General features: G+C 31.4%; 7 protein-coding genes across 9 annotated transcripts; 4 read left to right on the plus strand and 3 right to left on the minus strand.

Moving 5' to 3' along the window:
* Positions 1–7,426: 7,426 nt before the first annotated feature.
* JMJD5 (Jumonji domain containing 5) lies at positions 7,427–8,901 on the plus strand. Its single transcript, XM_065504951.1, has 3 exons — positions 7,427–7,708; positions 7,765–7,921; positions 7,988–8,901. Exons 1-3 carry the CDS (start codon positions 7,427–7,429, stop codon positions 8,764–8,766), a joined length of 1,218 nt encoding a protein of 405 aa, XP_065361023.1. The 3' UTR covers positions 8,767–8,901.
* Positions 8,902–9,766: 865 nt separating this feature from the next.
* Positions 9,767–21,904, plus strand: Cds (CDP-diacylglycerol synthase). The gene is made up of 9 exons (XM_065504311.1): positions 9,767–10,270; positions 15,397–15,524; positions 15,758–15,854; positions 15,931–16,107; positions 16,182–16,374; positions 17,023–17,318; positions 17,393–17,524; positions 17,593–17,727; positions 17,791–21,904. The coding sequence occupies exons 1-9, from the start codon at positions 10,142–10,144 to the stop codon at positions 17,866–17,868; spliced, it is 1,365 nt and encodes a 454-aa protein (XP_065360383.1). The 5' UTR covers positions 9,767–10,141; the 3' UTR covers positions 17,869–21,904.
* A 2,395-nt stretch (positions 21,905–24,299) lies between these two features.
* Positions 24,300–25,370, plus strand: LOC135954207 (uncharacterized). Its single transcript, XM_065504285.1, has 3 exons — positions 24,300–24,508; positions 24,572–24,719; positions 24,800–25,370. Exons 1-3 carry the CDS (start codon positions 24,379–24,381, stop codon positions 25,233–25,235), a joined length of 714 nt encoding a protein of 237 aa, XP_065360357.1. The 5' UTR covers positions 24,300–24,378; the 3' UTR covers positions 25,236–25,370.
* A 232-nt stretch (positions 25,371–25,602) lies between these two features.
* Positions 25,603–27,055, minus strand: LOC135954657 (uncharacterized). The gene is made up of 3 exons (XM_065504872.1): positions 26,721–27,055; positions 26,146–26,663; positions 25,603–26,088 (listed from the first exon to the last, which is right to left on the minus strand). The coding sequence occupies exons 1-3, from the start codon at positions 27,029–27,031 to the stop codon at positions 25,697–25,699; spliced, it is 1,221 nt and encodes a 406-aa protein (XP_065360944.1). The 5' UTR covers positions 27,032–27,055; the 3' UTR covers positions 25,603–25,696.
* Positions 27,056–28,579: 1,524 nt separating this feature from the next.
* Positions 28,580–39,810, minus strand: Setx (Senataxin). Its single transcript, XM_065505382.1, has 10 exons — positions 39,522–39,810; positions 33,732–37,306; positions 32,656–32,795; positions 32,461–32,580; positions 31,746–32,404; positions 31,446–31,666; positions 30,926–31,070; positions 30,421–30,860; positions 30,168–30,357; positions 28,580–30,074 (listed from the first exon to the last, which is right to left on the minus strand). The coding sequence occupies exons 1-10, from the start codon at positions 39,717–39,719 to the stop codon at positions 29,946–29,948; spliced, it is 5,817 nt and encodes a 1,938-aa protein (XP_065361454.1). The 5' UTR covers positions 39,720–39,810; the 3' UTR covers positions 28,580–29,945.
* A 913-nt stretch (positions 39,811–40,723) lies between these two features.
* Positions 40,724–53,488, plus strand: mus301 (mutagen-sensitive 301). The gene is made up of 9 exons (XM_065503719.1): positions 40,724–41,670; positions 44,495–44,673; positions 44,965–45,238; positions 45,311–45,516; positions 46,256–46,401; positions 47,128–47,584; positions 47,754–48,629; positions 53,177–53,311; positions 53,387–53,488. The coding sequence occupies exons 1-9, from the start codon at positions 40,779–40,781 to the stop codon at positions 53,486–53,488; spliced, it is 3,267 nt and encodes a 1,088-aa protein (XP_065359791.1). The 5' UTR covers positions 40,724–40,778.
* On the minus strand, positions 53,489–121,639 carry LOC135953180 (nucleolar protein dao-5). 3 transcript variants are annotated; one of them, XM_065502908.1, is made up of 11 exons: positions 121,413–121,639; positions 120,967–121,086; positions 70,511–70,589; positions 65,901–66,061; positions 62,435–62,565; positions 62,247–62,361; positions 61,491–61,624; positions 61,126–61,422; positions 59,814–61,050; positions 58,881–59,071; positions 53,489–54,250 (listed from the first exon to the last, which is right to left on the minus strand). In XM_065502908.1, exons 3-10 carry the CDS (start codon positions 70,545–70,547, stop codon positions 58,988–58,990), a joined length of 2,196 nt encoding a protein of 731 aa, XP_065358980.1. In that variant the 5' UTR covers positions 70,548–70,589; positions 120,967–121,086; positions 121,413–121,639; the 3' UTR covers positions 53,489–54,250; positions 58,881–58,987. The 3 variants fall into 3 exon arrangements, with proteins under 3 accessions (XP_065358980.1, XP_065358978.1, XP_065358979.1); XM_065502906.1 differs by having other exon boundaries at positions 59,399–61,050; positions 121,413–121,633; XM_065502907.1 differs by having other exon boundaries at positions 59,411–61,050; positions 121,413–121,629.
* Between the last annotated feature and the right edge of the window lie 13,147 nt (positions 121,640–134,786).

The following is a 134,786-nucleotide window of genomic DNA, read 5'->3' on the forward strand; positions in this document are numbered from 1 at the left end:
TTATGTGATGTCTGATTTTTCTAACATTTATTGTTCCTTAACGGAAGGAATTGTAAAGGGGAACTGAGGTAAATTTAACTATAAAGTATTTTTTAACAATAGAATTAGCATAATCGAAATGTTAAAATACCAGATGGAAGAATTTAAATTTAGAATTAGGAAAAATGTAAAGAAAACATGATATATTAACAATATATTAATATTAAATAATCCATGATTGTGCCGACCACTAGTCTAGTCAAATCCAAATCTTGTAAATCTTGCTCACAGATCTTATTAAATATTATCTTTAAACCATCATCACCTATTAGAAAACATAACTAATATAAAAGACTATCTTATGGAATGGTATACTTATGCTGATCTGACACAAGCACGTGTCCAAATCTTTTTTCTGTATTTGGCCAGACATACATATATCATTACCATATTAACAACTTTGTCATAACACATTGAAGGCAAATACCATTTTGATTTTATTTATATCAATCGCAAAAATTGGAATTACTCCATAACTCGATTCGAAAGTAGATAAATTGGATCTGAAATGAATTATTTATTTCAAAAACCAGTCAAGCAACAAATTATTGATTTTGAGTAAATCAAAGAAAATTTCCTAACAACCTAAAAATTACGTTAACAAAATGGATATTTTTTACTATGATATGTTTGATAAACATAAAACAATTTTTATCTACATCTATCGCTATCTATCTATCTATCTTCTATATATATAAAATACAAAAAATGTTTCTACCTATGTCCGTTATAGACTCTGAGACCATCCAACCGATTAGCTCCAAACTGGTATCATTGGAAAGGAAATTTTCTGAATATGGATTTAGACACCTAAATTACTACATTAGGTCCATTCGGTGCTTTCGTAAAGAAGATTTTCGAATTTTCTCATACAAACATTTTTCATCTATACACTCAGGTCTCGTTTTATGCGGATTAAAATTTATGCGATTTTTAAATCAACGATCATAGTACATATTTACAGAATTTCCTTAAAAATGTTTTAGCTTATTTTTTGGATAATTTTCTGTTTTTCTGTAATTAATGAATTAATATAATATTTTTTCGTTTATTTTTTTAAACGTATTTTGTTTTTACTGTTTAAGAAAATTAAATAAATATATTTTTGTTGATTTTTTTTATGCGATTTTGTTTTGGTTTTTTAATTAAAATTTGAATTTATGCGGTTTTTCAGAATTTTGGAACGAATCATTAGATTTTATATGAAGCTGGAGTATCGTTTTATGCGAATTCAATTTATGCGATTTTTTTTGGAACGCATCTATCGCATAAAACGAGACCTGAGTGTATATATAAAAATGGATGTATGTTCCGAATGAACTCAAAAACGGTTAGACCGATTTTAATGAAATTTTCAGAATAGCCTAGCGGGTAACACTCTAAAGTCAGACTTTTGATTTTCGGTCTGTGGGCGGAGGGGTGTGGCAAAATCAAATTTTTACATTATACCGCTAATGCCCTATATATATTAAAAAAACCGGGAATCTTCAGAATAGCCCAGGGGGAACACTGTATTTTTGATATTCGGTCTGTGGGCGGAGGGGCGTGTAAAAATCCAATTTTTACATTATACAGCTAATGCCATATATTTCATAAAAATGGATGTGTGTATGTATGTTCCATATGGACTCAAAAATGGCTGGACCGATTTTGATGAAATTTTCACGGACTCTTTAGAAAAGCCTTTGTAAAGTCAGATTTTTGATTTTCGGTCTGTGATAAATAATTTTGTTTACTCTACTTTTAATAAAAACTAACGGTTTTATTCTAATAAAAATTGTTTCCGTCTGCGTCTAGAGCCGCAGAAGAGAACGAGAATCACTGCTTCACAAATGCGTCGCAATGCATCTTCCTTGATAGCAACAGAGACACCTCAACAGCATATCGAAAGGCTAACTAGAAGCCAAGCTCGATGACCAAATACAATTGAAAATGCCTGGCGAAACAATAAAATACAAATCGATTGACACAGTAATGAACGAAGAACAAGTCGTCAATTGTCCTACTTAATTTTTGAATTCATTGGAACCAGCCGAAATGCCACCACATGTATTAACATTGAAGGTTGGATTACCGACTTTTTCCGAAACTGTATATTAAAATCGAGATGCAATATAAAACAGATGTTTTCTAAAGGCCAGCATCGCGGACCGGGTTCAGCTAGTTAATATATATTTAAAAAATAATTGAAAAAAAAAAAGTAGAATGACAAATGATCCTTTTAAAGGGTTTAACATCATATGCATATATTTGTTCTGAAATAACTATTCGCCATCATACACTGTAAATCTTTTAGTTTTTTTACATTTATTGAGACCTACAACATTTATGGAAAAAAAAAGATTATGGCCTAGTTTTACATACATAGTAGGTACTGTCACTTGGCTTCTTTCTGCACTAAACACGGATTTCTCAGCTTTGTTTCAACGGTAATCGCCTAATTACTAAATTTTGGATTTTTTGTTGCTTGACTGGTTTTTGAAATAAACGATTCAATTATCTTTCTATTGGCATTCAATTTGATATTAAAATATTTTTCACTTTTGATTAATTTAAGATGTATATCATGAATTCCACAAAAAAAAACAGAGAGACAACACAAGTTTTTTACCTTGGGTCTTCAGATTTGGACAATATTCTGTGAACACATACCCATTGGAATCCTTTAAATATTTCCATTTTTATTCTTTTACATTTCAAAAAATTCGCGATTTGAAAGCTCTTAAAGAAATAGCCATTTTTGATATCGTAATTAATTTCGAAATTTAAACAGATTGTTATGTTTTTAATAAATAATAAGAATAATAATTTTGAAAACATAAATTAAAGTATAATTGTTATGCAATTGAATAAAATCCTATTTGAAAAGTTGTCTATTTTAACCAAATTTGCTCCAGTCTACGTTTATTTGTGGAGATTAATTCTAATAAATATATTTATTATAAATAAAGATTTAAAAAAAAAATATTTTATAATAAACTATAATTTTTAAAAAATCATTATTTTCAATCATTGCCTTAAGTAGGGTGCAGGTCAATATCGAATTAAAAATGACTTGTTAGTCATTTCTGAAACCCTTTCTTATCAAATATGTAAATATATTAAATTTTAAAAAAAAATACTTTGAGAAATATTAAAAACAATTGTAAAAAATTTGCCATTTTTCAAAATCTTGCTTTGTTTTGATAAAGTTTTTTGAAGTAATTTTTACGAAAGTTATCTTTCATTGTGACTTATGCAGATCGAACAGTAGAAAATAACAACAATATTTCACGATATTTTAGAGCAAAAATCATTCATTGTGGGAAATTACAAACTGTTTTCCAATAACGTGGATAATTTAAAAAATTGTATAAAGGCCAAATAGTTTTGAATTAATTCATTAGATAATTTATTATAAAATATTATTAAATTTATGGAAAAAAAGCAAAAATTTCCGTCATGAACAATTTTATAATGTTCTTTTTCAGAATGAAAAAAGTTTAAGAAAAAAGTCATGTTCGATTAATAATATTTATTATAAAATTCATTCCAAATATGAATTTCTTTTTTCTGTGTAGTAAATTTTTCAGTTCATACAATTTAAAATTTTATTCCTCATACGTTATGTTGTTTTGAATTCTATTTCCTATGAGCAAACGGAATATACATACAGATTAGTGACATCTACCGCTATTAATTGACAAATATTCATAGTTAAACTACTCTTTACTAGATGGCGCCATAAGTAACAACAATATGGCATGTTTGACATATAATCAAAATAAACGTCAGCTGTTATTGTTTATGTTTATTTTTACCCAATAAACATTGCACGCATAAAAACATTATTATGTACAATAAATAAATAGGCAATTTGCATAATTTTCTTCTCCTTAACCAGTGCTTACTTGCGCAACTAAATTGCCTAATGCGTAAATTTATTTTTAGTGAAAAAAAAATGTATTTTTAGTGAAAAAAATTTTGTCATAAAATTAATTTTTTTAGTGAACAATATTATGATATTTTTTTTTTTAAAAACAAAAATTCGGGTAGTTCCGACTTATGGTGTTATTTATATACGTCGTTGCAAGTGCTTGATGAAGAGTTTTCCCCTTCGACTTACAGTATATCTTATCTTATATATAAATAGGCCACGCGTATTTTGTGGTACATTTTTAAGTATGTTATTGTCCACCAATATTGATGAAACATATATGGTTTAAAAGGTTTTTTTCTCTAGAAGTGCACAATATAAACAAATATTTAAAAAAAAATTCCATAAAATTGGCAAAAAGCGGTTTAAAAGTGGTCGAATTTCGGCCACCAGGCGATCCTAGTTATTATAATTTTAGGAATTTTTTCTTTGCAGCACACAAATTTTTTAAAATGTTTGTATTTTATGACAATTGACTTGATAGCACATCGTGTGAATACCCAAATTATATTCTCTAAAACATGCACTTAAATTTAATATTATTTATAAGATTCCAAAAAAAAATTTTTAGCTAAAGTTATTCAGGTAATTAATTTTTTTTACTAATATTTGATTATTTTAGAAATTAACACGTTTGGTTTGAATTCAACATTTTTAAAGAATAATAAAAAAGCATTGATTTTTTTTATTTTTGGCGAATATGAAATTTATATTGAGCAATATAGTATTGGTCAAATTCTCTAAATTATTTAAAAAAATTATTTTAACATGAGATGAAAAACAACATTGTTATTAAGGAGGATTCGTTTTGGATACTAACTCATCTTGGAAACATTTACAATAATGAGTCGAGATACGTTTTTGTTAACAAAATCAATTTCAAACTATCTATACATATATTGGAAACCATGTGAGGAATTTCGATTGAATTCAACACAAATTGTTTAACCAAATAATTTAGATAAAACAAGTAAGAGAGCTATATTCGGCTGTGCCGAATCTTATATACCCTTCACCAAATTATACTTTAATATAAATTTTTTTAAATATTTTTAGGTAAACAAAATTAATTTTTTTTTAATTGTTTTTCAAAAATTTTTTTTTTTGAAATTGTTTTTTAATTTTTTTTAAAAATTTTTTTTTCAAATTTTTTTAAAAAAAATTTTTTTAAATTTTTTTTTTTGGAAAAAAAAGTGTAAGAAAAAAAATTTTTTGATGAAAAAAAAATTCGGGTTAAAAAATATTTTTCTCGATTTGACACATTGTAGGTCCAACTTGAAATATTTATCATTAGATATCCATATTGTCTATATTAATGACTTAGTAATCCAGATATAGATCAAAAATCGAGGTTGTCCCGGTTTTTTGCTCATATCTCCGTTATTTATGGACCGATTTTGCTGATTTTAAATAGCAAACTTCTCGAAAGCATGTCTAACAGAATTATTGAAGATTTGGATCCCGAAGATATCTGGGGTCTTCAGAAAATTGATTTCAACAGACAGACAGACAGACGGACATGGCTTAATCGACTCCGCTATCTATAAGGATCCAGAATATATATACTTTATAGGGTCGGAAATGAAAAATGTAGAAATTACAAACGGAATGACAAACTTATATATACCCTTCTAACGAAGGTGAAGGGTATAAAAATGAGCTGCAAATTTATTGAAAAGTTACAACATTTAAATAAACAATGTTCAAACCGACAATACATCGGATGCTTTTTCATTTTCAAATCATTCCTTATTCGAAATTGATTACCATCCATTACCCTAAGTCTATACTTGATAAATTTGTTTCATGATGAACGTCAAAATGGTTGTCAAGATAATAATTATCGGGTATAGCTTCCATTTATTAGTTTTATTGCTTCGTTATGACCATGGCAGAACTGATTGTACCATGGTTATGATTTTGCTCAGACAACTTTGTCTTGATAACAAACGTCATTTATTGTTATAAATATTTGTCAAGTATCTGAATACTACCAAAATTCGAGTTATTTATTTTTTAAGATTCCACGAAAGTTAATGAGCGTAAACTTTTATTCCTGTAAAATAAATTTTCCAATTTCGACTGTCATGACTAACAAGTTTCTCCAATATAATATTATAACGCCAAACATTCCTCCATCTTTATCAACTTGTGAACATCGATATACCAATGTTTATTGCTGGTCATAAACAAAATATAAATCCAGCAAAATAATTAGCTACATAAATATTCTCGTCCGCCATCGAAATTATATCAGGGCTTTACTTCAAAGTATTTAAAAGCCACACTCTCAAATCCTTTTAAACTTTCATATCCAATATAAAACAAATCCCGAAAACACAAGCACTTTTTGGTCATACATAGTTGGTTTATAGATATGAATAAAGCTTAATATTATATCCCAAAGCTTATTTTAGTCATTTAAACTAAAAAACATGTCTCCGGCACAAAAATTACATAATTTTGTCCTCCGGCTGTCAACTTGTCAAGTCTGCCATAAAAAAGTGAAGACACCCTTGCAATCTATTAATGGAACAACTACTTTGTTGACTTTTTCCCTATTAATAATGCCTTAACTGTATAATATTATATCCCAATGCTTGTATTTAGTTTCCTAAACATACATACATACATCCGGCTCTTCGGCCGGCAAACTGTCTGCCAACAAAGTGCTGCCGGCAGCTTCGCAGCCTTTCAATTTCTGCATTGTAAAAGGGGACTATGTATTTTTTTATATTTCTCATACTATCTTTTGTCAAAAACGATAAAAATATGTTATAATGAAGATATTTTAGTTATTACTTACCTTATAAGCACCATTTAATTGTTTTATTAAAGCCTGTAAAAAAAATGAACACTTTGGAAGCCCCAATTTATTGGTGACTGAATCACTTTAACTGATATCACTTTTTTCCCGCACATTTTATAAATATGTATATAATTCTATATGTATATAATAAATCATACAAAAAGTCCAACAAATTTTATAAATTTCACAAGATTTTTATTAAGAAAGTAAAAAGGAAACAAAATAATTAACCGGATATTTAATGTTACGAAATAATTTAGATTGTAATCTAGATTATACTTTCCTCCAGGTAGTATGGCAACACTGTAAATGCTTCATTTCTAGGGTTCTATATTTGAAACAAAAAGTCTACTTTCGAATCTTCAACCTTTTTTATTAAAATCGAGTTTTTTCGACAATATTCGGGCTTGAATTGCCAATTGCAATAGATAATTTGTTTATGAAATATTTTTTTAAGATTTTTTTCTTTAAATTTTTGCCATTAACCACCATTAATCTTAGAATCTGTAAAAATTTAAAAATAACGGCCGTTTAGGATCCTATTAAGCCAAATAAATAATCAAACGGCAACGCTGAACGTGTGTCAAAATTAAAACTAAGACCAGCTGACTTTTGTTTACGTTTCGGCAACAAAACAAAATAGAAAATCAAAACAAAAAAACATGCAGGAAAATATAAAAAAATTAATAAATCTTTTGCCGCATTTAGAAGATATCGAAGCAATTTTATTAAATGAAAATGAAGCAAAATATATTTTAAATAAAGCTATATATGTTTTACATTCAAACTCCTTGGAAATTGAAACAGTAAACGATGAGTTCGAAGAGGCTACATTTTTAGTACAAGCTTTAGTGGACAAATGTTGGGAACGTATACATACAGGACATTTTAGCGAAGTGCCTCTGGAGATAAGAAAAATCTATGCCTTGGCTAATTATATTAAAGTAAGTTTTTGTTTTGATTTTCATGAGATTTATGGAAATAATCTTTATTTTGATAGATATTGTTGCTTCTGATAGAGAATGCAGAGTACCGGCAAATTGAAAAATGCAGTGAACTATTAGATGACGCCATATTAATTGGCTGTACACAAGACATTTACCCAAAATGTCAGCAATTTAAGGAAAATTTAATGGAAATCTTTGACAAAGAATTGGGTAAGTAATTTTAATTAGTAAAGCATTTAATAAATACCTATTTCTACTACAAAAATGTTGTTACAGATCCCTGCAAAGAATTAAAATTGCCTATAATTGAAAATCCCGCTAGACAAGTAATAAACTGTGATATTTTGCTTCTCCAACATCCTTCTTTGCTGGAATTTGAACAGAAATGTTTCTCTAAACTACAGCCTGCTTTAATGCTTAACACTTTCAATCATTGGCCAGCCTTAGAAAAGTGGCGCGATTTAAATTATATACTCAAAATAGCTGGCAATCGTACAGTGCCTATAGAAATTGGTTCTAACTATACCACCGATGAATGGTCACAACAGTTGATGAAAATTAAAGATTTCCTTAAGAAACAATTTACTAATAATTCCGGAAAGGATGCCAATGACATTGAATATTTGGCTCAACATGAACTGTTTGAACAAATACCCCAACTGAAAAAGGATTTCTTCATACCGGACTATTGTACGTTAGGCTCGAACAAAGATGCTGTTGATATCAAGGCTTGGCTGGGACCTAAGGGCACTATTTCTCCCCTCCATTATGATCCTAAACACAATTTACTTTGTCAAGTTTTTGGTTCAAAATCTATTATACTGGCTTCTCCGGAGGACACACACTATTTATATCCTCATGAAAGTGAATTTTTACAAAATACTTCACAAATAGACGCAAATAATTTAGATGTGGAGAAGTTTCCTCTGGTGGAAAAGGTAAAATTTTATAGTTTGACTTTACAGCCAGGTGATTGTTTGTATATGCCACCGAAATGGTGGCACTATGTACAATCGAATAGTCCTAGTTTTTCGGTTAGTTTTTGGTGGCAGTAAATTTTGAAAAATGTATTTTACACTTAAATTATTAAAAAGCTTTTTTGTTATTTTCAAATTGTCGTAGAAATTAATTGTATATTAATCCATTCAGGTATTGAATTAACCACAATAAAAGGGGATATACCTATATGACATGCATATGGTTTAATTCAAATAGGATTGTCAACATTTATCTTATATTTTATGCTACAAAATGATCTTCATCGTTCTTAACATAAAGTTTATACAGTATTTATTCCTTCTCAAATATATATTTATGATAATGCAATGTCAAATTTCAAAATGTTCAATGTTCAACTCATACACGACCTATATCGAATTCAGCATATATTTTCCTTATTTTACTTTACTTTTTTTTGTTAAAATATTCAACTTAAGAGATACAATCATATAAAATGTAAATGAAAAATAATAAACTGAATTAAGTAATAAAAAGAAAGACGAGTTTTAGAAAATAATCGAGTAGGAGTTATTTTTCAAAGGGAATTTTTTAACATATGTTTTCGTTCCTTGTCTCTTTCAAGATGCATTTTGTGCACCTACTAATTGTGAACTATGCTCATAATAATTATCTTCTTCTGGTACGTATGTATGTTTGACACCGGCACTCTTCAATTGTTTATATTATTGCACACGCAGGTACTTGCTTTCACGGGACTGAAAACTACTGTGCGCGGTTGAATGTTTGCTTTTGTAGAAAACTAGTATTTATAGCTATTAATTTATAAAAAAAAAAAATTAAATGAAAACCAGTTATACTAGTTAATATTCAGCAAATAATGATTCAAATCTTCTTTTGCTTAGAACTTTTATGCGAACCCTGGTAGAAACACATGAGCTGATATCGTTCTAGTAAATAATAAATCCATCATCTGGCAACACGCACTCACAGTAAAGAAGAACGAAAAGAGAATTAGAAAAATAAAGAAAATTTTCTTTGCAATTAAGTGGTAAATTTCATAGCAAACGGTTGGTTGAGTTGGAACAAATTATTGGAAATAAAAAAAACCAAGAAAAACTAAATAAAATAATTTAAATAGTACATTAATTAAAGCTATAAAATATACACTAAAGTATTTGTGTTGTGAATAACTATATGAAGAAAACAATAAAATTTAATTAAAAAAAATTAACGAAGAAAAAACAACCACCGTTTTTCCAATCTGAGGCGGCGCAGAAGATGAATATCTACTTCATAAACGAGAAAAAAGTTGTACACAAATTCATACAATAAATAGAAAGAAAAGTTTCGGTTTTGTGGAAATTTTAGTATCGATAAACAAGTCAAATAGCTAAGAGTGGAAAAATAACAAAATATTTGCATTTATATTAAACCAAAAAAAAAGAAATACACTAAAATAAATCTCATAATATGGCTGAAGTACGCCGCAGAAAACCTGAAGAGGCTGGAGATGATGGTGACAATTTGTCAGCAGGTGCCAATACTGGACCCTCCGATGCCGAAAAACGCAACTCCTCTGCTGCTGAATCCTCAGATCATGTAAGTGTTGCTGCCTGCAGTTTATGTTTTATTAGGGTTTCTTTTTATCCATGAAATACAAAAATATATTTATTTGCATAACTTTCGTTTGCAAATATTTTAATTATAAATGTGTATGTATAGATAAAATTGTAGTGGTCAAAGGTAAATTTAATTTATGTGTTTGTTTGCTGCTGCTATTGCATATAATTTCCATATTGTTGTATACAATTTAAATCCAATTGTGATGAGCGACGACGACGTCACGCGTAAAAAATAGACAACGGCAGCAAGTAAACAAATACACACAGCCAGAAAAAAAAAGAAAATACAATAACAAAAATGTAAAGAATGAAAAAGAAAATCCAAAAAAAAAAACAATCACGGCACAGTGTGTCGAAGAAGTGAGAAAATAAAATTTTAGAGTTACCAAATTGCAGTGTTGCCACTTCATGTGTAATTATAGTATAATAAACTTGCTCACGAACGATACAAAAATTTAACTCGTTTTCGAATGGCAAAATTTAATATAATTTATTAAGCTAAATTATTTCTGTTCGAAATTGTTACTTCGGAGTCAATACACTTTAATGGAACGGTTCTCAATTAGTTAGTTGTTTTATTGTACACTTCACCTTCGTGAGAAGAGTGTAAATAAATTTGTCATTCCGTTTGTAATTTCTACATTTTTCATTTCCGACCCTATAAAGTATACTGGATCCTTATAGATAGCGGATAAGCCATGTCCGTCCGCAGTGTTGCCACTTCATGTGTAATTTTGACTTGGATCTGTAATTGAAGTGTTGAAATACTTCTGGATCAAAATTTTCAACCGACTGAAAATAAATATGTACTTCGTGGTATAATTTCCAGCTTGTATTTTGATATCTACAATTATCCATAGGTTTTCTATTGGATTGGAATCTGTCGAGTGGGCAGGCCACATCAAATCACGTACCTCATTGAATTGTATTCACTCGTTTACTAGATATGTGTTTGGGGTGATTTTCGTGCTGGTAACACCGCTGAAGCACATCGAATGCTCACCAAAGCTTATGGTGACTGTGTTCCATCGGTTTCAACGTGCTTGTTCAGTTCAGAAGTAGTGATTTTGACACTGAAGACAAAGATAGCCCAGGCAAGCAAAACAAGTTTGAAAACCAAGAATTGGAGGCATGAAGATTGTTGTCAAACTCAACAAGAGCTTGCAAAATCATTAGGAGCTACTCAAGCGGCAATTTCAATACGTTTGTGACCAGCAGGATTCATCCAAAAGCTGGGAATTTTGGTACCATGCGAATTGGAGACCTTGAAAGACGATTTTGCATGTCCGAAATAATTTTTGAATCATTATTTGCGGTGAAAAATGGATCTATTACGATAACCCGAAGCGTATGAGATCGTATGTGAAGCCCGGCCAATCAGCCCAATCGACACCAGCGCCAAATATCCATGGCGCTAAAGCAATACTCTGTATTTGATGGGAGCAAAAGGGTCATATCTATTATAAGCTGCTCAAATCTGACCTGTACCGAACGCAACTGATTCGTTTAAAGCGAGCATTGGCCGAAAAACGCCCAGAATATGCGGCCAGACATGAAACCGTAATATTCCAACGCTCGGCCACATGTTGCAATACTTGTTAAAAAGTATTTAGAATGAAGTGGTTGAGAAGTGTTACCTAAACCGCCTTATAGTCTAGACTTCGCCCCGTCCGACCACTATTTGTTTTCTGGGATGCGCTTCACTTTGGAACAGAGTATCCGATGTTGGCTTGATTTGTTCTTGGCCTCAAAAGATGAGCAGTTCTTTTGGCTTGGAATCCATATGTTGCAAGAAATATGGGACAAGTTTATAGCTAACAATAGCCAAGACTTGGAATAAATTTATATTATACAAATGTTTCAAAATAAAAGCTAAATATTTGAAAAAATTCCGCATTTTTAAGTCAATATGTTTTTAAAAACTGCAATTACTTTTATTTATTTTATTTTTAATTATTATTTTCAACAACCTAGCTTATTACGAAATATAATTTTCCAAAAAAAAGTTTCCATTATATTATCACTCACTGTAGATATGTATAGACAAAGACGACAACAAATATAGGCGAAAAGAAATGTAAACATAAATCTAATTAGTGCACAGTAATTGTAGGTAGAAGGCAAAGAAAAGCCCCTAAAGTACTTTTATGGATACAACCACTTCATATTTAACAGCAATAGTTTAGAATAAACATCATGCATGGATTCGTATGTACATAGCTAATTCAATATCCATGACATTAACATTAAACTTGGATACATATGTATATATATAGTAAATAGACTATAGGTCTGCTTGCACCTTCATATCTTTCATTTTTTTTTTCTTTTAAAATTAGTTCCAATTTACCCTTGAATGTATTTTCCCAAATGATTTAATACTATTAGCACTAACACGCTTTCTATTTTCCCTCTACATCATTGTTGGTGTTTTTTGTTTAAGAACAAAATATTAAATCATATTTTGTTCACACATCCCAAAAGTATTCATAGGCTTTAGTGTACAGACAATTGCTATATATTATATATCTACTACATACAACATCAAGACATTGCCAATATTCTTATGGCTTAAGAATTACGAATACAAATCAATATTATTTCCCATAAATATTTATTTTATGATTTGTTGTTTGATAAGACGCTTGTTGCTAAAATACCGGCACCACTGGGGTTTTTTGTTATTGTTGTCATTGTATTGATATAATTAAATATTCTTTTATTATTTATTTATATGTTATTAAAACTAATACTAAATTATAAAGTTTAGGGGGTTGCATTACATGCATACATACTATATATTTCTTAAAACATTTCTTTAAAAATTAGTTTGTCCTCTTCAAATAAAATAATCTCTTTTATTTATTTGGATTTATACTAATCTAAACTGCCATAAAAGTTAAAATAGTCTTTTGTTGTTATTTTTGTCTCTAATAGTTCATTCTTATCGTTTTTTGGCTTTATATTTTAGTTTTTTTTTTTATTGCAATTTCTTCATAGACATAGTTTTTTGATGATAATATTACTTTATTCTTTCATTCATTCCAATTCATACTAAAGATATTTAAATTTGATTATTTTTTTCACGGCAGCACCACGTTTTTTGTTTGTTTTGTTTGTTGTGTCCCCTTATGACCAGCCAATTAAATAAATACACATATTAAAATAATGTAGCATTTTTGACACTACTTGCCAAATGTGGGAAATGAAGTACAAATATTCAATGCGGATTTATACTACACCATTTCCGAATGAAAGTTTTACACTCCGTCTTGAACAATTTTTGTCTTGATTTACTTCAAAATAGTTGTTATGACAAAAAATTATCAGAGCTTCAGCATGATTTTTTTTACCCTTATTCAATTAATAAATCAGCAGTTTCAAAAATGAATTGAATGATTTAAAAATGCTAGACTGGGCATTTGTTAGGTATGACCTTTTTCCATCTTTCTGGCAACATATGGATTCCGAGCTAAAAGAACTGCTTATCATTTGAGACCAGGAACGAATCAAGCCAATATCAGATACTATCTGTACAAAAATGAAGCGTATCCCAGATAGAGCGTTCTGCATCGATCGGATGGGGCACGGTCCGGAATAAAATGCTGGTGAGGCAAAACTTCGCAACAACTTCATTCTAAATATTTTTAACAGGTATTACAACATGTAACCGGTTTCATATCTGGCCGTATATTCTACGTTTTTTTCGACCAATGCTCGCTTTAAACGAATCAGATGCGTTCGGTACAGGGTCCATGTGAAGGCCAGATTTCAGCAGCTCATAATAGATAGGAGAACCATTTTACTCTCATTAAATAAAGAGAATTACCTTAGCGGCATGGGTATTTGGCTTTGATGTCGATTCGGCTAGTTGGCAGGTCATCACATACGATCTCTTACGCTTCGGGTTATCGTAATGGATCCATTTTTCATCGCAAGAAATGATTCGTTGCAATAATTATTTTCTTTTATAGTGTTCAAACATTATTTCGGACATGCAAAATCATCTTTCAAAGTCTCTAAAGGTAGGGTCACACATGGCAAATATATAAATTTTTGGAATAAATAAAAGAATTCAAATATATTTTATTTAGTGGTTACGTCTTTTTCGTCAAATATTTGTCATGTGTGACCCTACCTTTAGCTTCAATTCGTATGGTTCTCAATTTCCCTGCTTTTGGATGAATCCTGCTGCTCGCAAACGTTTTGAAATTGGTGCGCTTGAGTAACTCCCAATTATTTTGCAAGATCTTGCTGAATTTGACAACAATCTTCATGCCTCCAATTCTTGGTTTTCAAACTTTTTTGGCTGGCCTGGGCTATCTTTGTCTTCCCATCTAATTTCTGAACCACACAAAACCATCTCTCGCACGTTGAAACTGACGGAACACAATCACCATAAGATTTGGTGAGCAATCGGTGTGCATCAACGGCGAAGTAAAGTAAACGCGAAATAAAGCAAAACTTGCCGCATATGACGCTTTGTTGTTACAAAATTCGACATTTAGTCCCCATCCCTGTGAAACATTTGCTGCAAAAATTTTGAGTTTGATGATGAAAGGGAAAAGAGGAATGGAAAAGGGTACTTTGTTTCATGTACATGAAGTTTTTGTTGAGTTGTCATTCACATTCATTCGTTCGTATACGTTCTGTACAGAAATGTCAAAAACGGAAAAGCAAAAACTTAACTGTGTGGACACGAATGCAGTTTCAAAAGAGAATTTAAAAATGTTTTGCAGCAAATGTTCCACAGTGTGGACCGGGACTTTCGAAGCAAAAAAAACAGCTTATTGTTTGCTCTATAATGCTAAATAACTAAGTGAGAAAAAATTACAGATATTTAAAATTTTTCCCCAGGAAAGATTTCTCAACAACAGTGGAACTGTTACAACAACAATATTTTTTAGTTTTCTTCTACATCTTGATTAGCAGAATTCAAAATTTCTAATAGTTCATATTTGTACAAATTAGACTTGAGGTTTCGTCCACAGTAGAAAGCCTTACTCTGTTACGATTTCAAAACAAAATTTTAAGTAATATTTTGATGGGATTTCAATATTTAAGCAACATTAAACATTATCTATTATTTGTTTTTTCCTACAGGTTGATTCAGAAGAAGAAGGAAAATTACCAGAAGAGAAATTTGTTGAAGAATTGTCCAAAACATTACCACAGGGTACTGATAAAACGCCAGAAATATTGGATTCAGCACTAAAGGATTTACCAGACAGGTGAGTAAATAAACAAATAAATCTTACAGGTGGTTTTCATCATTTTATTTTGTAAATATGTAGTAGAATAAATAGTAATCAAAACAAATAAAAGAAAGAATTGAAAACGTTTAAAGAATGTTCTTTTATTATTGCTTTCTGTGTGTATGGAATTATAAATATGTAAATTGTATACAAAATAAATACACAAACTAATAAAATTATCTATTACTTTTCGTTTTGTCTATATTTAGATGGAAAAATTGGGTAATACGTGGTATTTTCACATGGATTATGATATGTGGCTTTTGTTTAATTATCTATGGTGGCCCATTAGCTTTAATGATTACGGTAGGCTATAAATAAAATAAAATATTGTTGTATTTATTGTATTTTATAATAAATTTTTATAATTTTTTTGTTACAGACCTTGCTAGTGCAAGTGAAATGTTTCCAGGAAATTATCTCAATTGGTTATCAGGTTTATCGTATACATGGTTTGCCCTGGTTCCGTAGTTTATCCTGGTATTTCCTATTGACATCGAATTACTTTTTCTATGGTGAAAATTTGGTCGATTACTTTGGTGTCGCCATAAATCGTGTGGTATGTACTTATATTTGTCCTTAGGTTTGATAAATTTTATAATTATCTGTTTTAATTTTATTACTTTTCCATAGGGATATCTAAAATTTATGGTCACTTACCATCGTTTCCTTTCATTCGCTTTGTATTGCATTGGTTTTGTATGGTTTGTGTTGTCATTGGTTAAAAAGTACTACATGAAACAGTTCAGTCTTTTTGCTTGGACTCATGTGTCTCTGTTGATTGTGGTAACACAAAGTTATTTGATAATTCAGAATATATTTGAAGGTAAGTTCAATTATTATGAACTTTTTAAACAAGTTATTTTAGAGAAATCTTTTATTTAAAAGGTACTTTTATTTAAAAGGTACTTTTATTTAAAAGGTACTTTTATTTAAAAGGTACTTTTATTTAAAAGGTACTTTTATTTAAAAGGTACTTTTATTTAAAAGGTACTTTTATTTAAAAGGTACTTTTATTTAAAAGGTACTTTTATTTAAAAGGTACTTTTATTTAAAAGGTACTTTTATTTAAAAGGTACTTTTATTTAAAAGGTACTTTTATTTAAAAGGTACTTTTATTTAAAAGGTACTTTTATTTAAAAGGTACTTTTATTTAAAAGGTACTTTTATTTAAAAGGTACTTTTATTTAAAAGGTACTTTTATTTAAAAGGTACTTTTATTTAAAAGGTACTTTTATTTAAAAGGTACTTTTATTTAAAAGGTACTTTTATTTAAAAGGTACTTTTATTTAAAAGGTACTTTTATTTAAAAGGTACTTTTATTTAAAAGGTACTTTTATTTAAAAGGTACTTTTATTTAAAAGGTACTTTTATTTAAAAGATTGCAACTTGTTGACTTTCATTGTATATTTTATGTCTTCAATAAAAAATTTTATGATAACATCTAACACCAAACATTTTTTATATTTGCCAGGTTTAATATGGTTCATTGTGCCCGTCTCCATGATTGTTTGCAATGATGTCATGGCCTACATGTTCGGTTTCTTCTTTGGCAAGACACCACTCATCAAGTTGAGCCCGAAAAAGACATGGGAAGGTTTTATAGGTGGTGGTTTTGCCACCGTTTTGTTTGGCATTTTATTCTCGTTAATCTTGTGTAATTATCAATATTTCATTTGTCCCATTGTCTACTCAGAGGAATTGGGTAGCATGTCTATGAGTTGTGAACCAGGTTATTTATTTACCGCCCAGGATTATAGTTTGAGTGTGGTAAGTTTTATAATAAAACAGAATTAATAATTGTTTTTTACGGCTGTATTTTTGGTTTATTCTACTTTTTTTAGTTTGGCATTGGTAAAAGCATTAAGGTGGTACCATTTATATGGCATTCAATTGCTTTGAGTTTGTTCAGTTCCATAATTGGACCATTTGGTGGTTTCTTTGCTTCTGGTTTTAAGAGAGCATTTAAAATTAAGGTAAATTATTTAGCTTTTGTGGTAGTTTAGTTTTGGTTTTTATTAAAAATTATTTCATTCCTTTGTAGGACTTTGGTGATATGATTCCTGGACATGGCGGTATTATGGATCGTTTCGATTGTCAATTTTTAATGGCCACATTTGTTAATGTTTACATTTCTAGTTTCATAAGAACTCCATCGCCTTCCAAGTTATTAACACAGGTAAATATTTAATATAGTCATACTTCTTAAATATATTAAAATTAAATTGCCTTTTGTTTTCAGATTTACAACCTTAAACCCGAACAACAATTGCAAATCTTTCAATCACTTAAAGAATCACTTGGTGATATGTTAAATTAAGATATTTTGATGTGAACAACAGCAACTAATAACATCAATAACTCCTCCTAATACTATATCTCGTTCGTTCTTTAGAGTAATCGACAACAAAAAGTTTTATGTATGAATGCAAAGCGTTTTTTTTTATATATATTGTTTATTTAATCCTTTTTTTTTTTTTTGTTATTTTTTACAATTTGTTTCTGCTGCTAATTGATTTTGTGTGAAATAATATTTAAAGTAATTTTTAACTAATAATTATAATACTATTAATAGTAATTTAATACAATTCTAGCCGAAGTTAGCTTTAGTTAATTTTAAACATAGTTCTTTTTTTAATTTCACTGTTTTAGATTTTATTATTATTTTAATTTTTTTTGTGTATTACAATTATTATTTTATTGTAATTCATTAAATAAAAGAATTTACATACATTTTATGTACCAATCGAAAACAACAAACCCTGCATCTACACTTGAGTAAATGAGTAATAAATATTTTTAAAAACAAGTCAAAGTAGTAAAAGAAAAAAGAAAAGAGAGACATATTTTTTTGTAATGAATTTTAAGCTAGAATTTATTTATTAAATAAAACGAAAAGAAAAACTCTTTTGAGTTTTGTATCTTTTAAAGCAAGTAAAGTAAAAATATTCCATTTAATTTAACGAAAAAAAAAATACTACATTCAAAATTTTGTTACATAAACAAAATGAAAATATATCGAAACAAACAAGAAATAACTTTATTTAAGTTTATTTATAATAAGTTTAATAAGTAATTAACAAACAAAAAATTATATAGTCTGCTTGAAATAATAAAAATTTTAAGGCTTTATGTACCAAAAAAAATAAACAACATGATTTAAAATATTAAAAAGGTTTTACTTATCTTATGTGTGGAATTATTTCTTAATTACGATTTCTTAACTTTTTTTTATTAAATGAAAACATTTGTAAGCTTTTAAAGGATTTGTAAAACCTTTCAAATATTTAACAGCCCTACTTTATGAAAAATAAATAAAATATTTAAATGTTAAAATCAGCAAATTGTTATAAAAATCATGTCTATGCACAACAACAAAAATTAGCCAAAATATTAAAAAATTGTAAACGATTTTCGGTCCATTTTTGTAAACCGAACGAAAATAAATAGTATAATTCAAAAGTTTCAGATTATATTTCAGAAATGGAATGTAAACTTCCTAAAAATTAACTTCTGATACATATGTATTTATTATTAGAAATTTCTGAAATACAATTAAAAACTTTTGAAATACATATAATTTTTTCGAAAATCTTTGAAAAATATTTTACAAACTGAATGTTTTACTTAAAAATTTGTTCGACGAATTTTTGTTGTCACAAACATTTAAGAGCCCATCTAGACTGTGGCCGTATTACTAAGTTTTGTTAGTGGTATCTGACTCCAATAGTAGTGGCGACTTTAAATTGAACGGGCGTCTACAATAATAAACTGTTTTTATGCCCTTCACCATGAGTGTTAAGGGTATATTCCGTTTGTAGTTTCTACATTTTTCATTTGCGACCCAATACAGAATATATATTATGGATCGTTATAGATAACTTACATATCAGCCCAATTATGAATAAAAAATTCGCTGGGAGTTTGTTTCCCTGTAGTTTTTTCGCATTGAATTTACATAGGAAAAATGGGAAAAGGGAGAAAACTCCCGGGGAATTTTTATTCATAATTGGGCTGATATGATATCAACTAAAGTCCTGGTTCGGTTGCTATTTAAATTCGGCAAAATCGGCCCAGAAATGGATGATATAAGCAAAAAACCATGAATACCTCGATTTTTGATATAAATCTGCATTAATAAGTCATTAACATAGACAATATAAATATCTAATGATAGACATTTCAACGAAGTCTATAACGGACCGACGACAATGGATCAAAATCGTGAAAAATATTTTTATTTCCAAAATATTTTCATTCACAATTTTTTAAAAAAAAAAAAAATTTCACTTAAATTATTTTTCACCAAAAAAGTATATATTGGTAAAGGGCATATAAGATTCGGCATAGACGAATATAGCTCTCTAACTTGTTTCTGTTTGTCAGTTTGTGCTAATTACTTCCGGTGTCGACATCTGATACCAAAAGTACTGTAGACTTTAAATGTGCAGTAAGCCACTTTATACACAGTTCCGTAGAAATTATTTGCACCGCCAATTTCTACAGCGGCACCGGATAAAGGTAGTATCGGCTTTAAATTGCTATTGGAACGATATAGAATTTGTTCATAATTTCGAACAGAAATCATGTTATTTTGTTGCATTCTAGATGCTATGCAAATAAACAGTTCTTTCGGCACACTTTTAATATTTTCTTTAAAATAACACACTTGAGCCAACCAATTTTTATCGCAGCATCAACCCCAAAATCAATGCAAACTTTAAACTGGCTGTGAGCCGCTTTTGATTTCAATCTTAAAATGGATGCCGACCGCAATAAAGTTGCGTTGTCAGTTTCCAAAATGGTATTACAAATCGCAATTGGCAGCTATAATTTTCTGTTGCCAAATTGGCAATCAGAAATCGCATTCGTAATAAAAAATAAATTTCAAATGCTTTTTAACTTTCGAGTAAATTTTCATACATTTTATTCGAAATCGAAAGTATTCGCTTTTATATGAATCCGAGAAATTGAATCAGTTTTTTCTGTCATGAACATAAACCGCTTTGATATCGAATAAAATTGATCGCAAGTTTCTTATTTGACATTACTTCATTTTTTGAAACGATAGATCATTCAATCACAAATGTGGTAATTCGGACAGGCAAAATTTTACGACGGTATTGGCGGCTTTAACATGGCAGTGAGCCACTGTATTAAAACATTAAAAAAAAAGAATTTCGACTTGAAGTAATTAATTAAGAAATTTTCGACCACAGTAGAATTTGTTTAATTTAAGATTTTTATTGTTGTGTATAGATAAAATGGAAAAACCAGTAACTGGGGGGTTATTATGTAACTCCTTTCGAAAAGAAATTCGTTCGAATTTGTATACTTTATACATAGTATTTCGAAAGTGTTTCGATTCGAATCGAATTACATAATAACCCCCCTGATTCGAAGATAAAAGTGTTCGAATTTTTAATGCCAAATTCATTGTAATTTGAAAATGGTTTCTTTTGTAACGTATTACAGAGTAACACGCAAAAAGTATGAAAAATATATTATGCAGTTTTAAATATATATTTTGTATAATTTTCCTTAAATTTTGTGCAATATAATAATATATAATTTTTTAATAAAAAAAAATTTATAATTTTTCAGATCCTAAACAAAATTAATAAATATTTTTTATACAAACATAATAACAACAAAAAAATCCTAAAACTTAAATGTATTAAACAGAAGAAAAAAAATAATAACAAACGTGTATTTAAATAATTAGCAGTTTTATAAAATGTTATACTACATAAATATTTATTATACGCAAAGAAGAAAAAAAAAACGGTGTCTAAAAGATAAACTAAATTGTCTCAAACACCTTAATTGTTTTTAAATCTATAACAACCATTTTACTAAAAAAAATTAACTTTAAAACACATACTTCTTCTCCTCCTTCACTATACTATTGTACTACACTACCCCCTAAATCTACTAAATGTGGTTTTACAAATTATATCTCATTATTAGTCTATAGTCTATAATGTTGAAAACGTATAAAAATTAAATAATATAGAATAAAAAGAACAAATGATTAACTATTTAATATTACAAATAAGTTTAGCATAATTTATGATTGAGAGATTTGTAATTGAATTTATAAATTTGTTGAGAATACATTACAGAAACTTAGACGAACAAAGGAAATGCAATTTGAGTTTTTAACTAATATTAAAAAAAGGATATGAAGGATAAATTTAGATATGAAACGTATGGTTATATTTTACGAGTACATATTCTTTTAAAAGACAAAGAAATTGCAAAATAAAGTGAACAAACATTTTTGTGTAATATAAACGTAATGAAAAGTAACGTCTAAATAAATTATTTAAATGTAAAATAACAAAATAAATAAATGTTTTTCTTTAAAATAGAAATGTAATTTTCAATTTAAAACTTTTCCACTATACATACTTATCAAAATATAGGTTTGTGGAATTAATGTTTAAATATGATTTCGGACACGTATAACCTGGAGGTCCAATTATCACACACCCTTCAGTTGAAAATTTAGTTCAGTGATGAAAGACACTATTAAAATTCTCAAGCTATTGTCGAAACACCATTACATCCAGAAAAACTCACGGTTTGGTGAGCTATAGAGACAGGGTGGAATCACATGTCTTCACGAATAACAATGGTCAGAATGTTACAGTCAACGGTGAGCGGTAGTGATGAGCGATCCGATTATAGCAGCAGAATGTGGAATACATTTAATCGTAGTTATATTCGAGTTATCTTCCAAAAGTCGAGAAGTAAATGAATTACTTAGTTATTGGGTGGGTAGAGTTGGTTCATCTTAATTAGGAATTTTTTTTTATAATGGATGAATCTGGTGCAATATTTTTGAATCCCTTCAAATCCACATAAAGTTAAAAAATCTTTCCATTTTTATACTCTACACAACCATAGTGGGGAGGGTATAATGAGTTTATGCAGATGTTTGTAACGCCCAAAAAAATTGGTCTAACACCCACCTTAAAGTATACCGATTGACGACTTAGAATCACTTTCTGCGCCGATTAAACGATGTCCGTCCGTTCGTCTGGCTGGTTAGCTGGCTAGCTGTCCATGTAAACCTTGGGCGCAAAGTACAGGTCCCAATTTTGAAGATATTTCGATCAAATTTAGTACATATAATTTTTTCGGCACAACGATTGAAACTGACAGAAATCGGTCCATTATTTCACCTAGCCCCCATACAAATGTCCTCCCGAAATTTGACTTTATCGGTCATAAATGTTTAATTTATATATGTATCTCCATATATTTCGTTCCAAATAAGTTTTAATATACGAAATTTATGTCACCAAATTTTGTTACGATCGGTCCATAATTAATCATAGTTCTCATATAGAACCGCTTCCAAAAATCACTTTAACGTGCATAAATCTCTTAAAAATGTTGGTATACACACAAAATTCACCATAAATAACTTTCATATAGACATAAATCCCATATAAGGCCCACTTCCGAAAATCACTCACGACATTTTAAAAGAAAAATGGTTTTGCTCATTTACTTGGTGTAGGGTATTATATGGTCCGGCTTGACCGACCATACTTTCTTACTTGTTTTTAATAATTCGATATCTCGGGAAATATAGTATTATCGTAACGAAATTACTCAAGGTAGGAGCTGAGGTGCTTTAAAGTTGATTTACAATCGTTCAGTTTTGTAGTTGAAATGGTGGCCAATGGGTGGTCCCTCAAAGTGGTTCATCTCGGATCTCCCATTTTTTTAAAAAAAATCACCAAGAATGGATTTTTGATCCGAATGAGCTGAAATTCGGAAATTCGCACATGTGTATTTTTTTAATTTTGCTCCATCTTTTTTTTTTTTGATGTTACGGGCGTACAGAAGGTCCAACATTTTGTTTAAAATATCAGCTACTTGCTAACAGTTATCTCGTCCCTATAAAAAGTTACACGCATCTAAAGTTGGAACATGCAAAATGGGCCGTATTTTTAACGTTTTTTTTTTTAAAAAAAAGCCTATATTTTTTCTTTTATACCTATCCAAACTAGGTTTGGTATATTTGTATAGACTTAATGTTACTTAACAGTAGATCCCAAGTTATTGACAACTGAGTTAGGTCCTTGACAGTAGACTTTCCAATCTACATCTCATATCAATTGTAATTAATTATGAAATACTTTAGATAGGAACAAAAATAAAACCTTTATCTCACTGTACTTTTAAATATGAATGTCGATTAATAGCAGTTTTTTAATTTAAATGAAAACAAAAAATTAGCTACAGTAACCAACTTTTAACCTACCGTATATTTTCAAATATTTTAACAAGTATACTGCCCAATCATTACGTAGCCTTTAATGCAACGCATGAAAAGGTGACCAACATTAACATCTGTATATACGTTAATGTCAGGTAATTAATATAAGGTGGAGTCAGTCAAACAGTTGATTACATTTTTGTCTGTTTGCTTCTGGCGTCTGTCAAAGACTGTTTTTATATTTCAATGTCGCCCTATTCTATGCATATTAAAAGAGTACTTAGTTTTTACTTAAATAACTTAAGGCACCACTATTCAAATATCCACAATATACAAAGTTTTATTTAATACACTTTTTAATGTTTCATTTCTGTTTTCTGACATTTGCTAAGACCACTTGTTGTTTTTGTAGTACTGCCACTACCTTGTTTTAATTCGCCTTGGCTACATGCATGAACTGTGTATGCGTTGCCAACGTGTCGATTGGAACAATAATTATTTGTCGCCTATTTTCTACGACGCTAACAAAATTGCTGTATTCTTTTACGCAAATAAAGTATTTTATGGGTATTGGATAAAAATCATAATATTATCATGGAGGATAGATTAATTGAGGCCATACAAAAAAGGCCCTGCTTGTTTGACAAAAAGTCGTTAATGTATCGCAACAAATTGGCAAAAGAGCGGTCCTGGAAATCGGTTTCACAAGTAGTTGGAGCTAGTGGTAAGAAAATCTATATATACTTGTTTGTTTCTGTTTAAAAGTACGATATCTTCTGCTTTGCAGTTAAACAATGTAAGGGACGTTGGCGTTCACTTCGCGATCGTTACGTGCGTGAAATGGCCAAGGCCAAATATTCAGACTCAGTGGGCAGACCAAATTGGCGTTATTTGAGACAATTGTCATTTATAGAGAAACATGTAACTCCCAGAAGGTAAGAGTTCATTTATTGCAAAATAGTATTGGTTTAGCAAAAAAAAAAAGAAATGTAAATTTAACATTTTTCTATTTTAGAAGACTTTCGTACCTGGATAATACGGCAGAAGATGAAGCCAAAGAACCCACTGAATTCATTTTTTCCGAAATAGTTAAAGACACAAAAAGTGGTGCATTTCAGTTGTCAATCTCTAAGCGATCGAATCAGGATGAAACCTGTGAAGAGGAGATATTGCCAATGCTACAGGAAGTGGAACGCAGTGAGACACCGCCGAGACCGGATACACCACCGAAAAAACGACAAAAAATGCAAGAAAATGCTCATGAACGTTTTGAAAAGCTTTGTTCGGCCGTTACCGATTTGATCGAAAGCAAAAAACAATCATACAACAAAAGCCGCAATGAAGACTTTTTAAAAGTATTGGACGGTTATTTGTTGAAACGTCCAGAGGAAGAACAGGACGATTTAAAAGTGCGAATATTGAATATGGTACATGTAAATCCTTTAGAATAATGTATAGTAAGCACTATACATCCAAGTTTTATTATTAATTTTTTATATAAATATGTAGGTGTATTACAAGTAAATGAACTAAGAAAATTCTTACTTTAGGGATATAAAGGACGAAATTTTAGTTTAATAAAAGAATTTTCTACATTTACATTATTTGAATTTTTGGAAAGCATATGTTTTCAAAAGTAAGTTGCGCATAATTCTGGGACAGAAAATAATGATTATTCGTGAAATTTCAAACCAAAAAATCGGATACAAGGAACAACAGGAAAAAATTATTGGTTACATCAATTTTATTTTCTGTAAATTCACCATCCGATCACGATCAGATTTTTATTTCTTAAGTTAAGAATTTAATTTACGGTATCTGGCTTAATTAAATTTTTTAGTTGAAATAAAACCAGTTTAATGTTATTTCAAATTGTCATAAGAGAAACTCAAAATGTTAAATTAAATACACATTAATTATTTTCCATTTCCTTAACTGCGTTAACATAGTACCTTAAATAGTCCCTTGAGTCGAAAGCTTTTTGTGTTGCGTTGTTTCCAGCTATACGTCCATGACTTGTCAATGGATTCGTAACATGTTGACGCCATATGCCTTCTATCACATCTTCACCTTCGTAAACATCAACGTAACCAGGTGGACAATAACTATCATCATGAGTTTTTAGAAAATTATGTAATAAAACGATGGCCTTAATAATTACTTCCGCAGAAGACCCACTCATGTGCATAGGAGACTGTAATATTTTCCAGTGAGCTGTTAAAACGCCGAACGCGTTTTCAGTAACGCTATGTGCTTTTGCCAGGTGTTCATTAAAAATTATACCATCCGGTGTCAGTTGGTTTGCTATTTACAATAAATATTATAAATTATTATGTTTGTTAGAGAATTTCTTAAATTTACCTGGATAAGGTCGCATTATATAAGTCTTAAGGGGAAATGTTGAACTTCCTATCATATAATATGGAAAATTTATATCAGAGTTTGGTAGCTCCTCATTAGTGGGTAAATGTATTTTTCCAGTTAACATCTGTTTATAAAATTCTAAATTCCAAGTTGTATCATCAGTTTGTGTGTTATGTAGTCCAATGTCAATGTTGGTAAACATATGCTTGGCATCACAAATGGCAAGGACAATAAGGTTTTGTTTGCTTTTTATTTTCTTCGAAGTGGAGGCACTGGATGCAGTTAAATTGATTAGTTTGGCATCGACCGAGCCAATACAATTGGGTAAATTCCACATCTCCTTAAAGTCTTCAGCCAAAGGTATCCATTCCTTGCCCCTTGGGGGACATATGTAAACAGACCTTAGTTCTTCCCAAATTATTTCACAGGTTTCAGAAATAATTCTTTTAACTGTTGTTAGGCCCATTTTAAATTTTACGCTAAGCATTTTCCTGGTACCTCCTTGACACAAGTAACTAAACGAAATGCAGAGATGAGTAATTTTTATGAAAATTGTTGGTATCATCTCTTACGTTAGTGTTAGAAACAGCCGGCACTTAGGTGTTATTGATGGCCTATTTGAGTTTTTAGTTAAACCCTCTTCTAAGAAACCGAATAGTAAATCAAACATGTCCTTGCTCATTCCAACAAGCTTTTTGAATTGAGCCGTATTCCTGTTATAGATTCTATCAAAATGTAGAGCAAAAAAACCTTTTGTGTCGCGATCTTGATACTGTGGTCGTACCCAATAGCGACGACTGCCCATTTCAGTGAGGCATTCACGAGCCTCGTTGAGCATGGTAACCATCAAAAGTATATCGGAAATATCATCGTCATTTTCCATTTTTAGTAATAAATTTAGCAACAAATTGTTTACTTTCGAGGCACAAAATTATTTTTTTTTATGGTTTGTTTACAAACAAATAAAGATTGACAGCAGGTGATGTTGGTGTTACCAACCATATTGTAGTTAGGTTGGTGTTAAGTTGCCAGATTTGTTTCGCTGTACCACCAAACTAAACATAACTTTTTACGGATATTGATATGTACTTCAATCACTTTGCCGGTAACGGCAATAGGGTGCTTGGCGACCACACTGATTCTGTTCAGTTGGGTAACATGACATTTTTCATCACCGTTGTTATACAAAAGCTTTCCATGGTTAAGAATGTTTGGCAGTGAATTATCTAAATCTGAAAAATACATTTTAATGACGATTTCCAAAACGTAAAAAATATGATAGCAAAGATGTGTACATAATAAGCCCAATTATGAATAAAAATTCCCCGGAAGTTTTTCCCCTTTTCTCATTTATCCTATTCAAATTCAATGGGAAAACAAACTCCCGCGGTATTTTTTATTCATAATTGGGCTGATAGATTTGTACCCTTTACCTTTTATATATGTTTGTCATTCGGTTTGTAATTTCCACATTTTAAATTTCCGCCCTCATAAAGTATATCCCAACATTATGGATCGTTGTAGATAGCGGTATTGATATCGTTATCTTCGCCTGTCTGTTGAAAACTTTCTGAAGCTCCGAAATAACTTACAAACATTATTGATACATCAATATATCGGATATATGCCAGGTTCGGTTGCTGTTTAAAATCGAAAAATCGGTCAACAAATGACTCATATATTTACGCAAAAAACCATGACTTTTTATTTTTTTCCACCAAATTGTTTTCATCAATTTTTCAAAAATAATAACTGTCCGAAAAACTTATTTGTTACTTTTATTTTAATTTTTATTATAAAAAAATATTAAAAGTATTTTGAAATAAAAGCAGATCTTCACGATCTCAAACATTTAAAGTGTATAAATAATGTTATTATTCTGTACTAATAAAACTCCAAAAAGTATTAAAATTCCAATATTAAATAATATTATAATTATAGAATTAAGGGCCTGGCTCACTAATAAATAAATTTAAAATGTAAAATGTTCGTTCGCATTTAGTGAGCCAGGTCCTAAGCTATTTTTTGAAAATTTACACAAAATACTACTTTAAATACTTAACATCGTGAATATGTTACTTAAAACTAATAAACGCAGTAAGAAAAAATAAACTAAACTAAGAATTTGTATATGTATAAAAAGAATTCACTGTTAATTTTAAATTTAAAAAAAAAATAACAAATTTATTAACTGAATACCTAAATGGTATTTTCAATAACAAAAAAAAATTACGAATTATTACAAATTTTCACAGAAAAATTTTAAATTTGCATGGAAAAACAAAAACAATTTGTGATAATCGTAATATATTTTTGTTAAATAAATAAAAATGAAGTGTTTTGAGAAACTAAAATTAGAAATCAATTCAAGATTAAATTTTATAGAAATTATGATGAATTAAATTTCCATCACAAAAGCTGGTTTAAAATATAGGTACATAAATCATATTTTATATTTTTTAGAAAACATTTTACATTAATAAAAAGTATATAAACAAAGAAATTTGGAGGTTTTGTAGAAATTCTCACTATAATTTGAAAATCTTACTACATTTTAAATTATACATATCACAGATTACACAGATATGAATCAGCTGGTTTAAACATTCTCACTCATTTCGTTTAGCATGTCATAACGTATTCGAAATCTCTTTTCAGGACGCATTCAGTTCAAGTATTATGGCAATAGAAAACAAAGAAAAGAAAATGTCAAAATGCTTATGCTTTGGAAAGAGGGACAAATATATATCACAATCGTTTCCTATTGAAAATTGTATTAATATACTCTCGCTCTGCAAACCACAACCATTGTAGATATTAGTTTTTTGAGAACTGTCATTTGTTTCGTATCTGTGTAATGTGTGATACATATTTCAGAAGTCTCAAATCGTATTTCAGAAATTCCTTATTATATTTCAGAAGTTTCTAGTTTAAATTATATTTTTCATTTGTATTTCTGAAATTTCTAACAGAAATGCAAATTAAAAATTCTGAAATAAAATTGGAACTTTGTGAAATACAATTAGAAACTTTTGAAATTTCTGAAATACATCTTTTAAAAAACTAGTTGTATATTTATTCGTTTTATTTTCTGGTCAGATATCAGAAATAATAATATTTCGATAAAAATAATCGAAAACTGAGAGCATATTTATATTGGAGATCTTCTAGGTTAGTATATATTACAGAACTGCGTAATAATAGATATTTAAATGAAAATAGGTATAGATCTTAGTTCTGATGTTGTATATAAGGTACTAAAAGTCACCATAAATCAATTGTCTGATACGCTAGACATCTCCGGTATTTCGTATCCTTCGCATTTAGAAATAATTAAACAATTTTGGCTTAAGATCATATTTGCGTACCATCCATTAACCGTTTTCGAAGTATAATCCATTTATAGGAAATAAGCGAGATATATTCAAAAACCCGGTTTTTGTGTGATCTCTCGCCTGCGCTACGTAGTAGCTCACGTAGCGTATAATGGATATATGGTGACTTTAAGCATCTTATTTTATCAATGAACTCCTAATCAAATTTCAAAGCAATTTTAAAAGCCACTCCAAGGTAAACAGGATCTTAGGTATATACTTAAATAGTTAAAAAATGTGACGGGAGAGGTAACAATTCTGAGGTCATAACTCTAACTGATGCAACAATTACATGTTAATTAATGTATTTTGTTGTGTCAGCCAATGATTTGTGAGAAAGTAATAATTTGTAATATTTTATTCTCCCACCTAAGCCTCAGTTTTTGCCATTGCTAAATAATCTTATGAGAATTGAGTAAATAATCATTGATTTTTTAACTTAATTTTTTCAATTACATTTGTTTGTATATCTGCTATACAATTTTCGCTGATTTCGTGATATAATTTACGTTCGCGAGCACTTTCTAACAGGCAACGCCAAGCAGGTACAGTCTATTAAAGAAAATGGAAATTAAATATAAGGTAAGAGAATAATACAAAAAAGAATTCAAAGAATTAATTTATAAAAATTATTGAAAAAAATACCTCTAAATTCCTAAAGTTTCCACACAATATAAGACATTTTTTTGAGCGGGTCAAGGCCACATTTAAACGTTGGGGATTAGAGAGAAACCCAATACCACGAGTACGGGCATTCGATATAACAATAACATCTTTTTCAAGTCCCTGATACGAATCAATGGTATTCACCATTATGTTCGTTAAGCCCATAGATCTGGGAAAAGCAAACAAATTATAAAATTACATAAAAATATATACATATATATATAAAACATACCTTATTGACGATTCCAATGTAGCACGATGATGGGCATAGGGTGTTATAACACCATAGCTATTATATTTATTGGGTATGAAACCATCTAAGGCCTTTAACAATTTGGCCACAAAATCTGCCTCTAAATTATTTTCGATTTTGCCATTGCTGGAAAAGTTATGCTGTGTATATGCCATATTCAATATGCAAAAGGGCACAAGCGGTGATTTGGTAAAGTCTAAGATCGTTTTGCCATTAATCAATTCATTTCGATAGAAATATTGATTTGGCCAACGACAAATTTCTGGATGCATACGATACTGAGTTTGTAAACTACAAATAATATTATTGGGTGTTGTCACGGCCACATTAGAGCCCTTAACACTTGTACAGGGTATATTATCCAAACAGTGTTGGATGCGTGTAAACATTGAGGTACCTAGACCTAGTTCGTTGGCTTTCTATTAAAACAAAAACAATTTAAATAGGTTTATCACATGGGGAATTTTACTATTTACAATATTACCTTTGATAATACGGTAGCTGGTAATTGTTGGGTATCCCCTACTAATACTAATGAGTTAATGCCAAATTTCAATGGCAATAATGTAAAGGGTTCTTTACATTGTGTTGCTTCGTCAATTATGCAAATATCAAAGAAATTAATGTATCTGAAATGGATTTAATTTTTAAATTTAAACATTTTAGATAGAATTAAATCGTTTTACTTAAAAGGTACATATTTCAGAAGTTTCTAATTGTATTTCAGACATTTCTAATTGTATTTCAGAAAATTCCAATTGAATTTCAGAAATTTCCAATTGTATTTCAAAAGTTTTCATTTATATTTCAGAACTTTCTAATTGTATTTCAGAATTTTCCACTTATATTTCAGAATTTTCCATTTGTATGGACATTTCTAAAATACAAATGGAAATTTCTGAAATGGTGTATTGTGTTTCAACTAATTTAAATATGTAGATCATACTACATTTTCATTAATAACATTCAGTTTAATCATTAATAAAAAAAAAATGACCACTCACTGCGTCAAATTAACACAACTTGATAGAGTGGCACAAATAATATTTGCATTACTCAAATACCAAGTGTATAAACTGCGTTCATCTTCTGGCCGCATACTTTCATTCAATATATTGCGCATCAATTGCAATTGACGTTTCTTCTCTATCAGCAAATCCTCCTCCACAGTGCCCTTGATATTGCGAGCAGACATCTCCATCACTTGAGCCTCAAATTGTAATATCTTAAATTAAAACAAAAAAAAAATAATAAAAAAAATTAATAATCGTAATAAACATTAATCACTTTAAAAACAAACTAACTTGATTCTTAAGATTCTCTTTATTTTCTAATTGTATATTTTTATTTTTAGCTTGCAACTTTTTAAGCTGATCATGTTCTACAACTTTCTGTAAAGCGATGGGCAAGACATTCTCATTCATTTTGTTTAGCATGCCATAACGTATAATACGAAATCTCTTTTCCGGACGCATTCTCATGCTAATATCATACAGTTTGCTGGCTATAACATCTACGGCTGCATTACTTTGGGCACATATTAGAATTTTCTTATCCAAATAACGTACTTCCTCACCGTATAGCGTTTGTAGGGCTAGATTGGATATGACACAACTTTTACCTGTACCGGGAGGGCCTTGTATTAAAGTTATGTTCGGTGTAGTTTCATCGATAATTTTTGTGTAGGTATTTAGCAAAACCTGTTTTTGTTTGTCATTCAACGGATCAAAACCTCGATATGAGACTTTCTTTTTGGGAGGTGGCCGGCATTTCAGTAATTCCAAAGGATTTATAATTTTTTGGAACAGAGGAGTCGACTCCAATTGATAGATGGCATTAAAGGAGCCAAAGTGTACACGCACTCTATCAATAACAGGTCGTACTTCGAATTCTTTAATGGCTTTAAAATATTCGAGAGTGAAATTTTTTGCTATAATCTCGTAAACAATCGTTATGTAGATACCTAGAAAGTACGTTTGAATTTAGTACGTAATAATATTGTTATAATCCGAGACTCACCTGCCCCTTTACGATTGCCTACAACATAGGCAAATATTTGTGGTCCTCTTTGATCTGTTTCCAAAAGTACTAAATCAAAGTTACTACTATCGGTAAGCTCCTTAGTTTGATTATTCAAAACTATTAATTTAAATAACCAATTAGTTTAATAAGAAAAATAATTTATAGTCTACTTATAATATCATATACACTTACATTTTGTTACCAACATTATGCGATCCTTGTTATGGGTGGCATACTCTAGAGATACTTTGAATTTTTTAACATTTTGTGTTTCAGTGTATTCATGTTCCAGTGTACTAACAAATTCAAGTTTCATTAGAGGAAATATAATGCTAAAATTTTGTATGGAATAAAAAAAAAAATAAAAAATCAAAGAGTTATTTATTTGAATTAATAAAAAAATTTATCATTAAATGTAATCAAAATTATATAAGAGAGCTATATTCGGCTGTGCAGAATCTTATATACCCCTCACCAAATTATACTCCAAAATAAAAATTTTAAATATTTTTTTTCAAAATTTAAAAAAATTAAATTAATTTTTTTTAATTTATTATTGAAAAAAAAATTTTATTTTCAAAATTTCTTTTTATAATTGTGAAAAAGTGAAAAAATTTTTTTTGGTGAAAAAAATCAGGTTAAAAAATAATTTACCCGATTTTGACCCTGTAGGTCGAACTTACTATCGCGTTATATACGTCGTTGCAAAGGTCTTTGAAATATCTATCATTAGATATACATATTGTCTATATTAATGACTTATTAATCCAAATATAGATCAAAAATAGGTTAAAAATCGAGATAGTCCTGGTTTTTACTTATATCTCAGCCATTTGTGGGCCTCGATTTCTCGATTTTAAATATTAACCGAACATGGTCTATAGAAGATATATTGATGTTTGAATCATGTATGTAAGTTATTTGGGGGCTAAGGAAAGTTGATTTCAACATACAGACGGGCATGGCTATATCGACTCCGATATCTATAACGACCCAGAATATATATATGCTTTGTGGATTCGTAAATGAAAAATGTAGAAATTACAAACGGAATGACAAACTTATGTATACCCTTGTCCATAGGGTAACATAGAGACGAGACATAATTTTTTTCATCAAAATTTTTTTTCAATCTTTATCTTAAAGTGTACTTAATGAATAGTATAAATATACGGCACAGTTGAATATAACTCACTTACTTGCTTTTTGTTAAACATTTGCAAATTTGAATCACACTTGGCTTTCAATTAAATGCTTAACTCTCTTACCTTTTATATTGTTCAAATGAACTGAAATGTGTGGGCATTGGATAGATGACATCACTGGCAGCATCTGCAGCAGCATTACGTTTTGTCAGCCACTCATTGCTCCAGCAAAGAATGTTCGTAATGATGTCATCTGTTTTATCGACAATGGGAAATGTGGTTCTAATTGAATGACGACGATCTTTGTATGTGCTCATGGGCATAATATCTTTGTAATTGATCTTTTTACAGGCGCCCGTAACACGTTCTATATAGTGTATAACGGGCGTATCATTAAAGCGTACAGTTTTCTTTGTAGCACTTGGTGTTGAGGAACTTTTCAAATTTGAAGGATGTGCCACAGTATTGTGTGGTGTCAATGGATTGCTGATGGTGCTCAAAACACTTAATTTACGTTTATTTTCTTCACTTTCTACTATGTTCTTTTCCATGGAGGCAAATGTTATCTTATTTGTCGTCCTCACAGCTCGCGCAGCTATTGCCTCTTTGCAAATGGGACTGGAAGGTGGTGGCGGAGTAGCTCTACGCTTAGTACTTGGTTGTATTGGACGTTTGGGAGCCTCAGTTGTAGAATGCCTTCTTAAAGGTGGTGGTGGTTTATGGATATTATTGTTTGTAGCAGGTTTATCGCATTTTTTTGGATCTGAGTTTTGCCGTTTGAGCAATATCACATCGGGTTTAGCAATTTGTTGTGAAAATGTCTCAAAGCCATCTATGCTAAGCGAACGTGATAGAGGATCCTTTTTGTTTTGTCCTTCAATAGGATTGGATTTTTTGGGTTCATCATTTCTCTTCATAACTTTTGGTATCTTAAATTGACCTATTGGTTCGGGTTTGTGGCTATGCACTGGTGGTGGCGGCAGTGGTGTTGGGTCATTATTTACTAGAAAAGCTCCCCTATTGTGAGTGGTTACTTTGACTTTAGCAACTTTTGCTTTGTGATCATGATCTTCTGTGGACATTTTACGTTTTATGTTTTCTTTGGTGGGACTCTTTTTGCGTTCAGCTAATTCTTTGAGTTTATCCTTGCGGCATTCCTTAATGTATTTTGTATGTTCTTTATCGCGTTTCTTAGCAATGCTAGGTTTTTCAAGCCACTTTCTTTTCATGTCTTTAGTATAGCGTTCATGGTGGATTTTTTCTTTTATAGACGAAAATGTTTTCTGCACAGACGCAGATTTAAAGTTAGTTGCGGTCTTTTTGTGTATTTCAGCTGAAACTCCTCTGAGTTTACCTTTGTGTTTAGGTAATGAGGGTGCCTCTATAACGGGCGGAATTAGTCTTGCAGTGGATTTGTCTGCATCAGCGCTTTTTAGGCCATTGGTTAGTTTCTGATTATCTAAATCAAATTCGTCTTCTGAAGAGGAGGGAGATTGTATAACAGGGGTTGTTTTGCTTAAACGTCTTATGCGTACTATGGGAGAATCCGTAAAGGTGCTGGACTTATTAATTTCATTAACTGGACTTTTTTCTTTAACAGATGTTTCAATTTCTTTATTTTTCATTTCATTTGTCAAAACATTTTCCATTTTCTCCTGTTTTTGTTCATCCACAACGTTATTTTTAGTTTTGTCCAACTTTTCTATGCTTTCCTTAGCTGGTTTAGTGCTTAAAGCATCAAAAGCCTGCTCTTTAGCTTTTTTCAATTCATCATTGAGATTTTTTAACTTTATATCCACTTCGCTCTCATTGTTATTATTGTAGATATTTGCTATGCCCTCAATATCATCCTCCAGCAAATACAAGTCATCTTCCTCATTACCTTCGTCGTCATCATTAGAATCATTATTGAATTCTTCATCTATGTCATAGACTTGAGACATATTTTGTGACAGTTGATTAAAGCTCTGCGAGAATATTTTATTTGACCAATCGTTAACTTTTGTTTCCAATTCTTCATCGTAATCTTCGTCATCGCTTACAATCCAGCAAGAGTTGTCCAGTTCTTTAGGAACGACAGAGAACACTTCTAAGCCAGGTTCCTTTTTGATGGCCAATACTTTGTCCGTATTGGAGACAACTGGTGCATGATGGTCAATATTTGCATCGGTTAGTGGTAAGTTTTCTTTGTTATCTATTTCATCTTGGAGCTCGGCTTTCATGTCATTCATGATAACCTGGGAAAACATAAGATCTTCTATATCTTCGTCATCACTATTTGGAGCATATTTGGTATATTCATCCAGATCTATATTATCATTGAGTACAGTAACATCCGGTTTCTTGGCCACTTCATTATTTTGTTGCACTTCGCCCACCATGATTATTTCTTCTTTAGAGCTATCCAATGAAACCTCAAACACATTGGGACTTTTTGCTGTATCCATGTTAGTAATAGTGCCAGTAGTGGTAGTATCATTTTCTTTGTTTTCCGTAGTATTCTGAACAATGGTACCCAAATCATCCACCTCCAGATCTTCGTCATCAGTTAATACTATATAATCGCCATTATTTAGCATTTGTAATTGGTCATCGCCATCTAAAGGTTTTAAGTTTTTGGATACATGAATTTCTTTGTAAACTAAGGGATTTATTTCTTTAATTTTCTTTTGTATTTCATCGTGGCCGTCTATGTCTCCGAATATATTTTGTATATCGGCTGAGACAGAACGTAAGTGTTCCTTTTTCACATCCGAAATTATTGGAACATGCAATAATATTTGTTTTTCTTTATTGTTTAAGTCACCCTCAGTTGCAGCTTGTTGGTCACAGCCTTGTGGTTTAGCTTTATTTATATCTAGTGCCTTATTATTATTGTCATTAATGGATTCTGTTGTGGGATTAATGGCATTTGTTAAAGATTCCTTAGCATCCTTAGCTATAGGCAACATTTCTTCATTGCAAGTTTTCTCTTGACTTTTCTGCGAAGGATTTATGTAGTCTTTGTCATCGATAGGTTCATTTTTGATCACCATATCTATTTTCTTTAAAACATCTGTATGCAATTCCTGTTGTTTCCCATTGGACTTTTTCTCTGGCTCATTTTGTTTAAGCTGTGTTAATACATTCATCTGATCAGGGTTAGATGCTTGTTTTGTGGCATCTGTATGCAATTCATGTTGTTTTTCTTTGGATTTTTCCTCTGGTTCTTTTGCTTTTGGCTGTGTTATGACATCCATTTGATCGGGTTTAGATTTTTGCACCACATCACGTTCATCATCATCGTCGTCACTTATTTCGAAAATCTCATCGTTAGTGATTAATTTTTCCACCTTTATGGTTTTACTGCAACATGGTTTCATATCATCTTCAATTGCATTATTGTCAGCCGCTTTTTTACTATTGCTTTCAGTACTTTTATTACCATTACTTCCAGATGGCGGCTCTGGTATTGTTGGCTTAGAAATTGGTGCGGGTGCTGGCCTGTTTGCATTTGGTACTGGAGGTGGCCTGTTTGCATTTGGTATTCGTAGTGGTCTTATTGGTGACAACTTTAATTCATATATTGGTAGCTTTAGAACATCTTCAGCATTGTCATAGTCTCCAGTAGTTACACCGATACCAATGCGATCACCATTATTTAGTTGTACAGTTTGTCTTTCATATCGTACGTCGTTGACATAAATGCCATTACTGGACTATGGGAAAAGAAATATGTAGAATAAAACAGGCTTAAATTACACTATTTAATGACGAGATCTTAGTTTATTTTTTTTTTTAAAAGTCTTCAAAAGAATGAGTAAGAAATAATTATACACTCTATTCCAGCCAAAACTTTTCCTTGGTCCAACAAATTATTATTTATTTTAATCACGTTAGCTTTTAAAAATATGTCATTAATTTTCAACGGCTATTTCGGTCAAAATGGACAACGATTAAAAGTACGTGAAAAAATTTTAAAACTTTTCAAAAAAATCCAATATGGACTTTCAAAAAAATAGCAAAAGATCTGAAGGTTCATCGTCACACAGTTTCAAAAGCCATTACACAGAATAAGGAAGACTTGAACAGTGAAAAAAACCTGGATCAGTAAAGTTAAATGCTCTGATGCGTTTGTGCGCAGAGCCAAATCTAATGCTGGGTTGTATAAAGTTCAGAACGTTCCAGATCGGAATGCGTTAAAGAACTTAGCACCAAATGAATGAGCGAAAAAGTTGGTGTCAAATTTTTTTCACAACTTTCCGGTCAATATGGTGTGGTTGATGTGGCTGATGGACGACGTAATGTTCCGGACAAAAAACAAAACAAAATTCTCCAAAAGAGCACAGAGTGCCTTTATATTTCTGGCCCGATTTGGCATCATGCTAATATGGAAAAAAGGCTCTTGAGTGGTATTTAAACCATAATGTCAATTTTATATCACGGAAGGCAAATCCACCCAACTTTCCAGAACATCTGATTTTAATTAAAGAACACAGGAAAGGTCTCCCAGGACATGTCCAATTTTAAGCCTAAAAGAAAGAAATTATAAAATCTTTAAAGGGATCCTCCCTCCCGGTAAAAGTAGATAAATTTATAAATATCGAGTAATATGCCAATATTTGAATGTGTAATGAATTTGTATAATATTTAAATAAAAATATGGAAATTCCCGAGGGAACAACACTATTTTTTACACATGCATAAAAGGAAATAAATGAGCTATAAAAATGCAGCGCATTTATTTATGTGTTTATTTTATTTATTTATTGGTTATCTTAAAGTTATAGATAAAGTTTTAAGATAACTTATATGTAGCTATGACAACTATGGTCAGAATGTGGGGAACATGATGCACTATCCATATTCGGCCCTCATGGACTGTGTGTTTGGGGTCATTGCACTGTTGAAAATAGAAATTTTCCCAATCTTTAACTTTAGAGCCCATTGTAGTAGGTTTTCTTTTAAAATATTAAGGTACACTGTTTTGTCCATTGAACCGTCGATGGAAACTAAGTTTCCTACACCAGATGCAGCCATACAACCCCACAACATGACTCCTCCTCCACCATGTTTGACAGTGTTTACTACATTGTTCATTTCCAATTCAGTGGTTGGCCTTCTCCACACTCTTACTCTGTTGTCCGATTGAAAAATACTTAAAAACAATCTTACAAAAATAAATCTGAAGATTTCTGGAATGGAATACTATTCTTAGATAATATTTTTCAATAATATTTTAACAGTAACAGTTTGGAGAAGACCAAAAACAAAATTGGAAAAGAACAATGTAGTAAACCTACAACAATGCACTCTAAAGTTAAAGCTTGGGAACATTTCTATTTTCAACAGTACAATGACCCCAAACACACAGTCCATGAGGGCCGAATATGGATAGTGCATCATGTTCCCCACATTTTCCCGACACCTCCGCAATCATCTGACATGAATCCCATAGAACATCTGTGGGATAAATTGGGAGGACGTGTAAGAAAGCACCATATTATTAGTAAGACTCAACTTAAAGAAGTTCTGTCACAAGAATGGCAAACTATTGGAGCTGCCGTCACCAAAAGTTGGTCGATTCAATGCCAAGGCGATTAAAAAAAGTCATTAAAAATATAAGCTACTCCACAAAATATTAAACTATTAAAAAAAAACGATTTTCCTATTAAAAATTAGAAACTATGTGAATATTTGTATCCCCTTAAAATCGAACTTCGAAACATTAGTTCATTTTTTTCTGAAATGTGCCACTTATGTTTAGTTTTTCCATATATTTCAATAAGTTATATGTAAATAAATATTTTTTTGAAACCCGTACGAAAGTTGCGGCCTTCGTTTAAAAAATATGGAAGCTTAAAGATAAAATGTATGCTGTGTGAATATTTAAGTCCGGCACTGTAAATATTCAATAAAAAAAACTCCACATACCACATCCGTAATTGACACACTTGTATTATCATCCGTGACTTCAATTACCGCATGATGTCGGGACACAAACCCTGAATCCATTATACGTATAACACTTGATGAATGACGACCCAGTGTACTAGCACCTAAGCGCAAACGAACGGTGTCTCCAATTGCAATCCTTTCCAGCATCCATGACGAATATCGTCTTTCTTCCATTGTATCCGTTAATTGCGATGTAACTAGTTCTCATAACAAAATTCAATACAACAATAGAAAACTATTATTTATTTGTATAAAATAATGAAAATGCTTTTTATGTTTTAAAGAAAAATATCAAATTTCGCAGATAAAAAAATATATTTCATTTGTTTACATTTTTTTTTTTAACTGTAGACTCTTTAGTTGCCAGATGTGTTACACAGAAGGCCGCTTTTTAGACGTTTAAATGCGCCACCCAAGGTGCATTTAATAAGGTGCCATCGGCAGCACAACTGATTATAGAAATAGCTCGCACAAATGTCAAACTACATATATAAAAAATATTCGCCCGTATGTCAAACTCTATATATAAAAAATAAGTGAATTCGCCTGTATTTATTTCAATTCGCCACTGCTGTCACCTTGTTAAATACGCCTTGGCGCCACCTTTCCACTTTTCGAAATTGTGGCATAAATCATGATCAAGGCGTATTTAACAAGGTGACAGCAGTGGCGAATTGAAATAAATACAGGCGAATTCACTTATTTTTTATATATAGAGTTTGACATACGGGAGTACGGGGGAATATTTTTTATGTATGTAGTTTGACATTTGTGCGAGCTATTTCTATAATCAGCTGTGCTGCCGATGGCACCTTATTAAATGCACCTTGTTATTAACATTGTGAACCAAACATTCCTCTTTGAATTTATATGACTGAATGTACTTCAGAAAATTTTGATATTCAGAAAAAGTGATTTAGCGAAGCCGGTGTTCGATTCACCCCAGAGTTTAAAGTCCCTTCGCAAGATCGAAGGCCGGCAATATAGAAAATATGAATATTAAACGGGCTCTTGATGTTCCCCGACTTTATCCGTAGTCAAGTTCAAAGGGTATTTTGGAGATAATAATATCACACTAAAACGGTAGCCAATTGTTTTATCTGGTAACTTCTCAAAAAATTTAAGTCAGCTGTTGTAGTTTACATTTTTTGGCGCAAAAATTACCGCAGTTTTGTTTGGAAGATAGTAGTAAATATTTGTTTTGAAATTTAAATATTTTTATTATTGTTATTAATGTCTAAAAACGTGCGTCCGCGAGATTGGAAATCAGGGAATGATCAACACATAAATAAAAAACAGAAATGTCATCATACCACCAACAACGAGAATAGCAGCAATAAATCTCTTATAGAACCCAGTGAAAGTGTATTATGGCCAGAAACAGAAGACAGCTTTTTTACTGATTCAAAATTGGACAAACTTTTAGAATCACATGGCGAGGGTAATGCAGCGGCTAGTAGCCATCAATTCTATGATGACCATGCAGACGACAGTTTATTTACCGACATTGTGCTGGAAAACGAACCTTTGAGTAGTGGTGAAAATATTGGTGGCACACCCATGATACAAATTTTGCCCAATACAGATATAGCTGGAGATGATACATTATTTTCGGAAATAAATTTAGATGAATTAGTGGCAATAGAAAGTGATAAAATAGTGGAAAATGTAGAATTGATACCAACTCAAAGCGGTAGAACAACTGTTGCTGTGAACAAAGCTCAAGACGAGTTAGATGATTTATTCAAAGATGATTTTCCCATTGAAGAGGTGGCTCAATGTACGCAAAAATTTCTTAATGATGTGGCCTTTAAAGTTCCCCAAACAATAGCAGCTGCTAATGAGACTCAAAAGATTTACAAATTGCCCATAGATGGTTGTATACAGGGTACTCAGTATGAGACACGCGAAGAGATTCAAAATCGTACCACACATCCGTTGCATCAAACCTATATCGCTGAGGCGAATCGCACAGAGTTGCATCATTTATCAAATATTAATTGGGACTCTCAAATGTTCGAACATGAAGTTATTGAAGATTATCCATGTAAGGGAGATTTTTATGGTCTGCCCGAGAAGGTTAAGCAAATGATATTTAATCACAAGGGTATAAAAAGTTTATATGGTAAGTTTCAAAAATTATATGAAAACCAGTAAAACATGTAAATGGATTAAAGTGTAAAGTAACCTTTCTAGATAATTTATCTAATTACACATTGCATCCACAAAGACTTTTTAGAAAATATTCAAAAATATTATATTTACTTAGTGGTAAGATTTACCCTACATCGAATTTTGGTCTGAAATATGAGTGATCACAGATCGAGCTCCTTTTCTTGATTAAAAGCGTATTGGTCACGTTATTAGTGAATTTAGTTATTTTGAGTTTTTATATAAAAAAATCGATTTTTGTTCAGAAATATAAGTGATCACAGATCGAGCTCATTTTCTTTAATAAAAGCTTATTGGCCAAGATCGACCTGCTTTTCCTGATTAAACTCATATTGGCCAAGTTATTAACGAATTTAGATATTTTGAGTTTTTATATAAAAAATCGATTTTTGATCAGAAATATGAGTGATCACAGATCGAACTTCTTTTCTTGATTAAACGCTTATTGGCCAAGTTATTAACGAATTTAGATATTTTGAGTTTTTATATAAAAAATCGATTTTTGGTCAGATATATGAGTGATCACAGATCGAGCTGCTTTTCCTGATTAAACGCTTATTGGCCAAGTTATAACCTAATCCACATATTTTGAGTTTTTATATAAAAAATCGATTTTTGGTCAGATATATGAGTGATCACAAATCGAGCTCCTTTTCTTGATTAAACGCTTATTGGCCAAGTTATTAGCGACTTTAGCTATTTTGAGTTTTTAAATTAAAAATAGTTTTTTGGTCAGAAATATAAGTGATCACAGATGGAGCTCCTTTTCTTGATTAAACGCTTATTGGCCAAGTTATAAACGAATTTAGATATTTTGAGTTTTTATATAAAAAATCGATTTTTACATATTGGCCAATTTATTAGTTTTTGAGGTTTTATATTAAAAAATCGATTTTTAGTCAGAAATATGAGTGATCACAGATCGAGCTCCTTTTCTTGATTGAACTCTTATTGGCCAAGTTATTAACGAATTTAGATATTTTGAGTTTTTATATAAAAAATCGATTTTTGGTCAGATATATGAGTGATCACAGATCGAGCTGCTTTTCCTGATTAAACGCTTATTGGCCAAGTTATAAACGAATTTAGATATTTTGAGTTTTTATATAAAAAATGATCACAGATCGAGCTCCTTTTCTTGATTAAACTCTTATTGGCCAAGTTATTAACGAATTTAGATATTTTGAGTTTTTATATAAAAAATCGATTTTTGGTCAGAAATATAAGTAATCACAGATCGAGCTCTTTTACTTTTTTTTTTATTTTTATATAAATTTAATTTTCAATTCAATTTGATTATCGCTTATTGGCCAATTTATTAGTTTTTGAGGTTTTATTTTAAAAAATCGATTTTTGTTCAGAAATGTGATCACAGATCGAGCTCCTTTTCTTGATTGAACGCTTATTGGCCAAATTATAAACCAATTTAGATATTTTGAGTTTTTTATAAAAATATCAATTTTTGGCCTGAAATATGAGTGATCACAGATCGAGCTCCTTTTCTTGATTAAACGCTTACTGGCCAAGTTATTAACGAATTTACATATTTTGAGTTTTTATAGAAAAAGAACGATTTTTGGTTAGAAATATGAGTGATCACAGTTCGAGCTCCTTTTCTTGATTAAACGCTTACTGGCCAAGTTATTAAAGAATTTAGATATTTTGAGTTTTTATAGAAAAAGATCGATTTTGGCCTGAAATATGAGTGATCACAGATCGAGCTCCTTTTCTTGATTAAACGCTTATTGGTCAAGTTATTAACGAATTTAGATATTTTGAGTTTTTATATAAAAAATCGATTTTTGGACAGAAATGGGGGAAACCTAGAACTGGATTTCCTTGTTTCCGCCTGTGAAATTTCTTTGACTATTGATTCCAAGTATAATAGCGTTCGGGCAAATTTATCATTCCGGCACATTTAAAAAAAGATGGCGGTCGATCAACTCATTGTAATACATTCTCCTCAGTAAAGTACACTCTTTGACCATTTTCCAGTTGTGCGGCTAAATGAACAACAGTTGGATATCATTCATGAAGAAATGCGCAAAATAGCTTCGTTAGTGCTAACATAGCGGCCCATATGAAATTGCCATCTTTGGTCACATATTTACAGATGCATTTGATAAGTGGGCGTATTATTGGGCGTAAAAAACTTTTGGGGACTATTGCGTTCTGCGATTTTAGATATATCGAAAAAAAGTGGGCCTGGCAAATTTGTCTTACGAATTTTACTACGAACATTTAAAAACAAATTAGCCAAATATGTGCAGCCGTTTTTAGATAAAACGAAAAAAGTGGGCGTAAAAGCGGACGTGGTAAATTTTTGCTTCAGTAAAAACTTAAATTGGATAACTACGAACATTTAAACAAAAAATTAGCCAAATCTGTGTAGCCGTTTTTCGATTTTAGATAAATCGAAAAAAGTGGGCGTAAAAGTAGGCGTGGTCAATTTTTCATTACGTAAAAACCTAAGTTGGACTATGACCAACATTTAAAAATAAAATTGTCTAAATAAGTCCGGCCGTTCTCAACTGATGCAATTACCAGGGAACGACATTTGATTTTTATTTATATAGAAGAAGAAGATATTTCTGAGTCATGGAAAATTGTACATTTCGGAAGCACGCTACCCAGCAAAGCCACGGCTGCAATTTGTACGATGTTATATTCCATACATAATGGCATCGATAGGCCTTTCAAACGAATAAATACCCTTTATTACCATTAATTTTTAACTAAAACATATTTTTTTATATATCAAATTTTTCTTTAAACAGAGTGGCAAAATGAATGTCTCAACCTGCCAGCCATACGCCAGCGTAAAAATCTCATCTACGCTTTACCCACTAGTGGTGGCAAAACTTTGGTAGCCGAAATATTAATGCTGCGTGAGGTAATATGTCGTGAGAAAAATGTTCTTTTCATATTGCCCTACGTGTCAATAGTTCAAGAAAAGGTAAGTTTATGTTTACACCAGAGAACGAAAGTAGTCAGCCGGTCCACTATTCCAAAGTATTGGAGGACTGCAAAAGGGCGCTTCTCGGGCCAATGAAATTTTTTGATAAGTACGATTCACAACAGAACTTTATTTCAAAAATGCATCATTATTGTTTTTTCCAAAAACATTTTTTTAACCTAGAATGTATTTTCATCAAAAATTTTTATTTTTCACCAAGAAGTTTTGTTCACCCAACATTTTTTTTCACCAACAATTACTTGCTTTAATTACTTTTTATCACTTCAACAGGTCAGTGCAATGTCACCTTTTGCCATAGGCTTAGATTTCATTGTAGACGAGTATACAGCCGGCAAAGGTAAATGTCCACCTGTGCCCCGAAAGAAACGTAAAAGTATTTATATAGCCTCAATCGAGAAAGGAGCTGTACTATTGGATAGTTTAATTGATGCGCAAAGAGCAAATGAGATTGGTTTAGTGGTGGTAGATGAGTTGCATTTGATTGGTGAAAAGGGTAGAGGTGCCTATTTGGAAGCATTGTTAACAAAAATTATGTATTTAAATGGTAAGTTTTTTTAAAAAAAAACTATTAATTGTAAATTGATAATTATATTTTTACACTTGTTTTCTTTAACAGCTAAAATACAAATCGTGGGCATGAGTGCAACTATTGGCAATCTTTCGGAATTATCTGAATTCTTAAAGTCTGATGTTTATACGCGTGGCTTTCGTCCTGTTGAGCTTAAAGAATACATTAAATGTGGTCGTGATATATTGGAAATTAATTTACAAGGAAAAACTTTAGAAGAAATTTTTGTTTATAGTCGTAGTGTTAGTTTTAATGTGAGTTCTAATATATTTTTATACCCTTCACCATGAGTGCCATGTCCGTCTGTCAGTTGAAATCAACTTTCCGAAGTCCCTAAATAACTTACAAACTTGATTGATACTTATGTCGGGTTTAGTCCTTTTTCGTTTGCCACTTAAATTCGAGCAAATCGGGCTTAAATGGCAAAATAAGCAAAAAACCATTCCGTTTGAAATTTTTAAAATCAACTTTCCGTATCCCTATATAACTTACATACATGATTCATACATCAATATATCGGTATCGGTAGTAACCGTATTGGTTACTATTTAAAATCGACTTAATCGGCCCACAAATGGCTGACATATAAGGAAAAGACCTGGACTGCATCGATTTTTTTATCTATATCTGGATTACTAGCCATTAATTTAGACAATATGGATATTCAATTATAGGTATTTAAAATACCTTTGCAACGGCGTATATAAGGCCAATTGGTCAAAATCGAAAAAAATATTTTTTACCCCGAATTTTTTTTCAAATTTTTTTTTTTTCATAAATTTTTTTTCACTAACTTTCATTAAAAAATTAATAAAAAAATTAAAAAAAAATTTTTAAAATTTTTAAATTTTGTTTACCTAAAAATATTTAAAATTTGTATTTTAAAGTGTAATTTGGTGAAGGGTATATAAGATTCGGCCCAGCCGAATATAGCACTCTTACTTGTTTTAAACTAAGTTTTTGTTTATGGGAAATTTCTCTTTTATGGCACAGTATAGTGAAGCAGTACAAAAATCGGATCCTGATCATTTGGCTGGTTTGGTAACGGAGTGTGCTCCCAAAAGTGGCTGTTTAATATTTTGTTCTTCACGTAAGAATTGTGAGAATGTGGCTGTTCTATTAAGTCGGGTATTGCCAAAGTAAGTAAATTTAGTCGTGATACAAATTAAATTATTAAACTAGTTCTGAGTTTGGTAATTTCCATTAGAAATCACTAAAGAAAAAACTTGTTCTATAACGGTTCCTTAGAAGGTTCATCCATAATGATTTCCTATAACTAGTTCTGATCATGTATATTTCAAACTAAAATCTCTGATAAAAGAACTAGTTCTCTGTATACAAGGTGGCGCAAATTAATCACCCTGAACTAGACAGCTGCAGAATACAAACAGATAAATAATTTAGCGCTATACTCCGTAGAGCGTGGAATAATTGTGTGGCCGCCACCGGATTGGTGCTGAGAACGATGAAACATCAACCAGACGTGCCACAAAATTGGGCGTCAGCAGACGTACCCCACGGCGAATTTTTGTGAAAGATTTAGTGCATTAGTTAATGCCTGCTGACCGTCAGTAGCGTGTAAATTACTGTAGAGCCGTCCACAATCTCAATAACGAAGTGGGATTTTCAGTCGAAAATCATCATGAGCGACGAGGAGCATTTTCATTCGTCAATAAGCTAAATCTTCGTTTCTGGGACATCTTCGTAACTAGTTCTCAGCTCTTAGAGTTAGTTCCGTAAAACTTTCCTAGAACTAGTTTCAATCTCTATATAAATTACATTTTAAATCAAAAATTTCAATAAACATTGTATAATTATTCCCATTTAATTATTGCAATACGACTTGTTTCCTTTATTCCTTTTAGATCCAAATTCCTGGAGTATCGCAAAAGCGAAAAAACTGATCTAATGGATGCTCTCGATAAAGTTTGTGGCATTTTGAGTCCGGTCTTAGCGCGCACCATACCCTATGGTGTGGCCTATCATCATTCGGGTCTCACCACCGATGAACGTAAATTTATTGAGACGGCTTATCGTTTCGGTGTACTGAGTGTCATATGTTGTACATCTACACTGGCGGCAGGTGTTAATCTGCCAGCGAAACGTGTTATTATTCGAGCACCGTATGTGGGTGCAGAATTTATGACCTTGTGCAAGTATAAGCAAATGATTGGTCGTGCGGGTCGTGCGGGTATGGGTGAGGCGGGAGAGAGTATATTGATAAGTTCGAGTCGCGATAATGTTCGTGTGGGTGAGATGTTGTTTTCTCCCATGGACAAGGCGATTAGTTCGTTGGACTATCAGGGAAGAATTGGTTTACAGGTGTGTAGAAATTAATGGTTTGAATTTAATATTATTATAGCCATAGTCATTTAGTAAAAAATTGGTATCCTAACTAATCTGAATTCTCACTATACATTTTTTACATTTTCACTTATTTCCCAAACAATTATTTAAGCATTTTTTCTTTTTAAATTTCTCTCCCTTATAGACTCTCATTCTCAGTGCAATTGGTTTGGGTTTAGCTTCGTGTCGTGCCGACTTACATCGTCTGGTTCAAGGCTCCCTGTTGGCTGTTCAATCCACCCAACTTGGCATCTCCGTCGATTCTATGGTTAAGCAAATATTACGTGAAATGTTTAAAAATAAAGTCCTACATATGTCCAATACGGATGCCAAAAAAGATGTATCTGATATCTTAACAACCCAAGATCTACAAAACAAAACCAGTTGTACCATACCAGAGCGTACCATTAAATTACATAACAATACACGCTTTCAATTGACCACCATAGGCAAGGCGGCTTTCAAGGCTGGCATAGATTATCGTCGAGCCTACGCCATCCACAATGAACTGGCCACGGCACAGAAACAACTGATACTCAGTAATTATGGTCATTTGCTTTATCTAGTGGTCGCTTTCAATTCGAATGCTGTGGGTGATGAACTATTCCCAGCCGATGCTGCCATTTTATTTCGTGCCTATGAACAGCTGGATGAACCCACCCATAATCTGTTTAAACAAATGGGTTTTACCGATGCTCATGCTGCGAAAATTGTGAAAAATATGTCCATACAGGGTCCAATGGAATTGAAACTGAATCGTTTATATAAAGTTTTGATACTGATGGATCTAATAAACGTTGAGCCTTTGCCGACTGTGTCGGCTAAATTTAATATTGAACGTGGCCAGTTGCAGAATTTAGCGAGTCAGGCGACAGCAGCTGCCAGTGCTATTGTGCGTTTGTGTGAACAAGTAGCAGAGTTTTGGTGTTTTAAGCCGTTATTTGAACGTATTGGCAAGAAGATGGATCGTTGTGGAACTTTGGAATTGGAACCGTTGCTGGAATTGCCAGCTGTGAAAATTGTAAGTACATACATAGTATACAGAAATTGAAACTTTTAGCTAAATAGGTGAGAAAATAGTTTAACTATAACTTTCTATCTTAACGAATACTAGGCTTTTTATACATATATTTACAGTAGAAGATCTTGCATATATTTACATTAGATCATTTTAACCCGAATTTTTTTTTAATTTTTAAAAAAAAATTTTAAATTTGTTTGTGAAAAAAAAATTTATGACAAAACATTTTTTTGACTAATAAATTTCAAATTTTTTTTTTTAAATTAAAAAAAATTGTTTTTACAAATTTTTTTTTAAAAAAAATTCTTTGAAAAACAAATAATTTTGAATTTTTTTTTTAAGTTCAGTTTGGTGAAGGTTATACAAGATTCGGCACATCCAATATAGTTCTCTTGTTTTTATTTATTTTCAATAAATTTTCATATAAAAATAGATCCTTGCAAGTGACTTTGAAATATCTATCAATAGATATCCATATTGTCTATATTGTAATCCAGATATACATTAAAAATAGGCCAAAAATCGAGACTGTCCCGGTGTTTTCCTTATATCTCAGCCATTTGTTGGCCGATTTTCTCGATATATTGATGTATCAAACATGTTTGTAAGTTATTTCGGGGCTACGGAAAGTTGATTTCAACATACAGACGGACATGGCTATATAGACTTCGCTATCTATAACGATCCAGATTATACATATATACTTTGTTGGGTCGCAAATGAAAATGTAGAAATTACAAACGGAATGACAAACTTACATATACCCTTATATATATCAAGGCAGTAACTAGGGATCAAATGAAAAATTTATGATAATCTGTGATCACTTACAATATATTTTCAATCAAAAATATATTTTTTATATGCAAATAAACTGAAACATAAAAGTAGCTATAAGTCAGTGAATAGTGGTCCAAATGGAAAATGGATGCTAGTTTGTGATTCAATCAAAATTCGAGTTTTCATATGAAAATTAACTGAATCATAAACGTCGCTATAGGTCGGGAAATATAGGTGCAAATGTTAAAAGGATTATAATCTGTGATCACTTATATTTTCAAATAAAATTTGATTTTTCATATGAAAATTTACTGAACCATAGACGTCGCTATAAGCCAGAAAATACTTGTCAAAATGGAAAAGGTTGCTACGTTGTGACCACTTATATTCAACAAAAATCAATTTTAAATATGAAAATTAACTGAAACGTAAAAGTGGCTATAAATCGGTATATGTATATTGATCCAAATGGAAAAGAATGCTAATTTGTCACTTATGTATATTCAACCAAAAATCGATATTTTATATGAAAATCAACTGAATCATAAAAGTGGCTATAAGTCGGTAAATAGTGGTCCAAATGGGAAAAATATGACAATCTGTGATCACTTATAACCAGATACCGAAAATAACTCTTCCACATAATCAAAATAACCAAATTGTGATTAAAAATAAATCATTCAAAAAACAGTTATAAAAGGATTATGGTATACATGATTTGGTATGATCTTTATTAGTTTCTTAAATCTTTGGTGAGAGACAAACAATATCAATTGTGGTTGATATTATTAACTTTCTTTTTTATTTACAATAACATATTTTTATTATCTTTTTATACCCTTCAGCTTATTGAGAAGGGTATATATAAGTTTGTCATTCCGTTTGTAATTTCTACATTTTTCATTTCCGACCCTATAAAGTATATATATTCTGGATCCTTATAGATAGCGGAGTCGATTAAGCCATGTCCGTCTGTCTGTCTGTCCGTCTGTCTGTTTAAATCAGTTTTCTGAAGACCCCAGATATCTTCGGGATCCAAATCTTCAATAATTCTGTCAGACATGCTTTCGAGAATTTTGCTATTTAAAATCAGCAAAATCGGTCCACAAATGGCTGAGATATGAGGAAAAAACCAATACAACCTCGATTTTTGACCAATTTTTGACCTATATCTGGATTACTAAGTCATTAATATAGACAATATGGATATCTAATGATAGATATTTCAAAGACATTTGCAACGACGTATATAAGACCATATTAAGTTGGACCTACAATGGGTCAAAATCGGGAAAAAAAATTTTTAACCCGAATTTTTTTTTCAAAAAAAAAATAATTGAAAAACCAAAAAAAATTTTTTAAAATTTAAAAAAAAAATTAAAATAAATTTTTTTCCAAAAAATGAAAAAAAAACAACTAAAAAAAAATTAAATTTTGTTTAAAATTTTGAAGTATAATTTGGTGAAGGGTATATAAGATTCGGCACAGCCGAATATAGCACTCTTACTTGTTTTTTTTTTATCAAATTGTAGAAATAATATGATGTAATGCAGTGCTGAAATGGGTCAAAAAATATCAGCATTGCGAAAATTGTTTTTCGTTTACATTGTGGAATTAACGATTTGTAGTCTTTTTTTTGTAAAATTGGTGATTTTTTTTAAAAATTTTTAGATATTTGAAATTTTTTTTGATTTTTTGAAAAATTTTTAATTTTTGCAAATGTGTTTTTTTTAAATATGTAATTTTTTTGTAAAATTTTAAATTCAATGATTTATTTGGTCGATTCAAAAGGTCTCCTCCTATCATGTCATATTGTCAAAATGTCCTAATATTGTGTTATCGTGACTAACCAGTGGAGACTTGTGTCGAACGCCTAAGAGTCGGTTAGGACTAGCCGCCGAGTCGTGAAATATTAGGACATTGTGACATGAAGTAGACCTGAATTTTTGGCATTTCAAGTTCGCCATTAATCATAAAACGAAAGTGAAGCCGTTATTTTCGGTCTGTGCTTATAACTATAAAAAGTACGATAAAAGTACCATGTTTCTAAGTAAGTCAATTATTAGTTAAAATTCAATAAGTACCATTAGAAGAACTAACACGTACCATTTGTTCTCTATTTATGGTACTTTAATACTTTTAAGCACCCTATCCTTCATTCTAACTTCACTCAGAAGCATATGATCTAACTTTGATGACAATAGATTAAGTAATTTATAATATTAAAAAAGTACCATTAGAAGAAAAAGTACCAATTTCTATTTTCCTTCTTGAACACCTTTCGAGTTTAAAATTTCAAAGTACTCCATTTTCCTGAAATGTTTTGTGTTCATGTGCTCTGTGTTTACACAGATTTGAGCCAATCTACACCTTAGCACTCGATTTAAATATATCCGACTGGGGGAAGAACAATCAATGTTCAAAATTTTATCAAAATTAGCTTTAATTTTACCCCCTAAACCTTCGAATTTCGAATCTAAGTGGATCTATAAGGCGATTTGTTTACATATTTTCTTATACCTAAAAATATTGGTAGTAAAATCTAGGTCCGCCCGACTTTTATACACAAAACATTATAGGGCCGTAAAAAAGATAACTAGTATACCAAAAATTTGAGCACTGATATTTTCTAGTTAATATATTAAGCTATTATAAGGGTGGGTCAATAAGTCCGTGACTTTTTAATTTCCCGGCTTTGCTCCTGTCAACAGATATCTGTCAGTTGACTCCTCTCAAAATTAGAACAAGTTACATCATTTAGTTTGTGTTTGACAGGCATTGGTATCAGACTACCTTGACTTGTGGAGAAATTGGAAAAAAGTGAATTTCGTCGGCTCACTAAGCATCTGCACCATCAATTTCAAAGGTAAAATAGTGATTTACTGAATTTCCTTGTGGTCGTACAAGCACAGAAGATGCCGAACGTTCTGAACTCCCAGTTGAGGTCCCTACGCACGAAGCAATTGAATAAAATCATGATATGGTGTTGGCCGATCGAAGGGAGAAAGTGCGACAGATTGTGGAAGCCATAGGCATCTGACATGGCTCAATGGTTTCAATTTTAAATGATCACTTGTGTATGAAAAAGCTTTCCGGAAGATGGCTGCCGCACATCTGCAGTTTCCATTGCAAAAATCCATGATTTAGGCTACGAAATGCTTTCGCCCTATTCTCCGGAGTGATTATTTCTTGTTTCCAAACAAGGGAAAAATTGTTGCACGATTTTCGCCATACTTTATCATTTTCTATTTATGAAAATTATAGCAAAAAATATATACTTTTTGGTTCTACGACCTATATTTCGAAATGTTAAAAACGAAATGACAAAATCAATATACCTCCCATCTTTTTTGGTGGTGGGTATAACAAGTAGTGTATTAAAATTGTGAATGTGTAAAATAAGTTATTTGAAATAAAAAGTTTCGAATCAAGCAAAATATTAAAACGCTAAGACTAAGAACATTTCCGGAGGAAAATTTTGCAGAAAGAACTATATTAATTGTAAAAATAGTATAAACGAGAGGACATAATAAAGCTGAGTAGAAGACTAAATTGATTCAAAATTTTGAGAACTTAATTAATACAAAAGGATTTGCAGTTAATTGTCGAAATTGTGATAACATACGTATCGAAGAAATCACTTGGCATAAGTAAGCGATATCCAGAGATGAATAATGAGATCAAAAGAAGAAATAATTAATATAAATATATTTATAAAAAACAACAAATAATAATTCAAACAATTAAAAAATACTCTACACTTTTAGAATCGTGCCAAACAATTGTATGCAGCTGGCTTTAAAACAGTAGAGGATATAGCCAAAACACGGCCCATCGATTTGGTTAAATCTGTTGAACATATGCCCATGAAAATTGCCAAAGAAATTATATCAGCTGCCAAGGTACGAGTACCTACATAAGATTCTTCAAATATTTTCCTAGAAAATAAAAATCAAACATCTCATTTTTCTTTACAGATAATTCTAATGAAAAAACTAGATCATTTGGAAGAAGAGACGGAAGCTCTAAAAGTCTGCCTACGGCCGGATAATCTAACACAATTTGAAACACTGAATTAATTGTTTTTTTTTTATTTGTATAGTGTTTTATTTTATTTTCTTTTATGTTTTTTGTTTTTTTATTTTTATATTTAATTACATTGCATTTCAAGTCTACTAATTATGAGTGAAATTTTTAGTTTTTTTTTTAATTGAAAATACTATTTCTAGTATAAAATTTAAACAAATATAGTTCAATGTTTATGTTTGTATAATTAGGTTTTTTGTTTGTTAATATTTTAAAAAATTTTCTTGGAAAAAATAAAAGAGTTTCGGGTTAATTTTTGTTTGTTTAAATAATATAATTTACGAAAAAGAAAAGAAAAAATAATCAAAACTATAAAAACGAAAAATAAAATGATAAAAAAATAAGTCATTAACTTGTTTTGTAATTATAAACATTAATTGCTTTTCATTACTTTTGTTTCTCTTTTACAAGACAAATATAATTTTGTCCTTTTTGTCATTTACTATCACGAAAAATTGAGTATTTGTTTTGTTTTTTTTTATGTAAAATTAAAAAAGAATAATAAACTTAATTTAAATATACTACAATTAAAAAAACAACTAAATGTATTATGATGATGATGATTGAGCACACTACGTTTAGTTTAAGAGAGGATTAAGAGTTTGCTTGCTGCATTTTATAGTTGAGTTTAGAGTTTTTATTTCGTCCTGTACACCAAGTTGTTTCGTGAGCATACACTTATTGGCAGCAGCTTGTTTAATTGAATATTTGTTGTTTTTTTTCATTGCAGGTTTATTTACAGTTGGGAAGTATATCTGAAAATAGAAATACAAGGAAATTAACAAGTTTAGCAGAACTTAAGGCTTGCATACGAGTGAGTGAGGTGAGTTTTTAGGCCTTATTTAGTATTTTTGTATATTATGTTAAACAAATTCAAACAATTTTAAGTTTACATTTTGAAATTTTATTAAAAATATCCAAGAGAATAATAATGAAAAATATTTAGACTAGGATGAGGCCAATAGGCCAATAATTTTTATTGATACACTATTTTAATAATCAAATACATAACTTAAATTAAATTAAAAACAAGTAAGAAAGTATGGTCGCTCAAACCCGACCATATAATACCCTACACTAAGTAAAAGAGCAAAAAATTTTTCTTTTAAAATTTCAATAATTTATATTTTTGAGTGATTTTTGGAAGTGGGAGCTATGACCAATTATGAACCGATCTCCATGAAATTAGGTCGTGTGATTTATGTCTATATTAAAGTTAAACTATGTTGAATTTTGTGTGTATACCAACATTTTTAAGCGATTTATAGGACTAATTATGGACCGATCGTAACAAAATGTGGTTACATTAATTTTGTATATTTGTGGAGATACATACAGTATTTGACAAAACAATGGAAACTTTTCCAAATATTCCATATGTAGCCCAAAATTTAAAATATTTTTTTAAAATAATTTTTTTTTTTTTAGTATTTTACTTGTATAACAAACAACATAATTAATTATATTCTGAAAAAAGGGAACAAAATTAAAAATATTCACTATTTCGCTACTGACAAAACAATGGAAACTTTTAAACTTCTGCAAGAAAGAAGTTTAAAACGAAAATAATATTTGAAATAACGATGTTTACAGTTATTTTATTTCATTTTTAAATTCTGGTAATTTTTCACAATTTATTTTTCTAAGTTTTTCGCATAATTGCTTTTTTTCAAAGTTAACGAAAATGCCTAAAGTTAAGATTTGTGAAGACTTAAAAAATAAAATAATTAACGATTTTAAAGCTGGTTTAAAACAAAAAAGTATCTGTGACAAATATTCAATAAATAAAAATTATAAAGAAATTTCGTGAGACCGGTTCTGTAAAAACTAAACACTTAGGTGGAAGACTACTCCTAGACAAGATAATTTAATAGCAAGAGTTCAAGAAATTCCCAAAAATAACTCCTCGAGAGGTTGTTAATAGCCTAAAATTAGAAATAAATACCCTAACAGTTAGTCGCAAGGCAAATGAGGCTGGTCTTGGTTGCTATCGTCCTGTGAAAAAACCACTCATTTCTAAAAAGAACCATTCTGCTCGTCTACAATTTGCCAGGGATCATTTAAACTGGTCGATACAGAAATGGAATACTGTCCTCTTTTCCGACGAATCCAAATACAATTTAAGAGGCAGTGATGGTAGAACATTTGTAAGACGACCAATGGGAAAAAGATTAGATCCAAAGTACACAAATAAGACTGTAAAGTTTGGCGGTGGCAATATTAGGTATGGGGATATTTTTCAGGGCAAGGTATGGGTCCAATTCATATTATAAAAGATACCATGACAGGTACAGAACCATATTAAACGATGTTATGTATCCATACGCTGAGGAAAATATACCCCTAGTTTGGAGATTCCAACACGACAACGACCCGAAACACACCTCTAGGGTTGTAACCAAGTGGTTACAATCCAACGAGGTACGTGTTTTGAAGTGGCCTGCCCAATCGCCAAATCTCAATCCCATAGAAAATCTATGGGAAATTGTAGATCGTAAAATAAGGACCCAAAATTACACCAGGAAGGAAGATTTATCGGAGGCGCTTATAAGGCAATGGCAAAATATTTCAAAGGAGACCATTGACTCTTTAATTGGTTCAATGCATCGTCGATGTGTAGCAGTTATAAAAATAAGGGATACCCAACAAAATATTGAGTTAATGCAAAGTTTAGACGATATTTGTTAAAATAATACCTAAGTTTCCATTGTTTTGTCAATGCCGTAATAAAGAAATCTTTTAATTTTGTTTTCTCATTTTTAGAATTTAATTAATTATGTCCTTTGTTTTTTGTTAAATTAAGTTAATAAAAGTATACAAATAAAATACAACAAAAATGTTAAAATTTTTTAAAAAATTATTTCAGATTTTAGGCCACTAATGAAATATTTGTAAAAGTTTCCATTGTTTTGTCAACCACTGTATATAAATTAAACATTTGTGACCGACAAAGTTCAATTTCGAGAGGACATTTGTATGGGGGCTAGGTGGAATAATTGACCGATTTCAGCCAGTTTAAATAGGCTTGGTTCTTGGGCCAAAAAAATAATATGTACCAAATTTGATCGAAATATCTTCAAAATTGCGGCCTGTACTCTGCGCACAAGGTTTACATGGACAGCCAGCCGACCAGCCAGACGGACGGATGGACATCGTTTAATCGACTCAGAAAGTGATTCTAAGTCGATCGGCATACTTTAAGGTGGGTGTTAGACCAATATTTTTGGGCTTTACAAACATCTGCACAAACGCATTATACCCTCCCCACTATGGTGGTGTAGCGTATAAAAATAAAGCTTAAACCATAGGTTAACATAGAAACGAGACGTAATTTTCAAAAACCTAATTCTGTTGTCAAAAACCTAACTCTTGCAACAACAAAATACATGATAGTCAATGTATTTTGTTGTATTAGACATATGATTTGTTTTTCCGGAAATCCTCCCATTAAATCTTCTATAGTTGTTTCCGTTACCTTTTTCGGTGGCGTTGTCCACTTACGCTTAAAATCGGACATGTCCTGGGACACCTTTCCTGTCTTCTTTAATTCGTTTTTTACAAGAGCCAAATACCTTTTCAGAGGCAGAAGTTCTGGACAGTTGGGTGTTTGAATAAAACTCAAGAGCGTTTTTTCAAAGTAGTATGATGCCAAATCGGGTTAAAACCGTTTTTATAGGCACAAATGATTGGCTTATTTTGACACAACTGCAAATGGTTTGCCACACAAGAAACTTCTTGGGGAATTCTGTTTGTCTCAATTTTTTCGCTGGTTCTTTTGCTTCTAAGTTCTTTACCGAATCTTTATTCAACTTCAACCCAGCATAAGCTTAGGCTCTGCGCACAAAAGAATCAGAGCATTTAACTTTACGCGCTGCTTTTCTGATATAAATGTTCGTTGCTCTTCGAAAGAGTTGTTCGACTTCTTTTGCCTTACCAATATCTGTTAGACCTCTTTTTCTTCCTGATCCAGGTTTTCTTTCAATGTTCAAAGTCTTCCTTATACTGTTTAATAGCATTTAAAACAATGTAACGATGAACCTTCAGATCTTTTGCTATTTTTTTGAAAGTCCATATTGAATTTTTTCCGCGACTTTTTGAATTTCCCGACTCTTAACTAATAGAGCAACATTGCTCCTGTCAACAGGCATCTGTCGGTTGACTATTGTCAAAATTTGAACAAGCTGCATCATTTAGTTTGTGTTTGACAGTCATTGATAGCAGATTACCTCTTGACTTGAGGAGAAATTGGAATTTCATCTGCTTATTAAGCATTATTTTTAGCGGGGAAAAAAGCTAAGCATGATATGGGAACTCTGCACCATCAATTTCAATGGTAAAAAACTGGTTTAAGCTACGTTTTCGCATACACCGTAATCGGCACCGAAAATGAAATTCCATACATTTGCACCGAAAAAAAGTTTGTTTCAGAAATCGGCAACGAAAATTGTAAACGAAACGGCACCGATCAGTAACGAAAAACCTGTTATTTGGGGCCGGAACGAAATCAACTTCAAGTAGGTTGTTTTCGGTGCTGTAGTAACGAAATAATTTTAATTATTTTTTTATTTCAAATTTAAAGTAAATCGAAATGAATAAAAAAATAAATTTTCTTTATTGGAAGAGGAAAAAATAATAGATTTTGTCAAAAATAATGAAATTCTATTTAATTTCCAATTGACAACATAAAAAATAATTTCGTTTCTGTTTTATGCCGCAACGCACCCAACTGAAACGAAAACAATTCAGAAACGAGACGGTGACGAACACCAACGATTTTCAGTTTCAGTTTACGTTATCGGCGCCGATTACGGTGTATGCGGAAACCCAGCTTTACTGAATTTCGTTGTGGCCGTACTAGCACGAGATATACCGTACTTTCTGAACGCCCAGAATCACGATATGGTGTTGGGCGATCGGAGATTGAAAGTGCGAGAGATTGTGGAAGCCATAGGCATCACACATTGCTCAGAGGTTTCAATTTTGAATGAGCACTTGGGTATGAGAAAGCTCGCTCTTTCTTTTTGAAAACCTGAAGAAATGTCTCGGCGGAAAGAGATTTGACTTTGATGAAATGGATAAATCTTATTTATTTTTAAAGGGATAACAAATTTGAGAAACGTGGGACAAAGTGCCTGTGTTTCTAGAAACCTGTGTTTCTTTCAAAAAGGCACGGTATTTTTGACCCACCCTCGTACAAATGTTTTGGAATCTAAAACTTTTGCCCGTTTTATTTTTATTATTTTAGGTCTGTTAACAGAGTCTGTAACAGAGAGCCTCAAAAGCGAGTAAAAACCATTGAATTTTTTGAATTTATGGAGTTTACTCACTTTTGAGGCTCTCTGTATATTTTTTTTAAACATTGTCTAAAACCAACTACATACTTACTTTTAGTGTGCTTTTATTGTTTGCTCCCCCGGTTAAAGTTGACAAACGGCCGGTGAATTTTACTTAGTACTCATAATCATCGTAATAATTTGGTGCTATTCTTGAGCCTACGTTTGTGTTGGTTCTGTGGTAATCGCTGGTGCGACTTGATTGCGGGGCTGGCGGCGAGACGATCGTGCGCCGGCGGATATCTGTTGAGGAAAAATTTGAATCGGTATTGTAATCGTTATTATGATTTTGGGAATTTTGTTGATATTGATGTTGGGATGGATGTTGTTGGTGCTGTTGCTGAGATTGATGATAATTTTGAGATTGGGTTAATTGAGGCTGAGATTGAGATTGAAAAGATTGTAAATGTGCGGAAGAGGAGGAAGTAGTAGAAGAAGCAGAAGGTGATTGATTTTTATATACAAATGGATCGGATGATGATAATGAAGAAGAAGAAGAAGAAGTAGGAGAAGAAGAAGAATAATAAGAAGAGGAGGAGGATGGCGATGAAATTAAAGGTGAGTGTATACTCTGATACGGACGGTTGTTATTGTTATTTTCATGATGTTGATGATAGTGGGTTGATTGATGCGGCGAAAGCGGTTTAAGCGTTGGATTTAAAGCATCATTAAGCGTAACATCGTAATCATTTTCGTATAGCTCATCCAATGTAGCTTTACTAGATGGTTGCGTTTCTGGTCGTGGTTGTGATACTGGTATAGCACTACGTGGTGGCAGTGTGGTACGTGGCCCAGAGTCACGCAACAATGGAGCACCATGTTCAAGGAGATGTACACCGGAATTGGTAGAGAACATATCGATCATACTACTGTCAGTGGTATGTGGTTCGTGTGATTTATGAGCGACGCCTACCGGTTGTAGACCTCTTGGTAAATATGGGCTGCCACCACGTGATGGTAAAAATGGTCGTTTGACTACACGTACCGAAGCCGGACGGCTGGTGGGTAAACTATTTTTACTTGCTTCGGGTAACTCATCTTCTTCCTCTGCAATATCGCCCTCGACTTCATCGCTATTGACTAATGAGACAGCTTGGGCGGCGGGGCTGCGAGAGCGACTTGGTATGGCGGGTATGGGTTTGCGCCTGCTGGCAATTGAACCACCACCACGTCCTCTTAAAGGTTTCTGTTCTACCTCTGGTTCTACCTCTTCCGTGTCGACTTCTTCAGAGGGTTCGGGTAGTCGGGGTTTCTTGGCACCTTTACGGGCACCTGGTCTGGTGCGCTTAGCAGGACGTTCTTCGTAATCGTCATCGACAAAATCGACATCGTCACGAACGGGAGCACGACTGCGAGTGCGACTTGTTAAAGGATTTCTTCTTCGACTGGCGCCACGTCGTGTGTAACTGTCGTCGGCTTCATAGTCATCCTCTTCATCGGCTTTCACAGCTTTCTTCTCTGTTACGGGCTTTCTAAGAGTTTTGGTAGGTTTGCGCGCCAAAATACCTCTCTTGGGGACAGGCACATCTTCCTCTTCGTCGGCAATCTCTTCGACAACACGTTTTTTGCTGTGACCACGATGAGCACGCGTATCATCATATTCCTCATCTTCATAGTACTCTTCGTCCTCACCTTGGGCGCCACCAGGAGGCGATGATGTGGTGGCGGTTCTTTGTACAGGATATTGGAATTTATCCTTGGCACTGACGGGTACTGGTCTGGCAATGCGAGGCGGAGCTCTGGGACGAGCATAAACTGAAGCTGGCGCTGCTTTGGGTGTTACAAATTCTTCCAAAGGCTTAGGAGTTGTTTTGATTTTTGGAGGAGCATCTTCATCGGCAGCTGCTTCTTCCTGATCGGGTATATGGGATTCGGGTTTTTCATATTCATCTAAATCATCCAAGTCACTGGCTGGTGAAGCCGTTGTAGAACGCTTTTCATTAATACGTCTGCGGCCGTTTGAGCGGCGGGGTGTTTCGGGTTCAATTGGTTCATCTACCACAGCGGCTGCTGCCGCCTTGCGGCGTCCAGTCAGAGGACGATCATCACTAAAACTACGTCTTTCATCGGCACTGGCACGGCCGGTAAAAGCACCTGGCTTGCGACTACCTAATTTGCGTCTTTCAGCAGTTGCTGTTGGCTTACTGCGCGATTTAGGTTTAACATCATAATCATCTTCAGGTTCTACTTCTTCACGAACACGATCACGGCCATTGGCACGTCTAGTTGAAATACAAAAGTTGTTTGCATATATTATTCGAGCTTTTAAAGAGAATTCTAGAAATAAATGTAAATACCTTGGTTTCTCATCGGCAAATGAACGTTTTTCATCCTCATATTCATCATCATATTCGGCTACAACGGGTTTACGGTGACGTGGTCTCTGCTTACGTCTTCTATTGGCACGCTCCTGATAATAATCCTCATCATATTCTTCATCTTCATAGTAATAATCATCTACGGGACGACGATTTGAGGGTCTTCTCAGTGGCCTTAAAGGTCTTGCTCCAGGACGTCTGCGCTGGGTTGGTGGTGGTGCTATAGTTGTGGTCGTTGTTGATGTGGTGGTGGTGGCCATATATAAAGCATCGTTTCTAAAATATAAATGTAAAAAAGATTTATGTACTTCTATTTTGTAACTGAATTATCAGATTCCTCTTACCTATTCCAAAAGTTCGGGGATCCCTCACAATCGACATCGGATGCAAAGTGGCAGATAAAAGTTCTCTGATCGAATGCCGTAAAATTGGCACATAAAAAGTCGTGACGTATGCCATAAACACAATGATGATAGACCTGGAAAAATGGCAATAAAAATTTTGATTTATGAAAATTATAACAAAACTATTCCCATCATGTGTTTGGCATTCATGTGAACATCAGTTTCCATTGACTACACATGCATATTTCAATTGTTTTCAAAACCTTAAACACATTTTCTAGGTCATGATCATGTCAATTTACGGATTGAATGTGTTTCTCAGTACTCACTGTCAGTATTCAAAGTGTTTTTTTTTTGTTTGTTCATATTAAAATTTTATCTTTATTAATGTGTAGACATTTTGGATTAACATTTTGTTGGGAATTAATTGAATATATCATGTTGCGTGTTTTGCAGTTGTTAAGGAATTTATTTGAATTCTTTTATTTGTTTGGGAATAGAAAAAGAGTCAAGGTCATTGTAAATTATTCGGTGATTATATTCGGTTTGACAGTTCCCTATGGCTAGATAAATGTTCTTGATTGAGTATCAGTAATTTTTAGAATAATAATAAAGAGTGAGAGCTAATAAACTAAATTGTGGATTAGATAAACTTTGATTCAAGATATCATTAGGAAAACTATATATATAGTACGAAGAAGATTCGATTGGTCCCTCTCTGAGATTCGATTAGTCCCCTTTTTTGTTTTAACTTACCTGACATTTATATTCTATGGATGCATAGAAACCATCATGCAAACCATCACATTTAAAGTGAATCTCATCATCGGGTGGTGTTGTTGATAAAAATGGATAGGTTGACAGATTGAAACTGCAGATCATTAAGAAAATATATGTATTAAATTAGATGTTAAAATAGATTATAGAAATTTGTAATTTGTTACCCTCTCAATTCACGGGGTAAATTTGGATCCCAGATGTAATCAATTTGTGGTATACCAGTCAATTTAGATTCTCTCGTTGTATTGATGGCAGCATGATCGTGTGTTCGTATTTTGTTGGCACCATATTCGTGCTGGAATTAGAAAATCGTATAAAGGAATTAATATTAATAGTAATAATTAGCACACAATAGTAAACTAAATCTATATAATTTTATAGACCTTTTACACATCTAACTAGGAAACTACGTGATAACTAATGTTTGGATATCTTTAACTACATACAATTTTATATCTTTTAAATATTTCAATGAACCATAATTCCTATATTGTGAAAAATTGCATTAGTGGATATGTTTCTAACAATTTCTCTCTCTAGTTCAGAATATTTTGGCATATAATTTGGAATATATTTCAGAATATATTGGGATAAACCTATGATAAAGTCTTATATCGTTCATGCCACTTGCTAATTACTCTATAATTATTTAGGCCATAAATAAAACCGTGCCCTGAGAATCTCGGGACATCAGATAGGCATGTCCAAGCACCCATATGATTGCAATATCTAAACAGACCATCGTGAGATCGATATACCTTTTGGGAAAGGGATGCTTATTGAATATAAGTTTTATATTATTATTAAGAGATGGAAAAGAGATTCCATTTGCTTTAATGGATAGAAAAGGGAAGCTAATAGTGGTGATTTATTGAGTCAACAATATTTGAGGCATTACATAGAGGGACGAGGTCCTTATTCTAGCTGACATTCTTTAGTCGACTGAGTCGTTCCTCAGTTCAACCTAATTTAGGTCTCCTTTGCAAACAGTTTACGATTTAAGTTTGATCTTTGACGATCTTTATATCATTGAACGCGATCCAGGAGATCATATACATAAATATTTATGTTTAATCGTACATGGTAAGCAACGCCTTTATTTTTAATGTATTCACCATACCTCCTCCGATGACATCCATCTAGAAGGATACCCTTTCTCGTGAACATTCCGTTTAGAGAACATTTTTAAGCTGTCCGTGGCGAAATCACTGTGGCAAGTACGGAGGTCATTGAATGTTACATAAAAGTCAGTTCAAGCTTTACTCGCTAAGTATAGGTTGCTGTAACTATACAATTCTCTAAGCCGGAAGTTTTGTATCGAGATACAGGCCATGGAATTGTGCTACTTCAACTAAGTGCGTCCAAAAATTCATTGGACTAAGTGAAGTATGGTTAGCTGGTTGGTATCATGGTGATCTTGACTACATACTGGGCTTTAATTTGAACCGGTACGGTCATTTAGCCTTTTGCTGCATCCAGACGTAAGTTGTGACAGAACCGCTCTTGTTTTCAGGGACAGTTTTTCTACTTGACTGCTATGCTGACGTATACAAATTACGACCCAATTTATCCTGCACAAACCTCTGTATGTTTTCCTCGTATACTCGAAATTTCATCCAGACTTGTCTCGAAGGAGATTCCTCATGTAGATGGTATTCCGAAGTTATCTGGATGCAACCTGTAACAGTCCTTAGGCAACTTTGAACATTTTCCCACTGAATATCACTCAACGAAGGTGACCACACTGGTGCTGCGTAATTGACTGACCGACCAAATTTGTATCTAGTGCTTTGAAAACCTTGTTTATACTTCACAATTTGTGCTTGATTGTAGTACCATGGGCTGAGTATCAATTTGGACCTTAACCTTTACAGGTGATTGTAGGTTAGTTCTTTACAATTCTTGGAATCAATGTGGTGGTAAAGTGTCTTCTCGACAGGTAATAAAAATACGTTTATCAATATGTGGGATCTATTCAGCGATTATCCACTCTTTGGAATCGGGATCGGAAATGGTTTAAATTCGATCTGTAATATATTACGAAACATTTTGTCCCTGATTTCCATTTGTGCAATTAAGTTAACATGGTTCGGATCTGCATCCTTTTTAAGCTTTTACTCTGTTGACCCGGTCTGAACAAAAATAAACTGTCCTCTGGATGTTTTGCTTTGCTTATTTAATTTTAAAAAAAGTGCCGCTGATCGATTGCTCATCAAAGCATATGTTGAATGAATTCCTTCAGTTTCAACATGCGAGAGATGGTTTGTGATTTTGACATGGAAGACAAATATCATTTAGGCCAGCCAAAAAAGTTTAAGACCAAGAATTGGAGGCATTACTCAATGAAGATCGTTGTAAAACTCAACAAGAGCTTAAACAATCATTTGGAGTGTCTCAAGCAGCAATTTTAAATCGTTTGCGAGCTGCAGGATTCATCCAAAAGCAGGGAAATTGGATACGAATTGAGAAAAGAAAATCATTTTTACACCGAATCATTAGTTGCGATGAAAAATGGTTCCACTACGATAACCCAAAGAGTAAGGGATCCTATGTGAGGCCCGTCCAACCAGCCAAATCGATATCAATGCCAAATATCCATGGCTCTAAGATAATGATCTGTATTTGTTGGGGCAAAAGGATCCTCCTATATATTATGAGCTGCTGAAGTCTGACCAGACCATCACAGGGAACGTGTACCAAACGCAACTAATTCGTTTGAGCATTGGCCGAAAAACGGCCAGAATATGGGGCCAGACATGAAACCATAATATTCCATCATGACAACGCTAGGCCACATGTTGCAATAACTGTTAAAACGTATTTAGAATGAAGTGGTTGGGAAGTTTTGCCTCGCCCGCCTTATAGTCCAGACCTTGCCCTGTTCGACTACAATTTGTTTCAATCTATACAGAACGCTCTCTGTGGGATACGCTTCACTTCAGAAGAGTGTATCCCAAATAGGTTTGATTCGTTCTTGGCCTTTAATAATCACCGCAATGTTAAAATTCTTATAGTGAGTTATATTCTGTGATTTGCGTTAGCCGAAGTTTTTAACCAATTGGAAATCAACTAACTAACACCTTTTGTTTAAATTTATTTATTAAAATTTTCAAAATTCTTGCAATAAAATATCTAATACTAAAAAAAGTTCTCACGTAATCTTCGTAAACAAACAATTTCATTTCAAACATACAATGTACATATGTATCTAATAAAAATAATTTTTCCCTATATAACAAAAGTCAATGACATTATCAATTAAACAAAGAATAGAGTCCAACTATTAAAAACGCCGATACGTGCGGGGTATTAATAATGAATTTTACTTTCGCCGTAAACAAAAATTTTTCGTTTTTAACCTTTTTCGAAAATTAACACAAAAAATGGAGGCACATAAAAACCAAAAAAGGTTATGTGTGTAAGTGGAACAAATATTCAGATAGTACTTACTATGATAATTAAAATTAAACAAACATTTTAAATACAATTCTACAATTTAAAAGCAAATACACAACACACACATAAATCATTTTAGAACCTAAGTCATAAAAACACTTTTAATTTCAAATTGCTTAAAAGTGTTACAATTTTTTACTTGTATTTGAGTTTTTTTTCAATTTTGCCACTTACCTTTTCCTCCTTTGCCGCTGTCACTGTTTCCCCATCGCCTTCCGCTGTTGCAGCATCTGCTTCTGATGATGAGGTGGATATTGTTTTTGGTGTAGTGGCAATGGAAACTTTTTTAAATGGTTGTATAGCGTCAACATTGACTATGACTAAAACTAAAAAAGCTGTAAAACAAAACGTTAAGAAACATTAATTATTTATAACAACAACAACAACTACAGCAACAACGATCGAAAATAGAGGTTTCAGAAAAAAACAAAAAAACGCTTAATAAAAAGGTTGATTGAAATAATAGTAGTGATGATTGTGATGTTGAAGTTTTAAAACATGATATTGAACTTGACTTGTAACTAAAAAGTGTTAATAAAGTGTTTTATTAACGGTTTATTTGGCTATTAACTATTTAATATTTTTTTGACTCAAGGTCATTAGTTAAGTAAATATTTGATAATCGCTGCTTGCATGTTTTTTTGAAAAACCCCCACATTACTTTAATGTGTAACATTTCAAAACATTTATGTCATAACATTTTGAACGAAACGTGACATCGCACATACGATGGCAAAATAAATGGCAATACATGTAGAATTTCCTAATCATTGGTACCTACGTTTTGTTTGAAATCATAAGAAATTCAGTACTATCAGTATTTTTAGCGAATTTTTCCTGTGCCGGTCATCGGATTAATATTCAATACTATTTTACTAATTGTATCAAACAAACCACGGCTCTTTGGGTTAATCAGAAGAGACACCCTGAATCTGGTTTTTGCATTATATTCACCAGATGCCAGAAAACGAGGCCAAGTAAATTATAAAAGTTATTATCACCCCTATCGCGAATCAATATTTCACATGAAATATTTTCCCTTTTCCTTTTTTCGTTCATCAACTTTGTTCACGTGAAAAAATTCCCCTTGTTGTGAAATTTGTAGATGGAATTTTGTAAACAATAAACAGCTGCTACGAACAAAATCAACTATTGTGAATGTAAAGTTCATCGTGATATTCCCGATGGCAATTTTCCCTTCGAGGGAAATGGATATTTCATGGGAACAAAATTTCACATGTTATTGCCGATAGGGGTGAATATATTAACTGGAAAATATATCCATAAAATCGTTAAGCTTTTTTGGATACAGATCGTAGTAGCTTGAAGATAATCTTCACAAATATCACAATTTTTTTAATTAACCCTCTAACCTGCAAACTTTAAAAAGCTAAAAAAAATATGTCGAATAATTTTTTTTAGGGTAATTATGACCCAATAAACTCAGCACAGCCATCAGAAACTAATTTGCAAATTAAGTTTAGGAACCAGGTGCAAAAAGGTGAAGAGTGCCTCAGGGCATTGTTGCCGGTTTAGGTGTAAAAAACAATAATTATGATACGATTGAATTGAAAAACTAATGAAAAAGAACTAATAAAAAAATTTCGAATAGTAAAACAACAATGACAACATGACACACTAAATTTCACGTGCTAATAATATGACATCACTCACAAAACAGCTGACAGAAGAAAAACTAAAAATCAGAATGCATTTCGACCTTCGAGGGAAATGTTAACAAATCTGTAACTAAAGTCACAGTTAAATTTAAAAAAAAAAATTATAATTAATTTTTGAGATAATTGGTGTTTTGTAATGCATGCCTTGAGGCACTCTTGCGGGTTAGAGGGTTAATGTTTAATATTTATTGATATTTATGATCAGTAATTTGCTAATGTGAAATTACTTGGCTGATTCCAATATATGTATATATTTGTGCGTCATTTGACACGCATATTCCCTTTGTAATGCAGTGAAAAGTCAATTAGTTACTTTATACATCCCAGGTGATCTAGCGAGAAGTCAATCGTCACTTTAGTGTCTAAGTAATCTCGGGAGTAGCGAGAAGGCAATCGTCACTTTAGTGTCTCTAAGTAATCTAGGGAGTAGCGAGAAGTCAATCGTCACTTTAGTGTCTCTAAGTAATCTAGTGAGTAGTCACTTTCCAGTTTTTTTTGTAATATTGGGCGTATGGCTTAAAAATGCTGGATTTTTAAAAATGTTTAGCTTTTATTTTGAAACATTTGTAAAATATAAATTTATTGAAAGTATTGGCCATTATTAGCAAGACCTTTTCGCATCTTTCTGGCAACATATGGATTCCGAGCCAAAAGTACTCCTCATCTTTTGTGGCCACGAATAAATCAAGCCAATATCGGATACTTTGTTCCGAAGTGAAATGCATCCCAGAGAGATCGTTCGAAACAAATGGTAGTCGGATGGGGTAAGGTCTGGACTATAAAGCGGGTGAGGTTTGTTATGGTTTCATGTCTGGGTGTTTTTCTGCCTATGCTTGCTTCAAATGAATCAGTTGCGTTTGGTACAGGTTCCTTGTGATGGTCTGGTCAGATTTCAGCAGCTCTTAAGACGCTTTTGATCCTACCAAATACAGAAAATTACCTTTGCGCCTTAGATATTTGTCTTTGGTGTCGATTCGTCTGGTTGGCCGGCTTTCACATTCCATCTCTTACGCTTCGGGTTATCGTAATGGATCAATTTAGCATCGCAAGTAATGATTTGGTGCAAAAATGATTTTCTGCATTATTTCGGACATGCAAAGTCGTCTTTCAAGGTATCTCGGCTTCAACATAAAACGTTTGCGAACAGTAGGAGTCTTCCAAGAGCAGGAAAACGCTGTTCGCAAACGTTTTGAAAGTGCTGTTTGAGTAGCTCCCAATGATTTTGCAAGCTCTTGTTGAGTTTTACAACAATCTTTATGGAGTAATTCCTCCAATTCTTGGTATTTAAACTTTTTTGGCGAACCTCGGCGATCTTTGTCTTCCGTGTCAAAATCACCACTTCTGAACCGCACAAACTATCTCTCGCATGTTGAAACCCATGGAACACATTCACCATAAGCTTTGGCTAGCAATCGGTGTGCTTCAGCGGGACTTTTTTTTTCAAATTAAAGAAGTACAGCGAAACTTCCCGCATATGACGCTTCGTTTGTACAAAATTCGCCATTTTCGAAGCAAAAAAAAAATTCTATTGGAGAGTCAATTGTCAGTAAGTGTCCTTTTGTAATGCGGAGTTTAGTCTTTGTAATTAATAAAGGACATGTAATTCTAAACTAGTGGTGACCCAATGATAAGTAAAATCTCTTGTTCGGGTCAATTATCCAGAACCGCATGGATAAACTTCTAGACATTTAATTTGAAATTTAGACATTAGTTTTGGAAATATGCATCACATGAATGTGGTGTGAAAATATTTAAGTTCGTTTTTATGGTGGCTTTTCATTTCTGAATAATATTTTCAAACAGCTCAAGATCTGCTTTTAGTACAGCATGCAGTAATATAAATAGGATTTCTACTCTGAGAGTAGATTCCAAAATTGAATATCAAAATATTAACTTATATTCTGTATGAAACCAAGTATCCAGAAATGAATGGACGATCGATGGCTTTAGATGCTAATGCAATAACCTTATATCGACATTCTGGGAATCTTTCCCAACAACTTATGCGAAACGATGGACTTTTGTGGGTCATAGAATACCGTTCGAGCGACTAAATGCTGGCAAGGTGGCATTTTATTACCTCTTCTAGTCATCAATGAACTATTGCATAAATCCGACTAAGACTATTCCTATATCATTTACCAGACATTGAGTTCTGAGTTCTATTGAGACGACTTTGAAGAGTTCTACTATTGTGTTCTGGTGCAGGGATGCCCAAAGTTAAAACTGTATTTCTGTTGGTGAGCGAAAGAGAACTCCACTGTAAGAAAAGTTTAGTTAAATTAAAAAGAAAGATGTCAGTATTTTATCAGGCATATCAAAATCTGGGAAAAAACAGAACATTCAGCATGTGCATTCGTCGGTGTCACAGTGATATATAAACAAAAGAGACTAAAAATATGTGTGTTGTTAGTCAGCAATATAAAATGAACACCCTTGTCCTGGGGTTATTATTGTTACTGTAATCAGATCAAGACCGACATATGCCGCTTTGGTAGAAGGGATAAAGTAACAGGTTGCTGTGGGGGCTTGGTTTTTTAGATAGCCTCATTTTTGTCTCGGGAGGCCTTAATGGACCGCCGAATAGTATAATTGGTTTCATACGAAACCAGGGAGTGTTTTTTGGTTTAGGACGACTTTATAAGAAGCTTATGCCTGTTTTGGTTAAGAAGGGCTGCACGTAATATATTAGTGTCGGTGTATCGCGCCTGTTTAATAATATAAATATTAGTCAAAATTACAAGGCCCGAATTATCGTCTGTATCTAATTTTAGACAAACTTGTATACAAACTGCATTCTAAAAACTCCTGCTTTTCCAGTTTCGTTCAGTTTGGACCAGAATTATGGCATTCGTACTCGAATTATCATTCGTATTGAAAAATAATTTATATTGCTCAATATAAAATGCCATAATCCCAAATATGAAAATTACGATAAATTTTACTCGATCACGAATGCGGTAACTCGATTTCCCTACAGCTGTACTGTTCAATATAAAGTTCAATCTCATTATTTTAATTCATATCAAACATAACAACAATTTGACCTTTAATTATTCACTTACAATGCCATAATTTATAAGTTTTCATTTCCGAGTATCTTACCTGCAGTGATAAACATCCATCGCTTAACATTCTTCATTGTGGACAACCCCTTCAAGTTAAGAGAAATTTATACAGAAACCTGCAAAGACAAATTACAATAAATATGTTAAAATTATTGTGTTAACCAAGAAATAACTGTTTATTGTTAAGGCTAAATAATTCATTTAATTTTTTATTGATCAATTATTATTTTGAGGTTATAATAAATTTACGACTACTAACGGTACTCAGCTTTTAAAAACACCCACAATGAAAATAATAATAATAAAAAAATATAAAATAAAAACATCAACTGTAATTATGGCCATTAAGTTATTTATTGCCAGGCAAAACGAAAAGATAAAACAATTCTTAAAAAGTCAATGATCTTTAAATTATTTGATTTGCAAACAAATAAAAAAAAAATAAAGTTTCAAAATTTTGTTTAATTTTTGTTTATTGTTGGGTGGTGTCGAAAAAACGTAGTAGTTTCTTTGTTTATTTATTTGCAATACAAAATTTGTATACGATTTTGTTGGCTGATTATTATTTTCATTTACAATGTTAAAATATATATTGTAATAACCCATTGTGGCCAATCTAATATTTATATTCTTGAATAATTTTCAATATTTTTGATTTTGTTCTTAAAATAAAAATTCAAATGAATTCTTAACGCGTCCATTAATTTAAAGAATTCTAAGAAAATCTAGAAAAATAATTATTTTAAAGATTTGTCTTTTGAAAACAGGATAGGGCCCTAACGAAAGGAGCTAGCTGGCACAAATTTATTCAATTCCCATCTTTCTGGCAACATATGGATTCCGAGCCTAAAGTACTGATCATCTTTTGAGGCCAAGAATGAATCAAGCCAATATCGGATACTATATTCCAAAGTGAAGCGTATCCCAGAGAGAGCGTTCGGTTTCGATCGAAAAAAATAGTAGTCTTTCCATGAAAGGTTTCAGTTTCATGCCTGGCCGTATATTCTGAGCGTTTTTCGGCCAATAGTTTCCTTTTTAGCTCTATACACTTTGTCCAAAGTGTCCCCAATTTGTTTATCTCTTTCAAAAAATAAGATTTGTTGAGGTCATCAAAATAGGTATTTGTTTGTGAGATGATTTCATCGTTGGAGTCAAATCCTTTTCCGCCGAGCCATTTCATCAGGTTTGAAAACAAGAAATAGTCACTTGGGGCTATATCCGGAGAATAGGGCGGATGAGGGAGCATTTCGTAGGCTAATTCATGGATTTATGCCATGGAATCCTGCAGCTCGCAAACGTTTGAAAACACGATAGGGCCCAAAGGAAAGGAGCTAGCTGGCTCAAATTTTTTTCAAAGTATTGACCATTGTTAGCTATGACCTATTCCCATCTTTCTGGCAACATATGGATTCCGAGTCATAAGAACTGATCATCTTTTGAGGCCAAGAACGAATCAAGCCAATATCGTATACTCTGTTCCAAAGTGAAGCGTATGCCAGAGAGAGCGTTCAGCTTCGATCGATGAAAATAGTAGTCGGACGGGGAAAGGTTTCAGTTTCATGTCTGGCCGCATATTCTGAGCGTTTTTTCGGCCTATAGTTTCCTTTTAACTCTATACACTTCGTCCAACGTTTCTGCAATTTGTTTATCTCTTCCAAAAAAATTAAGATTTGTTGAGGTCATCATGGAGTCAAATCCCTTTCCGCCGAGCCATTTCTTCAGGTTTGGAAACAAGAAATAGTCACTCGGGGTTATATCCGAAGAATAGGACGGATGAGGGAGCATTTCGTAGCCTAATTCATGGATTTTTGCCATGGAAACTCGACATGTATGTAACCTTTTGTGCACCCTATTGTGGGCAAACACGGCAGCCATCTTGCGGAAAGCTTTCTCATACCCAAGTGATCATGAAATCACTGAGCCATGAAAGATGCCTATGTCTTACACTGTCTCTCGCTCTTTCAATCTCCGATCGGCCAACACCATATCGTGAATTTTTTCAATTGCTTCGTGTGTAGAGACCTCAACTGGGCGTCCACAACGTTCGGCATATTCCGTGCTTGTACGACCACAACGAAATTCAGTAAACCACTTTTTTACCATTGAAATTGATGGTGAAGAGTTCCGATATTATTTATTAAGCTCAACCTTTTTCCGCAAAGTCTCTCCTCAAGTCTCGAGGTAGTCTGTTATCAATGGCTGTCAAACACAAACTACGGCCAATGCTCGCTTCAAATGAATCAGTTGCATTCGGTACAGATTCCCTGTGATGGTCTCGCCAGATTTTAGCAGCTCATGATATATACACAGATAAAACAGATTCGTAGTAGCAACCGAATTTGTTGCAAATCGAATGATTCGGTTGCACACATTGAATTTTTCGGTTCTATCAACAGAAAGTCAGTTCATAAAGAAGAATTTCGGTTGAAGTAACCAAATTTTTGTTACCCCTTCTAAAATTTTGTAGCCACAACTGTAAAATTCGGTCACTAAGGTAGAATCATTCGATTGGCAACAAATTCGGTTGCTATCACGAATCTGTTTTATCTGTGTAGGACCCTTTTTGGCTTTGGTGTTTATTCGGCTGATTGCTCGGGCTTCACATACGATATCTTACGCTCCGAGTTATCGTAATGGATTCATTTTACATCGCAAGTAATGATTCGCTGCAAAAATGATTTTCTTTTATAGCAGTCAAGCATAATTTTGGACATGCAAAATAGTTTTTCAAGGTATTTCGGCTTCTATTCGTATGGTACCCAATTTTCCTGCTTTTGGATGAATCCTGATGCTTGCAAAAGTTTTGAAATTGATGCTTCCAATGTATTTGAAAGCTCTAGATTGTATGGCTCTACGACAAATATTTTAATGTGTTACAAACGAAATGAGAAATTCAATATACCCCCATATTTTTTGATGGTGAGTATAAAACTGTTCACTCATAATTTAGAGAAAATACTTGTAAAATTCTTCAAAACTCTTCTTTAGCTTGTTGGCCCTTAAAGCAAATGGGTTAAGAAACTTCTTCATGAAGTGTGTGGTGGAGACTTAAAGTGGCACATTTTGTTTAAAGTTTATTTTTGCTGTTGTTTTTTTTTTCTTTTCTTTAAATTAATTTATCATTTACTTATATTTGTAGAGGTAAATTTTGTGTATTTTGTCTGTGTTTGTGTTTTGCATATTTAATTAGTTTTTAATTTAATATTTTCATCAGGTTTGTTCATGCTGTTGCTTGGTTCGTTTCGTTAAAGGTGATTTTTGTTGCATTAAACCGCAATAAATTTGTTAAATTTTGTGGAATTGTTTACCTTTGTTTAATTCTCAAAAAGAACGTTAATAATAAAACCCCAGCTGAAAGAACTTTATTCAGTTTTAGTATTTAAGTGCATGATGACTCATTTTGATGGGGGGAATTTTGTAATAGTTTTGCAAACTGTGAATATTAACAGAGTTTTTTATGAAAGATACTGGTATTGTGTTACATAAGAAATAGATTGATTTGAGACATTCACTATTTGTTTCTATTTTGTATTGTTATTCACAAACTTAATACGGATGTTATACTCAATTGATTGATAGGACTCTGGCTTAAATATAAAGAGAATTTTTTTAACATAACCTTCTTAAAGAGTAATGTTCTTCTTCCAACGGCCTAAAATTTCGATAATCTTAGAAAAGTACTACAAGTTAAAATCGTGAAACTCCATACAAAACCGGCCTTTGAGGTTTTCGGAAATTTCATAGACATTGAACACCATTAAGAAGTTTATATTTACGCCTATCTAATCAATATTTCACATGAAATATGTTCCTTTTCCCATTTTTCGTACGTAAAAATCCTCATGTTGTGAAATATTTAGATGGAATTTTGTAAACAATAAACAGCTGTTATGCACAAAATCAACTATTGTGAATGAAGAGTTCATCAAATATCACGATAGCAATTTTCCCTTCGAGGGAAATGGATATTTCAAGGGAACATAAATTTCACTTGTAATTGCCGATAGGGGTGATTAACTGCAAGTTCCGCTATGCTAATGAAAGCGTTTCGGAAAATTTGTATGAAAATAACTAAAAATGTGTTTGACTCACTTTTAGATTAGATTTAGAGTAATCAATCATCCCTATCGTGAAAAACATGTGAAATGTATGTTCCCATGAAATATGTATCTATTTCCCTCGAAGGGAAAATTGCTATCGTGATATTCCCCTAAACTTTTCATTCACAATAGTTGATTTTGTTCGTAACAGCTGTTTATTGTTTACAAAATTCCATCTAAAAATTTCACAACATGGGGAATTTTTTCACATGAACAAAGTTTATGAACGAAAAATGGGAAGAGGGAATATATTTCATGTGAAATATTGATTCGCGATAGGGGCGAATATCAAATTATTCTTTAAATAATTTTGGTTCAATTATAAAATATCGCGGTAACTATCTCCCAAAAGATTCATTCTCCATTGTTCTTTAACATTCGTGTTTGAGCGGTCACGAACTAATATAAATCTTTAGCTTTTACTGTATTGCATTTTTTTATTTTTTTCAATCAGATCGTTTTAGAGCCATCATGGCAGTAGCGATGTAGCAGTTGTTCAGATGATATCAAATATTCTATCTGTATCCGGTGTAAGCCAATGAAGAGTCGACATACTCTTATTCCACTCTTAGTTTCGTTTTTACTCTCCTTGAGAAGAAGATTTTTAAATACAAGGGCAGTTGTAATAAAAAGATGAACTGCCCTTGTATTTAAAAATCTTCTTCGCTGTGCCGAATCTTAAACCCTTCACCAAATTATACTTCAAAATAAAAATTTTAAATATTTTTAGGTAAACAAATTTTTTTTTTCCAAAGTTGTTTTTTTTTTTTAATTTTTCGGAAAAAAAAATTTTTCGAATAGTTTTTTTTTTAAATTTTTTAAATTAAATTTTTTCCAAAGTTGTTTTTTTTAATTTTACCGAAAAAAACTTTTGGTGAAAAAAAAGTTTGGGTTTAAAAATATTTTTTCCGATTTTGACCCATTGTAGGTCCAACTTATTATGGTCTTATATACGTCGTTGCAAAGGTCTTTGAAATATCTATCATTAGATAGATATCCATTGACTTAGTAATTTAGATATAGGTAAAAAATAGGTCAAAAATCGAGGTTGTACTGGATTTTTCCTTATATCTCAGCCATTTGTGGACCGATTTTCTCGATTTTTAATAGTAACTCAGCCGGAAGAATTCCGGAGATATTGATGTATGAATCGTGAATGTAAGTTATTTGGGGGCTTCGGAAAGACAGACAAACGGACATGGCTTAATCGACTCCGCTGTCTATAAGGATCCACATACTTTATAGGGTCGGAAAATTATATTGTGGAAATTACAAACGGAATGACAAACTTATATATACTCTTCTCACAAAGGTGAAGGGTATAAAAAAGGTTTATAAAAGCCACGATGGTTAATGCCAATATATCAATGCATGACGTGGTATGTCATAGGGTGGGGTTCTATCTCCTCTCCGTTGACACTGATCATTGATTTGCTGATCTGGTGATAGTTTTGCTGAAACTGTAACGCTACCTGTGGTGGTCAAGTTATGAAGCCATAGTCCGACCCTGTGTGGTTCTCAAAGAAGTTTAAGATCATTCAATTTGTACAGTTGAGATAAAATGGAGTGAGACTTAAGGTCTCAGAGAGTGATAATTACTTGGGTGTAATCACAGAGCTTCAAATCTGCGATGAAATCCACACAAATGTATGGCGTGATTTTGTGGGGATAACCCTTAGGAAAGTTATATTGTCTAGTTGACTTAGAGCGATCCCTTCGGATTCGATTCTGCGATTCTGATTACAGAAACTATCTCATTTTGTGGAATAAATTGCTGCTGGAATCCGGGATTGCTTCATGGTAATACAGGACAATATGGACTACTGCATACCGAAACTATCATTTGGTTATCGAATCAACTCACTGATACCCGATTGTCATGAATGATGAGATTGAATATATGCTTCTTGGTAGGGAAGTAGCAGAGTTATTTAGGTCAAGGTATTGGCGCTGAGACCTCGCAACAGTTATATTGAAAATTTGGTCATATTTTTTTGCATATTTTTTTTATTTTTTTTTTATTTTTTTTTTTTAATAAGAGAAGTAATTAATATGCCTATATATAATTGTGTTACTTTCTTTTGGAAAGGGGATAGAGAGTAGAAGAAAAGGTGGTGAAAGGAGAAGAAAAGCTTTTTAATTGACAACTCTGCAATTGCGCGTTATGTTTGTTATTAGTGCAGGTTGCAGCGCCTGTGGTGGTGAGATGGCGCATTAGTCAAGCCAACAACCTTTATTTAATTATTTTACTTCGGTGGCGTTTTAGTGTTATACCACCGAAGGAGGCCGCTGTGATAAATATTAGTTATTAGTAAACTAATAATTATTATAAACCAATGATGTTCATTTCATTGTGCTTTCGCGCTGAGTAACAACACACATATTCTTATTCTCTTTAAAAGAGCATAACAAATGTCTCATTTTTTCAGAAATTTATTAAGCATTGTTGTTGGTTGGTTTTTGGACGAAGCATAGCAAACACACGCGTTTCAATTATAATTGAACACAAAACAAAAATAAATAAAAAATTTGAGAGAATTTCGGCCGTATAATGTATATATTTTATTTCCTTAAAATTTAAATTATATTCATTTAATAAATTCGTTATATCTGGCAAAAATTCTAAATCTAAACATTCTTTATTTTGTTCTTATTTTAAGTGTTTGACATTATGTTTGCTGGGTAGCTCTCTTACCAATACATCTTCATTTTTATTTTTGAACATCACTGTTATAAACTGATGTTGTTGATTGGCAGCGGCTGGGAATCGAACCCAGGCCACAAATACCATATCATGCTTAATGATCAAACGCGCTAACCAATTAAGCCACAGCACCTTTTTTATATTTACTGAGTGTAAGGGAGTATCGAGTTTAAAGGGAGTATCTATTCGATATATTTGTTAACTAATGAGATAACGAGAGACTTAACCATTTCGGGACGGAGTTTTATTTTGAGAACCAAAATATATATGGTAGACATTTTTGCATATTCTAAAAGATGAGGAAAAAATATTATGTTCTGCATACTCAGAAATCCTGAAATCGCCCTTTTATCCTGGACAGTCTGAGCATACCATTTTTGTACACTTTTTAATACCAAGTGAAGACCAGTATGCTCTAATGGCATACTGGTCTAATTAAATAAAAATGGAGAAAGTCGGGAAAACTGTAGCAAAGTGGGTAAAATTGTTGAAAATTTAATTTTCAAATACGAATATCTCCTAATCTATAAGAGATAATTTATAGTGCTTCACGAGGAGATTCTTTGTTTGTAATTTTTTTGAAATCGGAATCCAAACGAGGGACATATTATCCTAGTAGTCCGAAAGGGTTAAGCATGAATCGGACATGGGTACCGGGTGCTAATACCTTTATTGAGTAGGAATTGAGGTTGTTGAGATGGATTGCCACCCACTTGGGAATCCTCTGGTTGAGTGAATCGGAATTTGGGTTGTAAATTATTCCTCGATTGTTCGAATATAATAAAATATACCCAAAAACAGAAAATTTCCAATAGTTTGTTAAAATTATTGGATGCATGACTTAAATAACTGGGATTTTTTTTTTAAATGTTAGCTTTTATTTTGAAACATTTCTACAATATAAATTTATTCAAAGTATTGGTCATTGTTAGCTATGACCTTTTCCCATCTTTCTGGCAACATATGGATTCCGAGCCAAGAACGAATCAAGCCGATTTCGGATACTCTGTTCCAAAGTATCCCAAAGAGAGCGTTATGCAAGGTCTGGACTATAAAGCAGGTGAAGCAAAACTTCCCAACCACATCTTTCTAAATAGTTTTTAACAGGTATTGCAACATGTGGCCGTTCGTTGTCATGATAGAATATTACGTTTTCATGTCTGGCCCCATATTGCAGCGTTTTCCGCCAATGCTTAAAATGCCTTAGATACAGGTTTCCTGTGATCTCTTAATATATAGGACACTTTTGGTCCTGCCAAATACAGAGCATTGCGTCACGGATATTTGGCAAGTAATAATTCGGTGGAAAAATTATTTTCTTTTATAGCGTTCAAGCAGCATTTCGGACATGCAAAATCGTCATTCAAGTTAATAGTCATTCTCAGCTTCATTTCGTACGGTACCCTACTTCCCTGCTTTTGAAAGAATCCTGCAGCTTGCAAACGTTTTTAAATTGCTGATGGAGTAGATGATTGGAAATCTTCATGGAGTAATGCCTCCATTTTATTGGTCTTCAAACTTTTTTCAATAAAACATAATTAAATCGGTTACAATTTTTAAGTAAATGAAAAGTACAGTCCAGGAATTTTCAAACAATGCTAGTAAAATTGTATGTAAATTATGTTGATAACAGGAAAACGGAAACAAAATTGTGTATGTAGTTTCAAAAATGATGAATACAATTAATTGTTTGAAGAACAAGCCGGTGAGAAATATTTAAAACAATCTACTTGGCTCAACCATATGTTATTTAAAAATTATAACAAAAACATTCACTAAACACACACAATCAACGACCGACTTTTACAAAACTAATACAATTTATCTCAGTGTATATTTCCGTTTTGTATTAAATTTTATTGGATAATTAATACATAAATATATTTATTTATTTATTAAAAACAAAATCGATTTACTTGCAATGACATACAATATAATACAATACATTTCAGTTGGTATAACAAGTTCAATGATAATACAATTATTTATTTAATTTAATTTAAAAACTGTTATACTAACTACAAAAATCATTATAACAATAATGATGACTATAACAATAACAATGTTTTAAAAGAGAAAAAAATAAATTATAAATTTAATTATGGCCAATAATTATTTATTATATAATAGTAATAATGACTAACCAAACAGCAAAAAAAAAAAAGTTAAATAAATTCATACTGGTATTGTAGTTACAAGTAAAGAAATATGTTTATAAACTCATAATAAATATTGGCATCAGTTTTAGAAAAGAAATATTAAAATAATTTAAAAATTAATAAGTATTTAAGCACACACAGAGACAAAAATATAGTTGTACCATAAACATTTCAACATTTTTACAAGTGTTTTAACAATATTATGGCCACTGTTATTATTTATATGATTGCGGTATTCATAATATGTTTAAGTTAACATTTACATGATTGCTGGATATACAGTGGTTGACAAAACAATAGAAACTTTTCCAAATATTCCATTGTAGCCCAAAATTTAAAATATTTTTTTAAAATAAATTTTTTTTTTTAGTTTTTTACTTGTATAGTTTTATTTATATAAATTAACTGAAAAACAAACAACATAATTAATAATAATCTGAAAAAAGGGAACAAAATTAAAAATATTCACTATTTCGCTACTGACAAAACAATGGAAACTTTTAAACTTCTGCAAGAAAGAAGTGTAAAACGAAAATAATATTTAAAAGAACGATGTAAAAAGCATCATGTTATTTTATTTTTAAATTCTGGTAATTTTTCACAATTTATTTTTCTAAGTTTTTCGCATAATTGCGTTTTTTCAAAGTTAACGAAAATGGCCAAAGTTAAGATTTGCGAAGACTTAAAAAATAAAATAATTTACGATTTTAAAGCTGGTTTAAAACAAAAAATTATCTGTGACAAATATTCAAAAAATAAATCAGCAGTTTCAAAAATTATAAAGAAATTTCGTGGGACCGCTTCTGTAAAACCTAAACATTTAGGTGGAAGACCTCGTAAGACTACTCCTAGACAAGATAATTTAATAGCGAGAGAGTTCAAGAAATTCTCAAAAATAACTCCTCGAGAGGTTGTTAATAGCCTAAAATTAGAAATAAGTACCTGAACAGTTAGTCGCAGGGCAAATGAGGCTGGTCTTGGTTGCTGTCGTCCTGTGAAAAAACCACTCATTTCTAAAAAGAACCGTTCTGCTCATCTAGAATTTGCCAGGGATCATTTAAACTGGTCGATACGGAAATGGAATACTGTCCTCTTTTTTGACGAATCCAAATACAATTTAAGAGGCAGTGATGGGAGAACATTTGTAAGACGACCAAAGGGAAAAAGATTAGATCCAAAGTACACAAATAAAACTGTAAAGTTTGGCGGTGGCAATATTATGGTATGGGGATGTTTTTCAGGGCAAGGTATGGGCCCAATTCATATTATAAAAGACAGGTATAGGATACAGAACCATATTAAACGATGTTATGTATCCATACGCTGAGGAAAATATGCCCCTAGTTTGGAGATTCCAACACAACAACGACCCGAAACACACCTCTAGGGTAGTAACCGAGTGGTTACAATCCAACGAGGTACGTGTTTTGAAGTGGCCTGCCCAATCGCCAGATCTCAATCCCATAGAAAATCTATGGGAAATTGTAGATCGTAAAATAAGGACCCAAAATTACACCAGGAAGGAAGATTTATCGGAGGCGCTTATAAGGCAATGGCAAAATATTTCAAAGGACACCATTGACTCTTTAATTGGTTCAATGCATCGTCGATGTGTAGCAGTTATAAAAAATAAGGGATACCCAACAAAATATTGAGTTATTTGCAAAGTTTAGACCATATTTGTTAAAATAATACCTAAGTTTCCATTGTTTTGTCAATGCCGTAATAAAGAAATCTTTTAATTTTGTTTTCTCATTTTTAGAATTTAATTAATTATGTCCTTTGTTTTTTTTGTTAAATTAAGTTAATAAAAGTATACAAATAAAATACTACAAAAATTTTAAAATTTTTTAAAAAATTATTTCAGGCCACTAATGAAATATTTGGAGAAGTTTCCATTGTTTTGCCAACCACTGTAAATATATGTTAACGGCCATCATGTTCATGATGAATCATTATATCATAATATGTAGTTCTCAGAATATGATCCGAGAACAACACAATATGGTGAAGTACCCAGCAGTTTTAGGAGACAGTACCATACTAGTGATTTTATGCATTATTTAGGGTGGGAGCTAGTTACTTCAATAGCCACGTGACTAGTCATGTTAACACGGGCATGTCCTAAGTAGGGGGTCAATTGTCTCTTTTTGATTAGGCAACGCATTGGATTCACATACTGGTTACATAGCGTCAGTTACCTTACTAGCATTGTAACTGGTTACTTCATCAGCTACTTGACTAGTTGTTTTAACATGTGCACGTCTGATAGCTGATCGAAAGTAATCAACGCTTCTGGTGGGTAAAATAAAGTGCAGTACAAAATAAAGTTTGAAGTGACTTCACCATAGTTTACTAAGAGACACTAAAGTGACTATTGACTTTATGCTTTGTTACATGGGATATCAGTATACTTAAGCAAAAATAAAAATAAACTGTATAAGAATTATATCAACACAATTTGTATAAAACCAGTTTGTAGGAATTACTCACAAAACGTTTAAAGTGACTACACTCCAGATTACTTAGAGACACTTAAGTGTCAATTGTCTTCACGCTCGATTACTTGGGATGTATAAAGTAACCAATTGTCTTGTCTCTGCACTACAAAGTGCACACACGTGTCAAATGACAAAAATATATAAATTGGAGTCAACATTTGTGACAATTACTGTCTTTAAGGGATACATTGACCAGAGAACCAAGCCGATCGGCTGAAAATCGGCGGCTAGCCGCCGCTGGTAAATTTTTCATTATCACGCCGCCGCCGACTTGAATCGGCTTAAAAGCTGAGCCGGCTCAAAGAAAGCCGCCGATTATTATCTGCGCCGCTGAAACCAATTATGTGTTTTATTTTACACATCAATATTTTTTTAGAAATAACACATGGAAAAGTATGTATTATTTTTCCAGTGTTTTAGAAAAAAATTTAAAAATATTTATTAATATTATCGGCTGCTTTTCTTATGTATCGGCTGCTTTTTTACATTTTATGGAAAAAAAATAATTGATTTGTGTTTCAGTAGATTAATCAAAGGCATGATGATCAGTTGTAAATTTATTTTGTTAGGATTTTATGTGGATAAATTTTAAAAAATAATACAACTTTCAAATTAAATATTTATATCACCTTCTACAACAAGTTTTTTGTAGAATTTTGTATGAAATCATCATCAAATACTGACGACTAAGTTCTTTCAACATCGAAAAATTTTGCAGTAACTCTTCGTCGTTTCTCTATCAGAATCTGAAAATTTTCATTTCAAGAAATATTGTTCGAAAAAGTTTAGAGATATTTTTAAAGTATTAAAAATGTATTAATGGTATCAAAAACATACATATTTATACCCTACACCACCATAGTGGGGAGGGTATTATGCGTTTGTGCAAATGTTTGTAACGCCCAAAAATAGTAGTCTAACAACCACCTTAAAGTATACTGATCGATTAAACGATGTCCGTCTGGCTGGCCGTCCATGTAAACCTTGTGCGCAGAGTACAGGTCGCAAGTTTCAATATTGTTACGTTTCAACCTTTTCAAAACGTTGGATTATTTCCTTTAAATAAACCGGATACTTTTGATTGTAAATAATAGCCGTTTAGTAGTTTGAAAATTGTAACAACTCTTTATTTATTTAAAATGTACAACAACAGAATTAAATAGTCACTCACTGTTTTTTATACACGTTTATAAATTCGCAGAAATACAAACACACTTTATAATGTACACGAATTCACTTGAAAAATACAGCACTCAGTTGATGTTTATTCGAAAAGCGTCTCTGATAAACTGACTAACGCCTGCAACCTCTGCCACTATTTATAACACTGCCATCTGCACTCTATATTGCTATTTAACTGTCTAGAGCTTTCTAATACATACGCCATCTGTGGTGTACTTTCTACAATGTTCATTAACTGAATATTCGAATATACGGTCGCAGCAAACAGCGTTGCCATACTTACGATCAATGGTCAACTGAAAGCTTTTATTCAATGTTAATAATGCCCACAGATATGTTACAGTTTGCTATTACAGCACTGCTATTTGAAAACATTATGCTACCTTTAAATCAGCCGTTAAAATCGTTATATTTGATTTCAAGTATTCAATATATTTCGATAAAATTTGGTACATATTATTTTTTTGGCCCCAGGACAGCATATTGAAACTGGCTGAAATCGGTCCATTATTTCACCTAGCCCACATACAAATGTCCTCCCGAAATTGGACTTTATCGGTCATTAATGTTTGATTTATTTATGTATCTCCACAAATTCCGCTCCAAATAAGTTTTATATATGCAAAATTCATGTCATTAAATTTTGTTACTATCGGTCCATAATTAGTCATAGCTCCCATATAGACCCCCTTCCGAAAATCCCTTTAACGTGCATAAATCTCTTAAAAATGTTGGTATACACACAAAATTCAACATAAATAACTTTCATATAGACATAAATCACACGACTTAATTTCATGGTGATCGGTCCATAATTGCTCATAGCATCCTTATAAGGCCCACTTCCGAAAATCACTCACGAATATTAATTTTTGATGTTTTTGAAAAGAAAAACATTTTGTTCATTTACTTAGTGTAGGGTATTATATGGTCGGGCTTGACCAACCATACTTTCTTACTTGTTTTTATAATGGATGAAGTAATGCACTATAGAAGTGGAATTAACGAATTAATCGACTACGAATCATAAAGGTACTTTCACAATTTATACAGTTTTGTGACACTTAATTGCTCTTTTACTGCAAGGACAAGAACTATACATCATGAATACTGCTATTATTTTTAAAACAATCACACATTGAAGATCTTGCTAACATTGTTAATCCGAATTTAATATTAAGTATTGTCATAAAAATACATTATCAATTTTAGCCGACATTTAAGCCGCCGCCGTTACATTCTTGTTTAAGCCGCCGCCGCCGACTAAAATATACCCCGCCGCCGCCGCCGATCATTTTAATTCGGCTTGTTTATCTGACATTGACTACTTGCTTAACTGCTGGCTATTACATCAAATGCAAACAAAAATGGTTGCCACACACATGTAGTTAATTACTACAAACATACATAGATGATATCTACAATCATTTGAATGATAACTTAAATATATTATGGTTACCGCTATCATATAATTACAGTGACCGTAATATTGTTCAAAGAATTGTAAACATGTTGAAATGGTTATGGTAAACGTGTACAATTATATATTTTCTCTGTGTGCACTTTCATTTATATGTATTTTGTTTTGTTGTTCAAATATATTATTTGGTTGTGCGTTAAATTCAAATTTAGTTAATACAATGCCAAAATAATTATGAAATTTCCTTTGTAGGTCTCAAAAAAGTAGAAAAAAAAATGGCAGTATATTTTTATTTTGGAAGTCTTTACAATGGGCTGGATACTTAGAGGTGGTAGTGTTTTTAATTAAGGTGTAATACAACCTTGTCTTAATATTACATTTGCCTTAGTGTTACTTAAGTCATATTTGTAGCATTAAGAAATAGACAGAGCCTTAAAATAGTTAATTCATTTGTAATGATTTATTATTCGAATAAAAACGTATGAGCATTATTGTCGTACAAATTTACACACTTTCCTATAAAGAACATTAAGTATCAGCACAGCTTGCAATTCAGGTCTGTGGCAATGCCTCCTAATTAGCGGTTTACATAGAGAAATGCATAGTGTCTTTGAGAGCCACAGGAGCTTTTAGAATCTTGGAAATAGTAAAATACACGAAACTTGAAAAATTCTTAGAAACGTCCGAAGTATGACTAAATGTATTTATAGACGGCAATACTGAGTATTAACACTTTTCAAATTTAAAATATTGAAATCATTCGGTATTTTCAAAAAATCGCTTACACGATAGTATTACAAATATTTTATTTCTTTGTTGATTGATATTTTTCTGAAAACTTTATTTTTATTTTATATTTTCTTGACATTTTTCTTTGTCTTATTTGTATTCATGATACAATAATTGCAAAAGGTAGAATCACTAGGGAGAGTTTTCAATATTTAGCCCTATAACGTCAAACTTTGAGTTTTGAGATTTTGAGTTTTTTCATATTTTTATTTGTTTGACGTTACAATAATTGTATAATTGAGAATTTATTTCCTGCTGAGTGTACCTTATATTGTTGTGCCATGATTTGTATTTAAAAATACATACCCGATACATGAAAATAAAAAGTTTTAGAATTGTTTTAAACAAATTTTGAATACTGACCGTAAATCAAAAAAATCATTCGTATTTTTTGAAAATCTAATACAAATTTTGTTTAGACGATGAAATTGTAAAATAATACTTGAATTTTTGACAAATATTAATACTCAATATTGCCGTCTATAAATACCTTAAACTGTACACATGAATAAATAATGCACACTGGTTTTTCCCGTTTTTTTTTTTGCCATAAAGTAAATTTTTTTTGTTTAAGTATTTTAAAATTTTGTTGATTTTTAATTTTTAAACACCCTAGTTAGAAAAAAAAAATATTTAACTTTAACATGTGGACCGATACTGTTCTGTTTGCGCGCAGTTAAAGAAAGCTTATTATGTACCACACGTTTTGTGTAAAATTGGCGGGGAAAATTTTGCAACTTTGATTGTTTGTTCTGGCGAAAGTTTACACAAAAGTGAAAAGGATTAATATGGAAAACGTTTGTCCTGGTATGTAAAACTATAGTTTACCAATGTCTGTGACGTTGTTATATGTTTTTGTCCAATTGTACCGTGTTTTGTTTATATGTATTTTTAAAATGAGCTTCACAAGTGTAGTTGTGTTTCATGGATCAGTACTTTTGCATGGCAAAACGTTGCAAAAAGTTGTAAGTGAGAAGTTATTAACCAAAGTGTGCAGATTAATAAGAAACTAAACCTTTTTGTCCGAATCCGCACGTTTTCGAAAAAATCAAAAATTATATTTTTAGTGGAAACGTCAAAATGTCAGCCAGATCGGTTATATGGCAGCTATATGAAATAGTGCTCCAAATCATATGAAACTTGGTAGGTCATCTTAGGAACATAAAAAATTAATACAAATCAAATTTCACTTCAATAGCTTGATAAACAAAAAAGTTGGGTCAAATCGGTCGGAACGGCCAGATCGGCTATATGACAGCTATATGAAATAGTGCCCCAAATCATATGAAACTTCGTAGGTCATCTTAGGAACATAAAAAATTAATACAAATCAAATTTCACTTCAATAGCTTGATAAACAAAAAAGTTGGGGCAAATCGGCCAGATCGGCTATATAGCAGCTATATGAAATAGTGCCCCAAATCATATGAAACTTGGTAGGTCATCTTGGGAGTATGAAAAATGTATGCAAACCAAATTTCAATTCAATTGCTTTTAAGTTAGAGTTTATGCCAAAAAAAACGTAAAAAAACCAGTGTGTAATGGTATTGTAAATTGCATATAAGCAGGGAAACCGGAAATATGCTCTAAAAAAAGTTTTTTAAGCGCTTTAAATATGCAGTAAAAACTTTTAAATATGCTGTTAAAATTTAAAAAATATGCTCTTTAAAAAACAAACTTTTACATAATTTTTAACCAAAAAAAATTGACTTAAATTTTCAAATAAAAATCGTTGTCTATTGGATCTGAAAACATTTTTATACATAGAAAATGTTCTTTCGACATCAACTGATGTTACAGGAGCAAATTTAAAAGACAATATTGCTTTAACACTTAGAACGGTTAAGTTTGAATTAGAACTAAAATTTTATATTTAGATGGCGCTATTATCAAAATAGTGTTTATTTTATATTAAAACAAGTAAGAGAGCTATATTCGGATGTGCCGAATCTTATATACGCTTCACCTAATTATACTTCAAAATAAAAAATTTTAATATTTTTAGGTGAACAACAATTTTTTTTTCAGTTTTTTCAATTTTTGAAAAAAAAAATTTTCAAATTGTTTTTTTATTTTTTTAAATTTAAATTTTTTTTAAATTTTAAAAAAATTTTTTTGTTTTTTAAATTTTTTTTGGTGAAAAACCATCTATTTTACAATTTTGAATTTTAAACAAAGGAAGTAAAAACCTGTAACACAACAGCGAAAAATAAGTAAGTCAAAATATGGTATTAAACCAGCGAAATGCAAACTCACACCACTACAGTTTTTAGATATTGTAGTTGTATGAGTTGAGAATTATTCTCTGGCAAAAACAAAAACAAATAGCTGAAATAATGAAATAAACAAACGTAAAAGCGTAACACAACCTGCTTCTATCAATGCTCATGCGAGACTGACTGTTTTTATACAATGTGTGTGCTTGCGTACATGTGAAAATAAAAACAAGAGAGCTCATTTGAGAGCTCACTGCAGCTCGCTGTATTAAACAGTAAAATATGCTCTAAAAATGCAAAAATATGACATAAATATGCTCTTAAAACAAATATATGCAAAAATATGAATTTAAGGGTAAAATATGCAAAAATATGCACTACAAATCGATGCAAAAATTCTTAAATAGTTCTGAAACGTGTAAATATCTTATCCATGTGCTCATTAGACTCACCAGAAAAAACATGCATTTGCATATTTTGGTTTCCCTGCATATAAGTAATTCTCTCCTTTGGGCCTTCTTGGATAAAGAGTAGTTTTAAAACAATGCATATTGGGGCAGAATGAAAATATTTTGGAAATAAATATGGCTAATCTAATTTACATAATATTGCACATATGTATAGCAGGGCAGTATCCGAGTTTATGTTTTGACGACGGACTGAATTTTTTGTGGTTTGTTCGAAATCAAAAATTTTTTATGCTAGCGAGTTACGGATTTGTTAACATTTCCCTCGAAGGTCGACATGCATTCTGACTTTTAGTTTTTGTTCTGTCAGCTGTTTTGTAAGTGATATCATAATTTTAGCACGAAATTTTGTGTGTGATTTTTTTTTTAATCAAAATTTTACTAAATTTTAGTCGCCCGATCTATTCGAAATATTTTGTATTAGATCTTTTTCATTAGTTTTTCAAAAAAATCGTATCATAATTGTTGTTTTTTAAACCTAAACCGGCAACAATGCCCTAAGGCACTCTTCACCTTTTTGCACCTGGTTCCTAAACTTAATTTGCAAATTAGTTTCTGATGGCTGTTCTGAGTTTATTGGGTCATAATTACCCTAAATAAAAAAAATATTCAACCTCTCTTTTAGTTTTTAAAAGTTTGGGTTAGAGGGTTAAGAACATTTTGAATTTTCATATTTTTTTTTGGCCAAAAACCAACTATTACGTTTTGTTTCCTAAAAAAATGTTTTTAAATTTTTTGAAAGGTATCTCAACGGGGATAACTTTAAAATAAAAAAATGCGTAAAATATTGGGTGTATGACTTAAAAATGCTAGATTAACAATCTTTTGAACGCGGTTTTTGTTTTCAATAACTTTTATGTCATTCTCAATTACATAGTTATTGAACAAAGATTTTTTTTGCTTCGAAAATATCGAATTTTGTACCAACAAAGCGTCATATGCAGGAAGTTTTGCTTTACTTCTTTAATTTGAAAAATAGTGCCGAAGCTTATGGTGAATGTGTTCCATGGGTTTCAAAGAGCGAAAGATGGTTTATGCGGTGCAGAAGTGGTGATTTTGACATGGAAGACAAAGATGGCCCAGGCCAGTCAAAAAAGTTTGAAGACCGAGAGGCATTACTCCATGAAGATTCTTGTCAAACAAGAGCTTGCAAAATTATTGGGAGCTACTCAAGCTGAAATTTCAAAACGTTTGCAAGCAGGAAAATTTGGTACCATATGAATTAAAGTTGAGAGACCTTGAAAGACGACTTTGCATGTCCGAAATGATGCTTGAACGCTATAAAAGAAAATCATTTTTCCACCGAATTATTACGATGAAAAAGATTCCATTACTATAACCTGAAGCTTAAGAGATCGTCAAAGCCAAATATTAATGGCGCTAAGGTAATTATCTGTATTTGGTGGCAGCAAAAGGGTCCTCATCTATTATGAGCTGATGAAATCTGCCCAAAAAAAAGCCCAGAATATGAGGCCAGACATGAAACCATAATATTCCATCATGACAACGCTCGGCCACATGTTGCAATGCCTGTTAAAAAGTATTTAGATTGAAGTAGTTTTGAAGTTGTGCCTCACCCGCTTTAAAGTCCGACTACTATTTGTTTCGATCGATACAGATCTCTCTCTTTGGGATACGCTTCACTTTGGAACAGAGTATCCGATATTGGCTTGATTCGTTCTTGGCCTCAAAAGATGAACAGTTCTTTTGGCTCCGAATCCATATGTTGCCAGAAAGATGGGAAAAGGTCATAGCTAACAATGGCCAATACTTTGAATAAATTTACATATATTGTACAAATGTTTCAAAGTAAAAGCTAAAAATTTGAAAAAATCCCAGAAAATTCGTAAAATATACTAATAGGGATTTCCGTAGGCCCTTCCGAATTTAAAATATGTTTTGGTCGAAATTCTTTTTTTGCAAACAGTCCCACTTCTGCCGTTTTGTAAAAAATAATTCAATTTTGTTAATGTCGAAATTAGTTCATCAACTGTTTACAAGGGGAAAAAAATTCAAACTGTCTGTGAACAAAATTTAATATGTATTTTCTTCAAAGTCATAAAATAAAACAAATAAAACAAACTTTGTATCTCCTACCTACACTTAGAGATTTATAGCACCATAAAATGCACACCTTAAATCATCATAATGCACCTTAAAAATATTCGTACAACAACGAGAGGCATAAGAAAAACAAAAGATAAAGTTGAAAATAAAATAAACATAAACAAATATTTGGCATTTAATTAAATCAAACGACTCGTAAAGTATCACTACGAATACGACTGGAGAGTAAGTACAACAATGAATGTATGAATGATCTGGTAAACTTTTGAAATCAAAACTAATTGTTAATTGTAACTACTAATCGCACAAAATTATGTGTTTTTAAAACTGTTTTTCCATTTTGTTTTAACACACAGAAACTTTTTTCCTGTAAATTACCCAGCAGTTCTGCATTGGCTACAGAAGAAGTCAATATATCCCTTGATATCAAATTACTTGACTACAATTTGCATATTTTTTGGTCATTTGACACGTACTTGCTGTTTGCAATGGCAAGAGAAGTCAATTGGTTACTTTATATATCCCAGGTAATCTAGCGTGAAGTCGGTCGTCACTTTTGTGTCTCTAAGTAATCTAGGATGTAGCCGCTTAAAACTTTTATTTTGTAAAGCACTTTATAAAGTACACCTTTTGGTGTCCTTTTGTAAGGCATAGTTTACTCTTTGTAATTAAGGTCATTTGGGGTCAACTGATTTCCACCTAGGACACCAACACGAACTAGTTACCATCACAAATTCTTTATAACTATTGGTGATCCCAATGATAGGTAAAATCACCAAAACTTCTGGGGTGTTTGGCTGAAATTTTAGAGTGTGATTATGTACCTGTGTTTATGTGAAAATATAAAAAACAATCGATTGGCCCAGTTTAATTTAACGCATTTAAATGCCGTTACAATTTCAGCCAATAATTATTATGTGTGTTTTTGTTTTTTGTAAAAGAAACCTCTATTTTTAGTTTAAAACGTAGACGACTTTCCGCCTGTCTACTAGTCTATCTGAAATCAGGGGATTGGTGTCTGCTGTAGTTTTTGTTAGTTATTGTTTTAAGCTTTTAATTATTGAATATGGGCCAAAAATGCACATAAACATATGTATTTGAAAAAGTAATAAATCACTTTAGTTAATTTTAAAAAATGCAATGGTTCAGCTGACATTAGCCATATTTTTATATAGATTTTGTTTAAAAATTCTGATAAAATCTCTTTAATTACAATGCATAGTGGGGTATAATCATAATATTTTGATAATAAATATGTCATTTCTTACTGGCTGATGTGATCGACATGAAATTTCAGTCATAGCAGAGGAGAATTCACGTTTTAAGTTTTGACGACGGAACACAGAAACCTCAGTAGCGATGCAAAATGTTTAAATGCCCAATCAAAGATTTTATTAATATTGAAGCCCTCGATTAGACCTATTAAAACATGTTTGCATGTGCTATTTATAAAACATTTGAAAATTCAAATTTAAAAAATTCACTTATCGTGGCCCGGTTTTTTCATAATATCGGACACAATTTATGACCGATTTTTAATAAAAATTATTCCTGTTAGTTAAACAATTAATAAAGGTATTTATAGACGACAATACTGAGTATTAATATTTGTCAAAAACTCAAGTATCATAATACAATTTCATCGTCTAAACAAAATTTGTATTAGATTTTCAAAAAATACAAATGATTTTTTTGATTTACGGTCGGTATTGAAAATTTGTTTAAAACAATTCAAAAACTTTTTATTTTCATATGTATCGGGTATGTATTTATAAAAACAAATAAGGCAAATAAAAATGTCAAGAAAATATAAAATAAAAATAAAATTTTCAGAAAAATATCAATCAACAAAGAAATAAAATATTTGTAATACTATCGTGTAAACAATAAATGTTTTTTCGAAACGATTTTTTGAAATACCGACTGATTTCAATAATATTTTAAATTTGAAAAGTGTTAATACTCAGTATTGCCGTCTATAAATACCTTAAGAAAATAAAAATAATCGATTTTGAATTTGAAAATTTAGAAAATGTTAAAGTTTCGTATTATTTTGTCCGAAAACCAGATACCTTAGCTTCATATTGGGTGTATGACTTAAAAAAGCGGAATCTACAATTGATGGTGTATCTTTTGAATGCGGTTTTGGTTTTTAATAACTTGTAAATCACTTTGAAGGTTACACATCTGTCAATTATTCTCACTTAGTTATTGATCATTATAGTGTAAACAACAAAGTTATTTTTTGATTCAAAAATATAAAATTTTGTGCCAACAAAACGTCATATGCGGGAAGTTTTGTTTTACTTCCTTAATTTGAAAAAAAGGCCCGCTGAAATATATCGATTGCTCACCGAAGCTTATGGTGAATGTGTTTTATCTTTTTCAAATTGCGAGAGATGGTTTGTGCGGCTCAGAAGTGGTGATTTTGTCAAGGAAGACAAAGATTGCCCAGGACAGCCAAAAAAAGATTTAAGTCCAAGAATAGGAGGCATTACTCCATGAAGATTGTTGTAAAACTCAACAAGATCTTGTGAAATCATTGGGAGCTACTCAATCAGCAATTTCAAAACTTTTGCAAGCAGCAGGATTCATCCAAAAGCAAGCAATTGAAGCCGAGACACCTTGAACGATCATTTTGCATGTCCGAAATGATACTTGAACGCTATAAAAGAAAATAATTTTTGGGCCGATTCATTACTTGCGATAAAAAATGGATACATTAAGCGTAAGAGAATGTATGTGAAGCCTGGCCAATCAGCCGAATCGACACCAAAATCAAATATCTATGGCGCTAAGGCAATGCTCTGTATTTGGTGGGATCAAAAGGTTTCTATCTATCCATCACAAGGAACTTTTACCGAATGCAACATATTCGTATGAAGGAGCATTGGCAGAAAACTGCCCTTAATATTATTCGGTCAGACTTGAAACCGTAACATTCCATCATGACAACGCTCGGCCACATGTTGTAATACCCGTTAAAAACTATTTAGAATTATGTTTTACCTCACCCGCTTTATAGTTTAGACCTTGCCCCGTCCGAATACTATTTGTTTTGATCGATGCAGAACGCTCTTTCTGGAATACGATTCATTTTGGAACAGAGCATTCGATATTGACTTGTTTCGATCTTGGCCTCAAAAGATGACCAGTTCTTTTGGCTCGGTTATCCATATGTTGTCAGAAAGATGGGCAAAGGTCATAGCTAACAATGGCCAATACTTTAAATTAATTTATACTGTACGAATGTTTCAAAATAAAAGCTAAAAATTCGTTGGTGATACATCTCCGAAACAGTCCAGATAATAAAATACACCTATACTAAGATGTAGATCGGGACAGTCGCATGAAATGTGTGGTACCGATTCCTCTACTTCCTTGTCTAAACAACTTATATAATAGTTATAACATGGGCAACAAATACGTTCCAAGATATGTAAAATCATAATTATACCCGTAAAAAGCCTGTCCTGATCCCTACCAAGAGCCAAGAGAGTCTTTATACTTTCTCTTGTCACAGAGGGCCAGAGCATTCTGGATATCCTATAAGTTGTGATATTACACCACCAGAGATTCGTCCCAATGACCATTTCTCTATCAAATTAGATATCGCCACCAATGGTGTATAAATGTCCCTTTTATGCAAGATTTACGTCCAAAGACGACCAGTCATTTGAACATTCGTCTGCGATTTCATTCTCCCGGATGACATCGTCAAATGTAACTCACCCATATTAACTCAACATGGTGATGTCTAAGTTGGGCCAGTGAATCAATACAGTCCAGAAGACATTTCGACCTAATTACGTTGGCTTTAAAAGCCTTGATAGATGCATGGCTGTCAACATAGATATTTATGGTAGAATTTTCGAGAATTCTATATAGATGACATAGATCTCTGCCTGGAAAGCGATAGAGTTGTTAGGCAGTCTAAGAGAGGTCAAAAACCCGAGTTTATCAGAGAAGATTTCTGAGACTGTACCCGTTTGATCCGTCAGTGTAGTGTAGTTCGCGGCCCAGTTATTCCTTGTCGGTATTGTAATCCTAAAGGTCCTGTGAACTATATAGTTCGTTCGTTGTCCAAAGATTGGGCTGCCTAACTATTAAAGGATGGTTTCGTGACTTATTGTTTAACTAACAAGAACTATTGGAATACCTTGTCGGTATTTTAATCCTAAAGGTCATATGAACTATATAGTCCGTTTCTTGTTCTGCGCAACTTTTGAAGGATGTCATGACTTATTGTTTAACTAGCAAGACAAATTTTAATGAAATCTGTCATAAATTGTATCCGATATTGTATAAAAACCGGGCCAATGTTTCAAATTAAAATGTTAAAATGCGTATAACTTGCTAACTACCTATACAAGAGATAAATATCATACTCAGGCACATTTATAGACCTAATCTGGGGGTTTATATAATAAAATCTTTGCTTTTGGATGAAACACAAACAATTCCGTAAGCTTTTAAACATGTTGAATATCTACACAAAGCACCCGCTGTCCGTCGAATACTTTTCTGATACACCTATGTGAAATTTCATGTCAATCGGATCAGCCAGTTGGAAATGACAGATTAATTTCCTAACTATTTTAATTTTTCTCCACTGTGCAGTGTTGAAAAACAATATTGACATTTAAAGGGCCTCTTTGCAAAACACAAACACTTTTTGTTAAATTAAAAATATAAAATCTTTTAATGAGATCTAACATTTAACAAGAATTCAATTCAATATCTCTTTCAAAGAATTGCCAACGTTTCTCAATAATAAATACTCGTTAATATGGTTGTTTAAACAATAAAAAGGTCATTTAAGCAATATACTAAAAACCTGTAATTAAAAATACAATTTGAATTTAATTAATTAAGTGAATTAATTAATGATAATTCACAAAGAAAAACAAACAAAAAAAAATAAACCTCGGCTAACAACAATAATAAATCTATGAATAAATTATTACACATTATGACGTACGAACACAATGCAAATTACTTTCGGTTTCATTTGAATTTCTAATAAAGATTTGTTTGTATTTTGTCGGTTCCAGCTTTAAATTTAGCTACTGTTGTTATTGTTATTTCACCTTCTCTCTAGAGTAAAAATCTGTATTTAAATATTAAGATCTATAAAACTAAACATTGTAAAACTGAAATAAACAAAACTGGTTAAAGAAATACACTTTGAAAAAAACTGTATTTAAAATGAGAGTGAATATTTAATTTAAACAGTTGAAGTAGTTGTTACCAAGAAAAACCTGAAGAAGATGCGTTTATCTTGAAAATTGCAAAATGCTTGAAGTTTTTTCTTGTTTTTTTTTTTTTTTTTGCATTTTAAACCACAATGAAGAAGCGTGAAACTTAAATGTTGAGTTGCAGAGAAGAAAACTTGTCTGTTGTGTTTAAGTACCTGTACGAGTAGTTTTTTTTTTTAAAATTTTTATCTGCATATTGACACTGTCACGAATTAAATACATAAAATATATAAATTATTAGCGAAGGCTTTTTTAAGAGAATCATGTGAGTGTGAGTAAAGAGTATAATAAAATACACGTCGGAATAGGGATAGTCACAGAATTTAGATCACAAGTGTCATGTTTTAAGATATGTGTCGATTTATGACACCATATATTTCAAGACTTGTTCCGAACAGGTATTATAACAATATATTACCATTAATTTTAATTTTTGCGGATTAATACTTATGTGTATTTACACCATCAAAAAAGATGGGGGTATATTGATTTTGTCATTCCGTTTGTAACATATCGAAATATTAGTGGTAGAACCAAAAAGTATATGTATATACTCTGTGTAAGGAAATTGGCCTAATTAGCCAAAATATGGCCAAAAATATGTTTTTTCCCGAAAATCGCAAAAATTAAATCCTAGTTACGGAAAAACTGTAGGAGGTATCGACATAATTTTTTCATATTTTTATTCTCTATTATGATCTCAATAAATTGCAATGTAATGATCAAAAAATTCTGAAATTTGTTTAACGAAATTTTTAAAAATTTGAAGATGGATATTCGAAACAGCCGTTAAAAAATAAATTTTTTTGGCCATACCTGAGAATAGGTATCCTACGAAGACAAAAAGTCATACACAAGTAAATACGGATATATTTTAAATAAAAATTAGTTTTTATTTTAATTTTTATTGAAATATGTTAATTTTTTTTTCGTTAATTTCTTGTTCAAGTGGCCTGAGACACGTTAATGGTCTGGCGAATTTGTAATAACTTTTTTTAACCAAATTTTGTCCATTTATATCTCATTACAACGACAATTACATACACATTTCGATTATTTTACATTCAATTGCAAAAGTATTTATTTAGTAGCAACATTTTTACAAAAACTGAAAAATTTGCATTTTTTCCGAATTTTAGCGATAATACAGTTTTTCGGTCATTTTGGCCCAAAGCAGATACAGGGTTAATTTACAAAATTTGTTTTTTAATGTAATATTCATTAATATAAATAAATCTACATATTTCTAGAAAACAATGCAGAAAGTTAACGAGTCTCACCTATTTATTTCATATAAATAATATAAATTTTGCATATATCTGAACTTTGACCTCGATGAGCGTCCTGAAATCGTTGTCCGATTTGGCTCAAATTTTCAGCACTTAACTTTTAGGCCTAGTGTAACAATATTCCACCCGGCACTCTTTGAAATCTCAAAAAATATCGGCTGTCACTCTAATATATCAAGCCCTTAGCGCCAAATTATCGTAAGCGACAAAACAAAAATTTTTTTGTTCAATCTATTTGTCTATTTTTCAAAAATATTTATAACTTTTGACAATTAAAAATGGAAATTTTTAGTTTTTTGGCTATAATATCCATACCAGGGTCGGACTTATCGGAACCCTTTACAAAATAATTAAAAGCATATTTTGCCATCTAAAATCGGTTACTATATTTTGATATCGAATATGCGATCTGAGAATTTTTGCCCTAAAGTTCAATTTTACATAAAAAATAGGTGTTTTTTGAATGGACCTGGTCCCTTCGGTAACAAAACTTAGCTTTCTGGAGAAAATCGGAAAATATTTGGATACGCTGTTATCAAAAAACTGGAGTATGTTGGGTAAAAATATTGAAAATTTAATTTTCAAATGCGAATATCTCCTAATCTATAAGAGGTAATTGATAGCTACGACTAGGTCTTTTGTAGCGCTCGATGAAAAAATTGTATATGTGTAATTTTTTTTTAAATCGGAACACAAACGAAAAAATAGCATACCCGAGGTGCCCTACTTTGAGGACCCTTGGTCGCGCCCCTGTTGGGCCCATGGGGTCCACATTCAGAACTTAAACTCGACAGCACTTGTTCTTTGCGCATATGAAATTTCATTCAAACCAATCTAACCATTTAGAAGTAACAGATTTATTTCCTTCTTTTTTTTCTATACCACTATGTGTCGCTTACGATAAAATTCGTTTACTGTAAAATGTAAACATTGACTTACGATAAAATCTTACCCCCTATAATTTTGAAGTTATTAACAATTTTGATATTCTGAGAACGCTAAAACATCAGTCGGTCCATAAAATTTTAATTTTTGCAATAAAAAGAAATTTAGAAAATGTCGCTTACGATAATTTGGCGCTAAGGGCTCGATATATGTGTATATGTATTGGGGGGTTCCAATTTTTGACGGCCCCCTATAATTTTATCCACCCTAAGATGTATTAATTCGTTTTGTTACAAACGAAATGCCAAAATCATTTTTTGGTAGTGGGGCGGATAAGTAATAATAATTAAAAATTACTCATACGTCATTACAAAAGTATTAATTGAAAATTTAAAAATTTTGGGAAATTGATTTTTTTTAGAAGATTTCAACTCAAATATTATAAAAATACCAAAAAATCAATTTGTAAAAAAAATCGAAAAAGTACCTTTTGTTCTGCGACTCCTTATATATTGCAAAATATTGCGTATACGCCAAATAAAATATGTGAATAACACAATAGGCCAGATATCAAAATTCTGCCTTAAGAAAAACTAAGTTTTATGGATAGGTTTTATTGTGGTTGTCGATTATTGTGAACCCTTTTTTATGAGTACATAATGAATATTTTATTCCAAAACTTAAAAAAATTCATCAAAACTTATTTGAAAATAATCTTTTGGCCAGTTAAAACTGTAACAAATGACTATAGGAGAAAAATCAAATTTATGCTGAAAGTAAGCAACCCATTCAAAGTTCCAGAACTTATTGTAGATCCAGAAAAACTTTTAGGGCAAATTTATAGTGGAAGATTTATAAATACCTATAAAAAAGTTAAAAACCATCGCTACAAAGTGATTTCAGAAATCAATGTTTATTTAAACAATTACTGATGATTGTTAAATTTTTTGAATTTACAGGGTTTGGTCAAAAATGTGGGTAGTATATCATATTAAATATCAAGTTTTGATCAGAAATATGAGTGATCACAAATCGAGCACCTTGTTTGCCAAAACTTTTATTAAGAAACTTTTTTATAATTTAAAATATCGAGTTTTTATCAGAAATATGAGATCACAGATCGATCTATTTTTCTCTATTAAACGCTTATTTACAAAGTTATTGATTTGTTGAGTTTTGATCAGAATTAAAAGTAACTAATTGTTTTTTTTATTAAACGCTTATTTAGATTTTTAGAGTTTTTCAGACGATCGAGTTTGGTTTAGAAATATGAGTTATCACTGATTAACAAAAGATACTGACGATTTTAGATTTTTTGGGTGTTTTATATAAATGATCGAGTTTTCATCAGAAATATAAATAATCACAGATCGAGTTCCTTTTTTCATTTAAACATCTTTTTCGAGTTTTTCATATAAAAGATTTTTTTTGTTTTTCAGAAATATTAAAGATCACTAATAGCTTATTTTCAAAGATATTGCAAATTTTAGATTTTCTTAATTTTTCATATAAATGATCGAGTTTTATTAGTGAACACAGATAAAGCTACTTTTTTGCATTAAATGCTTATGAACAAAGTAAACGACAATTAAATATATCTTGAGATTTCCGTACAAATGATGGCCTTTTGTTATGAAATATAATTGATCATAGATTAACCCTCCGATGGTTGAGGAAGGTTAATCTATGATCTTATACGAAGTACAATTTACGAAGTACGACCTTACACGAAGTACAAGGTCCACAGGGACCTTTTTTATATGAAAACGCTTTTAAACATTTTTTTGTTTTGATTTATTATTATTTACTAATTATACATGTATAATGAATGTTAGAAAAAAATTTCTTTTATATATAACATTATTAATTTTTTATGAGTTTTATATGAAAAAAGCCTAAAAAACTATTGTTGAAATTTCAGTACAAGTACCTTTTCACACGTTCCCGTACTAAACACATTTAAATCTCAATAGAAACTAAACTATTGGTCGGATCGCTTTGATTTTTTTTAAACGATTCTAGATAAAATTTCCTTGGAATACATGTGGTTTGCGGGTATACTTCCCATGGACCATCAAGGAGTAATTTCAGTTTGAATATGAAAAAGGTCCCCAGGGACCATCTCACCCGCCACCTTCTCACTCTTATTTACAATGTAATTAACTATAAGATTGTATGAAATTTTCATATAAAAATTCACTTGCTGAACCACGGACTAGCTTATATCTTGGCACACAAATGGCTAAGATATAAGCAAAAAAACTCGATTAGATCGATTTTTTCACCCAATTTTGTCACTAAATTTAATTATAAGTGGCAATTGTATATATAAGTTTGTCATTCCGTTTGTAATTTATACATTTTTCATTTGCGACCCCACATAAGTATATACAGTGGTGGTCAGGAATTTAAGACAAAAATTGTTTGCTAAATTCCACGTGATTGTCTATTATTTTTTCAAATATTTCCACCAATATGTATGCATGAGGACTGTTTTAACACACAAGTGTGTTTTATTCGACTGTGTCAATTCATACATATTCTCCACGAACACATAAAATTTTTCTACAACTTGACCAACAAATTTTTTTTTTAAATAAACATATTTTCTCACATTTATATCATTATATTTTTATTATTATCAAATATTCGGACCAAATTTCGTATTTTTAGTTCCATTAGTTTCGGTCATATCATGTTATTAACAGCGGATGTTCGCTGAGGTGGGTCAACGTATTTCGACATATCTTTGTCCATATATGTTTTACCGAATTTTCCAAACATTTTTCAGAAACTAGAAACATTAGTAATAAATTTCATACCCTTAGAGGTCCTTTTATTTTGGCTCTATCGCACTTAAAATTCAGTTGATGAAAAAAATTCAAGTATTTGTCTTAAATTGGTGGCCACCACTGTATATTCTGGATAGTTATAGATAGTGGAGTCGATATAGCCATGTCCGTGTGTATGTTGAAATCAACTTTCCGTAGTCCCCAAATAACGTATATACATGATTCATACATCAATATATCGATTTTTTTTTTACATATTTTTGATATATATCTGGATAATTAAGTCATTAATATAGACAATATGGATATCTAATGATATATATTTCATTTGCAACGATGTATATACATAAGGTTATAGTAATTTGAACCTACAATGGGTCAAAATCGGGAAAAATATTTTTAACCTGAATTTTTTTAACCAAACATTTTTTTGTCATAAATATTTTTTCACTAATACATTTAAAAAAAAATTTAAAAAAAATTAATTTTGTTTACATAAAAATTTTTAAAATTTGTATTTTAAAATATAATTTAGTGTTTAATAAATTTAAAAAAAAATTAAATTTTGTTTACCTGTAAATATTTAAAATTATTATTTTAAATTATAGTTTAGTGAAGGATATATAAGATATATATATAAGGCACATCCGAATATAGCTCTCTTACTTGTTTTATTTTGCTCGATTTATTTTCTTTTAGATATGGCGGGCCCAGGGAGGGTCGAATACATTTGTTAGAATATAATAATAAATAAATAAAAACATCTTGCTAACAGTTGTCACTTCCATATTAAAAGTTATACGCATCCAAAGTTGGAACATGTACAAAAGGGCCGTATTTTTATATATTTTTTATTTTGCAGAAACAAATTTTCTTCGGGACTATATGCAATTTTTATATGACCCGGAAGGAGAACTTAATGCAAAAGCTTGTTAAGTAAAATTTGGTTCACTTAATCGGACACAATCCACCCCCCCCCCACAATCAAAACTTTGTAGAATTTTAAACAAAAATTTAAGTTTGAGTAAATAAAAAACACAAAGACTGAGCCTCGAAAAAGCTCTATAATTGTTATTTACTATCATATGATAAATAACGTCACAGTGGCCACTTTTATAATAAAACTCAGTTTGTGAAACACATTTTCCCCGTTTTAGGAATTTCGGTATTTGCAAATGGCAAAATATGTATATAACGCCATTGATTTAAGGACATTTAGATCTAAATTAGTTCCAATTAGTTCTAATCTGAAAATATTGAATTTTCTCCATATTAATTTAAGACACACCACACACTCTGTGAATACCCCTAAGACGTATTAAAGATGATATGTTTTTTTTTTCTTATTGAATATTTATTGTCGTCATTTCATAGTTTATGGTAAGACACATTTGGTTGAGTTGAATTCAAGGTCATTCATGGTATAAAATTTTATTTAAACAAAAATTTAAATAAACATTCGTGTCTGCATTGAAAATTGAAACTGTGTGCGTTATTAGTGTTGATTATATTACTAAATATTAACTATTTATTTAAGTCATTATTAATTTATGAGGAGATGCACAATAACAAAAAAAAAAAGCAAAAAAAAAAAAGAAGACCAAAAAGGTTTATGAAGAAAGAAAATAATAATATTCATAATATTGATGATGATGATTTTGTATAAAAGCAGATCGATTTAAAATGCAGATTTTAGGACAAATCTGTGCTGATATTTCAATTTGTTTATATTTATGATACCAGTTTTTTATTTTAGGTCAATATTAATTAAATTATTTCATTTCATTTTCAATTCAATTGATTTCATTTCATTTTATGTTTATGTTCATGTTATGTCCATGTTCATCTTTGTTAGATGTTTGTAGAAGTTAAAGAAGTGTTTGTTAGATTTGTTTTAAACTGGTATATTTTTTTTAAATACATCTGACATTTAAAAAATTATAATTCGATTTTAAAGTGACAATATTGATTTCTTTGTCTTGATGTGTATTTAAACTTTAAAATATCTTATACATGTTTATTGTTAAATGTTTTTTTTTGTTGTTCAAATCATTGAATTTCCTTTAATAACTTTATTGTCTGGCCATAAAACAGTATTTATTACCATTATTATTATTTATTTAGTTTTGTTTTTTTTACACTTTTGTTTATTTATTTCTTTTTGCTATTTTTGCATTGAACAACAAGTGAAACTCTAGTTTTTATTATAGAGTGTGTTTTTCATTTGTTTATTTCGATATTCACTATATATTTTGCTTTTGTTTTGAGTTTGTTTTGTTTTTGTGCGATTTCCTCATTTGATAGAAATTTTGCCATTTTTACCATAAATTCACATTATTGCAATTCCGGTTCGTTTCAGTTTGTAAATGTTTTATTCATTAGTTTAAGAAACCTCTTGTAAATTGCTCTTTTTATACCCTACACCACCATAGTGGGGAGGGTATTATGCGTTTGTGCAGATGTTTGTAACGTCCAAAAATATTAGTCTATCACCCACCTTAATGTATACCGATCGACTTAGAATCACTTTCTGAGTCGATTAAACGATGTCCGTCCGTCCGTCCGTCTGGTTGGCTGGCTGGCTGTCCATGTAAACCTTGTGCGCAAAGTACAGGTCGCAATTTTGAATATATTTCGATAAAATTTGGTACATATAATTTTTTCGGCCCAAGGACGAACCCTATTGAAACTGGCTGAAATCGGTCCATTATTTCATATAGCCCCCATACAAACGTCCTCCCGAAATTGGACTTTATCGGTCATAAATGTTTATTTATATATGTATCTACACAAATTTCGCTCCAAATAACTTCTATATACATACGAAATTCATGTCACCAAATTTTATTACGATCGGTGCATAATTAGTCATAGCTCCCATATAAGACCCGCTTCCGAAAATCACTTTAACGTGCATAAATCGCTTAAAAATGTTGGTATACACACAAAATTCAACATAGTTAACTTTAATATAGACATAAATCACACGACCTAATTTTATGGTGATCGGTCCATAATTGGTCATAGCTCCCATATAAGGCCCACTTCCAAAAATCACTCAAAAATATAAATTATTGATATTTTAAAAGAAAAATATTTTTACTCATTTACTTGGTGTAGGGTATTATATGGTCGGGCTTGACCGACCATACTTTCTTACTTGTTTTATATTGTTTTATTTGTTTTTGTTTACTAGTCTTAAAAATTAATTAATTGTACTTTTATTCCATTCAACTAAATATTCAAAACTCAATCCGAACATTAAGTTTCTTGGTTCAGGCAACATGTCTTATGCAAAAAATATAAATAAAAACTATGTTGCACGATTGCAGTTGAAGTACTTTTTTTGTTTTGTTTTTTTGCTGTTTAAATGCAATCACTTTTAAACGTAAAAAATATTTTAACATTTATTAGACAAATTTTTATGGGTGTGTGATTAGCAGGGAAACCAAAATATGCAAATGCATGTTTTTTCTGGTGAGTCTAATGAGCACATGGATAAGATATTTATACGTTTCAGAACTATTTAAGAATTTTGGCATCGATTTGTTAGTGCATATTTTTGCATATTTTACCCTTAAATGCATATTTTTGCATATATTTGTTTTAAGAGCATATTTATGTCATATTTTTGCGTTTTTAGAGCATATTTTACTGTTTAATAGCATATTTTGACTTTATCAAAAACAAATTTTGTCTTACTTATTTTTCGCTGTTGTGTTACAGGTTTTTACTTCCTTTGTTTAAAATTGAAAAACAGATGGCTTTTCACCAAAAAAAAATTTAAAAAACAAAAAATATTTCTTTAAATTTAAAAAAAAAACTATTCGAAAATTTTTTTTACAAAAAATGAAAAAACTGAAAAAAAATTTTTTTTTTCACCTATTTAAATTTTTTATTTTGAAGTATAATTTGGTGAAAGGTATATAAGATTCGCACAGCCGAATATAGCTCTCTTACTTGTTTTAAAATAAAATAAGCACTATTTTAATAATTGCGCCATCTAAATATCAAATTTTAGTTCTAATTCAAACTAATCCATTCTAAGTGTTAAAGAAATATTGTCTTTTAAATTTGCTCCTATAACATCAGTTGATGTCGAAAGAAAATGTTCTATGTATAAAAATGTTTTCAGATCCAATAGACAACGAATTTTATTTGAAAATTTAAGTCAATATTTTGTAATTTATTGCAATAATAACCTTAATTGAAGAACTGACTTTATATTTATATGAAATATCATCAAAAAATACCTCTCGAGGCATTTTCATAGCTTAAGTACCTATAGTTTTTATGTTGTATTTATACCCTTCACCTTCGTGAGAAGGGTATATATAAGTTTGTCATTCCGTTTGTAATTTCTACATTTTTCATTTCCGACCCTATAAAGTATATATATTCTGGATCCTTATAGATAGCGGAGTCGATTAAGCCATGTCCGTCTGTCTGTCCGTCTGTCTGTCTGTCTGTTGAAATCAGTTTTCTGAAGACCCAAGATATCTTCGGGATCCAAATCTTCAATTATTCTGTCAGACATGCTTTCGAGAATTTTGCTATTTAAAATCAGCAAAATCGGTCCACAAATGGCTGAGATATGAGGAAAAAACCAAGACAACCTCGATTTTTGACCTATTTGTTTGCCTATATCTGGATTACTAAGCCATTAATATAGACAATATGGATATCTAATGATAGATATTTCAAAGACATTTGCAACGACGTATATAAGACCATAGTAAGTTGGACCTACAATGGGTCAAAATCGGGAAAAAAATTTTGAACCCGAATTTTTTTTTTTTTTTTAAAAAATTGAAAAAACAAAAAAAAAATTTTAAAATTTAAAAAAAAAAAATTTTTAAATTTAAAAAAAAAAATTTTAAATTTAAAAAAAAAAAATTAAATAACAATCGAAACATTTTTTTTTCCAAAAAATTCAAAAAACAACTGGAAAAAAAAATAAATTTTGTTTACCTAAAAATATTTAAAATTTTGAAGTATAATTTGGTGAAGGGTATAAAAGATTCGGCACAGCCGAATATAGCACTCTTACTTGTTTTTTGTTATACTTGTTTTAGTTCATGTTATTTTTTTTATTAAAAAATTTTGTTTTTTTAAGAGCATATTTTTTAAATTTTAAGAGCATATTTTAAAGTTTTTACTGCATATTTAAAGCGCTTAAAACGCTTTTTTTAGAGCATATTTCTGGTTTCCCTGGTGATTAGGTTACGAAGTCTGAAATAATATTATAAAGTATGCTAGAAATATGGGTAATTCACATAATTTATCAAATCTATTATCCAAACAGGAGTGCTTCACCAAAGTATACTAAATATTAGCAACAATTTTTTGGCAAAAAACAAGTTATTTACATTATTGGGAAGGTGTCTGAAATGTCTATCATTAGATACCCATATTGTCTAATTAATAACATAGTAAGTAACATATTAAAAAAAAGTCGAGGTAGTCATGAATTTTTGATTATATCTCACCAATTTGTGGTCCGATTTTCCAGAATTTAAATAGCAACCGAACTGGGACTATAGCGGATAATATTGATGTATCAATCATGTATGTAAGTTATTTGGGGTCTTCGAAAAGTTGATTTCAACATACAGACGGACTGGCGATCCAGAATATATATGTATACATATATACTTTATGGGATCTCAAATGAAAAATGTAGAAATTACAAACGGAATGACAAATTTATATACCCTTACCACTCATGGTGAAGGTTAAAAAAATGTTGATGAACAAATTTTTTGATAAAAACCAAAAAAAAAGTCATAACATCCTTTACTAGTTTCAGCTTATTATTTGTTTTAGCCACCATTTTGAAAAAATACAAGTAGTAGAGCTATATTCGGCTGTACCGAATCTTATATACCCTTCATATTTTTAGGTAAATATCATTTTTATTTTTTTCCAAAATTGTTTTTTTCATTTTTTGGAAAAAAAAAATTTTCAAATTGTTATTTAAAATTTAAAATTTTTTTTTAAATTTTAAAAAATTTTTGTTTTTAAAAAAAATTTTTTTTGGTTAAAAAAACTGTTAAAAAATCAAACTTACTATGGTCTTATATACGTCGCACAATGTGGTAGATCGCAAATCTAACTGGACAAAATTAATAAATAACGTTGGGTTCACTTCTAACTTATAAATCATATAAAAAATGAGTTTAAATATATAAACGATTATAAAAATCCAATTTTTTTTTTCGCAATGTATTTTGGGAATTTTTACCCATTCTTAAAAAATTTTCTTTCGTGCAAAAGTACAAGTCATACCGGAAAAGTGAAAAAATTTATGGCGGTCGCAAGATGTTTTTGATTTACCTTGAAGTGAACACTTGAAAGATTAACTCAAATATAGTTTTACACCGGAACTATCCGGAATAAGCAGCTTTAACTCTACTTGAAAAAAGGAAATATTTTATTTTTTCTTTGTGTAGGTCATACTGGAAAAGTGAAAAAAAAATGTATGGCGGTCGCAAAAATGCGCAAGATGTTTTTGATTTACCTTAAAGTGAACACTTGACAGATTAACCCAAATATAGTTTTATAGCGGAACTATGCGGAATAAACAGCTTTAACTCTACTTGAAAAAAGGAAATATTTTATTTTTTCCAATTTCTGATCTTCTCACAAAAAATAGTTTTTTTAATAGTTATAATGGAAATAATTAAATGAAAATTGTTACATATTTCCCTGAAATAGAGCTTAATAATAATATAAAAAAATTATGAAAATAAAATCACCGTAGCCTTTTTAATCATAAACCAAAGTCACACAAAAAATACATTTCTCTTTGAAATCTTAATGTACCTGTTGACAACAACTGACTTTAAAGCTTAGTTTTTCCTAATCGGAGCTAAAAACCAAAAAAACAAAACATGAATTACAGTTCCCTATTGTATTGAGAAGCTCATTAAATGATCAGAAGGACATTTATTTTTTAATTTTGCCCAGCTAGATTTGTGATTTACCACAGTGTGCGTCGTTGCAAAGCTCTTTGAAATATCTATCATTAGATATCCATATTGTCTATATTAATGACTCAGTAATTCAGATATAGGTCAAAAATAGGTCAAAAATCTATGTTGTCCTGGTTTTTTCCTCATGTCTCAGCCATTTGTGGACCGATTTTTTCGTTTCTTCGAAAAATTGCAATTTAATATAAACCGGTTTCGGTTTTTTAATAATAACCGATTAACCGGTTTTTTGACAAAATATAAAAAAGCATAGAAATAATAAGAAAAAAATTTGTATCTATTAAAATAATAGTTATTACTTATTTGATTACTTTTTTATATCCTTCACCTTCGTGAGAAGGGTATATATAAGTTTGTCATTCCGTTTGTAATTTCTACATTTTTCATTTCCGACCCTATAAAGTATATATATTCTGGATCCTTATAGATAGCGGAGTCGATTAAGCCATGTCCGTCTGTCCGTCTGTCTGTTGAAATCAATTTTCTGAAGACCCCAGATATCTTTGGGATCCAAATCTTCAATAATTCTGTCAGACATGCTTTCGAGAATTTTGCTATTTAAAATCAGCAAAATCGGTCCACAAATGGCTGAGATATGAGGAAAAAACCAAGAAAACCTCGATTTTTAACCTATTTTTGACCTATATCTGGATTACTAAGACATTAATATAGACAATATGGATATCTAATGATAGATATTTCAAAGACATTTGCAACGACGTATATAAGACCATAGTAAGTTGGACCAAATCGGAAAAAAAATTTTTAACCCGAATTTTTTTTTCACAAAAAAAATTGAAAAAACAAAAAAAAGTTTTTTAAAATTTAAAAAAAAAAAAATTAAAATAACAATCGAAAAAAAAATTTTTACAAAAAATTAAAAAAAACACTGGAAAAAAATTAAATTTTGTTTACCTTAAAATATTTATAATTTTGAAGTATAATTTGGTGAAGGGTATATAAGATACGGCACAGCCGAATATAGCACTCTTACTTGTTAACCTTCACAAGGTCTCCGGGTCAAATTTTGAAATTAAAATGGAGTGGTTGATATTTTTGATATTTTATGAATTTTATTTAATTTAAAATTTCAACAACATTAGGTTTTTAGAAAAACAAATTGGCAAAAAAATATCTATACAATTTGTTGCACTTAAAGTCTTTGGGTCATATTTTACCTGCATCAAAAATCTTGAATTTTGGTTACGCACAATTAAGTTAAATGTTTTCAGAGCTTTGGTAGCACTTAAATATATCTGCCTCTTTTTATCATACCTGCTGAACTTTATACTTGTATGATTGGCAAAATATATATATATTTTCTATTTGGGTCCAACTTGACCTGAAGATCGTTAACGTCAGTAAATTTGAACCCCTTATGAAGGCTTAAATAATCTCTTAGGATCTCGATTTTTTTAAAGTTAAAGTTTTTAATACACTAAAACTCATAAAAACACACTTTTAGAAATAACCGGTTATTCGAGGAAAAAAACCGATTTCTTCGATATTCGATATGAGCTTTTCAAAAAAACCGAAACCGACTTAACCAAAAAAACCGATTATTAAAAACCTCACCGATCACCCTAGTAAGAATGCACTTTATCATTTTAAAATAAAAATACGTATTTTTTGAGATAGCTGTGATTTTGGCTAAATAGATCCCATATAAAGCCCACAAACATTGTGTGAAATTTCATCTCAATATAGATTTATATAACAGATTTATTGAAATGATTTTCGGATGTGGGCCATTTATGGTAAATTATGGACCGATTTTGGAGATGTCATGCTTACAAATGTAAGACTCATTTGAGTTGAATTATGAATGAACACCGTGATATTTAAAACAGTTATTAGGACTAACCTTTTTTCACGGATCGTGGGTGTATATTGAGATTGGTATACTTTAAGGATTCAATTATTTATGGGCGTTACAAACACATAGTACCCTTTGGTGTTGTTGGGTATAACTAGATCTGAGTAATGATATCGTACAGAATAAAGTATTTCATTTCATTCAGACATGTGATCGTGATATCAATTGTCCGATGATGATGATGATGGGGCGTAGTTGTTAAATAAATCAATTTAATGAAAATATAATTTTAGTATTTGTTCATCCTAATTTTTATATAATTGATATTGTATTATTCAAGATGATTCAATTAAACGCAAACAAAAAAAAATGGTGAAACTTAAACATCATTGAGAAGAAATAACCTAAAGTTATAAATAAAACATTCAATAATGGTTAAATTAACAATAAATTACATTTAAATTGTTTAACTATTGTATATGTACGAGTATGTCTGCAAGTAGTGTTAAATAACAAATTATTTTTTAGCTAAAATAAATACTACTACTACTATAGTAAACCAAATACAATGCAATGCAATGAATTGTTATTAACAACAAATAAAGAAATAGAGGGAGAAAATAAATGTTTAAATAATTTTATTTTGTAGTAAATATGTATGTATTTCTTTGTTAAGAGAGACAAATAATAATAATAATGAAAAATAAATGAAGAAATATTTTGTTTAAAGTAGATTTTGTATGATGGAAAATGAAAGCAGCAGCAACAGCAGCAATAGTAGTAATAGCAACTATAAAAATGTTTAAATGAAAGTAAAATTGGCATAAAAGTGTTATAATTTTCTTACAAAACTAAAGAAACAAAAAAACTAAAAAAAAAAATAAAAACATAATTTTTTTAACACGCTAAAGTGGAGGTTGTTTTTTTTCTGTTTGTTTGTTAAAAACTTTAAAACGTCTTAAAACACACATTTATATGCTAAATTATTATGGGAGCCATTTATCAAATATATAAATATCAAACAAGTAAGAAAGTACAGTCGGTCTAGTCCGACTATGTGATACCCTACACCGAGTATATCAAGTATAAACAGGTTTATTTTAAAAATGCAGGATTTACAATATATGGCGAAACTTTTGAACGCGGTTTTTGTTTTTAATAACTTATATGTCGTTTTGAAGGGTACATAACTGTCATTTATTCTCACTTATGTTATTGAACAACAAAGTTTTTTTTGCTTCGAAAATGTCGAATTTTGTGCTAACAAAGCTTCATATGCGGGAAGTTTTGCTTTACTTTTTTAATTTGAAAAAAAGTGCAGCTGAAGCACATCGTTTCGATTTATATACGACCAGACATGAAACCGTAATATTCCATCATGACAACGAACGGCCACATGTTGCAATACCTGTTAAAAAGTATTTACAATGAAGTGGTTGGGAAGTTTTGCCGAAGAATAACGTTCTCTCTGGGATACGCTTCACTTTGGAACAGAGTATTCGATATTGGCTTGATTCGTTGTTGGCCTCAAATCCCAATATTTAATTCATACACCCAATAACTTTAAATTTTGTATCCCTTCCAAATAAGATTTGTCGAGGTCATCAAAATTGGTATTTTATGTGAAATGATTTCATCGTTAGAGTCAAATCTCTCTCCACCGAGACATTTCTACAGGTTTGGAGAAAAGAAATAGGGGCTAAATCCGGAGAATAGGGCGGAAGAGGGAGCATTTCGTAGCCTAATTCATGGATTATTGCCATAGAAACTGCACATGTGGGAACCATTTTGTGCAATCGATTGAGGGCAAATGCGGCAGTCATCTTGCGTAAAGCTTTCTCATACCCAAATGATCATTCAAAATTGAAACCACTGAGCCATGTGAGATGCCTATGGCTTCCACAATCTATCGCACTTTCAATCTCCGATCGGCCGAAACCATATCGTATTTTTTTCAATTGTTTCGGGTGCAGAAACCTCAGCTGTACGGCCACAACGTGTACGTGTTTGTACGGCCACAACGAAATTCAATAAACCATTTTTTTACCATTGAAATTGATGGTGCAGAGTTCTCTTAGTATTTATCAAGTTTAGCCTTTATTTGAGTGATGGTTTTTTTCCGCAAAAAATAATGCTTAATGAGCAGACGAATTCATGTTTTTCCAATTTCTCCTCAAGTCACGAAATAGTCTGCTATTATTGGGTCTCAAATACGAACTAAATCACGCAGCTTTTTCAAATTTTTACAGGAGTCAACTACCAGATGCCTGTTGACAGGAGCAGTATTGCACTTTAAGAGGTGGGCAATTCAAAAAGTCACGGACATTAAAAAAATTTGTGAGAGTGATCCTGAGAAGTTTTTTTTTATACCCTTCACCTTCGTGAGAAGGGTATATATAAGTTTGTCATTCCGTTGAAGTCCCCAGATATCTTCGGTATCCAAATCTTCAATAATTCTGGCAGACATGCTTTCGAGAATTTTGCTATTTAAAATCAGCAAAATCGGTCCACAAATGGCTGAGATATGAGGAAAAAACCAAGACAACCTCGATTTTTGACCTATATCTGGATTACTAAGACATTAATATAGACAATATGGATATCTAATGGTAGATATTTCAAAGACATTTGCAACTACGTATATAGACATACTTTAGTCATTTAAATTACACATTAAGCTTGTCGCTATAATTGAAGTAGGATAGTGAGTGTGGGCTTCATGCTAACTTTAAATAGTTTCGGGTTAAGCCTTATATACGGCTACTTTAAGTGAAGGCAGATTCTCTGTTGATTCCAATTATAGCCTGCTTTAATGATTACACCAGAGTTTGAAACTTTTCTGTTACAAATAAGAAGCTTTACCATTATGCCACTTACCCCCATTTTCTTAATCTCTGCTTATTTTTATACCCTTATAAGTTTGTCATTCCGTTTGTAATTTCTACATTTTTCATTTCTGACCCTATAAAGTATATATATTCTGGATCCTTATAGATAGCGGAGTCGATCAAGCCATGTCCGTCTGTCTGTTGAAATCAATTTTCTGAAGACCTCAGATATCTTCGGGATCCAAATCATCAATAATTCTGTCAGACATGCTTTCGAGAAGTTTGCTATTTAAAATCAGCAAAATCGGTCCATAAATAACGGAGATATGAGCAAAAAACCGGGACAACCTCGATTTTTGACCTATTTTGGACCTACTATAGCCTTTTTGATAAGGCTATAGTAAGTTGGACCTACAATGGGTCAAAATAGGGACAAATATTTTTTAACCCGAATTTTTTTTTCATAAAAAAATTGTTTTTGTCATACATTTTTTTCCCAAAAAAAATTTAAAAACTAAAAAAAAAAATTTTTTTAAAAAAATTTAATTTTGTTTACCTAAAAATATTTAAAAAAATTTATTTTAAAGTATAATTTGGTGAAGGGTATATAAGATTCGGCACAGGCGAATATAGCTCTCTTACTTGTTTATCGTGACGATATACTGACAGTTCTCATTGAAGTATATCGTTACGAAAAACGATAACCAGAGATTGCGAAAATGGTGGTTGGTCTTTTATAATTTTATTCATAGAGCGAAAATAAGGGGTCCACTTTAATTTCAACAGTTATTTGGCACAATTTATCATTTAAAATGTTGTATAATTTCACTAAAAGGGTGATTTATTTATTTATTAACATTATAGATGCGAGCTTTAAATAAGAAATACAAACATTGTAATGATAATCATTTGAAAGAAAGTCTGACTTCAAATTTGAACATATTTAAAGGGAGCCTATTTCTTTGTTAAATTTTATGTTTAAAATGATTTACTAACTTGTTATAATGTGTTCATGAAATTCACACTACATTTCCTTTCTAAAAACGCTGCTAATTACGCATGTCTCAAATGTGGTTTTAAACTCAGTCGACCGTGTAAAAGTAATTAACAATGATTACATGATAAAACTAATAAAATTAAATTAGTGTTAAACAAACAACAACAAACTTGTAATTGGCAATAATAGAACAAATTACAATTCTGTTATTTAAAAAAAAAAATACAGCCGTATTTACCAAGAAGAAGTATTTTTTTTAATCTACACAGAAAAAACTATTTCTTAAACCGTTTCAATTCAAATATTTGTCACATATTGAACTGGTTTCAATTATTTCATAATTAAATCAAGTATTCATTTGCTCAAAAACAAAATTTCTTGATATTTCCTATTGAATTTTGAATTTGATTATTTTGACAATTGAATATACAATTTTCGTTATTGGTTGAATTTCAAATACAAAAATTATTGAATAGATAATTTTCGTAATTGAAAACACATTTTTGTTATTTTTTGTGTTTTCAATTACGAAAATTATCTATTCAATAATTTTTGTATTTGAAATTCAACCAATAACGAAAATTGTATATTCAATTGTCAAAATAATCAAATTCAAAACTCAAAATTCAATAGAAAATATCAAGAAATTTTGTTTTTGAGCAAATGAATACTTAAATGAATAATTAATTAATTATGAAATAATTGAAACCAGTTCAATATGGGATAAATGTTTGAATTGAAATATAATTTTTTCTGTGTATATGTAATTGTCATAGATAAATACTAATTTCTCCAAATAATTTTAAGAACAATTTAAGTTATAAATCATATAAATAGCTTTTCCTATCATGTTATGATAAATTTAAGCTTAAAATATCTGTTATAGTTTTCTTATAATAAATTTATGTGAATTTTAAATCAAATGGTTAGCCTTCATTTAACAAATTGAATAGTCTGTCTTTGTTTATCGGTTTTTTTTTATATTCATCTAACAAAATGTCAAAGATGACAAGTCTTGCCTTGACTGATGCAAAACAGCACTAAATTAAAATTATACGTAAATAAAAAATTAATGACATACAAGTTGTCACTTGAATTTTTTCGCATCAATGGAAAGTTCATTTTAATAAACGGATTGAAAAGAATGATAAGTAAAGATCAGAGAAGACAAATGTTTAGTTTATAGTTTTTTTGTTATTCAAATATATTTATATATTATTTGAATTTTTTTTGCACATCTTTTCAATAAATTGAATTCGGTCAATTTTGATATTCTGTGAACTCTAAAACATCAGTCGGTCAATAAAATTTTAATTTTTGCAATAAAAAAAAATTTTTGAAAATGTCGCTTACGATAATTTGGCGCTAAGGGCTCGATATAGGCATTAGAGTGACAATCAGTTGTATAGAAAAAAATTGTTGTTAAAATTTTGAAGAGTGCCGGGTGAAATATTGTGACACTAGGCCTAAAAGTTAAGTGCTGAAAATTTGAGCCAAATCGAACAAGGATTTCTGGACGCGCATCGAGGTCAAAGTTCAGATATATGCAAAATTTTACTATTTATATGAAATAAATAGGTGAAACTCGTTAACTTTCTGCATTGTTTTCTAGAAATATATAGATTTATTTATATTAATGAATATTACATTAAATTTTTTTTTTTGGAAATTAACCCTGTATCTCCTTTTGATCAAAATGATCCAAAAACTGTATTATCGCCAAAATTCGGAAAAATGCAAATTTTTTCAGTTTTTGTAAAAATTTTGCTACTAAATACTACTACTTTTGCAATTGACTGCAAACGAATCGAAATGTATACATATTTATCGTTGTAATGAGATATAAATGACAAAATTTGGTTAAAAAATGTTAAAGTTATTACCAGGGAAACCAAAATATGCAAATGCATGTTTTTTCTGGTGGGTATAATGAGAACATGGATAAGATATTTACACGTTTCAGAACTATTTAAGAATTTTGGCATCGATTTTTTAGTGCATATTTTTGCATATTTTACCCTTAAATGCATATTTTTGCATATATTTGTTTTAAGAGCATATTTTTGCGTTTTTAGAGCATATTTTACTGTTTAATGGCATATTTTCACTTTATCAAAAACAAATTTTGTCTTACTTATTTTTCGCTGTTGTTTTATAGGTTTTTACTTCTTTTGTTTAAAATTCAAAATTGAAAAATAGATGGCTTTTTTTTAATATAAATATCAAATTTTAGTTCTAATTCAAACTTAACCGTTCTAAGTGTTAAAGAAATATTGTCTTAAATATGCTCCTTTAACATCAGTTGATGTCGAGAGAACATTTTCTATGTATAAAAATGTTTTCAGATCCAATAGACAACGATTTTTATTTGAGAATTTATTTGAGAATCAATATTTTGTAATTTATTGCAATAATAACCTTAATTGAAGAAGTGACTTTATATTTATAAAAAATATCATCAAAAAATACCTCTCGAGGCCTTTTCATAGCTTAAGTTCCTATTGTTTTTATGTTGTATTTATTTTTTGTTATATTTGTTTTAGTTCATGTTATTTTTGTTTGTTTTATGTTACTTTACCTTTTTAGAAATGAATTGTATTGATTTTTTTTTTTGGTTAAAAATTATGTAAAAGTTAGTTTTGAAAGAGCATATTTATTAAATTTTAAGAGCATAAAGTTTTTACTGCATATTTAAAGCGCTTAAAACGCTTTTTTAGAGCATATTTCCGGTTTCCCTGGTTATTACACATTCGCCAGACCATTAACGAGTCTCAGGCCACTTGAACAAGAAATTTAGGAAAAAATTAACATATTTCGAGAAAAATTAAAATAAAAGCTGATTTTTATTTAAAACTAGTTGACCGCCCCGGCTTCGCCAGTAGCATTTACTAATGTTAGTTCGTCAAGTTTCTCCAACCCTGCCTGTTCTTATTTATTTGCAAATAAAATATCTAAATTTGTACTGCATACTTTAGGGGCTTTTTTTATTATAGTTGACTGGACTCAAATTTTTGAATTTTTTTTCTTTACAAACCATCTCCGTTAAAACGGGTGTAGCGATTTTGCTGATTTTTTTTATTCGATTCAAAATTTTCAGGAGATGGTTTGTAAAGAAAAAAAATTAAAAAATTCTAGGTAAAACTCGGATTTTTTTTTGAGTCCAGTCAACTGTAATAAAAAAGATCCCTAAAGTATGCAGTACAAATTTAGATATTTTATTTGCAAATAAATAAGAACAGGCAGGTGTATGTGGGTTGAAGAAACTTAAAGAACTAACATTAGTAAATGCTACCGGGCGAAGCCGGGCGGTCAACTAGTTTCTGATAATTTTTGGACACATAAGTTAGCTATTAACTTTTTGGAGATGGGTATAAAAAGTATACAAAAAAACTGTAAAAAACATTTACCCAATCAAATATTTTGTACCTGAGTTTAAAGACCCAATATTTCAGAAACAACTGGCTTTACAAATTGATAGGATTAAATTGTTTAGTTAATAATTTTTTTACATTTCTTAATTTCTTATATTTTTTATAGTTTTTTATTATTATTTCTAACAATAATAATATTTTTTTTTTACTTTCTTTTTAGATTAATAAAAAATTATACAAATTTATAAAATGGTAAGTGCAAATTTTAACTAAAATGTTTAATAACTTGCATAGATTCATTTTGTACAAAATCAAGAAAGATTTCTAAAAAAACTATATATAAATTTTAAAACTTTGATCTGCCCTTAATGAGATGCAACTTTTTAAAGTATTTTGAAATTTGTAATTTTTGAAGGTTCGAATCTTAAATTTGTTTAACACCCTTGTATTATTGCAAGTTACTCTATTGTAAATATTGAAAAAGTATGCTCATGAAACACATCACGTAAAATTGTGCACTTTTGGTCAAACTATTGAATACAAGGTGACCAAGCATTCAATGAAATTGGGTTAAATTGAATTGGCTTAAAATAAAGTGTAACATAAATACACAGAGAAAACAGATTCGTAGTGGCAACCGAATTTATTGCCAATCGAATGATTCGGTTACACAGAAAGTCAGTTGATAGGAAAAATTTCGGTTGAAGCAACCAAAATTTTGTTACCCCTTCTAAAATTTTGTAGCCACAACCGAGAAATTCGATCAGTATGGCAGAATCATACGATTGACAAAAAATTCGGTTGCTACTATCAATTAATTTTCTCTGCTTTGGTTTGAAAAAAACGGAGATTAGGCGCCCGGGAAATGCATCCTTCAGCATATCGGTTGTGACACGTGCAGCGTGTGCCGTTGCACCGTCCTGTTGGGACCACATGTTTTCCAATCCCAATTCATCAAGTTGCGGCAAAAAGAACTCGTTCATCATTGCTCTGTAGCGCTCACCATTCACAGTAACCGTTTGGCCCGCGACGTCTTCGAAGAAAAAAGGTCCGATGACTCCTCCAGCGAAAACAGCACACCATACAGTGACTTTGAGCGGGTGTAATGGCTCTTCGTCATGATTATTTTTGATGAAAAATCATCTTCCTCTTGGTGGTGATTAAGGATGGCTTGAGCGTAACAGCAGCAGCTAACAGATGATGCAACGTCTGGACTTTGTACGGAAACATCTTCAAATCTTGTACCAAAATTCGCTGTAAAGACCGTAGACTGATACCCATTTGCGTGGCACGTCGTCTGGTCGATGTCGACGGCGCTTCCATGACATACTCGGCTACAGCAGCAACATTCTCTGCAGAACGGCTACTCCGGGGTCTACCACGCCTGGCAGCATCTCGTGTTGTGCCAGTCTCTTCGAGGCGAGCGGCTAAACGTCGCAGTGTTTCACCAGTAGGCGTTGGACGGCCAGGAAATCTGCGACGAAATTCACGTTGTGCAAAAGTCACCGACCGATTATTGGTCAAATAAATAGTCAGCAATATTCCGCGTTCTGGAGCAGTGTAGCGTAACATTGTTTATTAACGTGTATTTCGCATGTGTTTACTACACAAATGTCAAAACAGAACTGACATTAGGGGCCAATCGCAAAACGTATAGCATTTTCTGATAGGAGGATTACTTTTGCGCCACCTTGTATGAATTGATGATGAATTGATATTAAGTATACATATCGATTAAGTATAAAAGTTCATGTTGAACATAGGGCGTCCGTAAATTCTCTCCATTTGGAACGATCATTGGCTAGAGCTTTTACTTGAATCCACGACTTGTTGCAGCTTTCGACTTCTCTTCTTACCATCCTCACCCAGGTGTTTCGTGGGCGACCAGGCAGGCGATGACCTTGAGGGTTCCAATCGAGTGCCTCTCTGCTGATTTCATTACATGGCCTACGTAGAATATGGCCAATCCATGACCACTTTCGACGTTTAATTTCCAGCTCAATCTTGTTCGCATTGCATTGGAAGCAAGAAAATAGGTTATAGGAGGCAGGATAGAGGAAGTGGTATTTGTGGATATTTGATTTGAATTTTCCCATGTTGAAAGACTTCAGCAGGAAGCTTATTCCACATACGGAGAGTACGATTAAAGAACGAATCCACTGTACAGTCGGCGTCGAATTGATAAGCCCTTGCAAAAGAATGAGTTTTGCGTAAAAAACTACGGATTTCGGAACAAGTTCCGTAATTTTAACAAAGTACATTCCATTGTATTATCGGTAGAACAGTGAAACACAAGCCGCATTGTGACGGCGTTCCAGAGAGTCAATAGAGCTGGATACCCTACTGTCACCGCTAATCCCCTTCGCCCTCTTCTGTACACGGTCGAGTAATTCCAAAATAGACTTCGATGTGGTGTAACTAATAGTAAAGAGATGAGATGGAGTGAATTATTTCCTACATCGTTATAGAGAACCAAGGCACTTGAATGCTTCTTTCGTCGCTTGAAAAATGTGTTCTGTCCAGCGCTCATCGCACTGAATCCTCATGCCTAGAACATCAAGTGCTTCCGATTCTTTACTATTTACACATCCCATAAAAACAGATGGATCGACTCTATTCACACAACCCCATTCAGAGATTGCGAAAAGATCATGGTTAAGCGTAACATTCATGTTTTGCCTCACTGACTGGGTTTATAATTGAATGAAACTGAATGAATAATTGAATAAATGTAGATGTGATCTGCAATAGAATAGATAGGGTTGGAAGTTTGACGTAGAAGGTCGTTTAGGAATATATGAAATAGATTAGAAGAAAGGACGATGGCTTGCGGTACTCCAGAATTTATTTTAAACTTGTTTGATGATATTTCATCTACAACTCTGACACCAAAAGCAATAAGTTTTGATAAAAGCGCACCATGCCACACCCTATCGAACGCCTTAGAAATCTCTAGAGCCACCAACTTACTTTCGCCAAAAAGGCGAATGGAATAACACCATTTCGCCGGTTGGAAGGCTAGCAAGTCTCTCGTAGAGCGTTCTCTAAGAAAGCTATACTACCGGTCGCTGAATAAATTGTTGGACTCTAAATATTTAACAAGATGGTAGTTAACCATACTTTCCATAATTTTGGAAGGTGTAGAACAAATTGCTATTGGGCGGGTTGTTAGCCTTTCCCAAACCAAGGCCAAGCTTGATAAATACTATGGGAACTCTGCACCATCAATTTCAATGGTAAAAAAGTGGTTTACTGAATTTCATTGTGGTCGTAGAAGCACTGAAAATGCCGAATGTTCTAGACGCCCAGTTTAGGTCTCTACATCCGAAAAAATTGGAAAAATTGACGATATGGTCTTGGCTGATCGGAGATTAAAAGTGCGAGAGATTGTGAAAGCCATAGGCATCTCAAATTTCTTAGTGGTCTCAATTTTGAATCATCACCTGGGTATAAGGACGCTTTCCGAAAGATGCTTTCATGTGACAACTTTGCAGGACGAGTTTTTGCGCCGTAGACGAATCGTGGATCCACCACAATATACAAGAAATCAAACAGTGTGTTTATGGGGATGAATTTGGATGATCTAGACAAATCATATTTTTTGGAAGGGTTAACAAAATTTGAGAAACGTTGAACAGAAAGTTTAGAGCTCAAAGGAGACTATGTTGAAAAATAAAATGATTTCCAAAATCCTGTGTTTCATTCAAAAAGTCACGGACTTATTGATCCGCCCTCGTATTATTTTTATGATACTTTTTCATTCTTCCAATGACCGTAACTTCAGCAAATCGATATCTATGGTGTAAAAAATATCCAGCAGATAAATTTCCCGAAAAGACAACTTATCGACATTAATTTCAAATCAGTATCAACAGGTAAAAATTACCAAATATTTTTACTCCGTTAGTAACTAAGCACTGATGGATATCTATTTGTTGAAATTAATAAAGAAAATAAATCAGTGGTCGGCATAAAGAGAACATGAAAACTGGATTACAATAATTTGTTATTCACTCTCTCTCCCTCTCTCTCTATGTAATCTGACCAGCTTTTGCTTGTGATTTTAAAATGTTTATGAACTTCGTTGATATTAGTGTTATTTATGGATAAAACATTTGTTTTGTCGGCTCCCAAGAGGCTATGAGTACCGACCACTGTTCTAAATCATAGTCCTGCAAATAGAGGCATTAGATTTGTGTACATGTATGGGTAAACAATAAAATATCCGCAACCATATCAAGCAAGTGATTGAAATATTTGTATTTTTAATCTCTATTGTTCGGGTTGTGTACGTGTAAATTGACGAAAATCATCGTATTCTGGACAATACTAGCGAGGAACTATGTTCTAAATCAATAAAGAGACAAGATAAGACTCATATATTGCTGTGCTTTTTTAAACGAAGTATCAGCTTACACTCAAATTATTTTACAAATTTAGTGAAGGGTATTTGAAATTCGGTCCAGCTTTAAAACACTTTCAATTATTTATTTTATTTTATTTGTGTTTTAGTTTTATTTTTTATATTTTATTTAAAGCCACGCTTGAGATGTTTTGTAATCTGGCGGCGAGATTAATGATGGAAAATATATTTTTTTGAAACTTTTTGTGAATTTGTTAAATGTTATTCATATGGCAGAAAAAAATAAATCAAACTCACCTTAAAGTAATATTGAAGAATAAAATAAAAAAGGAAAATGTTATAGTTTTTGTTTTTGTTTTAGTAATCCAATTTGAAACAATAGGAATTCCACAGGTTGATAAAAAGTGATGAAATTTTCTTTAAAATAAAGAAAAATTATTAATAAATTTGTTTGATTTATGAAATATTTTTACACAACTCTGGTTTTGTTTTGTTTTTTTTATAATAAATGAGCAAAGAAAAGACATAAAAAAGAAAATTTGTTAAAAAAAACACGCACACACTTATGGTAAAATTTAAAAGAAAATAATAAGTAAAAATGACAGCTTTAGGAAATTTTTCTAGAGGAAAATTTTTATTTTATTTTTGTATTTTAATAAAATTTGTTTTTTATTTTTTAAATAATTTTTTTGTTAAATAATTTTTTGTTTTTCTTTCGTTTTGGGGGTAGATTTTCAACTAACTTTTTTTTTTAAATAAATTTTTCTCTTCTCACTTTTTTTTTTACAATTTTCTTTTGTTTAATAAACGTTGGTTTTTCCAACAACTATTTAGGAATTTCAAACAATGCGTTGACGTTTTTAAAAACCGTTCACTTGACTGCTCATTTGCAGACTAAATTAGTCGGTTTGTTGGCCAACTTCTTGTTGGCTTTAATATTTTTTATATTTCTTTCGGTTTGATTTGTTTTGGCTCTGTGGAGGGATTTCAGCTGTTGTTTCAGCGCTTAAGACTCTCTCTGTGTTTCGATGTGTAATACTCTAACACTGGTTTGTTTAACTTAAAGAAATAATATTGAATAAAATAAAAATAAAATAATTATTATGCAGTGTACTTGTTGTTTTTTATACAACAATTGTATTTGTTTTACAGCGCAAGCGCAACCTTTGTTCGAGCCATATTTTTACTCTTAATTGAGTTGAATTTGTGCTCTTAAATTGTGTAGTTGTAGTTGTTTTTGTTTGTTATTTTGTTTTTAATATTCTTTGCACGTTTTTCTTTTACTATGTTTTTTTATCAATATTTTTTTTCGTTATTTTTTCCATTCCTCAATATTCTGCAATCGTTTTTATTTTGTCTATTTTGTAGTTTGTCTCCTTCTTGTCATTTAGGTAAAGTATAGTAAGTAGTAGTTTTCAAAAATAAATATTTACTTTACATTTAATACAAATTTTAATCCATGTTTTTTTGTATTATTTCATTTGGACGCGTTTTTTTTCCATACTATATGTCGTTCAACAGGTTTATTTTGATGTTTTTTTTTCTTCTTTCATATATTTTTTTAGTTTATTTTATTTAAATTTTGCAAACTTTATTAAATCTTTATTTCTGTGGCTAATTTTTTTTAAATTGTATAAGATTTTGTTTCTAGTTATGCTTAAAAATTTATTTGGAAATTTAAAAAATGTGTTATTTTTCTTGATAATTTGTTTAATTGCTTGAAATTCCGAAGGTGTTTTTTTGTCTTTATATAAATACCTTTCAAGATCTGTAATTATTTTAAGAATTGAAAAGACATGAACAAATATGGAAAAAACTGCAAATGATAAAAATTTAATTGCTTTGGCCACTTAAGAATTTTCAATAATAAAAAAGTATTCGAATTAGAGTCACCTTTTGTATATAAAAAGTATTTCAATTTATGTCAATACTACTAATTCAAATTATTACAAAACTTGTAATATCAGTAGAGATTGGAGTGTTAAGGTTTCGGAACACTGTCTCCGATATAATGGATCAAAAACGTTATACAATATATAGTAGGCTGGGTCGGTTTAGCAATCGATATTGTGTCATCAATATTTCGATGTCTTCCGATCGCGATGAAAAAACCAAAGTTAGTCCTATTGGATAGTAATTCAGACACAATTTTTCAACAAGATCGGTCAAGAACTCTCTGAGTTAGAAGGGTAAACAATTTTACATTTTGGCCAAACTGGTTTTTTTCTCATCCATGTAAAGAACATTAGGTAAGTTCTTAGAAAATGCGTCCCAAATAGTTCAGATATTTGGACAAAAAATTGTTTTTTAAATAATTTTTTTTCCAAATCAAAAATTTGTTTGAGTTTTTTTCAAAATGGGTACTTTTCGCGATCGGAAGACATTGATTTCAAAAGTTGGTTCACTTGACATGAAATTCCCCATATTTTTTCTGATAACACCATATTTACCTTTAACTTATTTGATAAATGTAGCAGTTCCCCCGTTAAGAAGATTTGCCCAAATTCTATAAGAAAAAAGAAGGTAGCCTCGGAAAAAAGAAGGTAGCCCCACTTTTCCCCAAGCTGTTGTTTTAATAAAATGTAAGGTGGGAGTGTCAAGTTTGAATTAAAATAAAATTAGTTCTCGGAAATTGTCGGAACAGAATGAAAACTTAAAATTTTTGGTCGGAACGAAATATTAAAAAATTCTTATCTATGGGCGGTGGACGTGACCGATTTTATTGAAACTCAGAAAATGTATGTACCAAATTTCTAGAAAAAATTTCATGGGAAAAAATCGATTTGGTAGTGGCGGTTGGGAGTGGATGATTTTGTTAAAATTAATTTTTATACCCTTCACCTTCGTGAGAAGGGTATATATAAGTTTGTCATTCTGTATATAATTTCTACATTTTTCATTTCCGACCCTATAAAGTATATATATTCTGGATCCTTATAGATAGCTGAGTCGATTAAGCCATGTCCGTCTGTCTGTTGAAATTCAATAATTCTGTCAGACATGCTTTCGAGATGTTTGCTATTTAAAATCAGCAAAATAGGTCCACAAATGGCTGAGATATGAGGACAAAACCAGGACAACCTCGATTTTGACCTATTTTTTACCTATATCTGGATTACTAAGACATTAACATAGACAATATGGATATCTAATGATAGATATTTTGAAGACATTTGCAACGACGTATATAAGACCATAGTAAGTTGGACCTACAATGGGTCAAAATCTGAAAAAAAAAATTTGAACCCAAATTTTTTTTTTCACCAAAAAAAAAAAAATGAAAAAACCAAAAAAAAATTTTAAATTTAAAAAAATTTAAAATAACAATTAGAAATTTTTTTTTCCAAAAAATTAAAAAAACAACTTTGGAAAAAAAATAAATTTTGTTTACCTAAAAATATTTAAAATTTTTATTTTAAAGTATAATTTGGTGAAGGGTATATAAGATTCGGCACAGCCGAATATAGCACTCTTACTTGTTATATATAGTTTGGTGAAGGGTATATAAGATTCGGCACAGCCTAATATAGCTCTCTTACTTGTTCATCAAACATTTGTTTCACCAACATTTTTTGGAAACTCTATAAAATTTAAATATTATTCTGTTTTAAATTATTCCCTTCTAAATTTACCACACATATGTATATACATTAGGGTGGCTCAAAATAAAAGTTGCGGATGTTCCCGCCTAAAATGAAAATTTGATTCATTCTAAGACTACGTTTTGAATTTTTTTCGTCCTGGGGTCAATATTTGGCGAGCTGGATCGAAGGATAAAAAGGTCCTTTTTTGAGGTTTTTTACATTTTTTTCATATTTCTTCCAAAGGAAGTATATGTAAATTTGGTATCATATGAAAGGTCTTTGAGAGACGCATTCAATTGGTTATAAGAAATTTAAAAAAAAAAAATATTTAATTTAAAAATTTTCGACAAAATTTTATTTTTTTTATTTTTTTCATAGAATTTGTTCAAATACATAGATGAAATTTCTTGATCATAAACATCATGTAATTTCACCGAAATGGTCTTTCTCGTTTTTTTAAAATTCAGTCCAGTTCAATGTTTATTCAAATTTGTTTAAACCTAATTTCATTCCTATCTGACAATCTCTGTATACTCAATTCATAGTATGAAATGGGCATCAAAAGAACTCAAATTTTATAAGCTCTCCATCGATGTATAATTTCGTATACTTATTTTTGTTACACTACGAATATTTAAATTTCCTGGAATATCTATAATGTTGCTTGAGTCGTTGTATTTCATTTATTGTTTTGTTGAGTAAAACTGAATGCAAGGGGGCTCTGAAAAGGCTACCTCTTCCCAATCTATTAAATCCGTGTACGATTGACAATTAAAATTGAGTGTTGGAATGGTGAATTGGCGAAGTGGTATATTTTTATTGGCACGATACTGAAAAATTTTTTCATAACCTTTATTACGAATCTCTATTTTTTCGTCGGTTATCATAGAAAGAATAATATTTTCCGGATGTGCAAAAAAAAGCATTAATTTGTACAGATGATTGAATTACCTCTTGAATTTCATTTGGCAATTCTCGTGTCCACTCAATATATTTATATATATACCGACTGCCATGAATAGCATAAGGGTTATTTTTTATTAAAAAACAAAAAGAGGTATATAGATATATTTTCACAATAAAAAATGCCAACGTTTTTAATTCTTTTGAAGCCTCAGTTTGGGTAACATAAAGTCGCAGGGTTCTTGATGCTGTTGTTAACCAGCGTGAAAGATTGAGTCGTCCTGGCTTAATACTAGATAAATGTTCGTTACAATGTCCAGAGTCAACAGCTTTCACCATTTCGTAAAGGTACTTTTGGTCGTCTCGTAGGTCCCACTCGTTGATATTTTCTGGCATTTCACCCATCTTTATTGGTTCAAAATTTTGTACAACCTTAAAAAAATCAAAAAATCTATTTTATGTATTTCCAAATGTAAATGCTACTTACCGAAATGTTTTCACAAACTGGCCTTTCCAATAATACCTGGCCAATTTTGTGGTCCGTTTGCATTCCCAAGTAAAGCTCTGAAGAGAGCAGTAAATGGCAACTCATTAAAATGAAATAAACAAACCAACCATTGCAAAGGTCTCTGTAGATATTCTTCTAATTGACATATTGCTCCTTTATTTTTACCGGTGTTGGTTCTTGTACCATCGCAATTCACTGCGACTAATTTGTTTATGGAAATTGTCTGTTCATTTAAAAAGCCTATAATTCCTTTTGCCAATGTAGTTCCCTTGCCATCACTAGGAGAAAAGTAACCAATGTAGGTTGAATTAGGTTCTGTATTTATGTTGCGTAATTTACCATTAATTTCAATTTGCTCTAAACATTTTTCGCGTTTACCATCAAAAGAAATTCCCTCAAGAACTTCTCTACATTTATTATCTTTCACGGAGACCTTTCTTGATTTATAAGGTGACCTTAATAAGATTTTTTTTTAAAAAATAAAAAAAAGAGAAAACATTTTCTCTTAAAATTTTACTAGTTCTCAATGATTTTATACAAATTCTTCATTACTTATAAAATAAACGACAAAAAACAACAACATTCAAAAGCAAATTTATTATTATTATGGAATAATGTTTTAGCTTAAATTTAAATATTCGTAGTGTAAAAAGAAAAAGTATACGAAATTATACATCGATGGAAAATTTGAGTTCTTTTGATGCCCATTTCATACTATGTATTGAGTATACAGAGATTGTCAGATAGGAATGAAATTAGGTTTAAACAAATTTGAATAAACATTGAACTGGACTGAATTTTAAAAAACGAGAAAAACCATTTCGGTGAAATTACATGATGTTTATGATCAAGAAATTTCATCTATGTATTTGAATAAATTCTATGAAAAAAATAAAAAAAAATAAAATTTTGTCGAAAATTTTTAAAATTTTTAAATTAAATTTTTTTTTTTTAAATTTCTTATAACCAATTTAATGCGTCTCTCAATGACCTTTCATATGATACCAAATTTACATATACTTCCTTTGGAAGCAATATGGAAAAAATGTAAAAAAAACCTCAAAAAAGGACCTTTTTATCCTTCGATCCAGCTCGCCAAATATTGACCCCAGGACGAAAAAAATTCAAAACGTAGTCTTAGAATGAATCAAATTTTAATTTTCGGCGGGAACATCGATACCTTATTTTTTCTCCATACAAACGGGGCCACCCTAATATACATACATTAATTCATTCCCATTAATGATGCAAACTCTAGAGATTTCAATCCTTTAACATTTCCATGATTTAAAGGCAATTGTGTCACAAGTCTACAGTTTCCATTATTTCAAACAAAGAAATACATAGTTAAATCGATGTATGTATGTACTCGTAACTCTTAACTTTAGTATTAATCATTCAAAATTTATTTCAAGAAATGAAAATGCAGACATTTCCGAAAGACGAACGACAAACGGTGATTGTATGTAAATATAAACATTTTGAATTTAAATATTGCAGTATAAAGTTTTATGTTAATTTTTCGATATTCAACGTTTTTGATGACACAAATTTGTGACACAATTTATTTAATGATATAATATTTATTTGTTTGTAATTTATTTATGTACAGACATTTAAATTATTTGTAATGAAGACGCTACCAAATGTTATTACTACTCATTCATAAATACCTACTCTATTGATACTTGGATACCATGAAGTATTAAAACATTCAATTTAAAATTCATAGAGAAAGACGGAAAATAGTCATAGCCAGACATTTTTAAAATTTAAATTTCAATACAAAAAAAATAAAAAATTAATAGTTCATAGTAAATAGATACATAGTTAATAATAATCGTACCTTTTCAGTGCTAAATTGTTTGGTTTGTTTACAAAATCGTATTTTGTTTAGTTGGTTTGATACTTTAGTCACAATTATTTAATGGGGCAATTTAGTACAGACATGTGAGACAGCGAGTGTGTACTAAATTTTTAAATAAATCATGAATATTTACGCAAAATATTCAAAATTCATGCTAAATAAATAAAGAAAAGATTTGTCAAATTGCTGTAAAAGAAATAACTGTTATTATAGTCAACATACCGGTATATACTTAGTTGTACAATGTACATACATTTAACTAAACCAGGCGTGGGTCCACGGGGATTGGGGACATTCCCCCCCTAAATGGAAAATGTTTAATGTCCACAAGTAAGAGTGTTATATTCGACTGTGCCGAATCTTTTATTTAAATTATTATAAGACAATTATGAATGTTCAAGTCATTTTCTGAGGGGGACCTTCTATGGGGACTAGGGACAAATGTTGCCCAATTTTGGCCATACTTAACAGTATAATTTCAGAGTACTTAGAACTAATTTGATCAGGATTGCCGCATAATCAACATATTTATGATTGCTCAAATTGTATTAGGGGAAAACGTTTGTATGGGAGCTAGGTGAGATCGTGTACCGATATTGCCTATTTTCAATACCAAACATAGAGTATTTGTGGAAAATTTCAGCCTGCTAGCTCCGCCTCGGGCCCTTTCGTGTTTTCAACAGACAGACAGATGGCCTGACATAGCTAGAACTTCTTAGAATCTTATGAAGACCTAGAATATATTTGATGCTATCAGTGCAAAAGGGGTGTAACCCCAAACTTACACCACCTTTGCTATATTACTTTGTTATATTATGCTCTGTAAAAAACTGAATTGTGCAGCTCCATTTTTGACTACCAAAAGGTAAGGACTATATGTAACACCAGAACAGCAACCAAAAAAATTTTGGGTTACACCACTTTTGCGCTGATGGCCGGCCTTATATACATTTGTGGGTCTGTGAAAAATATGGATAGATCTTATTGATGGTGGTTATAAAAGAATCATAAGCTTTTATTTGATTAAAATAAAACTAAAATAATTGAAAACCCTAATACATACTTTGTAAAAATGTAATATTTCTTTATGTTGTATCAGTATTTCTTAATATTTGTAAAACTCTAGAAAAATTCACATGAAACTAGAAAAGTAACAGTTTTTTGTTTTCAAAAGGGGCTATTAGTACAAACTACATACACTTACATAGATACATGTTTATACAACTGAATAAAAATGCGCCAATATTTATTGATGGCCCCAAATGGTTGCATGCCTGAATGACTGCCTCAAAATTTAAATTCGTGTGTTTTTTGCAGTGTCAGATTGTAAAGCAGTCATTTTTATAAATTTGATTTTAATTGAGTATCTGTTATACAAACTATAGTTCCACAAAAATAGCCAATTCATGTAGCTTATCTCGCCAACGAGAGACATTGACATAATAAGTGTTCAGTTCCAAGTGCTCATGTCCTCTGACATAAATTGTTATATTCTACTCCCAGTTGCTGCATATTTATTCTGCAATGAGACATTATCCAGTTATCAATGAATCCAGCATAGAGATATGCTTCTCAGTCATCGAAGTACCTATATTTAGATGTGAACACAATTGCCTGACTATGCAGCAATCACTATTGATGAACAATCTAATTTTCTCCAATTCTTCAGTGCCTCGCCAAAGTCTAATGGGTCCGCAACCGAACAGTTGCGTTGTCAGAGGGCAAACACAAATTTCTGCCAGTAGCCATCTCTTATGTCATTTTAAAACATGACAACTCAACTTTACCTGGGTTATCGTCAGGATCACATGGGTATTCCGCCCGCCTGGATAGAAATTCTGTATAGTTGTTCCATTCAATCCTAGTCAGTTCGCAACATACTTAATCACCAGAATCTCTGCTTGAAAATACACTATTGCCTTCCAAGAAAGAGTCTTCTTGTTGTCAAGAAATTGAGATTCCTTAATTATACCTCATAATTAGAGTTTGTCCGAATATTCGGTTTAGGATTAAAGAAAATTCATTGAGTATGGAATTTTAAAGGAGCAACAAGTTTTTAATAAAATCTAAAAACATATATTTTATTGCAAAATGCTGGTTCCCACACGTCAAGTTTACTTGCGCAAGTCTTGAGTTTTTTGATGAGAGAGGAGAGGAGATTGGAAAGATGTTCCTTTTTGTCTTCCTCTCTCTTCTATAGACTCAAGGCTTGCTAAATTAAACTAGACGTGTGTGAATCATCACTAAATGTCGAAAAATACAAAAAAAAGAACTGTTCATCCAAAAATACTTATCTGTTTAAAAATAAAAAAACGAGATTAATGGAGTCCAGGGGAGGTATGATAAACCATTGGGAGGTTTATTCCCACTTGCAACGATTCGGAAGTCAACATGATCTTGTAACTTCGAGCAATCTGCGTAAAATTGAACACCCCTTCGCAGTAGGAAAAATCGTCGTAGACATGTCTTATATCAAAGACAATTGATCACAAGATAAGCGACAATGTCTTGAATGTTGACGAAAAGTTGAGCAACATTGTCTGGAATGTGGTATTCTGTTAACTTTTAACCGAAATTTTCATTGTTATTGTGTAAACGAAAAACTGAGCGACATTGTCTCTCTTTTAGTCATCCTCGATTTTCGCGACATTTGTTCGAAAAATTCTTTGACGATTTGTTCTGGCTATCCCTCATATGTCGTCGAATTTCACCCAGCACCTCATGTCGGTATTGGTCTCGTATAGAGGTATTCGTGCAGAGAATGCTTGATCTAAAAGCCATTGGGAACCTCTAGTATCTATAAGTTTACAATGACCGCAGATTTGTCCATTACATTGGGAAGTAAATCATAAATGAAGTACAAGTGAAGAGTTTCTTACCACTTGTTTCACTACCTAATCCTGTGATGTTAGTTGTCGGAGTATTTATATCTAGCGCTTTGAAGCTACATCAGATTTTTATAGAGACGTTCGTGCATGACGACTCGGGTGGTAAACCATACATAGTAGAATCGATAGTTCACGAGCCTACGGCATTAAGTGTTGTAGTTAAGTCCAAGCCTGCTTGAAATCCTACCGATTATCCAATGATCAGTTAGCACTCGTCTTAGCTTCGAATTGTACTTCCGTTTCCTTTTCAAGAGTTATGAGCCACCTATTGTCAGCCTTATGAAGATAGTGTCTGAAGATTTCGCATTTAACACATATTGTATCCATATGGATATATTTTGGATTTTTGCGCATAAGTTCGACATTTATCAATATTTTTTGTTTTAGAATATATTTAGAGATGTCTACAATTTATTTCATTGCATTATCGCATTGCATTATTGCATTATCAGGATAAGCTTCCAGGACTAAACATTTAATTTGGTATAACGGATAAACCTGGACACGAAGGACCTTAATATTAATATCAGTCAATATTGATATCAATACCAACCATATGATATACTTAAAACATCTATTAACACCACCAGTTAAAACTTGTAGCGAAAAGGTTAATTGTTTCAAATGATATTGCGACAGATACTACATCATATTTACATGGAATATTTAAATCTTATAGTGAATCTGAATCTTACAATGAACGCATTGACTCTTGTAGTTTGCTCTAGAGCTGAAAACCATACAGAAGAATCGGACGAAAAATTGCATTAAATATGATCAATTTTGGTGCCAGCCACCAACTATTCTGGAGTAAAAAGTAAATGTCGCGTTCTTTATCCGTTCCATTATATTCAGTGTAAAGCTTATTGATATACTACTGACTGTACCTTATATATCTTTCCCAGATAGGTTATTTTCTCCAGAGCAGGACAGGTAAATACTTTCACGATCTTTATCCAATCCGTGATATGCGATTTGAAGTTCAATCAGACATTACAAGATAGATTAATCTAGATGTCGTTCAAATCTATTTGTTGGAAGTCAGGAAGTGGTAAAAACATATATGAAAACTAAGCATGTCTGCAAATTGTCCCTTGGGCAAAAAGAAACTTGCCGTTGACCGCAAAATTGAAATTACCAAAATAGGCTAGAACTTTACCACCATTACTGACTCGCCAGGTATTATAGTGCTGAATTGACAGCCTGATTCTATAAGAGCTGGTTGACAAAGCGGGTAATACTAGAGCGATGATTTGTCTAAGTCCTTAACTTCCTTCCTTTTAACACTTAGACTCGATAACGCACAGGTTATCGAGTTTGGAGATCGAGATATCCAAGAATGTTACGATAGTGAATTTAGCAAATGAGAGAGAAGGAATATCCGTCTGAGGGTTGCGGGTTCGATTCCCGCCAAAGATTTTGGATCAGTAATTTTTACCGCATAATAGACTATAATGATTTCTAAAGAAACTACTACAATTTTTCGCCTGGTGTGATTGTTTAGTTTAATGCTATTACACCGTCCGACAAATAGAGAAAAAATTCGTTAGACACAAACCGTATTATATACGTCTGAAACTATAAATTTAATGGAGAAAAATTGTGTTTTCAGTTTTTCATTTCGTGATCCTGTGTCCTTTTTTAAGGACTTCAAAGTTTCATACAAGTACATTTTTCAAAAAATATTTAAAAATACTCCTGCTATTCCAACAATGACAAAGAACAAGAAGTGTTGTAAAATATTTTGTATTATCTTTATTTTATCCTGTAAGGATCAATAAATGTCAAAAATGTCCTTTAAAATGTTTATCCTTTAATATCCTTTAAGATTGCCAATAAATTCCTTTTAAAAAAATTGTGCGTTAAAGACCTAAATATTCTATACTAAAAATATTGTCCCAACACCCACCTTAAAGTATACCAATCTGCTCAGGATTTCTGAGTCGACTAAGCGATGTCCGTCTGTCTGTCCGTCCATCCATGTAAACCTTGTAATCAAACTACAGGTCGCAGGTTTATAGATAATTCGACAAAATTTGGGACAAACCTTTATATTGTTCCAAGGACAAAGGCTATTGAATTTGGTTGGAATCAGCCCATTATTTATCCTAGCCCCCATACAATTGGCCTATTTGAAAATAGTTAAGCTCTCATAAATATCTTAATTATAAACATATTCAAACCAAATTCAGCACAATTAAGTTTTATGTAAGCCGAACTCTCACGACCAAATTTCGTGACGATCGGTCAACAATGTTCCATAGCTCCCATATAAGCAACATTCTCGAAAATGTCATTAATATACATAAATCTCTGAAATATGTCAGTATCCAAACATAATTCAACACAAATATGTTTCATATATTCGCAATTCATCCCACCAAATTTTGTGACGATTGGTCCATAATTAGTCATAGCTTCCATATAAGGCCCACTACCGAAAATGTGTGTATTCAAATAAGATTCAACACAAATAAGTTTCATATCAAAAGAAAACTCTTTATAATCATATACCCGGTGTAGGGTATCATAAGGTCGGGCTTGCCCGACTATACAATTTTACTTGTTTATTAAAAAGTCTTCTTCGTTGCTTTTCACAACGGATTTTGTTATATTTTTTTCGAATGAAATATTAAAATAAAATATAAAAAATCAAATAATATACTTTAAATTTAAAATATTTTTTAACACTTCAGTAGTTAAGATAGAAGAATGAAATTTTGGCATGTGGTATTTAATATTTGGATCTTCAACTCACTATTTTTTTAAAAAAAAAATATTGGAAATCTAAAAGGATATTCAAGGATACAAATTTGAAAGGACATTTTTGACATCTTTTGATCCTTACAGGATAAAATCAAAATAATACGAAATATTTTACAACTCTTCTTCATCAGTTGACACCAAATTTGACATAGTAGGATGATCAGAAGTATTTTAAAACATTTTTTTAAAAATGTACTCCTCTGAAAATTTTAAGTCCTTTTAAAAGGAAACAGGATCACGAAATGAAAAACTGAAAACGCAGTTGTTATCCATTTAATTTATTGTTTCAGACGTATATAATCCGGTTCGTGTCTAATATTGAGTGTCGTACGGTGTTATCAGTTCCGCAACAGCTGCAAGTTTTGCAATTATAAAACTTACATGCATTATTTGGTGTGAGCGGCACAACTTAAATCACCAGAGGTCGTAAGACATTTGTAAGCAACATTCGATCATCCTAATTCTTTGCAAAACTGGCAAATATATAATTCTTGGGTTCAACATGTGACAATTTCTTTTGAAGCAATTTTATGTGTAAACCACTCTTTAAATTCTCTGACTTAAGCGATTATCATAAATTTGTTACAGTTACTTATTCTTCATTTTAAGCACGATATAGAGTGCTACATACTGGTATTTTACATTATAGATTTTGTTTTGCTCTATAGTAAAGATTTATTTGTAACTTAACTTACTCTTTTCATATCTAATGTAAGGGTATGACAATCTGTACTCGTACAATTTGCAAAAGAGTTGTTTTATTTTACAAATATTTATATTTCTAATTGTTGTTGTTTGTATCCAATAATACAAAGAGTATCTTTTAAAGACAAAAAAATAAAAATCGATTACATCACATGACATAAATATGTGAAAGTATATTTACAAACACACACATCGACTCACTGTTGCACTCACTTACTCAAAATGAGACTGAATAGACAAGGCGACAAGGTGAGACAATAACGAGACGATCGTCGATCCACTAGAGTATATTTACTCTAGTTTGCTGAAATTATTGTTGTTTTTCAATAAAATTCGCTCTAAAATCGATGGGTACTTTAAATAATTGTAGTTATTATTGCTGCATGTATTTGGTGTGGAGAGCAAATATTTGTTTTTTTTTTGTAATTTGTTGTTAGCAAGAGTATTCGATTTTATTTTTAAGCTCATGTGTTCAATCGTTCGAATGCAATCGATTAAAATGACAACCAGCAACAACAATAACAAACATTGTGATTATTGAAAAGTGTTTGGCTTTAAAGATCATACAAATAGAGGTAAAATGTAATCATCAGCACAGTATATGATAGATCGAGGATAGTAGATAATAAATAGTATTTATTATTTAATAAATAGTTTGATATTTTAAAGTGAACAGTGGATCGAAAGCAACAAAAAAACTGCTAAATTACTGGTAAAATGAAGACTCTATTATGTATCAATCTTCTAGAAAATATCAACTCGCATCGAATTATGTCTCACTCTTATAGAAGAGACTATTTCAGATAGAATTCTGTCTAATCTGTCCCTGCCTTAGAGGAGACTAATTCTGACAGAATTTTGTCTCACTTCTTTCGAGGAGACTAATTCTGACATAA

The sequence above is a fragment of the Calliphora vicina genome, chromosome 3, assembly GCF_958450345.1.
Source record: "Calliphora vicina chromosome 3, idCalVici1.1, whole genome shotgun sequence".
Lineage (NCBI taxonomy): Eukaryota > Metazoa > Arthropoda > Insecta > Diptera > Calliphoridae > Calliphora > Calliphora vicina.

What these genes read in the sequence shown, in the direction of transcription:
- JMJD5 (XM_065504951.1), top strand. Translation starts at nt 7,427, where the DNA reads ATGCAGGAAAATATAAAAAAATTAATAAATCTTTTGCCGCATTTAGAA. An exon ending in CCTTGGCTAATTATATTAAA is followed by an intron (nt 7,709 to 7,764) that starts GTAAGTTTTTGT and finishes TTATTTTGATAG; the next exon opens with ATATTGTTGCTTCTGATAGA. An exon ending in AATCTTTGACAAAGAATTGG is followed by an intron (nt 7,922 to 7,987) that starts GTAAGTAATTTT and finishes ATGTTGTTACAG; the next exon opens with ATCCCTGCAAAGAATTAAAA.
- Cds (XM_065504311.1), top strand. Translation starts at nt 10,142, where the DNA reads ATGGCTGAAGTACGCCGCAGAAAACCTGAAGAGGCTGGAGATGATGGT. An exon ending in CATTAGCTTTAATGATTACG is followed by an intron (nt 15,855 to 15,930) that starts GTAGGCTATAAA and finishes TTTTTGTTACAG; the next exon opens with ACCTTGCTAGTGCAAGTGAA. An exon ending in CTTCCAAGTTATTAACACAG is followed by an intron (nt 17,728 to 17,790) that starts GTAAATATTTAA and finishes TTTTGTTTTCAG; the next exon opens with ATTTACAACCTTAAACCCGA.
- LOC135954207 (XM_065504285.1), top strand. Translation starts at nt 24,379, where the DNA reads ATGGAGGATAGATTAATTGAGGCCATACAAAAAAGGCCCTGCTTGTTT. An exon ending in ACAAGTAGTTGGAGCTAGTG is followed by an intron (nt 24,509 to 24,571) that starts GTAAGAAAATCT and finishes TCTGCTTTGCAG; the next exon opens with TTAAACAATGTAAGGGACGT. An exon ending in AAACATGTAACTCCCAGAAG is followed by an intron (nt 24,720 to 24,799) that starts GTAAGAGTTCAT and finishes TTTCTATTTTAG; the next exon opens with AAGACTTTCGTACCTGGATA.
- LOC135954657 (XM_065504872.1), bottom strand. Translation starts at nt 27,031, where the DNA reads ATGGAAAATGACGATGATATTTCCGATATACTTTTGATGGTTACCATG. An exon ending in CGGCTGTTTCTAACACTAAC is followed by an intron (nt 26,664 to 26,720) that starts GTAAGAGATGAT and finishes CATTTCGTTTAG; the next exon opens with TTACTTGTGTCAAGGAGGTA. An exon ending in TATAATGCGACCTTATCCAG is followed by an intron (nt 26,089 to 26,145) that starts GTAAATTTAAGA and finishes TATTGTAAATAG; the next exon opens with CAAACCAACTGACACCGGAT.
- Setx (XM_065505382.1), bottom strand. Translation starts at nt 39,719, where the DNA reads ATGGAAGAAAGACGATATTCGTCATGGATGCTGGAAAGGATTGCAATT. An exon ending in GTGTGTCAATTACGGATGTG is followed by an intron (nt 37,307 to 39,521) that starts GTATGTGGAGTT and finishes CTTTTCCCATAG; the next exon opens with TCCAGTAATGGCATTTATGT. An exon ending in TCATTTGAACAATATAAAAG is followed by an intron (nt 32,796 to 33,731) that starts GTAAGAGAGTTA and finishes ACAAAATTTTAG; the next exon opens with CATTATATTTCCTCTAATGA.
- mus301 (XM_065503719.1), top strand. Translation starts at nt 40,779, where the DNA reads ATGTCTAAAAACGTGCGTCCGCGAGATTGGAAATCAGGGAATGATCAA. An exon ending in GGGTATAAAAAGTTTATATG is followed by an intron (nt 41,671 to 44,494) that starts GTAAGTTTCAAA and finishes TTCTTTAAACAG; the next exon opens with AGTGGCAAAATGAATGTCTC. An exon ending in AATTGCCAGCTGTGAAAATT is followed by an intron (nt 48,630 to 53,176) that starts GTAAGTACATAC and finishes CTACACTTTTAG; the next exon opens with AATCGTGCCAAACAATTGTA.
- LOC135953180 (XM_065502906.1), bottom strand. Translation starts at nt 70,547, where the DNA reads ATGAAGAATGTTAAGCGATGGATGTTTATCACTGCAG. An exon ending in TCCCCGAACTTTTGGAATAG is followed by an intron (nt 61,423 to 61,490) that starts GTAAGAGGAATC and finishes TTTATATTTTAG; the next exon opens with AAACGATGCTTTATATATGG. An exon ending in TTTGCCGATGAGAAACCAAG is followed by an intron (nt 61,051 to 61,125) that starts GTATTTACATTT and finishes TATTTCAACTAG; the next exon opens with ACGTGCCAATGGCCGTGATC.